This window comes from Bubalus bubalis, chromosome 24 (genome assembly GCF_019923935.1).
Source record: "Bubalus bubalis isolate 160015118507 breed Murrah chromosome 24, NDDB_SH_1, whole genome shotgun sequence".
In the NCBI taxonomy this organism is placed as follows: Eukaryota; Metazoa; Chordata; class Mammalia; order Artiodactyla; family Bovidae; genus Bubalus; species Bubalus bubalis.
Genome location: NC_059180.1, coordinates 1,764,425 through 1,906,834, shown reverse-complemented (window position 1 = coordinate 1,906,834; position 142,410 = coordinate 1,764,425). Strand labels below are relative to the sequence as shown.

At 51.9% G+C, this 142,410-nt stretch overlaps 1 protein-coding gene across 7 annotated transcripts; it reads left to right on the top strand.

Moving 5' to 3' along the window:
- The first annotated feature begins 34,036 nt into the window (after positions 1–34,036).
- On the top strand, positions 34,037–140,853 carry CARD11 (caspase recruitment domain family member 11). 7 transcript variants are annotated; one of them, XM_025275562.3, is made up of 25 exons: positions 34,039–34,741; positions 101,288–101,422; positions 110,184–110,396; positions 112,430–112,567; positions 113,635–113,960; positions 116,749–116,928; positions 117,807–117,959; positions 118,523–118,648; positions 119,211–119,408; positions 121,562–121,738; positions 123,830–123,881; positions 125,394–125,476; positions 126,552–126,649; positions 127,633–127,685; positions 129,458–129,590; positions 130,182–130,383; positions 130,803–130,929; positions 133,203–133,443; positions 134,258–134,354; positions 134,711–134,806; positions 136,287–136,422; positions 137,544–137,723; positions 138,011–138,135; positions 139,290–139,405; positions 140,185–140,853. In XM_025275562.3, the coding sequence occupies exons 2-25, from the start codon at positions 101,416–101,418 to the stop codon at positions 140,387–140,389; spliced, it is 3,462 nt and encodes a 1,153-aa protein (XP_025131347.1). In that variant the 5' UTR covers positions 34,039–34,741; positions 101,288–101,415; the 3' UTR covers positions 140,390–140,853. The 7 variants fall into 7 exon arrangements, 6 of the variants coding, with proteins under 6 accessions (XP_025131347.1, XP_025131348.1, XP_025131344.1 ...); XM_025275563.3 differs by having other exon boundaries at positions 110,106–110,396; positions 126,549–126,649; XM_025275559.3 differs by having other exon boundaries at positions 34,040–34,741; positions 126,549–126,649.
- Positions 140,854–142,410: the final 1,557 nt, after the last annotated feature.

The window sequence follows — 142,410 nt, the reverse complement described above, 5'->3', positions numbered from 1 at the left end:
TGACTTTGTTGTTGGTGTTCAGTCGCCCCGTCATGTCTGACTCTTTGCAACCCCATGGATTGCAACTCGCCAGGCCTCACTGTCCCTCACCATCTCCTGAAACTTGCCCAAGTTCATGTCCATTGCATTGGTGATGCCATCCAGCCATCTCATCCTCTGATGTCCTCTTCTCCTTCTGCCCTCAATCTTTCCCAGCATCAGGGACTTTTCCAGTGAGTCAGCTGTTTGCATCAGATGACCAAAATACTGGAGTTTCAGCTTCAGCATCAGTCCTTCCAAAGAGTATTTGGGGTTGATTTCCCTCAAGATTGACTAGTTTGATCTCCTTGCTGTCCAAGGGACTCTCAGGAGTCTTCTCCAGCACCATAGTTCGAAGACATCAACTCTTCGGTGCTCAGCTTCTTTACCATCCAGCTCTCACAACCATACGTGACCACTGGGAAGAACACAGCCTTAACCATCCCCTGAAGCATGTGACTTTAGGGGAACATAATCCAGCCCATCACAGCGTGTCTCGTTTCACAGCATTATTATGGCAATTAACAACACAGATGTCCTCAGTAAGGACCAGGCGCTGCGTCTGCACCGGGATTATAAACGAGCACAAGAAAGGATTTGAGCCCTGCCCAGCAGCCCATGGTCGGTTGCTTTTCTTCATCTGTCACCCCGTACGCAGAGCCAGCCACGTACACGTCCATACACACATTCTAGCCCGCAACCATCCACTGCCGGCTGGCAGACTCTAGAAACATGGGCGTAGAGAGAGAAAACACTAGACTCCCCTCGTACCCTCACATTCAGTCACATAATAAGCAGTTACATTTTGCTGCCCCAGGCAACAGCATGTTCTGTTTTAATTAACTTGCCTTTTATTGAATTTCCATATCCGTCACCAAACGCCAACGCACCTTCACGTGCGTCTGTAAAGTCAGCGATCACAGCACTAGGCGCTCTGGGGCACGGGGACCTCCGATCCCGGGGAGGAAGGGTCTGGCCAACACCGGCTAGTGTCGTCACGATTTGATTGGCGCGATTGGGGTGGGTGCGGCAGGAGAGGGTGTGAGGAGAAGAGGAGGGTCACAGACGACGGGGGAGGCGAGGTCGGGGCCATCCGCAGTGGCCCAGGGAGCAGAGCATCTGGGGCTCGGTTACGATGCATAAAGGATGAGACCCGCCTCGCGCTGGCAGCTTCATGGAACATGCACTTGATTTCTGCTTGTAAGAGCAAGAAACCGGAGGCAACGGGGAGAGGTACCAGGCACAAATCAAATCCGCACTGAGGGTCGCCTTCTCCGGTCTCCACCCGGGCCTTGTGGGGATAAGGCTTTACTGACAGCAACGGAGCAGAGAACAGCACCCTCGGAGCAGATGCGTAAATTCCACCCCAGCCTGGAACGCCTCCCCCTCTGTGGCCAACCTAGACAGCATAGTAAACAGCAGAGACATCACTTTGCTAACAAAGGCCCGTCTAGTCAAAGCAATGGTTTTTCCAGTAGTCGTGTACGTATGTGAGAGCTGAACCATAAAGAAGGCTGAGCACCAAAGAACTGATGCTTTTGAACTGTGGTGCTGGAGAAGATTCTTGAGAGTCCCTTGGACTGCAAGGAGATCCAACCAGTCCATCCTAAAGGAGATCAGTCCTGAATATTCTTTGGAAGGACTGATGCTGAAGCTGAAGCTCCAATATTTTGTCCACCTGATGCAAAGAGCTGACTCATTGGGAAAGACCTCGATGCTGAGAAAGACTGAGGGAAGGAGGAGAAGGGGTGATGCAGGATGAGATGGCTGGATGGCATCACCGACTCAAAAGACATTGAGTTTGAGCAAACTCCGGGAGGCAGTGAAGGACAGGGGAAGCCTGGCATGCTCAGTCCATGGGGTCACAGAGTCAGACACGACTTGGCGACTGAACAACAGGCCAAATGGAAAGATGCCAGCCCCACCAGCAGAGGGTTCCGCCTGTTGGCTTCACTGCCCCACCCCCAGTACCTGGGAACAGGGCTTGGTACCCAGCAGACACCAGCAGGTGCTCAGGGAATGTTGATTTCAACAAAGGCACGTGACCGCACCATCTCTTGCTCCTCCCATCACGTGGGGTCTGTCTTAGGTTGGGTTTCCCTGAAGCAGATTCTGAGATGAGGGTTTGAGTGGTGAGGGGGTGAGTGAAGTGGGTGGGGAGAAAGAAATTTTCCCAGAGGAAGACCCCAAGATCTGGTGGGGAAATACAGATGGGAGGAACTTTTTAAAAATTGAGGTAAAATCGGGACTTCCCTGGTGGTCTAGTGGTTAAAACTCCACGCTTCCACTGCAGGGGCTAGGGTTCAAATCCTGGTGGGGGAAGTAAGATCCTGCAAGCTGTGAGGTGTGGCCAAAAATACTAAGGTGAGATTCTCATAAGATTAATCATTTTAAAGTGAAGGATGCAGTGCCGTGTAACACATTCACGATGTTGTACAACCATCACCTCTGTCTGGTTCCAAAACATTTCTACACCTCAAAAGAAACCGTGGACCCATCAAGCCATCACTCCCCATTCCTTTCTCTCCCCGGCTCCCATCCCCCACCAGTCTACTTTCTGTTCCTGGCGATTTACCTACCCTGAACACTTCGTGTAAAAGGAACTGTCAAATAGGTGACTGCCCGTATCTGGCTTCTCTCACTCATCATCCTGTTTTCAATACCTCCTTCCTTTTATGGCTGTGTGGTACCCCATTGTATGGATATACCACCATTGTATGGATATACCAGCTTTCCCGTCCAGCCACCCGCTGACGGACACTTGGGCTGTTCCTATCTCTTGGCTCTTGTGAACAGAGCTGCCACGCACACTCACAAACACGTGTGTCCGTTCAGGAGTTTATTTCTGAGACCACACAGGCAGCGAGAAGCAAATCTTAAACCATCTAGGTTCCCTGGCTCCCGACCTAACGTGTACCCTTGGACTGGGTTAGACTTGGATGCAGCCAAAAGATACAAGGAAGGAGGCAGGCAGCCAGGTCCTGGCTGTTTCAGAGGTGATTTTAGCAGTGAATCAGAACCAGAAAATTGCCGTAGAGTCGGATCCTTCCCAGATGTTCAGACAAGTCTAATATCGTACAAATAAAGCCACCTGGCAAAGAGGATTCAAAGAACCAGAGAGGGTTTGATCTTATTCTTTCCTTTAAGAGCTGAGCAAGCACATGTGCACGCAGGCACACACACACACACACACACACACACACACACACACACACACACGCTCCATCCTGCCGTACGCTGAGCCCTTGAAACAGCCCCAAACATTTTAAATACTTGGACTTGATCCTCAAAAGATTCTTCCCCCGTAAAACCCATTCAGGATGCTCCTTTGAGCCTGGGGATTTTCTTTCATCTTCCCAAACCCAGGAGAGATCCTACAGTAAATGACAGCTGCTGAGGAAAGATGAGCATTGTCCCCAGAACTGAAAGAACCTGGCATTTCCAGCTTTAAAACCTCTGCATTTCACGGGTCCCTGGCACTGTCTTTGTGGCTGTATTTTGAAAGAAGCATTATCACCCCCAGGGGCCCCGGCAGGTTGCAGGCTTTGAGTTACAGCTTCAGATCTTGCTATATGTTGGTTGTTATGCAAAATTAATTATCTTGGTCATTTGAATGTTTTCCCCTAAACAATATAATCTCATTACAGACTACTCCATACCAGAATGAATCTCGAGCCAAATTCCATTTAGGAAATTGAAGGTAATTTAGAGTTATATGATTTGCAAAAAAAAAAAAAAATAGGAAGAAGAAGTCCCTTTCTGTGCTAAATGCTAATTTGTTCTGTCTCTGTAATGTCGAAGTGACATTCGTTTGTTGGGGAATTGCTATAATGTAGGGGACTTGGGGCAATGGATAGGGCAGCCCAGAATTGTTGAGTGAGTTCTCTGGAAGTAGCCTGTGCAGAATTCTGGGATACAGGCTGCAGAGTACAGAGGCCACCGGGCTTCCCGTGGACGGCGTTTGTCAGCTGGGGAGCTGGCAAGCGCATGGGCAATGCCACCCTTCCAGCGGAGACTGCTATGACTGAGGAAGCAAAGCTGTGGAGGAGCCGGGCGGGGAAGGAGGGGGCCTGGGCTGTGTGGGCCGGCCTCGCTTCAGCTGACACCGCGGGGGGTCAGTTTGCAGGGGCCAGGGAGGCTGAGCTGCCTTAACAAAGTACCACCCACTGAGCAGCTTAAACAGCAGAAATTCCTTTTCTCAAGGTTCCGGAGGCTGGAAGTCCAAGAACTAGTTGTGGGCAGGACTGGTCTCTCCTGAAGCCTCGTTCCTTGGCTGCCTTCTCCCAGTGTCTTCACATGGTCGGTGCTCTGTGTGCATCAAGGTCCTCATCTCCTCCTTGTCCTAAGGACATGGTCAGATTAGGTCCACTCTTGCACACATGCGTGCTAAGTCACTTCAGTCGTGTCCAACTCTTTGTGACCCAATGGACCATAGCCTGCCAGGCTCCTCTGTCCATGGGATTCTCCAGGTAAGAATACTCGGGTGGGTTGCCACGCCCTCCTCCCGGGGATCTTCCCAACCAGAGGATTGAACCCGAATCTCTTACATCTCTTGCATTAGCAGGCACGTTCTTTACCACCAGCACCACCTGGGAAGCCCAGGTCCACCTTCTAACCTCATTTTACATTAATTACCTCTTTAGAGACCCCATTCTCCAAACACAGTCATATTCTGAGGTCCTGGGGTTAGGTCTTCAACACACGAATTCACAGGGGACACAGTTCAGACCATAAAGGACTGTGCAGCCAAGGCTGTCCGTCCAGCCTCATCAGACACCCTGGAGCTGAACCTGGCTTCCCTACTCCCACCCTCCCCTGTTCCTGATGCTTTCCGCATGGAGTAGCCCTAGTGAAGATGCTCTTAAAACATCTACCAGGTCATGACCTCCCCGCTGTCCTCAGGTATCTTCCCTCTGCGTTGTGAGTAAATACAGACTCTCCAGCAGCAGTGTCCCCGAGCGGCCCCTGCCTCACTCTCCAGTTCTGAGCTCCAGTCCCTGTGCTAAGGACGCCTGCACCGCATGTCTCCCCCTTGAGCTCCTGAGCACTTTCTTCTCTGCCCCAGGGAGACACCTGTCTCTGCTTATGGTCTAACCAGCTCGCTCCTCCTAAGCCCTGGAGTCCCTGTTTAAATATCACTTCTGCAGAAAAGCCCTCCAGTCTCCCCAGTCCTGACTGAAAGAAGCCTTTCCACTGCCTGGAGTTGGGGGGTAGGCACCCCATGGAGACTGGCCAACAGAAGAGAAAATGAAGAACCAACATAGGCCCCAGCAACTTCACTCCTGGGCACATATCTGAAAAAAACAAAAACTCAAATTCAAAAAGATTCATGCAGCCCAGTGTTCATAGTGAGTGAAGTCGCTCAGTTGTGTCTGACTCTTTGCGACCCCATGGACTGTAGCCTACCAGGCTCCTCCCTCCATGGGATTCTCCAGATGAGAGTACTGGAGTGGGGTGCCATTTCCTTCTCCAATGTTCATAGCAGCACGATTTACAACAGCCAAGGTACGGAAACAGACTAAGTGCTCGTCAACAGATGAATGGATTGAGAAGTGGCGTGGAATACTACTCAACCATTTAAAAAAGAGTGAAAACTCGCCGCTTGCAGCAGAATGGATGGATTTGGAGGGCAATGTGCTAAGTGAATTAAGTCGGACAAAGGCAAATACGTGTGATATCGCCTCTATGTGTAATCTCTTGTGTTGCTGGAAGAGGGTGTTTGTTATGACCAGTGCATTTTCTTGGCAAAACTCTATTACCCTTTGCTCTGCTTCATTCCATAATCCAAGGCCAAATTTGCCTGTTACTCCAGGTGTTTCTTGACTTCCTACTTTTGCATTCCAGTCCCCTATAATGAAAAGGACTTCTTTTTTGGGTGTTAGTTCTAAAAGGTCTTGTAGGTCTTCATAGAACCATTCAACTTCAGCTTCTTCAGCGTTACTGGTTGGGGCATAGACTTGGATTACTGTGATATTAAATGGTTTGCCTTGGAAACGAACAGAGATCATTCTGTCGTTTTTGAGATTGTATCCAAGTACTGCATTTCAGACTCTTTTTGTTGGCCATGATGGCTACTCCATTTCTTCTGAGGGATTCCTGCCCGCAGTAGTAGATATAATGGTCATCTGAGTTAAATTCACCCATTCCAGTCCATTTGAGTTCGCTGATTCCTAGAATGTCGACATTCACTCTTGCCATGTCTTGTTTGACCACTTCCAATTTGCCTTGGTTCATGGACCTGACATTCCAGGTTCCTGTGCAATATTGCTCTTTACAGCATCAGACTTTGCTTCTATCACCAGTCACATCCACAGCTGGGTATTCTTTTTGCTTTGGTTCCATCCCTTCTTTCTTTCTGGAGTTATTTCTCCACTGATCTGCAGTAGCATATTGGGCACCTACTGACCTGGGGAGTTCTTCTTTCAGTATCCTATCATTTTGCCTTTTCATACTGTTCATGGGGTTCTCAAGGCAAGAATACTGAAGTGGTTTGCCATTCCCTTCTCCAGTGGACCATATTCTGTCAGATCTCTCCACCATGACCTGCCCGTCTTGGGTTGCCCCACGGGCATGGCTTAGTTTCATTGAGTTAGACAAGGCTGTGGTCCTAGTGTGATTAGATTGACTAGTTCTCTGTGAGTATGGTTTCAGTGTGTCTGCCCTCTGATGCCCTCTTGCAACACCTACTGTCTTACTTGGGTTTCTCTTACCTTGGGCATGGGGTATTGCTTCATGGCTGCTCCAGCAAAGCACAGCCACTGCTCCTTACCTTGGATAAGGGGTATCTCCTCACTGCCGCCCTTCCTGACCTTCAACGTGGGATAGCTCCTCTAGGCCCTCCTGCACCCGCACAGCCACGGCTCCTTGGAGGTGGGGTAGCTCCTCCCAGCTGCCCCCCCAGACCTCGGATGCGGGGTAACTCCTCTCATCACTGCCCCTGACCTCGGACACGGGGTAGCTCCTCTCAGCCGTTTCTGCGCAGTTGCAGTCTGGCACTCTTGGCCGCTGCCCCTGACCTCGGATGTGGGGTAACTCCTCTTGGCCGCTGCCCTTCTGGCATGGGGTCCTCCCGGCTTCTGCCCCTGACCTCTGACATGGGGTAGCTCCTCTCGGCTGCATGCAGCCACCTGTGCTTAGCGCGCCGGTTGCAGCCGAGAAATTAAAAGCCACTTACTCGTTGAAAGGAAACTTATGACCAACCTAGATAGAATATTCAAAAGCAGAAACATTACTTTGCCAACAAAGGTCCGTCTAGTCAAGGCTATGGTTTTCCTGTGGTCATGTATGGATGTGAGAGTTGGACTGTGAAGAAGGCTGAGTGCCGAAGAATTGATGCTTTTGAACTGTGGTGTTGGAGAAGACTCTTGAGAGTCCCTTGCACTGCAAGGAGATCCAACCAGTCCATTCTGAAGGAGATCAGCCCTGGGATTTCTTTGGAAGGAATGATGCTAAAGCTGAAACTCCAGTCCTTTGGCCACCTCACGCGAAGAGTTGACTCATTGGAAAAGACTCTGATGCTGGGAGGGATTGGGGGCAGGAGGAGAAGGGGACGACAGAGGATGAGATGGCTGGATGGCATCACCAACTCGATGGACGTGAGTCTGGGTGAACTCCAGGAGTTGGTGATGGACAGGGAGGCCTGGCGTGCTGCGATTCATGGGGTCGCAAAGAGTCGGACATGACTGAGCGACTAAACTAAACTGAATTATGTGTAATCTAGAAAATACAGTAACCTAGGGCTTGGCTCCCCTGTAGCTTAGTGGTAAAGAACCCACCCACTAATGCAGGAGACATGGGTTTGATCCCTGGGTCAGGAAGATCCCCTGGAGAAGGAAATGGCAACCTACTCTAGTATTCTTGCCTGGGAAATCCCACGGACAGAGCCTGGCAGGCTACAGTCCTTCAGGTTTCAAAGAATTGGACACGACTTAGCAACTAAACAATGACAACAAATGAACGTAACAAAGAAAAAGCAAACTCACAGACACGGGACGCTAACCAGTGATTGTCAGTGGGGATAGGGAAGCAAGGGGCCCAGCAGGGGTGGGGAGCAAACGGGTTATTACAGGATTACACACAGGGAATCGTGTGTGAAACTTCTGGAAATTGTAAAGCCCTATAGAATTTAACAAATTTTTCATTCATTAGAGAAAAGAGAATGAATGAGCGAGTAAGTGAACGAACGAGCGAGTAAGTGAACGAACGAACAAACATCTCCAAACACAGTATGATAACTTTCGCTCCAGTGAAAGTTGACAGCGTCAGCCATGGGGTTGTGATCTCAGCCTTGGTGCAGAGGAAACACCCTCGGGAACTCAGGGGTGTTCTCGCCCTTGGCCACCCAACGGGGCCTGCCAGGAGGAGCTCACCTCTCTCACTTCTTTTCCCCCTCAACCCACTGCAGGTGAAAACCCACAGCTGTGAGAGCCCTGTGACCTCCATCCAAACTTCCAACCCCCGTAGAAACAGCAACTTATAAATGTAAACCGTTGAGAGCAAAGCTGAGAAGCATTTCAAGCTGCAGTGGGAGTCCCCTTTAGATTTCTCCCTGATTTCTTTCTCTGGATTATTATTACCTGAAAACCTAGTCAAGCCAATCTCTCCTTCCTCCTCAGACTGATGGCTGCGAGTTAATGAACAAACCTCCAAGAATGTAACATCCTTGTTCAGACTCGGGCAAGTGTAGCTGTTAGTGAAGTGTGAGTAGGACATTAGTAAACGATTCCTTGAAAGAATAGATCAGAATGTCATTCCCTGGTAACTGACATGATCAGAAGTGTGGTCCTCACCCTGAGATGAGGAGGGGTCTGGGGCTCGTTTATTGGGAAGTTGATTCCAGGAAGAACTGAGGAAGAGAGGGTTCAGTGGGCTGAATCACACCACACTCCCTGGTGAGATATCTGAGTCCTATTTCCTGTGGCCTGTACAGCGTGGTGAGGTTCAGGGTCTTGAGGCAAAGAGGTTGTCCTAGATTATGTGTGTGCTCTTAACACCATCACGTGTATCCTTGTAGGGCTTCCCAGGAGGTGGTAGTGGTGAAGAACCAGCCTGCCAATGCAGGAGACGTAAGAGACGCAGGTTCGATCCCTGGGTCGGGAAGATCCCCTGGAGGAGAGCATGGCAGCCCACTCCAGTGTTCTTGCCTAGAGAATCCCACAGACAGAGGAGCCTGGCGGGCTACAGTCCATGGGGTCGCACAGAGTGGGGCACGACTGAAGCGACTTAGCACGCGTGCATGTACCCTTGTAGGAGGGAGGCACATAGAGATTTGACTACAGAAGAGAAGGCCTTGTGTTGACAGAGGCCAGAGACTGAAGCGATGCGGCCACAAGCCAAGGATACTGGCAGTCACCAGACACTGTGAGAGAACTGTGTCTGTTGCTTTTAAGTCAACAAGCCTGTGGTCATTCATTATGGAAACCAATACTGTGTGTGGAACCAAGAAGCTTCCTGCTACGGTCAACTGGGGCTCAGTCCACGGGCCCATCCCAGATCCGTCCCAGCTGGGGATGAGCAGCTGGGCGATTGAGTCACTGTGGCATCAGTCATTGGAGGAAGCCCATTCCTGGGAGGCTTCCCTCTGTCCCACGTGCAAACCACGTGCCAGCAGCCAGAGAGAGCGCCCAGAAAGAGCTGCAGCTCCTGCAGTTACAAGCCAGCCGTGGGTCAGACTGCACAGAAATGAGGAATGCCAAGGGCTCACGGGTGGGGTGCCGACAATGTCTACTACACACAGAAAATAAAAGAAAAACTCAAGAGTGAAAAGCCAGGGACTTCCCTGGTGGTCCGGTGATGAAGAATTCGACTTCCAATGCAAGGGACGTGGGTTTGATCCCTGGTGGGGGAAATAAGATCCCACATGCCATGGGGCAACTAAGCCCATGTGCCACAGGGATTAATAGAGAAGCCCGCACGCTGAGAGGAAGACCCAGCGCAGCCACACACACACACAAAAAAAACAGTGAAAACCCAAACTAGGGCACAGTGTTGAACCTGCTCCAGGATGTTCTTCAGCGAACACACCGGGACGCTGATTGAAGCTGAACACCAACCCGCAGCTCCAACGTTACCTATTACAACATCCCGGAATGGCAAAAAGAGCTCGTGCTGGTTGAGGGTTTGCCTTGTCTTTTCACTGACTGGACCACAGTTCTCTTTAAAGGGCTAGATCAGTTTTCTGGGGCTGCTGTAACCAATTGCCACGAAGTGGATGGCTAAAAACAGAAATCTATTTAGTCCCTTGTTCCAGAGACCAGAAGTCCAAGACCCGGGCACTGGCAGGGTCAGCTCCTTCTGCAGGCTCCAAGGGAAGCCCCACTCCATGTCCCCCTCCCCTAGCTCCTGGAGGTCGCTGGTGATCCTCGGTGTTCCTGAGCTTGTAGATGCATCCCTTGAGCCTCTGCCTACATCTTCATGTACCCTTCCCCTGGGCATGTCTCTCTCTGTATCCTCACCTCTTCTTATAAAGACACTCATCCTTGTATTAGAGTTCACCCCAAACCCAGGATGATCTCAAGACCCTTAACTAGGGACTTCGCTGATGGTCCAGTGGTTAAGAGTCTGCCTTCCAATGCAAGGGGCTCAGATTCCGCCCCTGGTCGGGGAGCTGAGATCACACCTGCCTCAGGACAACTAAGCCCACGTGCCACAACCACTGAGCCCACACTGCACGGGAAGACACCCCGTGCTATAGCACACAGACCCGATGAAGCCGAAGTTAGAGAAATAAAATGTCCTGAACTGACTACCTCTGCAAAGGCCCGATTTCCAAATACGCTCGCATTCTGAGCTTCCAGTGGACATGAATTTAGTGAAAGTGAAAGTTGCTCAGTCATGTCTGACTTTTTTCGGCCCCGTGGACTAGACAGTCCGTGGAATTCTCCGGGCCAGAATACTGGAGTGGGTAGATGGTCCCTTCTCCAGGAGCTCTTCCCCACCCACAGATAGAACCCAGGCCTCACACACTGCAGGTGGATTCTTTACCAGCTGAGCCACCAGGGAAGCCCAAGAACATTGGAGTGGATAGCGTAGCCCGTCTCCAGCAGATCTTCCTGACCCAGGAATCGAACCAGGGTCTCCTGAACTGTAGGCAGATTTTTTGCCAGCTGAGGTATCATTTACTCACTATGAGGAGTTACCAGTATTGGCATTTTTACAGACAAGCGAACTGAGGGTGCCCGAGGTCACAGAGTTAGTGTGTAGAAGACAGATGGTTTCAGCCCAGGTTTCTAGGGCATGCACGTGCTCGCGGCCTCACTGGACGGTCGCTAAGGAGGCTGTGGAGCTTTTGGAAGCTCCGGGAAAAGGCTCCTAGCAAAACAGGCTCAAGGTGGACCAGGCGCAATGCAGGCTCAGTCAATATTAATTACACAGCTGAAATGAATGTTCCAAAAGGGCCCCAAATTCCAGGTTCTAAACGCAACTAGTGCATTTCCTTCCTGCCTCCTGATGCTGACTTTGCCCTGGAAAACCAATGGCTGGGGAATGGGGGTGGATGGGTGGGTGGCATGATCTGGCCAAGATCAATGGTCCACAGTTTGGACTTCTGTCCACTGCCGTTGTCCTTGGCATTAGAAAAACCCTCGGCAGCAACCCGTTCTGTATTTTATTGCCTTTCTACCTGGTTCTCAAACAGTTTCAAGCACACTGGCGCATCTTTTATCCTTAATGATCTGTCCTCCCCAAATTTATTTTTGGTAACAAATGAGTAAATGAAACCAAACCCAGCTTGATCCCAATAACTCTGAACCAAACAAATTGGGTCTTCTTCCTCATTTCTGTGCCGCTCGCAGGGCTTTAAAGGGTCTTACGAACCATTAATTTGTTGGCTCCTGTGGAAGTATTTATGCACAGCCATTAAGTAGCACAAACTCCGGAGGACGGTTGGCATTCTTTATGCATCTGGCCCCTGCCCCTGACTGCCTGTCTCCTCTCCAGAGGGGAAACACAAACAAGACTTTCAGCCGTGGAGCGGCCAGTTCATCAGAGCTGGGTTTTCCATCCCCAGACAGTCGCTTGCCACCCTTACCCTCCTCTTCAGTCAAAAACAGCAGACTAAACACAAAGGCTGAAGGTTTTCTTAGGGGAGAATCTAGGTCCTTGAGTAATGAATTAGTCACACCCTAAAAAGTGATTTCCCCACCCAGAAACGGCAAGTTCGCATCTAAATTGTATCCTCTTAGCCGTGGTACGAGGAGGAAACTCTTAGAGTGCGATTCTGACACCGACAGCGGGCGTGGCGTTAAATGCGACAGGCTAAGACTGTGCTCAGCGCAGACACTGCCGTCTCAGAAGTCCCCGGGCCACCTGCACTTCCTTTATTTTTCTTTATTTCAATTGTATTGCTAATTATCTTTTTTTTTTTAAATATATGATTGATTGAGTTTTGGCTGCACCGTGGGGCATTCAGGATCTAGTTCATCGGCCAAGGATCAAAGCTGTGCCCCCAGCAGTGGGAGCGTGGAGTCTTAACTACTGGACCACCAGAGAAGTCCCTACCTGCACTTCTGACCATCTGGCTACAGATTCAGGGCCCCTACCATTCCCCCAGGTTTGATGATTCACTAGAATGACTCCAAGAACACAGGAAAGTGATGTACCGACTATTACCTTTTTTTTTTTCATAAAGGATACAAATGAGGACCAGTCAAAAGATGAGACCCAAGGGTGAGGAGTGGGAGAGCCCCAAGGGCAAGCTTCCATGTCCTCAGACACTGCACACTCCCCAAACATGCACACCTGATTACCAACCACTAGGGCAATGAGCTTCAGTGTCCAGAGCTTTTCCTGGAGTTTCATTGAAAAGGCTTTATTCTTTGAATCATCAGTTACGTGACTTAACTCTCTCTCAGCCCCTGACCTGCCCAGAGGAACGGCTGATGTCACCTGTCACCTCAACTCCCTAATCACAAGGTTGGTCTTTCTGTGTAGCCTGTCCCCATCCTGCATCATCTTTCTGGCATGAACTCAGGTGCGGTCTGAGGGGCCCACCAGGAGCACCAGACTCGCCTGTCATGAAGCCTCCCCCCAGGAAGCAAGATCAATTAAACTTACTCTTTTTTAGTATTTTATTTATTTATTTGGCTATGCTGGGTCTTAGCTGCAGCATGAGGCATCTTTTTAGTTGAAACACATGGGATCAGTTCCCTGACCAGGGATCGAACCTGAGCTGCCTGCTTTGGGATCATGCAGTCTTAGCCACCGGACCAACAGGGAAGTCCCCAAACTTACTCTTCTACTGCTGCTAAGTCGCTTCAGTCATGTCCGACCCTGTGCGACCCCATAAATGGCAGCCCACTAGGCTCCCCCATACCTGGGATTCTCCAGGCAAGAACAATGAAGTGGGTTGCCATTGCCTTCTCCAATGCATTAAAGTGAAAAGTGAAAGTGAAGTCGCTCAGTCATGTCCGACTCTTAGCGACCCCATGGACTGTAGCCTACCAGGCTCCTCCATCCATGGAATTTTCCAGGCAAGAGTACTGGAGTGGGGTGCCATACAATACAATTGATGGGGTCCAAATTGGAAAATATTCTCTCTCCTCTTGAACTGATAAAAATCTGTTGTCACTGGGTCAGTTTTCCAGCACCTAAAGAGAGGGGATTCTTGCTTGCTGGAATCTGATCTACAGGACAGGCTGGAAAGGGTGGGAAAGGAGTCTGGAAGCCAGGGCTTGGGAAACAGTTGCTGGGGCACGAATGGACGGTGGAGCCGTGGGAGTTGGGGGATTGGGGCTTTGAGGACTGCTCAGCGTGGCTTTAGGTTGGACTCCCCGTAATATGTTTGCAGAAACATAACACAGGAATGAAACTCATTTGGATTTCTTTTGACTGTGGGCCCGTGCTTTTAAACATCTTCTCCCTGCAAAGATTGAGCTGCGAGGCAGATCCCCCTGGGATGTATCATGATTCTATCCATATATAGATCTTCTGATGGGGACATTTTCCCCTTTCACGTGACAAAGCCTCACCTTACAAGTGGGAGCCTGTGCTTCAACCTTCAAATCCAGGCAGGAATTGTGAGCCAGGCCATGGGGACCAAGGATGAAAAGGCGAGGCCCTGGACCCAGGGACTGGTGGTTTGGTCATGGATGTTAGTCCTGCTTTTTCCTGTATGACTCACTGCCCCCTGGAATTGGAGGGGAGACTGGCCTTGGGGAGGGTTGGAGGTGGTTCAAGTGGAAAAAAGGTGGTGAAGGAAGTCACCAAGGGCGGGGCCAAGGCAAGAGGAAAGAGCGCCACCTAGGGGTGGGAGGAAGAGGTGCCAGAAGAGTAGCCGTGACCTGAGGTCAAAGTGGAAGTGGCTCAGTTCAGTTCAGTCGCTCAGTCGTGTCTGACTCTTTGCGACCCCATGAATCACAGCACGCCAGGCCTTCCTGTCCATCACCAACTCCCAGAGTTCACTCAAACTCACGTCCATTGAGTCGGTGATGCCATCCAGCCATCTCATCCTCTGTCGTCCCCTTCTCCTCCTGCCCCCAATCCCTCCCAGCATCAGAGTCTTTTCCAATGAGTCAACTCTTCGCATGAGGTGGCCAAAGTACTGGAGTTTCAGCTTTAGCATCATTCCTTCCAAAGAAATCCCAGGGCTGATCTCCTTCAGAATGGACTGGCTGGATCTCCTTGCAGTCCAAGGGACTCTCAAGAGTCTTCTCCAACACCACAGTTCAAAAGCATCAATTCTTTGGTGCTCAGCCTTCTTCACAGTCCAATTCTCACAACCATACACGACCACAGGAAAAACCATAGCCTTGACTAGACGGACCTTTGTGGGCAAAGTAATGTCTCTGCTTTTCAATATGCTATCTAGGTTGGTCATAATTTTCCTTCCAAGGAGTAAGCGTCTTTTAATTTCATGGCTGCACTCACCATCTGCAGTGATTTTGGAGCCCAAAAAATAAAGTCTGACACTGTTTCCACTGTTTCCCCATCTATTTCCCATGAAGTGATGGGACCAGATGCCATGATGTTCGTTTTCTGAATGTTGAGCTTTAAGCCAACTTTTTCACTCTCCTCTTTCACTTTCATCAAGAGGCTTTCTAGTTCCTCTTCACTTTCTGCCATAGGGTGGTGTCATCTGCATATCTGAGGTTATTGATATTTCTCCTGGCAATCTGGATTCCAGCTTGTGCTTCTTCCAGCCCAGTGTTTCTCATGACGTACACTGCATATAAGTTGAATAAGCAGGGTGACAATATACAGCCTTGACGTACTCCTTTTCCTATTTGGAACCAGTCTGTTGTTCCATGTCCAGTTCTAACTGTTGCTTCCTGACCTGCATATAGGTCATGTCCAACTCTTTGTGACCCCATGGACTATACAGTCCATGGAATTCTCCAGGCCAGAATACTGGAGTGGGTGGCCTTTCCCTTCCCCAGGGAATCTCCCCAACCCAGGGATAGAACCCAGGTCCCCCACATTGCAGGCAGATTCTTTACCAGCTGAGCCACCAGGGAAGCCCAAGAATACTGGAGTGGGTAGCCTATCCCTTCAACTGCAGATTTTCCTGACCCAGGAATCGAACTGGGGTCTCCTGTGTCGCAGGCGGATTCTTTACCAACTGAGCTATCAGAGAAGCCCAGAAAAGCAGGATTGGCCAGCATCACCCACCCCAGGAGAACTGAGGTCTTCATGCTCCTCCGGTTTTCATTCTTGTTCCATGTCAGTTGCTCAGTCGTGTCCGACTCCTTGTGACCCCATGGACTGTAGCCCGCTGGGCTCCTCTGTCCACAGGAGTCTCCAGGCAAGAATACTGGAGTGGGTTGCTATTCCTTCTCCAGGGGCTCTTCCTAGCAGGAATGAATTTCTCAGAGTCTGTGCCCCTGGTCCCTGGAATCTGTGTAGCTCTCTGCCTCTGGTGGGAAGGTGGGCCTAACACTGTCCCCACCCCCACGGTTCAGGTAGGAAAGGGGGACTCCTTCACCTAAACTACATTTTTTTCCTTTAAAAAAAAAACTGTTATTACTGTTATTTATATCACTTTTGGCATAAAGTTTAATTAGCATCAGAGAAGCACTTCATATTTATAAACCGCCTTTCATCTGACACTTGTCTGACACTCACCAAAGGCTCTGGGAACTTTAAAGAAGCCACATAGAGCTCGGCCTGACTCCACCCTCCTGTCAAAGGCAAGCGTGGAGAGGGGAAAGAAATGGACCACAGGGCTTACTCAGCATCCCCACTGACTTCCCAGAGCAAACCAGTGATGTGGGAATTATATCCCCTCCTCACAGGCACAGAAAGAGCTTCCCAGAAGCAAACTGCCTGGCTTCTCCGTGCAAGGTCGTGTGACCCAGGCCACACTTTCCCAAAACACTTCCCACCCACACGGACCTATGAGATCTCCAAATGAAGTGTAACAACGTGTTAGAAAGGAGACAGCCTTCTTCATTCATCTTAAAGCAACCCACATCAACATCCTGCATAATTAATCAACATCTTTTTTTCAAGATTTTTTTTTTGGATATGGACCATTTTTAAAGTCTTTATTGAATTTGTTACAATATTGCTTCTGTTTCAGGTTTTGCTTTTTTGGCCAGAGGGGCATGTGGGATCTTAACCAGAGACTGAACCCGCACCCCATGACTCGGAAGACGAAGTCTTAGCCACTGGACCACCAGGGAAATCCCTTTTAAAATAAATCCCCGAACCACCCTGGGAGCTGCACAGTGTCCTCATCACAAGAAAAGCATTTTCTAACTATGTGAGGTGCTGGATGTTAACTAAATTTATTGTGGTGGCCCTTTGCTACATATTCACATATCAAACCATTAAATTGTACACCTGATAGTAATACCGTAATATATGTTAATTCATGCTCAGTCAGTAAGTCACGACCAACTCACTGCAACCCCATGGACTGCAGCCCGCCAGGCCCCTCAGTCCATGGGATTCTCCAGGCAGGAACACTGGATCTTCCTGACCCAGGAATTGAACCCTCATCTCCTGCGTTGGCAGGTGGGTTCTTTACCACTGAGCCACCAGGGAAGCCCTATATGTCAATATATCTCAATGAAACTGAGGGGAAAAGAACTTAAGTGAGATTCTCTAAGAGTAAACATCGGTCATGAAATCAGAACAAGTGATGACAATCCTTAGTTCACAATCTTTACAAAAACAGAGCTGCAGGGCGGATTTGGCCCATGGGCTGGTGTCTGCTGACCCCCTCCTCTGGCAGATGATGATCAATCAAGAAAAGAAAACCATGGATGTGGTCCTGGCCTCTCCTGGTTCCTCAGAGCCCCTCGACAGCTCTCTTCATTTCGCCTTTTGTTCTGTCTTGAGTTGGGGACCCCAGAATGGGACAAAGACTCGAGGGCACATCATTTATACAGGAAGTGGTCCGCAGACTCCCCAGGAGGGCAGCGAGGAAATGAGATGGGAAAGAGAAGGCAAGGACTGAAGGGTCTGCCACTGACCCCGTTACCATGGTAAGCGGCTGGCGCTGGTCCCACTGGGACCCCTGGAGACAGAACACGACTGGGAGTTGTCCTTCCAGCCCGGGCGTGACTTGGAGTAATTACCCTCCAACCCCACCGGTAACTAGCTGGGCACTGCTCCTATGAGTCTTCGAGACTCCCTGGCAGTTGCCCTGATAACAGTGGGGACTTTGTGAGGTACCAGGGGATGGAGTGGGACCCTGGCGGCATCATCCCCTTTAGCATCTTGAGGAGCACACACTTCCTTCGCAAAACAATTCTCCTTTTCGCCCTGTAAGCAGCAGCTCTGAGTTACTGGGCTCACGTAAGGAAATGACACCCTCTCCATTTCCCCCTAATATGTGCAAACAAAAATGAAACACATCTTGAAATATATTTTGACAAGCTCAAGGGTGTGAGCCCCTGGAGAGCAGGAGCGATAGCAGCAGGTTGCTTCGCCCTCTGTTTATTCACAAGGCCTCACTCCTTCGACAGCCGCACCCCCTTTGCCTTCGACAGTGAAAGAGCGAGGGGGCTGAGGTGGCGGCGGTGGGTCAAGATCGCACCTTTGTCTCCGTTTCACGGAAGAGAAACCAAAAGAGCTGCAGCTGTGAGCCCAGGGCCACACGATGAGTAACAGCGGAACCGAGCCTTCATCACAGGCCCTCGCTGCACCCGAGGGATGCCTGCAGCCCCTGCAGCAGGAGCTGCGCGGGAGCAGAGCTGTGCCGGGACAGAGGCAGGACAGGCGGAAGGGAGACTGGCACTCAGCCGGCCCCCAGGACTGTCTCAGTCCGCTCGGCCACAGGAGTGAGGGGTCTTCCGTGCGCGGAAATGGACGCCTAACCCAGGCCTGTGCGTGGCCTGCCACCCACACCAGACACAGAGCTGTCCAGAAGTCGCGATCGGAGACTGGCGGCCAGCGGGGAGGGCACCGGCTCTCCAGGGCTGGGGGCGTGGGAGTGTCCACCCTGGGCGCAGGTGGTAGCGGGCATGTGCCCCACGAAGAATGGCAAGGTCACAGTAAAACCAGCTGAAAGTGGGTGCATTTCTATTATTGAGGTGCCACCAGCAGTTGGACACAACACCAACGATAAACTCCTGTTCCTTGGAAAGTATCTTCCATTGGTCTAAGTTCTAAACAGTGGCTGTGGTTACTGGTTGGGTATTTTTCAAACTGAAGTATAATTGATTTACAGTATCATGTAAGTTTCAGGCGTACAGCACAGATTCTTTTCCCTTATAGGTTATTACCTAACACTGAGTGTACGTCCCTGTGCTGTACAATAGGTCCTTTTTGGTTACCTATTTTGTGAATAGCAGCTCGTATCTGCTAGTCCCAAACTCCTAATTCATCCTTCCTCCACGCCCCCTGTCCTCCTGGGTAACCACAAGTTTGTTTTCTGTGCCTGTGAGTCTCTTTCTGTTTTGGAAATAAGTTCATTTGTGTGCTCTAGTTTTCTTTTTTCTTTTTTAGACTCCACATATAGGTGATACCATATGATATTTGTCTTTATCAGACTTATTTCACTTACACTGATCATCCCTGGGTCCAGCCGGGTAGGTGCAGATGGCATTATTTTGTCCTCTTTCATGGCTGAATAGAACCCCATTGTGGGTATGTGTCACGTCGTCTTTATGCATTTAACTGCCGGTGGACACTTAGGTCGCTCCCGTGTCTTGGCCGTCGTGAGCAGTGCTGCTGTGAATGCTGGGGTGCAGGTATCTTTTCGAATTACAGTTTTCTCTGAGCACATGCCCAGGCGTGGGATGGTTGGATCATATGCTAGTTCTACTTTTTGTTTTTTAAGAAACCTCCTTACTGTTCTCCATAGTGGCTGTACCAATTTGCATTCCCATCTTGGGTTTTAATAATACACATGTGAGCCTTAGATTAGCACATTTTTATTACTTGAACTTTAATAAATGTTGTATTCTCCTAGGGAGTTAATTTAGTTCTGCAGTCTGCCCCCAACACACTCCAACCCAGCGACACACCAGGCTCGTTTTAAAAGTGGGTTCCTGTGAAACGAGACAAGGACACCTATCCTAGGCTCTTCCACCAATGGGATCGGCCAAGGCAACTGGGCAAAAAGAAGAAGAAATATAAGGCATACAGATGGGGCGGGGGGAGTAAAACTACCTCTATTTGCAGATGATATTCTCCTGTACATAGAAAAATCCCAAGGAATTCCCTAAAAAAAAAAAAACAAAAAAACCTTAAGTAATAAGTTCAACAACATTGAGATCAATATCAATATAAAAATCAACTGTAACCCTATGCACTAGCAATAAACCATTTGATAACAGAATTATGAAAACCATTTACAATTACATCAAAAAGAAATAAAATACTCGAGAACAAATTTAACAAAAAAAGTGAAGACATACACTGAAAACTATAAAAACATCATTGAAAGAAATTAAACAAGATCTAAATAAATGGAAAGACACCCCATGTTCACACTCCTCAAACTGATGCATAGATTCAACATAATTCCTATCAAAGTCTCCTTTTTTGAAGAAATTGACAAGCTGACCCTAAAACTCATATGGAGATTCAAGAGGCCCAGAATATCAAAGAATATTTCGACATTCTTAAAAATGAAGAACAAAATAGAAGAACTCACGCCTCCCAATTTTAAAACTTAGCTCAAAGCTACAATAACCAAGATGTGGTGGTAACTAGCATAAAGTTATACAGAGATAATGAAATAAAATTGAGTCCAAAAATAAATCCTAATTTATAGTCAATTGATTTTTGACAAAAGGAGCCAAGACAATTCAATGCAGAAAGAATCGCCTTTTTAATTACAGTGTTGGGGTGAAAAGATATTCTGGTACAAGACAATAAATTTGAACCCCTACCTCATACCATATACAAATATTACATCAAAGTGGAATATAGACCTAAATGTAAGAGCTAAAATTATGACCCTCTTAGGAGAAAACATAGGAGTAAGTATTTATGGCCTTGGGTTAGCCAATGATTTCTTAGATATTTCACCAATATGGTGAACCTTGAAAACAATTTGCAAAGTGAAAGAAGCCAGATACAGAAGTGCACACGATCACAAGCTGGAATGTTTTTCGGGGGGGAGGAGAGTAAGTATAAATCTTGGTTCATATATGAAATATTTTCCTGAATTTGAACACTATCTTTAAAACTGAAATTCACTTCTTATAACTGATAACTGTTTTAAAACCAAAATACAAACAAATAATGATTGGTACTGACTCTTGATACGGGCTTCCCTGATAGCTCAGTTGGTAAAGAATCCGCCTGCAATGCAGGAGACCCCGGGTTGATTCCTGGGTTGGGAAGATCCGCTGGAGAAGGAACAGGCTATCCACGCCAGTATTCTTGGGCTTCCCTGGTGGCTTGATGCAATTATTACTGAAAGTAACTCTGAAATATAGAGGAGATAGGTAAAAACGATCAGCTCCAGGCGTCAGATATGCTGGTTTCCTGGGTGTCGCGCGTGTCATAAATAGTTGGAAAAGCACACTCTAAAGAAACCAGTTGTACCCAGAGTAATATGGGTATTTAAGTCCAATGGATCTTAATAGTTATCAATAAGATATTGATCTATTTCAGGTACCTAGTCAAGTACTTCAACCTTGTATGGACCATTTCCACATCATAATTTAATCTCCACACCCCCAAATACAAAAGCCAATGCTAAAAGAGACAAATGTGTATACATGGAATACATAAGTATGTGTGTGTGGTTGTTCTTATTTGGTTTGGCTTTTATATATATTTTTTATTTATCTATTTTTTGGCTGCACTGGGTCTTCGTTGCGGCACGTGGGATCTAGTTCCCTGACCAGGGATCGAAGCCCAGGCCCTGTGCATTGGGAACGTGGAGTCTTAGCCACTGGACCACTAGGGAAGTCCTTGTTTGGTTTGGTTTTGATTTTGCTCTTCCTATAGCAGCTCTCAGGGTGGGTGGCTCAGACAATATGCCAGAGGAGGCCCTTCCACATGCACAGGGATTAGGGTGTTTATTTCGTGTGTTTATCTCGCGGCCTCAGTCCTCTGGGCTGAGTAGTTTTGAACCCTGTAGGTTCTTCCTAACATTTGCTTCTGTCTAATCAACCCTAACGTGGTTCGTTCTTGCTCTCACTTCCAATCACTCTTTCCTTTCTTCAAAGAAGCAAAATTTCTTTCATCCTCCCTGGAAAGTCTCCTCCCCTCCTATTTGCTCTCTCCCTGACCCTGTATCAGCAGTGGTACCCTTCCTCGGGGTTACACAAAGAGCTCCGCCGTGTCAGTAGGAACATTTCCCATGGACATGATTCTCTGATAAAGAAAATCAAAGGTCAGAGACATATATCTTCCAAACACTTCACGCACAGTTAAGTTCCAAGCAAACAACGCACTTAATTTTACAGAATGTAAACAATTCGAAGGTTATGCTGAAAGGATAGCATACGTACCTGCACAGACATGTGGATAATTCTTCCAAGTGGTCATAACATAACTGTCATGCATAGGTGTCAACACGGACAAAGCGACAGGTGCTTTTCACATCAGTCGGGAACGGATGACGTCCTCCTGGTTGGCTGGAGCGGTCTTGTGAGTGCTGTGCCCAGCTGGACCTTGGGGAAATACGCTGAAGAGAGACACGTACGGAGAAACCACGAGATGCTCCATAAACACCCCGACTACTATAAAACAGTTTCAGAGCCAATGGTGTGTAGACGACCGTGTTTAAAGTGGCCAATTCTATAAGCTACCACATTCATATTTTTAATGAGCCCTGACTTTCCTGCTCAAACGTTGTGTGTTGAAAACAGACATAACTCAGAGCCATTTACATTGCTTGGGTGTTTCTAGTTGCTTTCTCTAAAAGCAAAGAGAAGGGAGGGGGGGAAGCAATTGGCAGGCATGGTGATTGATGAGCAGGGCAAAATATTTTCCGTTTTCAAACAGAGAGACCTAAAGCAAGCATTGAGCCACGGTTAAGTTCTGGGCAGAGAGGAACAGACTCCCAACTTGATGGAGCACCCTTCAGGCCTCAGGTAACCCAGAGCGCTCCGAAGCCTAATCAGTTACACGCTGGTAATACAGCCCCTGAAGACAAACAAAGCATCCATTACGTGCTCGATCCAATCGCTCACATGCACTTGTGGTCATTACTGAGATTATTCATTATTTATGTAGAGCCTCCAGCGCATACACCAAGCTGTAAAATGGATGTAACGCGCCCATTACCCTAATGCTGATTAACTGAGAAGGAAACGGTGCTCAGGTTTCAGGGACTGTCCTCCGTCCCCTTGGAGAGGAAAAATGGACAGGACACGGCACGCGCAGTGATGGAGCGAGCCCACGTTTCCTGAACACGTGCCCCCTGCGCAAGATGGCGCCTCCACGGCCCACCACGAACCCGCCCTCCCAGGCGGACCAGAAAGCGCTAAGCTCTCTGCAGCGACGGGCCCACCGTCATTTTGCACATTTCATGCAGAAATATCTCTCCGCCGGTACTGTTTTCAGAGCGAAATTCAAGGTATACCTTTTCCTCCCATGAGATATATAGATGGCTTTCATCATATTTCATAATGCAAGCAATTGGAAACTATTGAACACACATTACCAGCCTACAGGTGGGGAAGTTTTCCTCCTGGATTGAAGCCATGCTTTCTGAAAGAATTAAAGGGTCGTTTAAGGTGCTCAGCATACAAGAAAGTAAATGAAACTTTCAGGGGGTGTTTGTTGTTGTTGTTGTTTTTTAATGAGGGATAATGGATACAACTGATGCCTTTCTGGAATCATCTGTCTAAGGGAGATGGCAAAAATCAACCTGAAATTAAGAGGAGTGAGCTTGAGGGGCAGCGAAAACAATACCAGCATAACCCTAACCCTAAAACATAATTAAAAGCCTGGTAGGTTGCGGTTTGCTCCTGATACTACTTTGGGGGGTTCACGTACATACAGTGGCAGTGAGGTATGGCGTCTGGGAAAAAAGCAATATATTAATTCTCAGACCAATAGCTTGTGAAATGCCTTTTTGCTGTCCCAAGAGTGACGGTTTCCCTGATAAGGAATGATTCTCTGGGAGGTGAGGGCAGGTTTCACTGGAGGAGACTGCTCTCTGGAGGGGAGGGGTGGGGGGTTGGGGGGACAACAGCAAAGGAGAGGTCATCTAAGAGCTAGGATCGCACCCTCCCCCGGCTTCCCATTCTTAATCCATTTTGTCCTCAGCACAACACAGAAATGTCTCAAAACACAGCCCCGTGACCAGAGCTGAGATCCGGCTCCAGGTAAAGCCCTTCTCTCGTTTTTCCCGCTTCTGACCTCCTCCTGGGGCTCGGAAAACCCTGAAGCTGCCTCGTGCAGCTGCAGTTTTTCGGGGAGGAGCTCAGAATTGAAGATGGGGACCGCTGGCAGACATACTGAGACCTGCTGCAGGAGACCAAGGGTGAGAAAGGGGGCCCAGCAAACGGCCGACAGACCATCCAGGGAACAGAAGGAATCCCGCGACCTGCTTCTGACCACGCAGCTCTGACCCGGGCCCCTGCTGGTTGCGCCCTTGCCGTTTCTTTCGAAGAGGCCGGTTCAGGGTGAGCCCCTCTAGAGAGAAGCCTCACACCTCCCCCGGCAGCCCACAGGCAGCGGTTAACCAACCCCCGCTCCAGAGCTCCCGGGTGGATCAGGCTGGACTCCAGCCGGGACCACCTCTTGTTCAGCACAAAGGGGGCGCAGGGGGGAGGCTGACAGGACCAGACGCAGGGCCGGGGCTGCCCCGCAAACCTGAGAGCCGCAGCCTGTCCCCGCGAGAGGGACTGAAGCCCGGGCTTCCCCAAGCTCGTCCGTGCAGGCTTCCCCAAGCTCGTCCGTGCAGTAGATGGTGATTGAGAGCCTGCTACCACACACACACACACACACAGAGAAACACACAGAGATACACACACAGACGCACTCACACACACAGACACACTCACACACACAGGCACACACACACTCACACGCACACTCACACAGAGACAGACACACACACACAAACACACACAGATACACACAGAGATACACACACAGACACACACACAGACACTCACACACACGCACACTCACACAGAGACACAGACACACACACACATACACAGACACACTCACACACACACACACACAGAGATACACACACAGACACACACACGCACACACACGCACACTCACACAGAGACACAGACACACACACACACAGAAACACACACAGACACACACACACAGACACACACACACACGCACTCACACAAAGACACAGACACACACAGAAACACACACAGACACACTCACACACACACACACAAACACACACATACGCTCACACACACGCACACTCACACAGACACAGACACACACACACAGAAACACACACAGAGATACACACACACACAGAAACACACACAGAGATATACACAGACACACTCACACACACACACAGACACACACATACACTCACACACACGCACACTCACACAGAGACACAGACACACACAGAGAAACACACAGACACACTCACACAGAGACACAGACACACACACACAGAGAAACACACAGACACACTCACACAGAGACACAGACACACACACAGACACACACAGAAACACACACACAGACACACACACAGAGACACACTCACACAGAGACACAGAGACACACACACAGACACACTCAGTCACACACACACACAGACACACTCACACAGAGATACATACACAGACACACTCACACACACACACAGACACACACACACAGATACACTCACACAGAGACACACACATAGACACACTCACACAGTCACACACACAGACACCCGGAGACACTCACACACACACACACACAGAAACACACACACAGACACACTCACACAGAGACACACACACAGACACACACACACTCACAGACACACATACAGACACAGTCACACAGAGACACATAGACACACATAGTCACACACACACAGACACACAGAGACACACTCACACACACAGACACTCACAGACACACACACACGGACACACACAGCCTGCTAACACACACACACTCACACAGACACAGTCACACACAAACACATACACAGACACACTCACACACAGAGACACACACACACAGACACACAGAGACACACTCACACACAGACACACAGACACAGTCACACACACAGAGACACACACAGAGGCACACACAGAGACACACTCACACACACACAGACACACTCACACACAGAGACACACACACACAGACACACAGAGACACACTCACACACAGACACACAGACACAGTCACACACAGAGACACACACAGAGGCACACACAGAGACACACTCACACACACAGAGACACACTCACACACACACACACACAGCCTGTGACACACACACACACAGCCTGCTAACACACACTCACACACACACACTCACACACAGCCTGCTAACACACACACACACACACACACACACAAGGCTGTCAGAACCCCCAGCAGAGCCCACAGGGTCCTCAGGGCCGGGCAAGACCATTGCAGACGCTTGCCCGAGTCAAGAAGGAGGCAGCCCAGGAGCCCCGCAGAGGCTGGAGGCCAGCTCTTGATTCCCGCGGCGGGAGAAGGAGACGTCTTGCTCGTGGTCCCCAGGGCCTCGGAGCCCCTTCCCACCCCCACCTTCCGGGACTTCCTGAGGGGAACACGGAGAGAGGGGCAGCCATAGGAGAAACTGAACATGTTTATTCCAGAAAACCTGGAAGGACTGTTGTGTTACCGGACTGGGCGACATTTGAAGGCAGATAGAGCTAAGGTTTCATTTGTGCTCCTGACGTGGAGGGGAGGCCCAGAAGGAAGACAGGGTGCCTTGTGTATACAGCAAAGGATTTCTCTGAGTGACCCTGTGACCCCAGCAGGTGCTCAGATCGTGATGACTTGGACGCAGGGAGAGACGGGAGCTAAACGGCCTAGTTCCTCCCCACCTCTCCTGCCCCTGTTTCTTGTAGAAAGGATTTACTTTTATTACAAAAGAATTGCATGGCATGGAAATACACAGTTTCTGCTATAGAAGGATATCCAGAGAAGACCATTTTGACCCTCCTCACTCCTTCCTGATTCAGCCCCTTAGAAATGACCATTTTTGACCAAATAAGACTTGCAGATCCATCTGATATCATACTGTCTCCAATCCAGTAATTTCACAGTGCTTTCCAGTTCTTTGGAAAGCAAAGATCTAACTGAAAATTCAGATACATCCTGATGCTTTTTTTTTTAGGTCTCCTGAATAGTTACTGGGGCTTCCCTGGCGGCTCAGCGGTAAAGAATCTGTCCGCAATGCAGGACACCTGAGTTCGATCCCTGGGTCAGGAAGATCCCCTGGAGAAGGGAGTGGCTACCCACTCAAGCATTCTTGCTTGGAGAATCCCACAGACAGAGGAACCTGGTGGGCCACAGCCCATGGGGTCGAAAAAGAGTCGGACACGACTGAGCGACTAACACACACACTTAGCTGTTACTCTTCCTTTTCATTGTTCTCATGGATTTATTTCGCTCTTTCCTGGATCCCACGTCTTCCTCTTTCTTAGATTTCTTTTTCATTTTGTGGTATTAATAGTACCTTCTCAAGTAACTGCTTTTTCTCCCCCTGCCCCCGCCACACGCATAGCCACGCCCATCATCAACCACCCCCAGCACAGCGGTAAGTGAACCCTCATCAGCACATCATAATCACCCAGGGCCCACGGTACACATCCCTGCTCCCCCTGGCAGGGTACACTCCATGGGTGAATGTGTTGATTTTTACGTTTTCTTTCCTCCCCATGTATATACCTGTATATTTACAAGTGAAACTGATATTTGGGATGTTATACAAAACAGTCTGGGGCTGGAGAAAAGGATGGTGGAGCAGAGATAAGATCGGTCATGAGCTGATAATTAAAACCGTCTTAGGGTTACATGAGACTTCATTATCTCATGTTCTCTGTTTATTTTTGAGACTTCCTATAGAAAACAATTTTTTAATACTAAAAAAATGAGAAAGTAATTGTGTTTCTGGAGAAGTGCTTGGGAGGTAGTTTCCCAAAGCCCCCGCATGTCTAAGAATGTGTTTATTTTACTCTCATATTTGATCGATGATTTGGTTGAATACAAGACTCTACATTTAAAGGAAGTTTCGCTGAGAACACTGAAGCATCCCTTCATTATCTCCTCACTGGAAGGTTGCTGATGAGAACCCTGAGGCCCATCTGATCCTCAGCATCAGCGTGCTTTTTCCCCCGTCTCTTGTGGACTTCAGAATCTTCTCATTATCCATCTTTCCCTTTTCCTTCCTGAAATTTCGTGAGGATGTATCTAGAGGCGGATGTTTTCACTCATCACATTGGTTCTCACCAGACCCTCTCATTGTGGAGAAGGAGGTCACTCTTCAGCTCCGGCAAACATCATCATCATTTCATGGCTAACCCCTCCCTCCAGCTTCTCTTTTCCTGCCTGCAACGCTAAGTGGACAAGGATCTTCTCGAGTTAATCATTTACGTCTCAGCTCTTCTGATTCCCTTTTCCCGTCACGGTGGGCTTCCTTTGTTTCGGCTTCCAGCCCAAGAGACACACTATACAGACAACTTCTTCCAGATCTTCTATTACATTTCATTTATTGATCCTATCTTTTGGCAGTTATATTTTTTATTTCCATGACCTGTCCTTTCTTCAGGCAGCCCATTTCGTAGCAATCTGATCCTATTTTTGGGTGTGATTTCTGCTCGCCTCTCTCCGAGGACACTCATTAGAGAGCTTCTTGGGTCACTGTGCTCTGATTCCTCGCTGGCTCTCCCCACTTCTCCACCCACGGTAGACAGTTGTCCTATCTGCTCAGCGAGGTCCCTGACTCTCAAGCTGCTGATTTCTGCCCATGTGTTCGAAGGCCCAGGGTGACTGCTGTTTCCCAACCTCCCCATCGAGAGCCTGGCTGGGCTGTCAGGGCAGATGCGGTGCCCAGCAGACTGCCCTCCCTCCGGGGAAGCACCTCTGAAAGTCTGGCCCACCGACCTGTGTCCTCCCATGCACCAGTCCCTGACAAGCAAGATAAGAACAGAAATCAAGACTGAGCGCTTAAAAACCTTTACAGCTTTTTAACATTTCTACAATGACCGAATGTGGTCAGCGGGCCTGTATCTTGAGCGTCTTTTTTTTTTTAAATCCCACTTTCTAAATTCATTGTTGTTATATTACACAAAAGTATCAGTTTGTAACAGATCAGAAACTTTGTTTAAGGTTGGGGGTGAGATGTCTTTTACAGCAGATAGTTCAGAAGGCACTACCCTGGGGGGCTTCCTGGGTGGTGCTGAAGAGCCCTCCTGCCAATGAAGAAGACATGAGACACAGGTTCGATCCCTAGGTTGGGAAGATCCACTGGAGGAAGGCATGGCAACCCACTCCAGTATTCTTGCCTGGGAAATCCCATGGACAGAGGAGCCTGGTGGGCTAGAGTCCATAATAGGATCACAAAGAGTCAAACACGCCTGAAGCAACTTAGCACGCACCCATGCAGGGGGCCCAAGCAGGGAGAAGTCCAAGCAGGCTGCCCCTCTGCTAAGTGTCCCATGGGGAGGAGTCTCTTTGGGCCGCTGCCCCTATTCCAAGAGCCCTTGACCCTCTGAGCAAGTTTCCTTAGACATATTCCTCTGGCTTCACCTGGGGGAGAAGCTGAAGGTGCACAGGAGGAGGTCAGAGGCAGGAGTGACCAGGGAACTCTACATTCAGCAGTTCCATCCAACATCACGCAGTGTCTGACCTCCATCGACCCCTCTCCCCTCAAGCCTGCCAGATCTGAAGGGCTCCCGTGAGAGGACCACCCCCATCTTTGCTGCCTCCTCCTCCCCTGCACGCTCCGAGCTGGGGCTTCTGTTCACCTGCCTTCTATTCCCCGGTCCTGGCACCTCTATAAGCCCATCACCTGTGCTTCTTTGCTGTCATTCCTGCTTTCCAAAAGAGGAAGTGAGTGTTTGCATTCAGTTCATAGTCTTGAACTGGAGTCCTACGAAGACGTTTGAATTACCTTCGTCTTGGGGTCACAGAGGAATCAGGTTTTTAAATGGCATGCCTGGGCAGAAGGGAACTTTCTGGCTGATGCTAGTGGTCTACCTTATATCTACGCTGTCCCATGAAAAAGGAAGGCAATATTTTAAATTTCTAGTAGCAACATTAAAAAAGAAATGTGAAATTCATTTTGATAATGTATTTTATTAAACCCAACTTGTCCAGCATATTATCATTTCAACAGACAATCAGTATCGACATTAGGAGTGAGATGGTCAGCATTCTTTTGCACACACCATGTCTTCAAAGCCTGCTGCAGTTTTTACACGTGCAGTGCCTAGTTTTCCTGGAAAATACTTCGCATGTATTTAGCTTTTGTAAAATTTGCAGTTGGAAAACTAGATGAATATTCTCAAGTTGCTCCCAACATACTTACAAGTTTTCCAGTGACAGAATCAAGTATCTGTTTTTTCAGTTCAGTTCAGTTCAGTTGCTCAGTCGTGTCCGACTCTTTGCGACCCCATGAATTGCAGCATGCCAGGCCTCCCTGTCCATCACCAACTCCTGGAGTTTACCCAAACTGCTGTCCATCGAGTCAGTGATGCCATCCAGCCATCTCATCCTCGGTCGTCCCCTTCTCCTCCTGCCCCCAAGCCCTCCCAGCATCAGGGTATTTTCCAATGAGTCAATTCTTCGCATAAGGTGGCCAAAGTATTGGAGTTTCAGCTTCAACATCAGTCCTTCCAATGAACACCCAGGCTGATCTCCTTTAGGATGGACTGGTTGGATCTCCTTGAAGTCCAAGGGACTCTCAAGAGTCTTCTCCAACACCACGGTTCAAAAGCATCAGTTCTTCTGCGCTCAGCTTTCTTCACAGTCCAACTCTCACATCCATACATGACCACAGGAAAAACCATAGCCTTGACTAGACGGACCTTTGTTGGCAAAGTAATATCTCTGCTTTTTAATATGCTATCTAGGCTGGTCATAACTTTCCTTCCAAGAAGCAAGCGTCTTTTAATTTCATGGCTGCAGTCACCATCTGCAGTGATTTTGGAGCCCAGAAAAATAAAGTCTGACACCGTTTCCACTGTTTCCCCATCTATGTCCCATGAAGTGATGGGACCAGATGCCATGATCTTAGTTTCCTGAATGTTGAGCTTTTAAACCAACTTTTTCACTCTCCACTTTCACTTTCATCAAGAGGCTTTTTCATTCCTCTTCACTTTCTGATATAAGGGTGGTGTCATCTGCATATCTGAGGTTATTAATATTTCTCCCGGCAATCTTGATTCCAGCTTGTGTTTCTTCCAGCCCAGCGTTTCTCATGATGTACTCTGCATAGAAGTTAAATAAGCAGGGTGACAATATACAGCCTTGATGTACTCCTTTTCCTCTTTGGAAGCAGTCTGTTGTTCCGTGTCCAGTTCTAACTGTTGCTTCCTGACCTGCATATAGGTTTCTCAAGAGGCAGGTCAGGTGGTCTGGTATTCCCATCTCTTTCAGAATTTTCTACAGTTTATTGTGATCCACATAGTCAAAGGCTTTGGCATAGTCAATAAAGCAGAAATAGGTGTTTTTCTGGAACTCTCTTGCTTTTTCCATGATCCAGTGGATGTTGGCGATTTGATCTCTGGTTCCTCTGCCTTTTCTAAAACCAGCTTGAACATCTGGAAGTTCACGGTTCATGTATTCCTGAAGCCTGGCTTGGAGAATTTTGAGCATTACTTTACTAACGTGTGAGATCCGTGCAATTGTGCAGTAGTTTGAGCATTCTTTGGCATTGCCTTTCTTTGGGATTAGAATGAAAACTGACCTTTTCCAGTCCTGTGGCCACTGCTGAGTTTTCCAAATTTGCTGGCATATTGAGTGCAGCACTTTCACAGCATCATCCTTCAGGATTTGAAATAGCTCCACCAGATTTCCATCACCTCCACTAGCTTTGTTTGTAGTGATGCTTTCTAAGGCCCACTTGACTTCACATTCTAGGATGTCTGGCTCTAGGTTAGTGATCACACCATCGTGATTATCTGGGTAGCGAAGCTCTTTTTTGTACAGTTCTTCTGTGTATTCTTGCCACTTCTTCTTAATATCTTCTGCTTCTGTTAGGTCCATACCATTTCTGTCCTTTATTGAGCCCATCTTTGCATTAAATGTTCCCTTGGTATCTCTAATTTTCTTGAAGAGATCTCTAGTCTTTCCCATTCTGTTGTTTTCCTCTATTTCTTTGCATTGATCGCTGAAGAAGGCTTTCTTATCTCTCCTTGCCATTCTTTGGAACTCTGCACACAGATGTTTATATCTTTCCTTTTCTCCTTTGCTTTTCGCTTCTCTTCTTTTCACAGCTCTTTTTAAGGCCTCCTCAGACAGCCATTTTGCTTTTTTGCATTTCTTTTCCATGGGGATGGTCTTGATCCCTGTCTCCTGTACAATGTCACAAACCTCCGTCCATAGTTCATCAGACATCCTGTCTATCAGATCTAGTCCCTTAAATCTATTTCTCACTTCCACTGTATAATCATAAGGGATTTGATTTAGGTCACACCTGAATGGTCTAGTGGTTTTCCCTACTTTCTTCAATTTAAGTCTGAATTTGGCAATAAGGAGTTCATGATCTGAGCCACAGTCAGCTCCTGGTCTTGTTTTTGCTGACTGTATAGAGCTTCTCCATCTTTGTCCGCAAAAAATATAATCAATCTGATTTCAGTGTTGACCATCTGGTGATGTCCACGTGTAGAGTCTTGTCTTAGATTTTAATTAAAAGTCAATGGAACTTAAAATTTGGTTCTTTATTCACAGCAGCCACATGTCAAGCCCACGTCAAGCCACATGTCAACGGCCCAGTGTGGATGGTGGCCGCCGTGCTGGGTCACACGGTTCTGTCTTCACAGGGTTACACAGTGTAGCTGCTGCTTAGTCACTTCAGTCATGTGACCCCAGGGGCTGCAGCCTGCCAGGCTCCTCTATGGGATTCTCCAGGCAAGAATACTGGAGTGGGTTGCCATGCCCTCCTCCAGGGGATCTTCCCCACCCAGGGATTGAACCCAGGTCTCCTGCATTGCAGGCAGATTTTTTTTGCAGCCGAGCCACCAGGGAAGCCCTACATGGTGTATACATTTATCAAAACTCATCACATCACATTGTTAAAACCTGTATGTAAATTTTACCTAAAAAACTATCTGGTTAATGATATGCCTGATGAAATATTTAAAAGTGAAATATGTTGATGTCATCAACTTTTGAAATGCATTTAAAAAAAGGATTGATGCCTAGGGGAATAGATGGGTATACATGTGATAAAGCAAATATAGCAAAACGTTCATTATAGAGTTCGGTGGTGGGATACATGGGGTTCACTCTACAATCCTGCTAACTCTTATGAATGTTTAAAAAGTCTAATGAAGTGTTGGGAGACAAAAAGAGACAACATGTCTTCAACAAGCCACACCTGCATGTAATCCCATCACTGAATCTGAAACACGTGATATTGACAAAAACTAGCCAGATTCAGAAGAGAAGCTATGAATGGCTCCATTTATATGAAGTTTTTGGACTTCAGAGGCAAAGGATTTGCTTGAGGTCAGAATGTAGTTTATTCTTGGCAGAAGGGGGCTGACAACTGGGAGGTGCGTAAGGAGGGGTTCCGGGGTGCAGACAAAGTTCTACCTTTTGTTAACTTGAGTGTGTTCATGAAAATTCATCATGCTTTTTGCAGAATTTTTGCAGTTTTTGTTGATTTAAGGCCCACCTGCCCTTGATATCCTGCATGTGGAAAACCAGTGTTCCTCTTTAAAACCACACAGCCTGATTCAAAGGTTCACCAAGAGCAAGAGAGATTCTATCCTGGTCTCGGGCGGGTCACTGGGGACCGAGGACCAGGCTGCTGGCGGCACTGTTCTGTATTTTAGTAACTTTCTCTCTGCGGCTCCTCATGACTTTGTTTAATATGCTCTGCAGAAAGCAAACTTATGTCTGCCTTCCTGCCGGGTCCATGTGCATCCATCAGCCGCGTTCCTCAAACCGCCAGGACTCCGCTGACTCCGCTTTCTCCTGCGCTTGGACCACCGCAGCATTGTGTCTTTCTGCTTAGTTGCTTCATTTCTTGAGTGCCCTTCCCTCCGGGAGCTCAAGGAACTTTACTCAGAGAACTTAAAACACTTAGAACAGGACAGAAAGTTCTCCAGCTGTATCCCGGGGGAATCAAATGGTTGGGGGGAGGGAGAGAAGGGAGGGGTAGACTGAGGCAGCGGAGGGGGAGCTGGGGAAACTGCAGCATCCGCAGCGGGCAGACTAGAACCCAGAGTTCTCCGGACCGTGCTAGGCTGGGTTTGCCCAGATTCTTAAGTTCACGATTCAGAAACACCCTTGGGTGGGAGAGCAACATACCCAGGGGGCCTGTGTCACAGCTCTGGGGGTAAATGATTAAACCGGTGGCATCCAGAAGTCACAATTTCCCCTCCAGGTGTTGGGTCTGAGAGCACGAGTGGGGGATGGGTGGGCGGAGGGCGGACTCCGTCACCAGCCAGTGTCCAGGCGGGGTGGGTGTGTGCTGACCGGCCGGCCGGCCCCAGGAAGCTTCCAGAACTCCGGCTGAGGGAGGAAGAGCCCCGGGGGTGCCCTGCTGCCCACTCTTCCGTGGGACCAGCCCTCCCTCCCCACCCCAAATCGCAGCGATGCCTCTGGGATGTCTTCGGAAGGGGCCTGTCGCCTGGACCGCTCGCCTTGAGCCCCGACGTCCTCCACAGGGCGTCCCTTCCCACGGCCGCTCCTGGGCTCCGGGCGGGGTCCGCAGCCTTGGGGTCGCAGCTGGGTGGGGGCTGAGGCCCAGGCGGGGGTCCAGCCTCTCCGACCAGGGTGGAGGGGGCAAGGCCGCCCCAGGCCTGCGGTGGGGCGGGTGCGGGGGTCTCCTGGCAGCTCCGGGGACCCAGAGCCCACCCAGCGCACCCCCTCGCGCCCTCCTACCCCGGCGGCACCCAGGCCCCGCCCCTCCCCCTCTTCCTTATCTCTTTTCTAACCTTTTGCATTTTTTTAGTCTCATTTCCTGTCGGGTTTTGCATTTCCCTCCCCCTTCCAGCCTATGACACACTTTCTCTCCTTTTTTCTCTCTTTTGCCTCCCTTGGCCTCCGAACTCCTGCCCGGGTGGCGCGCAGCAGCCCCTCGGCCCTGCAGCCCCTGGGCCGGCTGCGCCCCTCGGACGGTCCGGGCGGCGGGGCCCGAGGGCCGGGGACCCGGGAGGAAGCCGGCGGCCTGCGCGGAGGAGGCGCCGCGGCTGGCGGAGCATGAGCGGCCCAGGTAGGCCCGGCGGACGCGGGGGTGGGGACCCGGGTTGGGGACCGGGGACGGGGGGTGCCGGGAGCCACCCTGGGGCGGCGGCCGGTCCAGGTCGGGGGCGCGGTCGAGGTGGGTTGGGGGCGCCGAGGGGGTCCGGAGTGGCTTGTTTCTCACCCCTCTGGCTCCATCTCCACCTCCCTCCGCCTGCCGAAAACTTTACTTTCTTCCACTTCATCTCGCCTCTGGGTTTCTCTCGGACAGTACGCCTCTGACTGGCCCCGCCTGGCGACGTCCCCCACCCCCGGGTCCCCCGCCCCTCCGAGAACAAAGGGATGAAAAGAGGGGGTGGGGGGCGGTGGTCGGGGGCAGGGGGCTGGCCGGGCGCCCCTGGGGGCCCCAGAGGGAGGAAAAGAACCTTTTCTAAGACCTTAAAGGACAGGAAGTCTCCAGACCACAGCCAGGCCTGACTCGCAGGCTCCTGAGAAGGTGGGGCCCCGGAGAGGGGAGCGCGGGGAGCGAGGTGGGGCTCGGGCGCCCCCGCAGAGCCAGGATGGGTCCCTAGAGGCCTCACGCCTGGAGTACCCGCCTCCCGGACACCGACCTCCCCAGGGCACTGAACGGGCTGGAAAGCCGCCCCGCGTCACCCCCCAGATCCCCGCCTCCCAGGGTGTCCTGAACCCTCCCGGGGCGGGGAGAAGGGTTCTCTGGGGGAGACAGTTTTGGCGCAGGGAGCGGGGCCTGCTTGCGTGTGTCTGGGCTCCCAGCTTCCTGGCACCTGCTGGGCAGAGTGCGAACAGAGGGCGGTCGGCTCAGACCTCGTCTTGGGCCAAACCCATCTCTGCCCAACCTCTGATCTGTGGTAGGAAAAGACCCCTCCTAACGTTTGCCGCCTCTCCTGAAGGTGTAAGGCTGCTGCTGCTGCCCAGGAAGGAAAGACACACTGGTCCAGCCCCAGACGGTTAGTGGATGCCTCCCCTGTGGTTAATGAGCACCAGAAATCTCAAGCCCTGGGTTAATGCCGGGGCAGGAATTTAGCTAAAATGCTGCCCTCTGTCTTTGCCCTGAGTCTGCACTTCCCTCAACCCCCAAGGCCAGGTAAAGACGCGACCGTCACATTGTGGGCTGTGGGCCCTGGCTGACCAGCGGGCAAAGGGAGCCTGGGACTCAGCCTCCCCCATCCCGGGCAAAATGGTTTGGATGTCTGTGCATTTTAATTAGCACCCAGATCAAAAAGGAAGTCTGGTGGCCCCACCAGCCCCGAGTCTGTTCCTTTGTGTGATTTTTTTTTTAATTGTGGTAAAATACACATGATGAAAACTTTGCCGTCTTAACCACTTTTAAGTGTACAGTTCAAGGGTAATAAGTGCCTCCACGTTGCACAACCATCACCACCATCGTGTCCAGAACTTTCCATCTTCCCAAACTGAGCCTCTGGTCCCTTTAAACACGGATCGCCCATCTCCCTCCTCCAGCCCCAGGTACCCACCCTTCTACTTCCTGCCTCTCTGAATCTGACTCCTGGGGGGCAGGGGCTCCATGTAGGTGGGATCCCACAGCGTTTGCCCTTTAGTCCACTGGGCATCATGTCCTCAAGGTTCCTCCAGGTGGTAGCAGGTGTCAGAGTTTCTTTCCTTCTTAAGGCTGAATAATACTCCATGGTAGGCATGGACTCTGTGTTGTTTATCCATAAATCCTTTATGTGATCTTTTAAAACGACTTGTAAACCTAACTCTTGTTCTCAAGGTGACGGCCCTGGATTGAGTCAGTTAGTGGGCACCTTTCGGGACACAGCAGAAGCAAGGTGGAACCCAGATGTCTAAGTAGTTCAGGCCATATGGTTGTGTTGCTGTGCCCAGGGGCTGGTGGAGACTCAGACTAGAGGGGGAGGATCGAGAGGAGGGTGGATGGCAGAGGGCGCGTGTGGGACCCACCGGGGATCAGTGGAAGGTTCGGGCCGAGACAGCGCTGGTGTGTCCCAACTCCCTTCTCCACCTTCCGTCGTGCATTTCTCCACCCTCCCGATGGAAGCCTTGCTTTGCGGGACTGGAGGCTGTTTCTGATTCGGTGATTATGGCGCTTCATGCATGAAAAGCCACATCGAGTCCAGTGTTCAGATGATTATGATGAAAAGAGACCCAAGGCTGATAAATGGAGCTCCTCCTGCCAGTTTAAAGCTGCTGTCCAGCCCCTCTTGCTTTGCCCTACCCTTGGCCTTGAAGACAGTGCCCCCTGGCAGTCAGGACGATGGTGAGGTCCCACGTGGGTCAGGTGCCCAGATGACCATCCCAACACCGAGTGTGACCAGATCTGTGAAACATGTGTTAAAAAGAAGTCAGGTCAGTGACTACGCTGTCAGTCCAGTGGTTAAGACCCTGTGCTTCTGTCAAACAGATCTGTCCGCCCACCCGCGGACAGTTTAACCCAAAACTGAACTCTCGTCGAACAGATCTGTTTGGTAGGGGTTTGTTCCGGTTAGATGCCTGGTGAAGGGACTGAGATCCCACATGCCCTGCGGCCAAAGATTAAAAAGTTCAAAAATTTCCGGAAAAATCAGATTGAGTAGGGAGGCAATAGGAGGTCCATGGTCCACCTTCTGTGTCGGGGGCCTAGTGGCAGGTGGGAAGGAGCCTCGGGCTGTGGCCCAGACGTGGCTTCCAGTCATGACTGCCCACCTGTGCCGGCCCGCGATCACTTCAGCAATCTGGGAGTCATTTCTTCCCAATGAAATCAGGGTATTAATGGGATTATTTTCAGGCCTGTCAGCTACACCAAGCATAAAATGAGAAAGCACGAGATGTACATACAGCGACCTTTGCCGTTGTTATTCCTGAGAGTCAAGGGGGAAGAGAGGATGGGTGCTGAGGTCGGGGCCTGGGGGTGGAGTGTGGCTTCCCCCGCCCGCACTGGGTGGACCCCCTTCCTTGGTCTCCTGGTCTGCAGTCCCCATCTTGCAGGACAGCCGTGAGCATGAAGGAGATCTACCCTGTAGACACACTGCGTTATCCAGTAAGTCTAGAACATTCTGTCCATGGAATTCTCCAGGCAAGAATATTGGAGTGGGTAGCCTTTCCCTTCTCCAGGGGCACCTTCCTGGCCCAGGGAACAAACCTGGGTCTCCTGCATTGCAGGCAGATTCTTTACCATCTGAGCCACCAGGAGAAGCCGTAGAACATTTTGAATGGATTTAAATATGGAAACAGAAAGAAAAAGAAAAGACAGCTGTCAAGGAAGCCTCTTAAAATGCTTTCCTGCTCAAGAAAAATTGCATCAGCGGATTCTCAGCCACCATGCTCGGGAAGAACAGAGCTTGTGGGCATTACATGCAAGGAACACACCGGAGCAGCATCCCCCGAAGTCTCCTTGAGCAACTCTTGCCTGTGGGTCGGCGGTTTTACGGGGTGACTATTTTCAGCAGGGTAGCCCCTTCAGTTGCGATTGTTCAGGGCCCTGAGGTTATAATGGTTGCTGTCACGTTGGTGTGATGGTCAAGCGCCGGGGGTGATGAAGCTTCTCTGTTCCTGCCTTCTCTGGCGCGCGCTCTTTGCCGGTCCAGCCCGGCAGTCCAGCTCCGCAAGCTCATCTCTTCTGTCACGGTCCTCTGGTCCTCCCCAATCCCTGCTGACGGATGAGCCAGAGCCAGGGCTCCATTCTCCCCGGGGGGTTTCTGTGTCGAGGCCGTAACCTTCCTTCTCACCCCACACCCACCTCTGAAACGTGCATCCTCGCGCTCTGGAGCGCCAGGGCGAGGCGGGGCCCCGAGCTCTGTCCACACGTCTCCCAGCCTGCAGGTGCCACTGCATCACCCGTCCGACTGCTGCGTACAGTCAGTGCCTTCCCTGGTGCTGGTCCGGCCTCTGGCGAGAGGCCGGATCCTTCAGTGGAAAGATCTAGGGACGTGGAGCCGGCAGAAAGGGCGTAGGTCCCTGGTCTGCCGCGTACTAGCTGCGTGACCTCGGGGAAGTCACTGAACGTCTCTGAGCCTCAGTTGCCACATGTGTAGACTGGGTGTGGAGGTACCACCCCTAAATTAACATAGACCAGAGTGTTTCCAAATAAGAGTGCTTCTGCTTTTAAAGGCTCACCTGTGACTTGGCTATTTCTGACAGAGTCGCGGGTGGGCGGTACAGCAGAGTGAAGAATTTAACCCAAAACTGAACTCTCGTCGGACAGATCTGTTTCCTTAATCTCCAGAGAACTCTCAGAAAAAATCAGGGAGATGCAGGAATCAGCAAACTTCTTCTGTAAAGGCCCAGGTAGTAAATATTGGAGGCTCTGACAGCCAGAAGGTCCCCGTGGAAACAGCTCAGCGCTGTCCTTGTAGGGTGGCCAGTGGGGCAGGGTGGCCAGTGCGGGGGGCGGGGGCACTCCATCGTAGTTTGCAGACTTCAGAATTTGGGAACTGGACCCAAGAGAAAAATGCTTGAAGGGTGTGAGCAAACAGGACGTGAACAGACCGATCAATTTACGATGAATAAATGCAAACTAGTACAACAGAAATACGCCTTTCTTCACTGTCGGACTGGCAGAGATTAAAACACTGGAAAGGGGAAGCAGGCAAGTCTCATGCGCCGTGGATTTGACAGTGTTTACTAACATGGTAAGTGAATAAACCCAAGAATTCCGCTCCTAAACACTATCTCACAAATAGACGCGTCCATCTTTTTTTTGCGTGCAGATGTTAATTGTACCATTGTCTGTAATGGGGAAAAGCTTGAAACCACACAGTTGCTTTTCAAAAGCAAAGTCCATCCATACAGTGGAATTCTGTGAGGCCAGGAATGAGATGGGGGCATAAGGGGTTTTCTAGAAGAAAAAACAAAGCAAAACGGTAGCATGTAGAAGAAACTGCATCTAGACACGTCTTGGTGAGATTTCAGAACTCCAAGGATAAGAAGAAAATCCCCAGAGACCTTATAAAGAGTAAGGAGTCAGGTCAGATCAGTTGCTCAGTCGTCTCCGACTCTTTGCGACCCCATGAATTGCACCACGCCAGGCCTCCCTGTCCATCACCAACTCCCGGAGTTCACTGAGACTCACGTCCATCGAGTCAGAGATGCCATCCAGCCATCTCATCCTCTGTCGTCCCCTTCTCCTCTTGCCCCCAATCCCTCCTAGGATAACAAGAAAATCCCCAAAGACCTTATAAAGAGTAAGGAGTAGGTCACCTATAAAAGCAAGAGTAAAATCAGTCTTGTGTCAGCACTGCTGAACGCAGAGAGGCAATGACTTCAGGGAGTTGGTTTTGGAAAGTCAAACTATTAGACTAAAAACCAAAACAAAAAACATAAGAAAAAAGAAAGAAACTGCTCTGGTGGGACGTCTGGGGAATGGGGGTTGGAGGGATGGAGGGGAAAATTCTAGTTTTCATTTTGTGTCCTTCTCTTTGTTTGTTTTACCTTAGCAACTGTTATCCTTCTGATTAAGGAAAATAGAAGGAAAAGCCGTGTTTGGAAGAGACAGCAAGGGTTGGTGTCCCCCTCTGCTCTGTCTAGCTGATCCTAGCCCTCCTGGTTCCCACCTGGATGGACTGCAGGAAGAAACTGCCTCTTGCAGTTCTCAATTCAGTTGTGTCACAGGAAGGGAAATCAGAGGGCCTCCCCGGCCCTGTTGAAAGGCAAAATTGATTGGTTTTAAAAAAAAAAAAAAAAAGGATTCGTTTTCTATTAAGGCATAGCACGCACATGGTCCCTGTGGATGGCGTTGCACACACACCCACATCGCTGGTTGCCCAGATCAAGACTTGGGTCCTTTCCAGGCCTGGGGTGGGGGGGGCATCCTCATTCTCCTTCCTGGTTGCCAAGCCCCCAGCCCCTCGCCTGTCCTTGACTGTCACATGCACGGCCTCGCACAGAGTGTGCTCTGGTGTGTCAGCGTGATTCATCCGTGTGTGTAGCGGCTTGGGTTTTCCTCCCTGCGTAGTTTTACACTGTGAGCGTTCACCACGATTGTGTGTCCATCCTGCCGTGGATGCGCTTGTGTGTCGTGTGCGGCTCTGGGCTATGGTGAGAGGCCCTGTGAGCTCTTGGAGGAGGCCTGGTGGTGATGACCCTCTTTTCTTTGAGGCCAAACAGAAACCTTGAGCAGCATTACTGGAGGTGCAGCAAGTTGTTATGTCAGTAGATGAATGTTGATAGGAAGTAAAACCGTGTTTTATTGACATTGGTGCTTTGCTCCTTGCCTCTGAGTAAGGATTCGGTCTTTTACAGAAGTTTTCTAAGAAGAAATGGCCTTTAAAAAAGGGATTCCAGTGGAGTTGGTTGTGGGGCGGGGGGAGCGGGCGGTTGAATAATAACGATACTTCGCCCTTCTCTCTGAGTCTCCCGGCTTCGGTTCTCAGATGCTTTTCAAAACCAGCTTGTGAATCTGCATGGCGCCTGGGGGTGCCGAGGTAGCAGAGGGTAGCAGGTAGCAGAGACGCACAGAGATTCCCGATTCCTCCGGGAGTGTTCTGCAGCCTCCACAGTCCTGTGTTCCGTTCTCTCCGGGGAGGTTTTTTCACGAGTCCTGGAGTCATGTGGGTTCTGGGCCTGGGGAGGTTTGCGGTTGTGAAGGAAAGGGGCCTGGCAGGGAGAGGGCGGTTTCCTCCAGACGCTCCAAGTGGGGGATACCCCCACCCCCGACTGCACCGAGTGGAGGGCTGCTCCTGAGGAAGGGGCCAGTCTCTTTCCCCTCAATTTTGTGTAGAGACGGTCCACGATCAAGGCGTGGGCAGGGCTGGCGCCTCGAGAGGCCTCTCCTGGGCGTACAGGTGGCCGCCTCCTGGCTGTGTCCTTACCTGGTCCTCCCCTGTGTGCGAGCCCCCCCGTGTGTCTCTGGTCCCCTCTCCTCTTCTCGCAGGATGCCAGCCCCGCTGGCTTCAGGCTCACCCTGACGGCCTCATTTTAACTCACTCTTCAAAGGCTGAATCTCCAGCTGCAGGTGGTGGGGCTGGGGTTTCACCATACGAGTGTGCAGGGACGTGACTCAGCCTTGCACACCTTTGCCGAAGGTCTCTGTGAGAGTGTTGTCTGCACTGTCCCCAGTTCTGAACCCTTGTTCTGTCCTGGACCCGCTTCAGTCAGGCCTTTGCCCGCAGCCCTGAGTTTAAGGAGCCTTTACCAAGGTCACGCAAGCCCAGGTCCGCTCGTAGTCCTCGTGGGACCTGAAGACGCTTGTTCAGGCTGGCTGCTGGCTCAGCCGCTCCATCGCTCCTTGGAACGTGGCATCAGTTCCCTGCCTTGGTTTTCTCGTGCCTCCCTGGCCGCTCTTTCCCAGTCTCTCCGAATGCCTCCATGTCCCCTGACCTCTGAGGTCAAAGGGCTCGGCCTCTCCCTTGGGGCCCCTCCCTGGGGGGGGCAGGGGCAGGAATGACTTTTTTCTTTTTTTTTTAATGTTAAAAATATTTATTTCTCTAGAAGATCGCACAAAAGTCAGGAAGTGGGACAGAAGGGTAACTAGCCTATGTCAAAATCAGCTAGGGGAGGACAAGAGCTGCCTGAAGACACTGGTGGCCGAAGCAGACTGCAGAGGCCGTAGGCCCTTCCTGGACAGGAGGCGTGGGAGCTCATTCCTTGGACATGTTCTTGATGGTCTTATGCTCCTTCATGGCCTTCTCCCAGTCGCTGCCATTGAACTCTTCCACCACCACGCTGCGCACGGTGCCCTCAGGCAGACTCACGGCTTGAGAGCCATCTCTGTGCTCACATCCCAGGTTTATCCCTCCCTCTGGGCATCCCCTGCTGAACACTGGACTTTGGTAGCCAGTGGTCCTGACTGCCCGGACGTGGAGTCAACCCACAGCTGAACTTTGGAGCCTTCCATCCCTAAGTCCTCTCTTCCATGCGGCTGAGTGCTCAGGCCTGAAAACCTGGGGGTGGTCCTTGGTTCCCCCATTGGGACTAGGACTGTGTCCGCTTGCTCAGCACAGAGGACCCAGGTGATCTGGTTGGGTCCCTGAGATGGTCATTCCCAGGTCTTCTTGCTGCATCTCTCAGGGGTGACTTGTTCCCCCAGCCAGTGGGGCCACAGCACGATGTGCTGGGGAGACCCCTGGGCTCAGAACAGGGAGGCAAGACTTGGGTCCTGGGCCACCAACCCACTGGGCCATCTTGGCCAAGTCCCTTCTCCCCTCCGGGCTTAGTTTCCTCACCTGTGAGAGAGGAGACAGGGCCTGGGACGACCAATGGGTTTCACCTTGAGGGCGAGCTCCGGGCAACTAGTACTGGCTTGCTTGAGAAAGTGCCACCCCCCGCCCCCCAGTTCTGCGGAAGAGAGTAGCTCTGTGATCGATTGCCCATGTCTACTGTGGGTGTGAAACTGACAGCTGGAGCCAGGGTGCCCCCATTAGTCATTCCTGCCCCTGCTCCCCTAGACCAGGAACCCGCCGGCTTTAAAGACCTGTGATCGCGCCGTGACCTTGAGCAAATCACTTCCCTGTCCCAAGACTTTGTTTCTTCACCAGCAAGATGGAGACAAATAACCTCTGCCTTCCTACCGCACAGAATCGCTCTGAGGAGCAGATGAGATAGTCCGTGAAAAATGGCTTGGAAAATAACAGACCGCTATATAAATGCAAAGTTTCATTGTTATTAATTGACCTCTCCCAGCCACGACTTCGTGTTCATCATGCCTCCCTTGGAGCCATCTTCCCGGGCTGGGCGAAAAGCCTTTGCTTTCGTTTTTGCTCCCCCTTGGGCAAGAGAGCACCATTTGGATTTTCCTGGTGATGCTGAGAAAGGGGAGTAATATGAACGCTGGGTGTGGGTGTGTGCTCTTTCTGTGCTTGGGAGACCACGGCATCTTTTACAGCCTCCCGGAGGGTGAAACCGAGAGGCCTCTGGAACCTTTCAGCGGCTTGGTGCCTGCATCTTACCACCCCGCCACTCTGTGAGGCTTCTGCAGGACGGGCGTGGAAAAACCCTCCCTGAGTAAATTTTTGTCTCCCTCGAGGATTCATCCTTATAATCCAAATCTCTGGAGTTAATTCAATTCTCCGGTTGGGCAGTTGGGAGCGGGGGTCTCCCCAGAGTGCCACCGAGGATGGCTCTGCTTAATTTCTGGAGGAGGCACGTGCCCCGCAACCTGTGGGGATCCAGTGGAGATATCCAGATATATCTCTTTCTGTCCCCTGATGAAAACCGCATCCCTCCCTCCCCTCTTTCACCTTGAATGTTGTTAATGCCCCATGTTTTCTGCCAGAATCCCAAACAGAGTCTCTGTTTGCAGCTTCCCAGAGACCCAGGGGAGCCATCTGTTCTTACATTATTTGGTTTAAGCAAAGCTTTAGGGCATATCTTCTTGCCAGTGGTGTATCCCAAGTCGGATTCATTGCTCAGTCTCTTATTTATTGGCGAGTGTGTTTTATTGTAATGCGGTTCATTTCCTTCTGTCTTTTACTTTGGGCTTCCTCCTGCAACTTTTGTCGTGAACGGTGTTTGGCGCGGTGTGAAATGAGACACATTCAGAACTTTCTGAGCCATAAAGTTTTGATTTTTTTTTTTTTTTTTCTGGTTTGATTTTTTTTTTTTTTTTAGTGGCAGAAAAATAAAGGACTCGCGTTTCCGGTAGGCCTGGAAACGGTGAATCAGATTTTTGTTTTGTTTAAAACTTGAGAACCTCAGGCAGGGGTTGAGAGTCGCTGGATGGAGCTGAATGCTGTGTTTCGGGTTTGGGCTGACGTCCCTTCCCCATGGGCTATTTCTCGGAGAGGGGGTGGCCACCCACGGAGGCTGACTTGAGACGGGCCAGGAGGGCTGCCTGAGTCACAGCTCAGCTGCCCCGGACCGAGTGGGCACTCACACTTCCTCCCTTGCCTGTTGTGCTCCCTGAGGCGTTTGTGATTCAGTGCCTGGCGTTATTCACGGACTCACCCGTGCAGTTGAGTGTGAACTCTGCCTCTCCCAGCAGGCGACCTTGGACAAGTCACTGAAGCCGTCGGGGAAACGGAAGTAAGACAGCACCCTTCCCACAAGAAGGCAGACGATGCCGCTGCTGCTGCTGCTGAGTCACTCCAGTCGTGTCCGACTCTGTGCAACCCCATAGATGGCAGCCCACCAGGCTCCCCCGTCCCTGGGATTCTCCAGGCAAGAACACTGGAGTGGGTTGCCATTTCCTTCTCCAATGCGTGAAGGTGAAAAGTGAAAGTGAAGTTGCTCAGTCGTGTCTGACTCTTAGTGACCCCGTGGACCGCACCCTACCAGGCTCCTCTGTCCATGGGATTTTCCAGGCAAGAGTACTGGAGTGGGTGCCATTGCCTTCTCCGAAGGTAGACGATTAGCATCTACCAAATGCCGTGCGGCGGGCACAACGTCCAGGCAGGCTCGGTCGGGACAGGTGTGCGTTCATGATACACGTGCGCCCTGCTCGTACGCCGGGCGCCCTGGAGCAGGCTCTGAAGGGCCCCCGCCAAACCTAAAATCTAGCATGAGCCATTTACTTTCATTCCTTGCCTGACCCCTGTGCATTAATACTCACTACTGCCGTTATCCAGTATGCACCTTAAGAGGTAGCCAGCACCCACCACTCTCAGGCAGTCCACAAGGTGCCAGGGATAAAAAGAGGTAAAGGCGGGGCTCCCCTCCCCTCAAGCCTGTGGTCTGGTGAGGAGGCAGTCAGCTGGGAGATAAAAGAGGCCCTCCTTGAGGACAGGTGGGAGAGAGCAGGACACCCGGCTCTGCCCGAGGGAGACAGAGTGACCTCCAGGGCCGACCGAAGCCGAAATGAGACTTGGGAAACTGCAAGGCTTTTTGCAGGCAGAGAAGCTCGGAGGGCCCTCTGAGCAGAGAAATGGAGGTGGGATGAGTGTCGGTGCTGGCAAAAAGACGGGAAGGTGTGGGGATGGGGAGGAGGGGCCCCTGAGCGCCCCGGAAGCTGTGCCAAGGAGGCAGATGCTGGCCTGTGGGCGCGGGCCAGCTGCTGGGGCGATGGAGCCGTGGCCGGCAGCCAGGATGGATGCGCAAGTTCGAAAGATCACAAACAGCGGTGCTGAGAACAGATGGGAGACTCGGGGCAAGAGGCAGGGAGGGCCCCTCTGCTGGGACACGGGCCAGGATTAGCTGTGTCTTTATTGTAAATAAACTTTGCATGGAAGCGTAAGATTCATACAAAGAGGCATGCACAGATCCTAAGTGTAGCGCAACAGATTTTCGCAACATGAACGCACCATCACCAGCACCCAGACCAAAAACAGAGTGTGGCCAGTTGAAAATCAGTATTTTAATGAAGACTAGTAATGGCTTTTCACAGAACAGGAGTTTTTAGTAGGAGTATATCCCCAATACTACATGGGACATTCATGTTCTTCAAAATGTTTGTCTGTTTATTCAAGACACAAGCCAAGCTGGGTGCCCTGTTTTATCTGACAGCCCCGGCTACATCCACGCTGTTCCAAGTGGCAGCTAGTGCTGCCGTGTCTGTGTTGCCAGTAAGAGTCTGTTTAAGGACTGTTTCATGTTTTATCAAGACCGCCACTGATGCATACCTGGGTGGCTTCCAGCTTGGGGCCGTCAGGAGTAAGGCTACTCTGAGCATTCTTACGCTTACCTTCTGGAGACATGTGCCTTTATTTCCACCCAAGAGTGGACCTCCTGGATCTTAGACTCTGTTCATGTTGAGCTCTAGTAAATACCACCAAATCGTTTCCCCTGAATGTGGTTGCAGACTGCACCCCAGCTCGGTAACGAATGGAGGTTCCAGCGGGTGCACATCCCTTCTCGCAGCATCTCGCAGACACAGCGTGGTCTGCCTCTTCATTTTAGCAGTGTGCAGTCAAAACACGTCGTTGGTGTGGTTTGAATTTGCGTTTCACTGGTGACTGAGTCGAATGCTTCCTCACATGCTGATCAGCCATTTGGCTGTCCTCCTCCGTGGACCGTCTGTCCTAGTGTTTTGCCTGTTTTCCGATCGGCGTGTCTTTCTCTTGTTGAGCTGGAGTGGTTCTTTATATCTGACGGGTAGGAGCCCTCTGTCAGATGTGTGTCTTGCAGAGAGCTTCCTTCCATTTACAGCTTGCCCTTCCACTCTTACCATGAGTCTGCTGATGAGCGGAGGCTTTAAATTTTACTACAGTCCAATTCACATGGGCTTTTCCCCTCGTGGTTCCCTCTTTTTTGAGTCCTGTTGAAGATACGCCTTAGTAGTTTATTCAGTTTTATTACATTTCTTAATGTAGCTACTGCGAGGAGATCAAACCAGTCAATCTGAAAGGAAAACAACTCTGAATATTGATTGGAAGGACTAATGCTGAAGCTGAAACTCCAATACTTTGGCCACCTGATGCAAAGAGCCGACTCATTGGAAAAGACCCTGACGCTGGGAAAGATTGAGGGCAAGAGGAAAAGGGGATGACAGAGGATGAGATGATTGGATGGCATCACCAACTCAATGGACATGAATTCGAACAAGCTCCGGGAGATGGTGAAGGACACAGAAGCCTAAGGTGTTGCAGTCCATGGGGTCGCCAAAGAGTCAGACATGATTTAGCAACCTGGTAACAGCTTAAAAATTAAAATTGTATGTGTAGTTCAAAAAAAGAGAGATATGCTCACCCCACGGTGTGTGTTTACTCCTAAAAGCTTTGCTGTTTCATCTTTCACGTCTAGATCTATAATACATCTAGAATGGATTTTTCCTTTAATAAAGGATTATTTACATACAATAAAACACACCTATTTTAGACACACAGACCAATGAATTTTGATAAAAGTATATGTCCGTGTAACCACAACCACCATCAAAATAGAAAAGATTTCCATCACCCCATAAAGTTGCCTCATGTCCTCTTGCTTCTCAGAGTGTGGACCATGGACCAACAGCGTCTGCCTCACCGGAGATCTGGTTAGGAACACACGCTCTCAGGCCCCACCCCGGGCCGACTGAATTAGAATCTGCATTTTAACAAAATTCCCAGCTACTTTGTATGCACACTAAAGGTTCAGAGACAATCTGAGTTCCTTTGAAGAAAGATGACAAGCAAAAAATGCTGTTTCTATTGTTATTAATGGCATAGCCTGAAGCAAGGCAAGATAAATGAGAGATTATTGAGTTCGGGGTGGGGGGGGGGGGAGATGAAAGAGAAAGTGTCGGGAGGGAATTTGAAGTTGTTGAGGAAGCACCCTCCATTCCCTGGACTGCTTCCTCTTCTGGAGGCCTGACCCCGTAATGTCCTGTGAAGCTAAGAGATAAGATTTGCTGCTGTCAGGGCTGTGGGTTCCCGGGCAGCTGCTTCCTGGTCTGTGCCCTGGATCAGCATGAAGAAATCCTCATGGCCAAGTTCACAGACACCTTAATTTTTTGCTGTTATTTAGTCGCTAAGTCATATCCAACTCTGTGACCCATGGACTGCAGCATGCCAGGCTTCCCTGTCCTTCACTGTCTCCAGGAGTTTGCTGAGATTCATGTCCATTGAGTCAATGATGCCATCCAGTCATCTCAGCCTCTGTTGCCCTCTTCTCTTGCCTTCAGTCTTTCCCAGCATCAGGATCTTTTCCAGTGAGTCAGCTGCTCGCATCAGGTGGCCAAAGTATTGGAGCTTCAGCTTCAGCATCAGTCCTTCCAATGAGTTTTCAGGGTTGATTTCCTTTAGGATTGATTGGTTGGATCTCCTTGCAGTCCAAGGGACCCTCAAGAGTTTTCTCCAGCACCATTGTTTGAAAGCATCAATTCTTCAACACTCAGCCTTCTTTATGGTCCAACTCTCACGTCCATAGGTGACTACTGGAAAAAAACATAGCTTTGACTAGAGTGATCTTTGTTGGCAAAGTGCTCTCACCGCTTTTTATATTTGTATTGCTTTAAACAGGCAAATACTTCCACGGGGCCTATAATAAACACACACACACACACACGTCTGTTCTCCAGCCCACCCTCCCCAGTCTTCTGATATTTCAATCATCTACTTTTCAGATGGGCCCTCACCCTTCGCACCTAGAATTAAGTTTTCCAGTGAGTAAACCTTTCTTCTGCCAGGGCTGGGAGAGAGTCTGGGGGTTGAACTTCATCTGCAACTGATTCCTCTGGTGTGAACATACCCTGCGCGTCCAACCTTTGTGGTCCAAGACGCCTCTGTTTTTTGGGCGTTCCTGGGATTCGACAGAGCACGTCAGCTTTGTTCTTTCCCGCTCTTCTGTCACTAAGCACTTAGGCCTTATCGTCCTCTACTCCACTTCACTGGGCTTCCCAGGTGTCACTGCTGGTGAGTAAGCCCCCTGCCAGTGCAGGAGGCGTGAGGCACGGAGGTTCCCTGGGTGGGGAAGACCCCCTGGAGGAGGGCATGGCGACCCACTCCAGTATTCTTGCCTGGAGAATCCCTTGCACAGAGGAGCCTGGTGGGCTGTGATCCATAGGGTCACACAGAGTCGGACACAACTGAAGCAACTTAGCACGCGTGCATGCACTCCACTTCATTAGACATTTTAAAATTATTGTTTCCTTTAAAAATCAAGCAAAAGAATGTATACATATATTAAAAAGAATACTAACAAAAAGGCTTCATATTTCAGTCTGTGGAATTTATTGTTGTGAATGGTTTGAAATCCAATTAAATACGTCAAGTTAAATTGAATTTCCTCCCGAAGGGCTGTCCCATCCCTTTCCCTCTGAGCTGCAGGGGCGAGTTTCTTCTGTATTGTTTCCTTATATCCCTGGCACTAAAGCTGAGCTCACTGTTCTGTTCCTTAGATCAGTTTGTCTTTTGCCAAAAAAATACCAGGCTGCCTTTTCCCTCTTTGTTTTTGCATTCTCGGGTTTTAACAGAGCATTTCATGGTCCCATTTTTACCTCCTCTCTCAGCATAGCGAGTGTTTAAGTTGTTTTTAGTTTAGAATGTACATTTTAACGAATCCGAGTCTCCAGTGAAATGACTCCACGTGGCGGACACCTCATGACCGAATGATCCCCATCCATCCCTCCCAACCTTCTGAGATTCCTGTCCATCATTTCAGTCACCCATGCCCTGCAGTTACCCCAGACACTGTTACTATGATGACTTTAAAAAAACCAGTAATCATGCAGATCAATTAGGAATAAGAAAAATAGGGAAATCCCGGGTGGCCCAGTGGCTGGGGCGCGATGCTTTCACTGCCGAGGGCCCAGGTTCAGTCTCTGGTCGGGGGAACTAAGATCCCACAGAAAAGGAGAAAAAAAAAAAAGAAGATCTTATTTTCTTTTAATTATTCCTTCTCCAGTGCCCTTCCTTTCTGTATGTTGTTTTTCTTCTGCCTGAAGAGCCTCTTTTATTGACAACATATCTTGCCTACTGGCCATAAATTCCCCCTGTTTTCTTTACTCTGAGAAAGTCTTCATTTCTCCTTCACATCTGAGGACAGTTTGGCTGGAAATTGACGTCTGAGCTGGTGGTCTTTGCTTTCTTAATCCGTGCAGTGTCTCACCCCACTCCCTTCTTACATGTGTGTCTGTGGTAGGGAGTCCACTGCCGTTATTATTTCTGCAGAGGACAGGTGTCTTTCCCCTCTCTGGCTTCTCTCAGGATTCTCTGTTTGGTTTTGGATTCCTGCAGTTTGGATCTGATATTCCCAGGTGTATTTCTCTTGTTATCTGCCCTGCTTGGTATTCTCTGAACTTCCTGGATCTGTGGGGTTTGGTCACAGTTCCGTTATTAATTCAGCCATTACTAACATTCTTGAACAAGTCAAAGTGTTAGTTGCTCAGTCACTTCCAACGCTTTTGTGACTCTCATGGACTATAGCCTGCCGGGCTCCTCGGTCCTTGGAATTCTCCTCCAGGCAAGAATACTGGAGTGGGTTGCCATTTCCTTCTCCAGGGGATCATCCCAACCCAGGGATCGAACCCGAGTCTCCTGCATTGCAGCAGATTCTTTACCATCTGAACCACCAGGGAAGTCCTAATAACGTTCTTGGCCATTATTAACTCAACTATTTCTTTTGCTTTCTTCTCCCCCTGCTCATCCAATTATGAATATCCTACAGTTTCGACGGGCTTCCCGGGTGGCTTAGTGGTAAAGAATCCACCTGCCGATGCAGGAGATGAAGGTTTGATCCCCGAGCCAAGAAGATCCCCTGGAGGAGGAAATGGCAAACCACTCCAGGATTCTCAGGGAAATCTCATGGACAGAGGAGCCTGGCAGGCTGCAGTCCGTGGGGTCACAACGAGTTGGGCACGACTGAGCAACTACAATAACAACACTTTGGGTATCACCCAGTAACTCTTGCTTATTCGGTCCTGTTTTCCTTTCATTCTTTTTTCTGCTTACATTTCAGCTTCGAAGTTGTAATGACCTGTACTCCAGCTCAGTGATATTAGTGAGGGTCAACTACCCTGTGTAACAGACGCCCAAATATCAAGGTCTTAAAGAGCAGGTGATACATGTTTTTTCTCATGTAAGAACAGGGTGGGTGCAGGTGAACAGGGCGGCTTTCTCCAGGCAGCCCTCCGGGGACCCAGCCTCTCCGTGCGGGTCCCTCTGTGCCTGGAGTTCACTGCTGTGTGCGTCCAGGCAGCAGGAGGACAGGAGGCTGCGCGCTGGGAGGTGTGCTGCAGACCCAGCCCAGAAGCAGAGCACGGCGCTTCTGTGCACATAGAGCTTAGTCCTTGTGCCCAGAATTTCAGGAACAGCTCCCATCCTTACCACATACAGCTTTGCTTCAGATCTTAAACACTCTGTTGGAATTTCAGTCGTATTGAATCTGTAGATCAGTTTTGGGGGCGACCGGCGTCTTTATGATAAGTTTTTTCGCCTGCAAGCTTGGTTTACCTCCTCGTTTTTAAAGGTCTTCTATAATGTCTTTCCATAAAGCTTTAGCATCTTCTCTGTAAAAGTCTTGCTCGATTTTTGTTCAACTTATTCCTAATATCTTTCGGTTTTTACTGCTGTTATAAAGAATGTCTTTTAAAACTTTGCATTTACGTTTGTTACTAATGTGGAGAAACACAGTTGCTCTTTTTTATATTTAACCTTGGATTCATAACTATACTAGACTTTTAAATAATATCTAGTTTTTTGTGTTTTTCTATGTAGATACTATCATTTCTAAATTATGACAATGTTTTTTCTTCCTTTCCACTTTTTAGATCTTTTTATTTCTTTTTCTTTTCTTCATTTATTTTTTTCACTATGCTGGCTAGCATCTCCAATAAAGCATTGAATAATAGCAGTAATCTTGAGCATCTATGTTTTGGCCTCAATCTTGAAGAAAAAGCTTTCAACGCTTTACCTTTAACTATTGTGTTTGCTAGAGGATTTTTGTAGATATACTTAACTAGGTTAAGAATGTTTATTTTCTTTCCATTCCAATATATTTTGTCAGGAATACATGTCGAATTTTATCAAGTGCTTTTTCTACACATCTTTTTTTAACAGAAATAGCTATACAGGTGCGCCTTAGACATACTGAAGGTTCAGTTCCAGACCATCTCAGTAAGCAAGTCGTATGAATTTTTTCATTTCCCAGTGAATATAAAAGTCATGTTTACAGTATACCATGGTTTGTTTAGTGTGCAAGAGCATCATGTGTAAGAAAACAAAGTGAAAGTGTTCGTTGCTCAGTCATGTCCGACTGTTCTCAACCCCATGGACTGCAGCACGCCAGGCTTCCCTGTCCTTCTCTATCTCCCACAGTTTGTTCAAACTCATGTCCATTGAGTCAGTGATGCCATCCAACTGTCTCATCCCCTGTCACCCACTTCTGCCCTCAATCTTTCCCAGCATCAGGGTCTTTTCCAATGAGTCAGCTCTTCCCATCAGGTGGCCAAAGTATTGGAGCTTCAGCTTCAACATCAGTCCTTCCAATGAATATTCAGGGTTGATTTCCTTTAGGATGGTCTGGTTTGATCTCCTTGCTGTCCAAGGGACGGACTCTCAAGAGTCTTCTCCAGCACCACAGTTCGAAAGCATCAATTCTTTGAAGCTCAGCCTTCTTTGTGGTCCAACTCCCACATCCATACGTGACTATTGGAAAAGCTATAGCTTTGACTGTACAGACCTTTGTTGGCAAAGTGACGTCTCTGCTTTTTAATACACCGTCTAGATTTGCCATAGCTTTTCTTCCAAGGAGCAGGCGTCACGCAGGCGGCTCACGCGTGCAGTGAGCACTGAAGGTACTGGTTGGCGCCTCGGGCCTCACCGGGGCCCTCCCACTTTCCGTCCCTCCTCTCATCCTGCCGCCCTGCCCTTCTCCACCTGGGTCCCTGATAATCAAGCCAGGATCTTAGGCGCAGAAGTCCTCAGCCTGGAAGTTAGCGGGTCAGCTTAGGAAGAACAACACCTGAGCCACACCAGCGCTAATTACATCCTTATTTGGGGCAGGGCTCTGAGCTTGGGGTCGTAAAACCTTCACAGGAGGCACGAAGGTGCACCCAGGAGACGGCGAGAGACAGCCCTTGACCTTGAGAGGCTCTCAGCCTGGGTCTGAGAGGACATCCTGGAGACTCAGGAACGGTCCTGGGGGGTAAAGAGTAGATTCCTGCACATTTAATGCCGATGACACAGTGTTACCTAGCGCTGTGTTGTTTCACAGTCAGATGCCTGGGCTAGTTGAAAAAGCCCCGGAACTTTGTCTTGTTGGGATCCTGGATTCAGGTGAAGCTCCCAGTGTTTTTCTGGCCTAGCTTAGGCCTCAGGGGACAATGTCATCACACTCAACTCCATCCCTTGGTCCAGGAGCTCAGGGGGACCCTGGGCTGACAGGAGGAGACGCGAGACAGTGATGCCGTGAATTCCATTCCCCCGATCTTTCTCCCCAGACACTCGAGTCTTGTTCTCCGAAGCCGCATTTGATCTCAGAGGTGGAGGGGTCCACCCTTCCGTCCCAGGTGAAGTGAGGTGGGTGAAACAAGACTGTGGCTGCCTGACATTTCATTTCCTTCTCCCGCTGCATCTTGGTTTTACTTGTTTCTAAGAAACGGGTCTTAACGTGTCTGAACGTTGCTAAGTGGAAGCCGTGTGTGCAGAGCTCGGTTCTCCAGGACTGTCGCTTTCTCATCGGCCAAGTGGATGAGTCACCTCAGGTTCCACCAAGATGCTGTGAGTTCTAATTAGCGGTGCTGTGAGGGTGGCTTGACACTCCGGTTGCAGCCTGTGGTGACTTAGCGTCTGCTCTTGTTGTTTTAAGCTGCAGGGTCTCGATACCAGCTGCAGGGTCTCGATACCCTGCATGACTTCCATAGATATATTCTGGAATCTGAGTCTGGAACTGGTGTCCAGGCTGAGTGACCTGGTCAGCCTGGGGAGGAGGAGGCTGGCCTGGGAGCCGCTCCATGCCCCAGGCCCCTGACCGGTTGGCTGTTGTGGACCTAGTCGTGTTCCCCGCCCTTCAAACTCATATATTAAAATTCTATCTGTGAGTCCCTCTGGCTGTGGGTGGAGCTGGGGTCTTTACAGAGATGATTAAGGTAAAATGAGGTCTCTAGGATGGCCCCCATCCAATAGGACTGGTGTCCTTAAAAGAAGAGGAGGTCAGGACACAGACTCACATGGGGGGTATGTGGGGGGGGTGTCCACCTGAGGACGCAGGGAGAAGGCGGCCATCTCTAAGCCAAGGAGGGAGGTCTCAGAATGAGCCCACTTTGCTGACCCCTTGATCTTGGACTTCCAGCCGCGAGGACTGTGAGCCAGTAAATCCCTGTTGTGGAAGCCTCTGGTCTGTGGTCACGGCAGCCCCCGCAAACTCATCCAGGAGGCTGACCCTTCTCTGCCGTGACTCCCCCGGCCACCCCAAGGCTTTGTGCCAACTCAAGGCAGGGACCCAGGAGCTCCCCCTGGGCACCAAAGACCACGTTGTTCTTATTGAGTCGCTCAGTCGTGTCTGACTCTTTATGACCCCATGGACTGCAGCACACCAGGCTTCCCTGTCCTCCACGAGCCCAGAAATCACAGTACAACGTTAAACACTGCGCCTGGCTGCGGCACAGACTCCTGGGCTCAGTAGAGCCCTTTCTCACCTGCAGAACCCTTGGGTGCCAGAGCAGAGCCAGAGGCTTAGCTGCAGGAGAAGCAGTCAAGGTTCCTGCTGTTCCCCGCCCCACCCCCGCCGCTGGCATTCCCCAGTACTACGGGGCACCTCAGTGGGCGTGGAGCTCAGCTAATTTTTTTTTTTTTTTAATTGGCTTGCCCGACTGTCTGTGGGAGCTTCTGGGAGTTCATTTTAAAGTCGGAGAGAGGAGAAGCAGGAGCTGGCTAATTCCCTGGCTCAGACGATGCTGCCTCCAGTTTGGTACCTTCCCCGCTTGGCACGTCTCTTTTATGACAGTTGGAAGCTGACAGATGAGCGCTCTGGGTGCCCTGCCTCTGCACTGAGGGGCCAGGACCAAAGGATGACATTACGACGCCCACCGCCGCCCCCCCAGGCCGCTCTGCCTCTTACTGCCGGTCTTTCATTATCCACCCAGAGGCAAAGGGGCACCGTGCCACACCCCCGAGGCCGCCTCTGCTAGCGGATGCTCAGAGCGCTGGTCAGGTGAGCTTCCCAGACTCGATGTACCCAGTTCGTCACCCAGCCAGAGGGCCCCCTGCTCCCACCTGCCCCCAGCCCCCGTGCCCCCTGCCTGCTCCATTGTCAGTCCTGCATCTACTCAAGCCCAGGAAACCTGTTCTGCCTTTTCCTTTGCACTCCTGCCTGCCTTCTCTGAATTTCTAAATCTTGGGGACTTCCCTGGTGGTCTAGTGGTTAAGACTTCACCTTCCAATGCAGGGCATGCAGGTTCGATCCCTGGTCAGGGAACTAAGATCCCACATACTTTACAGCCAAAATATCAAAACATAAAACAGAACCAGTATTGTAACAAATTCAATAAAGGCTTTAAAAATGGTCCACATAAAAAAAGAATCTTAAAAATGAAGCATGGTGGGAATGTAAGATGGTGCACGTGATGTGAAAAAGCCTTGACAGTTCCTCAAATGGTTAAAGATAGAATTACCCTGTGATCATCATCAGCTCAAAGGACATGAGTCTGAGCAAACTCCAGGAGATAGTGAAGGACAGGGAAGCCTGGAGTGCTACAGTCCATGGGGTGCTAAGGAGCTGGCCACAGCCGAGCGACTGAACAACCATGTGACCCAGCAATTCCGCTCTTAGGTCGGTACCAAAGAGAATTGAGAACAGGCATGCAAACAAATCCTGCACACAGAGGTTCACAGCAACACCACTCGCAGAATAGTGGAGAGGCCCAGAGGCGGAAGGAACCCAATACACGTCAGCAGGTGAAGGGAGAGGCCCAGAGGCGGAAGGAACCCAATACACGTCAGCAGGTGAAGGGAGAGGCCCAGAGGCGGAAGGAACCCAGATACACGTTAGCAGGTGAAGGGACAATCCAAGTGTGGCAGAGCCGTACGACGGACCGCCATGCAGCCATGGAAAGGGGTGTTGTCATGACACGAGCTACCATGAGGAGAAACCATCACGCTCGGTGAAGGAAGCCGGACACGTCAGGACGTTTGCTGTAGGATCCCACTGATGTGAAATGTCCAGAATGGACAGCTGCAGAGAGACGGAGAGAAAGCAGATGAGTGGTTGGCACAGGCTGGGGGAAGGACTTGACTGCTGATTGGGTTGGGGTCTCCTTTAGGGATGATGAGCATGTTCAGAACTAAGCTAACGGTGACGGTTGCACGGCATTGTGCAGTGTGTTAAATGCCACTAAGCTGTACACTGAAAATGGTTAATGTTGTATGAATTTGACCTCCTGTAAGAAGGACGAAATCATGGATTCTTAGAGCTGGAAGGAACTTTGATCCAGTCCGACCTTGTAGGGATGCCAGGAAAACTGTAGTGTTGTGTGTGTGTGTGTGTGTGTGCTCAGTTACTCAGTCATGTCCAGCTCTTTGCTAATCTATGAACTATAGCCCGTCAGGCTCCTCTGTCCGTGGAATTTTCCAGGCAAGAATACTGGAGGGCATCTCCATTTGCTCCTCCAGGGAATCTTCCCAACCCAGAGACTGAACCTGCATCTCTTATGTCTCCTGCATTGGCAGGCAGATTCTTTACCACTTTGCCACCTGGGAAGCCCCAGGAAGACTCTGTAGGGTTAGGGTTATATCTTATTTATTTTTATTTCTAAAAATTCATACATGAAACATTTCTTTTAAATCTTTCAAGTAATGTAGTGAAGTGAAAGTCAATCATGTCCAGCTCTTTGTGACCCCGTGGGCTAGACAGTCCAGGAATTCTCCAGGCCAGAATATTGGAGTGGGTAGCCTTTCCCTTCTCCAGGGGATCTTCCCAACCCAGGGATCGAACCCAGGTCTCCCACACTGCAGGTGGATTCTTTACCAGCTGAGCCACAAGGGAAGACAAATGTAGACAAAGCTACTAAGCTTTCCTTGACAAGCAGATCAGTGCTGGTCCACTCTTCCGGCTGTTGGTCTGGTGTGTCACCTTCCAGACCTCTCTCTAGGCACGTATAGGTAGTACAAGAGCGTGTTTGAGTTCTGTGGTTATTGCTTTCCTGAGTAGCATCATTCAGTACTTAACTGTTCCGCAACTTGTTTTCTTCCCTTAAAAGTGCGCCTTAGAGATTCTCCCATGCCACTATACACTCCAGCTCATTTTTATCGACACCTACAGGGTCTTGCACTATCTAAATGCACCATGATTAATGTAATCAATCCTCATTTGATGAGCATTTAGGGTTTTTTTCCCCTGATCTTCGGTCTTCCTTGTCTGCACACACCTCCTTTGCAGAGAGGGGAGTGTTTCTCTAGCTTAGGTGCCAACGTGGAATTGCCAGGTATCTGTTGCTCAGCGCTAAGTCATTGCAGCCCCTTGGACTGCAGCACGTCAGGCTTCCCTGTCCTTCACTGTCTCCTGGAGTTTGCTCAAACTCATGTCCATTGCGTCGGCGATGGCCAGGTGTAGAGTACGTACATTGTGTGTGTTCATGGATGTTGCCAAATTGCCCACAAAAATGGGCTAGACTAGTTTATATTCTCACCAAGACAATGAGCGAGTATTTTTTTTCTTCACACCCTTGCCAAAACTTTATTTTTACCAAGACTGAAATTTTTTGTTGCTCAGATTATTGCAGTGTGCTAAAGCTGATCATAGCTAATGCCTGTAGATTGTTGATTTCGTTCCAGGCACCGCCCCAGGGACTTCACTTGTTTGCATTGACCCATTTAATCCCATAACAATCTTATGAGGTGCCGTCCCTTACTGCTCCTGCTTTACAGCTGACAAAACTCAGGTGCAGAACAAAGTCTCCCGTTTCAGGTTTTCCCTCGATTATTCCTGAGCTGAAGTATTGCTTCATGTTTATTGATCACATAAAATTCTATGACTTGCTGGTCCATTTTCCTAATTTCCTCTCCTACCGTATTCCTTGCCTTTTTCTTATTGTCGTTCTGCACATTAATCTTTATTTCGCGTATTACAGATGTTTTCCTAGAACATAGCTTACACTTTAACTTTGTGGCACTATTTTCCGTCACACAGAAGTTTTAAATTATGATGTACTCGCATTCATCAATCTTTTCCCCAATGACATTAGCATATTATGGCTTGTTTAAGAAGGCCTGTCTTATCCCAAGGTTATAAGCATATTTTAGACTTTGTATCCTCTAAAACTTTTGGAATTCATTATTTCATTTTTAAGTCATTAATCTATCTGCAAATTATCTCTGTAAAAGAGCAAAGTAGGAATATCATTCTCTCCAAATTGTTAGCAGATTATCCCAACAGTTATTGAATACTCCTTTTATCTCTGTGTTGATTTGAAACAAAACCCTAATCCGGCATTAATTTTCTGCACATAGGTGAGTTTACCAGGCTTTTGTTCACTGTTCTGCTTATCTGCTGCTGTATCACTGCAGCCTGTTGTTTCTCAATGTTTTAATATCTGGAGAGTTTTAAGTTGACTTTTGTAGCCACCTTACTGAACTCATACTCTACCATTTTATGATCTCATTATTGTTGCTTTAAAGATAACTTTTAATTTATGTTTTTATATTTCTTTGGTGTATAGATTGAAGATGGTGTTCTTTTGTAATTTTTTAAAAAAATTTTATATTTCCATCAGCCAATATGCCATATGTTATTTCTGCTTTTCATTATTGCTTGAATTTCTTGTGGCTAATACATGGTGAATTTTTGCAACATTTCCACCTGTATTTGAAAAGAGTTTTTCTAACCTATCTACAGAGTTCTGTAGAGCTATTAGAGCAAACATGTTAATTATTTTGAATCCTCGGTAACCATGCTTATTTGTCCCCTTCTTGGGGGCCTCAGGATGTCTCCAGCTGTGACGGTGACTTTGCCGGTTTCTTCGTGTTTCTCTCAGGGTTACTTTATGTGCTTCGAAGCTATATTGTGAGGCCCAGAAATGTTCATGGTCGCTGACAGTTCCTCTTAATAACATACAATCCCCTTTGTCCCTTTTAATGCCTTTCCTCTCAATTTTCTTGTTAACCCTTTTATATTTGTTGTAATTTATGACTGGCTTCCCTGGTGACTCAGTGGGTAAAGAATCGGCCTACAATGCGGAAGACCTGGGTTCAATCCCTGGGTTGGGAAGATCCCCTGCTGCTGCTGCTGCTGCTGCTGCTAAGTCGATTCAGTCGTGTCCGACTCTGTAGATGGCAGCCCACCAGGCCCCGCCGTCCCTGGGATTCTCCAGGCAAGAACACTGGAGTGGGTTGCCATTTCCTTCTCCAATGCATGAAAGTGAAAAGTGAAAAGGAAGTCGCTCAGTTGTGTCCAACTCTTAGCGACCCCATGGACTGCAGCCCACCAGGCTCCTTCATCCATGGGATTTTCCAGGCAAGAGTACTGGAGTGGGGTGCCATTGCCTTCTCTGGGAAGATCCCCTAGAGGAGGGAAATATATGACACATGGGACTTATTCTTAATACCTTAATCTGTATTTTTATTTTCCAAAGGTTTATTGTGATCTTCCTTTTTGCAGAATTCATCAAGATCTCTTTGTTCTGTTTTTTTCTGTTGTGGTCTGCTGATCATTGTTTTTTTACTGACCATCTGTCTGGTTGTTCTATTCATTATTAAAAGTGGGCTATTGAAGTCTCCAAGTATTATTGTAGAACTGATATTTCTCCCCTTAATTCTGTCAATTTTTGCTTCATATATTTTGGGGGCTCTGTTGTAAGAGGCATATATTTGCATAATTGTTATTTGAATCGATAGATTGACCCTTTTATCAACATATAAAATCCTTCGGCTCTTGTAATATTTTTAACTTAGACTCTATTTTGTCTGATAGCAGCACAGTTAGCCCAGCTCTCTTGGGTCACTATTTGGGTGGAATGTCTTTTGCCATCCTTATTAGGACCACCCTAACGACCTCTTTTTAACTTAATCACCTCTTTAAAGACCTTGTATTCAAATAAAATACACTTCTGAGGTACAGGGCATTTGGCTGTCAACCTGTAAATGTGGGGAACGCAGTTCAGATCATATCAGGTACGTATCATTGTTTCTTTTTTCTAAATTAAAAAATACTTATGTATTTATGTACCTGTTTGTGTATTTGGCTGCATCGAGTCTTAGCTGTGGCACACGGGATCTTCGGGCGTGATGTGGGATGTTTCCTTGCAGAGCGAGGACTCTCTAGTTGTGGCATGTGGTCTGCAGAGCGTGTGGGCTCCGTTGCTTCGCAGCATGTGGAATCTTAGTTCCCCAGACCAGGGATCGATCCCTTGTTCCCTGCGTTGGAAGATGAATTGTTAACCGCTGGACTACCAGGGAAATTCCACTATTGTTTCTTATATCCTAATTTTTCCCCTTGGAATTTCTTTCCCCCTTACTGACGTGCATCATTTGGTGATTGTTTAATTAAAGGTCGGTGGATGGTAAATGTTTTGAGTCCTCGCATGTGTGAAAAGCTTTTGCCTAGTTTATACTTGAGTCACTGTTTAGCTAAATATAGATTCTAGTTTAAAAATAATGTTTCCTTGGAACTTGAAAGATAACACCCCCATACTGGTATCTGTATCGGGTGTTGCCAGCAGTCAGTCTGATTCTGTTTCTCTGTAGGCAGTATATCTCGTCCATCTTTCAGGGCTTTTCCTGTGAGCCTTGTGTTCTGAGGCTTCATCACGTTGTGAATAGATGTGGTCTTTTCTCTCGCATCTTCCCGGCACTCCTGTGTGTCCTTTTAAGCTGAGGACGCGTGTCCTTTTCCAATTCTGGAAATTATTTCCTTAGAACGTCTTTGAGTTTGTCTTCTGCATTCTTTTCGTTCCCCCTTCTGAATCACCGCTAGGAGAAATATTGGAATGTCTGGATCCATCTTCCATTCTCTCAACTTTTCTTTCATTCTCTCTGGCCTCTCTTTCCCACCCCCCACCCCCCACCCCCCGGATCCTGGGAGAATTTCTCAATTCCATCTTCCAGCTCAGTGATTCAGTCGTGGGCTGTCTGCAAATACAGTCCCCCTGCTGATTTCCATTCCAGTGATCTTTTAAATCTCCATTGGCTGAGCCCATATCGCATGCAGCTTTCTGGGGACGTTACATATGCATGGTCTAGAGATTTGTGCTGCTGGCTCTGTGGGCCGCTTCCCTGGTACGGCTTTTGTTTGTTGTGTGTGGTTGTTTCTCTGTAGTGGTGCCGGCTTTCCTTGAAGGTCTGGTGCCTCTTGGGGTGGGGGCTGTATTGACATTGGACATTGTTCAGAGCATCCCTTGGACAGCAAGGAGATCAAACCAGGCAATCCTAAAGGAAATCAACCCTGAATATTCATTGGAAGGACTGATGCTGAAGCTGAAACTCCAATACTTTGGCCACCTGATGCAAAGAAGTGACTCATTGGAAAAGACCCTGATGCTGGGAAAGGCTGAGAGCAGGAGAAGAAGGGGACAACAGAGGATGAGATGGTTGGATGTGTGTCACTGACTCAAACATGAGTTTGAGCAAACTCTGGGAAATAGTGGAGGAGAGGGAAGCCTGGCAAGCTGCAGTCCATGGGGCTGCAAAGAGTGGGACGTGCCTTCCCGACTGACAACGATTGTTCTCCATAACCTGTCTGCCACGGGTGCATCTGTCCACTGCAGCCTTTTAGTGTGAGAGGGATGAGCCCAGGTGTGTTGTGGGGAAAGATGCTTTTCTAGGCTCTGAGGCTGCCTGTTCCTCCTGGGTCTCACCTGCAAACCCATCCCTTCTCCCAGCCACTCTCCCGCCTCTCTGCCCACCAAGCCCAGAGTCGCAGCTCTCACCTGTGGGAAGACGTCCCCCGAGTTTGCAGCCTGGCTGTGGGAGGCGGAGGGGGTTTGCAGGGGGTCGGCCAGCCTGGCCACACCTGCCCTGGGGTGGGCTCTGACTCAGCACGCTAGGCCACTCCTGTGTCTGGCCCTCTCAAGCTTGGAAGTGACCCTTCTCTGCTGCCATTTGGGCTCATCTGTTCTCTTTCAGTCTTTGTGCTGTGCTTAGTCAGTCAGTCATGTCCAACTCTTCGTGACCTCATGGACTGTAGCCTTCCAGGCTCCTCTGTCCATGAGATTTCCCAGGCAAGAATACTGGAGTGGGTTGCCATTTCCTGCTCCAGGGGATCTTCTCAACCCAGGGGTGGAGCCCAGGTCTCCTGCATTGGCAGGTGGATTCTTCACCGCCAGCGCCACCTGGGAAGCCCCTTTCAGCCTCTAGTTATCAAAAGATCCTTCGCAAGTTCTCATCCAGTGGGTTCGGTATGGAAGGAAAGGGAGAAATTGCATCATATACAGAATTTTCTTTCTTCATACAGGCTTACACTTTGTTGTTTAGTCTCGAAATCATGTCTGACTCTTTGTGACCCCGTGGACTGTGGCCCATCAGGCTCCTCTGCCCATGGGATTTCCCAGGTGAGAACATTTCCTTCTCCAGGGGATCTTCCCAACCCAGGAATCAAACCCATGTCCCCTGCACTGGCGGGTGGATTCTTTACCACTGAGCCACCAGGGGAGCCCCTAGTCTTACAGCTTTTAAGGGCCTGTTTTACATCATTATGTCACTTTGAACATTAAGTTAATCCAAAAAGCCCAAATGTTTTTTGTGTGTTTTTTTGTTTTTTTCCCACAAGCCTCTGCCATGCCAGCTCTCCCTTTTCCTCTCCTTGCACATTTTTGAGGCAAAATTCAACACTTTGCACGTAAGTCTGCTGAATTCCATCTTGTGATTTGGGCCATATAGTCTTGCCTGTCAAATCTCTGAATATTGATGAGCACATTTATCATATTAACTATCTCTTCCAACTCTGTGTGCCCTTCGGACCCGATGAGATTCTCCTTTATGTCTCCACTCACTTCGTTGCCAAAAACGTTGCACACGGTACAGCCAGAAACGAGCTCTTTGGTGTCACCGCTTGAGACCTCACGCAGGGTCTGTTTATTTATCCAACAGACCTTTATCAAGTCGAGTGGTTGTCAGTACCCTTCATGTAATGGCTCAACAATTTGTGAGTTCACCTATCAGGAACAACAGTTGATCCAAATTCTGTTGTCTTACCCTCAAGGTTATCATGAAAAATTAGTCAGAAGCCACCACCAGGATGTGCTGGTTGTTAATCCGAGCAGATTAGCGCATAATTGTCTTACTCTTTCCTAGTTGCTCTGGGGTATCCGTTTCCTCCCCAGCCGGAGAGTGAGTTTCTTGTGTCGAGGGAGGGGGATACTGATGTCATTTCCCTGGGGGCGGGTGCCGTTATGCACACAGGCATTCTGGCCTGGAAGCCCTCACAGACAATGCTGTATGGATGCTAATCGCCGCACCAGGCTCGGGAGATGTGATTTCAGTCTTACAGATGCACAAGAGGGGGAAATGCCTTGCACACGTTACCCCACTGCTCATGGTGGACTGGACTGTCTGTCTCCAAGCCTGGGCCTCTGCTTTGCACACACATCCTTGCCAAGCATGGCCTCACCCCCCTTGCCCATTCCACAATTTGGGACGTGGTTCAGAGAATGCCCCCCTCAGAAATCCCACCCGACAAGAATTGAGGTGACATGAATGGGGTGCCCACCCAGCAGAGGTTCACCCACGAAAAGGGGAACTGAACTGGGTTGCTGGAGTGACTCATTCGCTGACTGGTTCCTTCGCTCACCTCGTCAGCAAACACCATGCCAAGGTGTAACCGAATGCAAGGGAGGGTCACTCACTGAGCGTGTCCGTTAGTGATATGGCCCCACAACAGAAGTGGGGTGTTCTCATCTAAGAGTAAGAACCGTGCTTTTTACCTGAGCTGCCCTGGGCAGGTGGTGGCTTGAGGCCACTCACACGTTCCCGTCTCCTGAACAGATGCAGAAAGTCCTAGAGTGGCCATGAGTTCATCAGGCTTCCCCAGGTTGATGGACGTGTGTCCTGAGATGGTGTTTGTCAAAATGTGTGTGGCAGAAGACTAGCCCTGCAAGTTCATTCATGAAACAAAGATTCTCAGACAGTGCAGGGAAGGCTGAATGCTGCATCGCCCTTAAGGAGGGAGATACACACACAAAGGCTCTGAAGAGTCCTGCTGTGGCCCAGGCTTCCAGTCAGCTTGACCATATCCGTGCTGGACTCCTCACCTGTCTGTTGTTGGCTAAACACACTTGTTCAGTTGCTAAATCGTGGCCACCTCTTTGCGACCACATGGACTGCAGCACATCAGGCTCTTCTCTCCTCCACTGTCTCCTGGAGTTTGCTCAGATTCACGTCCATGGAGTTGGTGATGCCACCCAACCATCTCATCCTCTGCCGGCCCCTTCTCCTTTTGCCTTCAGTCGTTCCCGGCATCAGGGTCTGCTCCAGTGAGTCAGCTCTTTGCATCTGGTGGCCAGAGTGTTGGAGCTTCAGCATCAGTTCTTCCAATGAATATTCAGGGTTGTTTTCCCTGGTTTATGAATCAGCCCCATAAGAACCCAGTGTCCCAAATGACCCAGAATGAAAGGGAAAATATGAAATTCCTCGAGCTTACAAAACAGCTGCACGTCCCAAGTGGAGGATGATCCCATGAAATCGTCACCAGCTTCCTGGTCTCTCTGTGGAGATTTCACTTACCCTCCCTGTGGTCAAACTCTCCTGCCAAAATAGACCCGGCCTGGTGCTAGGCATGCTCGGGCACACCGTAGACAGCTGCGGAAGCAACCACTGAGATCAGCAGACAGGAGTCGTTACCTGAAAAGGCCTGTGGGGTCTCCAGGGCAGGCTGGGAGCTTCAGGGGAGCTTCTGGCCTCCCTCCCAGCACATGGCTGTGCTGCACAGCTGGAGTCTGATTTCTCTGGCTTGCTGGAGGCTGGCTCTCGGTTATCCTTGAAACGCCCGAGCTGCCCTGGGCCCTGCACCCTCCCAGCTGGTGACCCCCGCTGCTTCTCCTCTTGCAGCCTCTCTTGCAGTTTCTTTCCCAGCCCGTTTGGAGCTTTGATATCCCCACCCTGGTTGGTTCCCGGGTCTTTCAGCCCCTCATCCCGTAACTGTCATTTGCCTGGGAACTCTGAATGTCCTGTCCCCATGGGGACCCGACATCCCATCTCCATGGTAACCTGCAGAAACCTCAGGATGCCCTGGGACCTGGAGCCCTTGGATGTGGCCTCTCCCCACAGGGACCCCCGGTGGGGAAGTGATGGGGGGTGGGCAAGAGGAGGTCCCAGCACCTTCTGGGGCCGAATGTAGACAGAGGCATCCATTCCTGTGCCCTTCCTCACTCTAGGTTCTTACCAAAGGCACATCACTGAGTTGATGTGACAGTGGATTAAGGCTACTGAGAGGCCCCTTCAGGCAAAGATTCATTATTAATCAGCCAGGCTGTGATGATTAGTGAGGCCGGAGAACAGCAGACCACCTGGGGAAGTGCGCGCAATCTGCTTCAGCCTCCAAGTGACTGGGCGGGGGCTCAGAACCGGGCGGGGCTCCGTCAGCACTCGGTGACTGTTCACTGGGGTGTGGGCCAGGCACTAGGGACAGAGGCTGAGTGAGACTGATGTGGTCCCCAGTATCAGCAGCAGTCACGCCGTGTGTGCACACGCCAGCCTGTACCTTGTGAGGTCCCTCCTCCTCCATGGAAGCAGGCAGCCCTCCTGTGTCCACTGCCAGCCCCTGACGCCCAAGGCCACCACCGTCCCCCACCTCCCAGGGTGTCCCCTCGCCTGCATTCTTGCCTCCCAGAATCTGTTCTCCATCCGAGCCTCTTCTGTCTGTTTCACTGCAAACCACATCCTGTCACTCTCAGACCCAAAACCCTCCTGCAGCGTCACCGGGGTCCTTCCCAAGACCCTCAGGACGCCCACAAGCTGGCCCTGCCACCCTCTGTGATGTCACATCACACTTCCTCTCCCTGTGGTCCCAATACTCCAGCCCCACTCACCCACTCACAGGTCTTCCTTTCCGCCATCCAGCATGGGGGGCCGCCCCCGCCCCCCCAGCGAGGCATCGGGCACGTGAATATACTCATGCAAACAAAGCAAGATGTGCTGGACGCGTGAATACTCTCCGGGTTTCAAAGTCTTAGGATGAAAAAGAAAACGATGCAGGAGATCTCATCAACATTTTTTTTTTACACTAATCAGATGTCCAGAAGATCATATTTTGGATATATTAGGTGAAATGTTTGACAATATATTATTAACATTATTTCACGTATTTCTTTAGACTTTCTTTGTAACATAGCTGATAGAAAACTTCAGGGGACGTCTGTGGCCCGCAGTCCCAGCCAGTGTCCTCCTATCAGGGGTCTCCGTCCTGGTCCTCTGCAGGGCTGGTTATTCCATGTCTTTGCGCCAGGAATCTCCTCCCCTGATGCTCCGCTTACTTGGCTCCTCATCATCTGGGTCTTGAATTAAGACTGACGCAGGCCCCCCTGACCTCATCTAAGAGCCTGCCCCTCTGGGCAGCTCTCTCAGCACCTGCCTGGTTCTTCCTGGTGCTAATCGCACGGTGCAGCTGGTGCCATTTATTGTCTGCTCCCCACGCACGCTGTGTGCCAAGCTCTGTGCTCAGGCTTTCAGGTGTGTTCACTTGCTAAAGCCTCACCACTGCCCTAAGAGAAAGAAGTTCCCCATTTTACAGATGGGAAAACAGAGGGATTCCCAACCCAAAGGCCTGGCTTCAGAGCCTGCTCTTCTGACCCAGTGAGGGCAGGGACCTCGCTTGCCTTGAGTGCCCATCTGGCACATGTTGGTGCCAAATAAGTGTTTGTTGGCTATCCAGTTGTTCATCGACAGATGGAGGGACAAGCGAAATGTGGTCCATTCACACGAGGGACTACTCCTCAGCCAAAACAAGGATGCAGAGCTGATGCGTGCTGCAGCGGGGACGGATTTTGAAAACATCACACCAAATAGAGGAAGCCACTATTGAAGCCACACGGCAGGCCACGTATTGCTGGGTTGCCCTGATGTGAAATGTCCACAGAAGGAATCCACAGAGACAAAAAGCAAGTCAGTAGTTGCCAGGGCCTGGGGGAGAGAGGGGATGGGGAGTGACTGCTGATGGGTGTGGGGTTTCCTTTGGGGGTGATGTAGATGATCTGGAATTAGGTGATAATGGTAGGGACCTAACAGAAGCAGAAGATATTAAGAAGAGGTGGCAAGAATACACAGAAGAACCGTACAAAAAAGATCTTCACGACCCAGATAATCACAATGGTGTGATCACTCACCTAGAGCCAGACATCCTGGAATGTGAAGTCAAGTGGGCCTTAGAAAGCATCACTATGAACAAAGCTAGTGGAGGAGTTCTAGTTGAGCTGTTCCAAATCCTGAAAGATGATGCTGTGAAAGTGCTGCACTCAAAATGCCAGCAAATTTGGAAAACTCAGCAGTGGCCACAGGACTGGGAAAGGTCAGTTTTCATTCCAATCCCAAAGAAAGGCAATGCCAAAGAATGCTCAAACTACCCCACAATTGCACTCATCTCACACGCTAGTAAAGTAATGCTCAAAATTCTCCAAGCCAGGCTTCAGCAATATGTGAACCGTGAACTTCCTGATGTTCAAGCTGGTTTTAGAAAAGGCAGAGGAACCAAAGATCAAATCGCCAACATCCGCTGGATCATTGAAAAAGCAAGAGAGTTCCAGAAAAACATCTATTTCTGCTTTATTGACTATGCCAAAGCCTTTGACTGTGTGGATCACAATAAACTGTAGAAAATTCTGAAAGAGATGGGAATACCAGACCACCTGACCTGCCTCTTGAGAAATTTGTATGCAGGTCAGGAAGCAACAGTTAGAACTGGACATGGAACAACAGACTGGTTCCAAATAGGAAAAAGAGTACGTCAAGGCTGTATATTGTCACCCTGCTTATTTAACTTCTATGCAGAGTACATCATGAGAAACGCTGGGCTGGAAGAAGCACAAACTGGAATCAAGATTGCCGGGAGAAATATCGATAACCTCAGATATGCAGATGACACCACCCTTATGGCAGAAAGTGAAGAGGAACTAAAAAGCCTCTTGATGAAAGTGAAAGTGGAGAGTGAAAAAGTTGGCTTAAAGCTCAACATTCAGAAAACGAAGATCATGGCAACTGGTCCCATCACTTCATGGGAAATAGATGGGGAAACAGTGGAAACAGTGTCAGACTTTATTTTTCTGGGCTCCAAAATCACTGCAGATGGTGACTGCAGCCATGAAATTAAAAGACGCTTACTCCTTGGAAGGAAAGTTATGACCAACCTAGATAGCATATTGAAAGCAGAGACATTACTTTGCCAACAAAGGTCCATCTAGTCAAGGCTATGGTTTTTCTTATGGTCATGTATGGATGTGAGAGTTGGACTGTGAAGAAAGCTGAGCGCCGAAGAATTGATGCTTTTGAAGTGTGGTGTTGGAGAAGACTCTTGAGAGTCCCTTGCACTGCAAGGAGATCCAACCAGTCCATTCTGAAGGAGATCAGCCCTGGGATTTCTTTGGAAGGGATGATGCTAAAGCTGAAACTCCGGTACTTTGGCCACCTCATGCAAAGTGTTGACTCATCGGAAAAGACTCTGATGCTGGGAGGGATTGGGGGCAGGAGGAGAAGGGGACGACAGAGGATGAGATGACTGGATGGCATCACTGACTCGATGGACGTGAGTTTGAGTGAACTCTGGGAGTTGGTGATGGACAGGGAGGCCTGGCATGCTGCGATTCATGGGGTGGCAAAGAGTCGGACATGACTGAGCAACTGAACTGAACTGATGGTCACACAGTCTCGTGAATATGTGGAAATGCACTGAACTGTACACTTGAAATGGTGACTTTTATGGTGTAAGGGGACAACAGAGGATGAGATGGTTGGATGGCATCACTGATTCGACAGACATGAGTTTCAGCAAACTCCGGGAGTTGATGATGGACAGGGAAGCCTGGTGTGCTGCAGTCCACGGGGCCGCAAAGAGTCAGACACGACTGAGTGACTGAACTCAGCTGATGATGTATGAATGAGAGCTCAATTAATATAAACAAATAGATTTTACGTTAGTAAATGAATCCTCATGGAGCAAATGGGAAAAGCCGGGATTCGCCACCTTTCTCGAAGGGCCATCCAGGAATCTGTTTGCAGATGCAGAGTTGCACCCGAGTCACTTACTCATCCCGCATCTCTCCTGCATCTGCAAATATGCTGGGCACTCTGCCAGGCATCACACTGCTGCTTCGAGTGAGACAGGCAGGGTTCCTGACCTTTGGGCTCCTTCAGGGAAGTCAGGGGGTTCTGTGGGTGCTTACAAGGCAATGGGAGGAGTGGGACCCGGGGCTGAGGCTTCTTACCCTGGAGCCCAGGCCACCACCACCCACCCCAGCAAATTTACATCGTTGTTTTCTCTGATGGAAATCTGCCATTTCCTTCAATGATGAATTCAGGGGACAAGCCATCACTCTATCAGAGACAACACTTTTAACCTTGTCACCAACAGAAATCACAAATACTGGACTGGCCAAAAAGTTCACTCGGGTGTTTCCATCACATGTTATCGATACCTCAAATGAACTTTTTGACTGAACTGATATTTTCCTATCCCTTTATGGTTTTTGCAGATGCCTCAGAATATCGCTGGCCTATCCCTATCTCAAACTCAGGGCATCAATAAGAAGGCACACGTTAGAAAATCACAGTTTTTAAAATATTTGATAATTCTGTTTCACTATAGCTTGTAATTCTCTGTATGTTATTTCATGTGTTTAAAAACATTATTCTGGAAGTGGCTCCAGATACCATATGGATTCCAGAAAGTTATGAGTCGCAGCCCCTGGGGGACCGGGTCCTTGTTCAGGAAGGGTCCCGGTGGTTCCTGTAATGGAGGGAGGAGGCAGGCCTGAAAGGCAGCGGAACGGCAGCCGAAGGCCGAGCTGGCCGCACCACTGACCAGAGGGGTGATGCTCGCCTTCCGAAAGTGGCCCCAGGGCGGAGCGAGCCCAAAAGGACCTGAGCTGCCGTGTGCTGCCAAAGGACAGGATGGCCGGAGGGTTCTGGGGTCCTCGAACAAAGCACAGCTCCTTCAGCAGGAAATGATTCTTTTAGCCCGCCTTGGCTGGTCGAGTTTGGTCTTTGTTGCTTGAAAAACGCTTTGAGGCCATGTAGACGGAGATACGGCACCCCACTCCAGTGTTCTTGCCTGGAGAATCCCAGGGATGGGGAGACCTGGGGGGCTGCCGTCTATGGGGTCGCACAGAGTCGGACACGACTGAAGCGACTTAGCAGCAGCAGCAGCAGCAGACGGAGTTATCTCTGAGGAGCTTCCTGAAATACCCCCAGTGAGGGTTGGGGAGCCCTTGACACCTCACTCCAGTGTAAGAGGGGAGTCTCCGTGTCAGGACGGCACTGAAAGGAACCCACATTTCTGTTGCAGAAACAGTCAGAGGCAGGCACGTTACGGATGGCGTGTCGGCCGCTAACTGTTGGTGTCTTGGTTTTATTGGCCTGTGTCATAACCCTAATGTTACTTAAATGTAGCTTGGTGGTATTTGTTATTACGGGTTCCCCCTCTTCTCCCCACAGCTGCTAATATTTCCTGTCTCTGCTCCCCACTCTCCCTTGTCACCCATTATCCATTACTGTCAGCGCCCTGCCGGGATGTCCTTGCAGAGGATTCTTAATGGAGCTGTCCTGGTTAAAGAAATTCAATATGATTGAACTGCAGCGAAGAATCAAAATCCAAATATCTGAAAGGAATGAATAATAACTAGGTATTAAAGCATATTGGTTATTTATTACTGGCAGAAGGCAGGAAAACATTAGCATGTAAAAAGCTGTAAATTAATCACGGCTGGGGATAGGAAACCTGAAAAGTCACCTCTATCTTTGTTAACTCTGTTTTGTTATTCTTGATGTGTTCCCGCGTCCCCATGCCTGCCCTTCTGTGATAGATTTTCATCCCAGCTGGCTAGCTGCAGGCACAAAGGGGGGAGATTAAACCCCCTCCAAAAAATGGTTAATCTCATGTCACCCTGTGGTTAAAAGAGGGCAGCCCAGGGAATGTGCGCCCGTGGGCTGATCTAGATTGAGACCCTGGCCACGCCGCCCGCTAATTGTGACCTCAGACGAGTCACCTGACCTCTCCAGAGGTCTCCAGTCTCTCCGGTGCAGATGACTAACACCTCCCTCGTAGCGCTGCCATGGGGATTCAGTCAGACAGCGCCTTCGTGTGTTTCCGACCGTGGCTGATGGCGGCTGCCAGCGGCAGAGGGACAAGGCCCTTGCCACTCAAATCGCTGTCAGTGGTCCAGTGCGGCGTGAAAAATGCGGATTCCCGGGGCACACCTCTGGCCCCTGCTTTAGGCTCTGCCTCCAATAAGATCCCCAGGCGAGACAGTTAGACATTAACGCTGAGGAGCCCTGACACGGTGTTCTGATACATATTAACACAAGGGAGCTTTTAGTGAACTAGAGAAAAAGATGTTCCGTTTTATGATGAAACTGAGAAAAAGATTGTTTACGTTCAAAGAATGTGTTGACTGTTTGAACTGGAAGGTACGTTGGAAGGCTTTGAATCCTGCTGTCTTTGGCACTGAGGACTCTGAGGTCTGGAGAAGTGAAGCGTCTGCCCGAGGCCACAGAGTTGGTGTTCTGGTTAAGTGTTGTTGCGTAAAAACCACTCCAAAACAGACTAGCTTTAAACCACTCGCTCACGAGTCTGCATGTTGGGATGAGCGTAGCTGGATGCTAAGCTCATGGGTCTGTTCCATGTGCCATCAGCTTGGAGGATCAGGATAGCTCACTCCACGGACAAGGGCGGGGATCTGAGTCTGACGGCTGGGACCCTCCCTTCCTGGGCCTGAGGGCCTCTCCCGGCTGCTTCCACCCCTCACAGCATGGTGACTGGGTGGTCAGAGTTAGTATCCCAGGTGGCACTAGTGGGAAAGAACCCACTGGCAACCCACTCTAGTACTCTTGCCTGGAAAATTCCATGGATGTAGGAGCCTTCAGTTCAGTTCAGTTGCTCAGTCGTGCCCAACTCTTTGCAACCCCATGGACTGCAGCATGCCAGGCCTCCCTGTCCATCACCAACTCCTGGAGTTTACTCAGACTCATCTCCATTGAGTCAGTGATGCCATCCAACCATCCAACCATCTTATCCTGTTGTCCCCTTCTCCTTCCTGCCTTCAATCTTTCCCAGCATCAGGGTTTTTCAAATGAGTCAGCTCTTTGCATCAGGTTGCCAAAGTTTTGGAGTTTCAGCTTCAACATCATCCTTCCAATGAACACTCAGGACTGATTTCCTTTTGGATGGACTGGTTGGATCTCCTTGCAGTCCAAGGGACTCTCAAGAGTCTTCTCCAACACCACAGTTCAAAAGCATCAATTCTTCTGCACTCAGCTTTCTTTATAATCCAACTCTCATATCCACACATGACTACTGGAAAAACCATAGCTTTGACTAGATGGACCTTCATCAGCAAAGTAATGTCTCTGCTTTTTAATATGCTGTCTAGATTGGTCATAGTTTTTCTTCCAAGGAGCAAGCATCTTTTAATTTCATGGCTGCAGTTAGCATCTGCAGTGATTATGGAGCCCAAAAAATAAAGTCTCTCACTGTTTCCATTGTTTCCCCATCTGTTTGACATGAACTGATGGGACTGGATGCCATGATCTTAGTTTCCTGAATGTTGAGTTTTAAGCCAACTTTTTCACTCTCCTCTTTCATTTTCCTCAAGAGGCTTTTTAGTTTTTCACTTTCTGCCATAAGGGTGGTGTCACCTGCGTATCAGAAGTTATTGATATTTCTCCTGGCAATCTTGAGTCTAGCTTGTGCTTCATCCAGCCCAGCATTTCACATGATGTACTCTGCATATAAGTTAAATAAGTAGGGTGACAATATACAGCCTTGATGTACTCCTTTCCTGATTTGGAAAATTCTACTATTCTTGCCTAGAGTACTAGAAAATTCCACAGAGGAACCTGGTAGGCTACAATCCATGGGATCACAGTCGGACATGACTGAGCAATTTCACTTCACAATGAGTGCAGGAGACATAAGAGATGAGGATTCGATCCCTGGGTCAGGAAGATCCCCTGGAGGAAGAAATGGCAACCCACTCCAGTGTTCTTGCCTGAAGAATCCCATGGACAGAGGAGCCTGGTGGGCTACAGTCCATAGGGTTGCAGAGTTGGATACTACTGAAGCAACTTATCACACACATGCATGGTATAAATTGCACAATAGAATAGTGTGAGTTTTGCTTTAAGCCACTAAAGCAAATTTTGTAAGTATTTACACTTTTCTCTTTCTCCTCTCCTTCTAGGACTCTAATCACATTAGCCACTTATTTTTTGAAGGCTTTCCCTCCTGTTTGCCTGTATTTTTTTTTTAATTTTTTAATTGGAGGATAATTGCTTTACAGTGTTATGTTGGTTTCTGCTATACAACAACATGAATCAGTCATAATTATTATATACAATACATAATATATCAGAATATAGTGTAGCATAGCACAATATATTGCCCCCTCCCTCTTGAGCCCCGCTCCACCCACCACCCCACCCCTCTAGGTGTTTGCAGAGCGCCGGCTGGGCTCCCGTGTTCTGCAGAGCTCCCCACGGGGTGGTGTGTATGTGCCAAAGCTGCCCTCTCCGTTCTTCCCTCTCCTTAGCCCGCTGTGTCCACAAGTCCTTCCTCTGTGAAACACTCATTATTTTTTTAAAGAAACTGCAAACGGAAGAAATTTTATCTTAACTCACACATTTGCCATGTTGGCACTCTTCAGTCCTTCATGCAGATCCTAGTTTCTGTCTGACATCATATTTCTTCAGTCTGAAAATATCATTTAACATTCCTTACACTGCAGGTCTGCTGGTGATGGAGTTTTTTCAGCTTCTGATTTCTCAAAGAGAGAGGCTTTGTGTCATCTTACTTTTGAACGATATCCCTGGGCCAAGATTTCCGAGTCGCCCTTTTGTTTCACGGCTTTAAAGGTCTGGTTCCGGTCTTATTTGCATTGTTTTTTAAGTGACCATTATTTTTATCACATTCATTTTATGTAGTGTATTTTTTTTTTTTTGCTGAATGCTTTTAATATTTCTTTTAATATTTGATTTTCACCAGTTTAAGATATACTTATGTATGTTTTCATGTTTATTTTGCTTAGAGTTCATGGAATTTCTTAGATCTGTGGGTTGATATTTTTATTAAATTTGGGGGAAGGGAATTAAAGTGATTTTTCTTCCACATTTTCTCTTTCTCCTCTCCTTCTAGGACTCTAATCACATGAATGTTAGACCACTTTCTACAATCCACTGATTTTCTGTTCAGCCTTTTCCGCCTTTTTTCATCTCCGTGTCTTAGCTGTCCAGTTTCTGTTGCCCTTTCTTCAAGTTCACTGATTTTTTTTTTCTGTAGTGTCCAAATGGTTGCTAAGCCCATGTATTGAATTTGTAATTTGTACATTCTAAATTTTAAGTCTAGGATTTTCATTTGGTTATTTCTTGTTTTGTATCTTTTCCCTTCTCCTGCTCATATTTCCTTTAAGTCTTTGGCATACTTATAATAGCTCTTTCAGAATGTTTGTATGCAGATTCCAACATTTCTATAATTTCTGGGTCTGTTTCTATTGACTGGTTTTTCTCCTTGTTGGCGTATGCACGTGTGTAGTAAACATTTTTTTTATTGAGTTCTGGTCACTGTGGATGCCAAGTTTCTGGATTTTGTTGTTTATAAGTTGTGATGAGTGTTTATCCGGCAGATAGTTAATTTATGTGCGAATAGGTTTGATTCTTTTGAACTGTACTTTTTAACACTTATTTTTATTTGGAGGGTGATTGCTTTACGATGGTGTATTGGTTTCTGCCGTACAGCCGTGCGAATCAGCAACAGGTATACACGCCCCACCCAGTCCCACCGCCAGACCTCCTTCGCACGCCCCGCCCAGTCCCACCCCTCTGGGTTGCCACAGCGCTGGCTTCGGCCTCCCGTCTTCATACAGCAAATCCCCACTGGCTCTCTGTTTTATACACAGTAGCGTATGTTTCTTTGTTAGTTGCGTGTAGACTGGTCCTCATTCTGGAGTTGGGGTAGCCCTGCTCGTCAGGTGTGACTGTCCTGGCCTCTGAACTTTCAGGGGACGCGGTGAGGTCCTCCCGGTCTGGCTGATGGGAGCCCCAGCGGTCGTCTGTCTTGTGTCACCTGAATCGCTCGGTTCACAGCCCCTTAACGCTCCTTCCCGGCTCTGCTCGCAGCCCCCCACGTGTGCCTTGCGGTGTAGTCCTGAGCCGACTCGTTCTCTCGGCTTCCCTCCCCTTGGTGCCCTTCCTCCCAGACTGCAAACCCTGGCAGCCCTGTACCTGTCTGTCACCTCAGTTTGGGCTCCACCTCTCTGCCCCATGGTATGTAAAGTGCTTCCAGACCAAAAGCCAGCGATCATGAGGCTTGTTGTTGTTCAGTTGCTCAGTCGTGTCCGACTCTTTGCGACCCCATGGACTACAGCACACCAGACAGTAAAACTCTACACTCCGCTATCTCCCAGAGCTTGCTTAAACTCATATCCATCGAGTCGGTGATGTCATCCAACCATCTCATCCTCTGTCATCCCCTTCTCCTCCCACCTTCAATCCTGCTCAGCATCAGGGTCTTTTCCAATGAGTCAGCTCTTCCCATCAAGTGGCCAAAGTATTGGTGCTTCAGCTTCAACATCAGTCCTTCCAAGGAATATTCAGGGTTGATTTCCTTTAGGATTGACTGGTTTGATCTCCTTGCAGTCCCAGGGATTCTCAAGAGTCTTCTGCAACACCAGAGTTCGAAAGCATCCATTCTTCGGCGCTCAGTCAGCTGAGGCTTACCCGGTCAGTTCACCTTCCACAGGGTTATACTGAGCCTCGTTCAATGTCTACAAACAGTTGTTTCAAACACATTCTCCATTTTATAGTTACTCAGTATTTTCACTGTTTTTCATATCATATTACTTTCCACAAACCTCACAACTGATCTGAATTCACCAGGCCAGATAAGAGGCTATCATGAAAGACTGGCAATGAAGGATCCATTGTTGTAATTAGGATACATTGGGCATTCTGTCCCCAAATAAGACTTGGAGTACACCCTGAATTCTCGTTGTATGAAATATTAGATTTTTATAGGAAATAATTGTGGGGCATAATTTTTACTTTGCAGAAGCCTTCATTTTATAAAAAGGCCTAGCTGCAAGTAAGCAGTGTTCTTCCTTAGCCTATTTAAGAGATTGGAAGATGACTGGTGTAAGCAGAGCTAGGTGATGGTCAGCAGCGCCTCCGAGCCTCGAGTCCTGGCAGTGGCTTCCAGGTGGAGCCGTCGGTCAGAAGCAGAGTCAATGCACCAGGGAAGTGTCGGCGTGTCCGGGCACCCGGGACGCAGTAGCCAAGTGAGGGCCACTGAGGGCTGTCGTATAAAGACCTGGTCCAACTTGGGGCTCGGTTACCCCAAAGGATCTTGTGTGTCTGGAGCCAAAAACACCAGGCACGGTATGAGCCAGAGAGTCCAGCGTGTGTCTAGAACGTTCTGGGAGTTCAGATGGGGTGGACAGGTAGGTCAACAACCAGTGTCTCTCGAAGAACTAGAGCCGTACTTCTCCGTCAAATGCAAGCTCTGCCTGAGGAGGTCCAAGGTGAGGCCTGAAATGCTGCAGGTCCAACCAGCTCCAGATGGTGCTGAGGCTGAGGGCCACAGACAATCCTCTGGCTGGTGAGGACCTTGTGAGCCAGAGCGGCTCCTTCTGGGGAGTCAGCTGTTACTTGTGGCCCAGGGGAGACCTCAGTGCTAGACTAGTAGATGGAGAGAAGAGGATCTGACTTACATAAACATTGCTCGCCTGTACCATTTCACCCTGACGCTTCCTGTACCTGTTGGGGCTGGCAGTTATACCTGAGGGACGCCAGGCTCCAGCAGACCAGAAATCCCAGCCATGACCCCCGGAGAACTCCCCGGAGAGCCACCAGGAGACACACTTGCCCTTCCTTCTTGTCCAGGAGCCCGAAGGCCAGCAGGATGGCAATACTCTTTAATTTTAAAAAAAAAAAAGGAAGGGCTTTCCTGGTGGCTCAGTGGTAAAGAATCCCGTCTGCTGATGCAGGAGACGTGGGCTCCATCCCAGATCCAGGAAGATCCCACATGTTGCGTGGTAACTGAACGCCTGTACTACAACTACTGAGCCTGTCCTCTGGAGCCCAGTGTTACACGCGTTAGTCACTCAGTCGTGTCCGACTCTTTGCGACCCCATGGACTGCAGCCTGCCAGGCTCCTCTGTCCGTGAGATTCTCCAGGCAAGAATACTGGAGTGGGTTGCCATTTCCTTCTCCAGGGGATCTTTCCGACCCAGGAATCAAACCCAGGTCTCCTGCACTGCGGGCGGATTCTTTATAGTGTGAGCCCAGGAGCTGGAATTACTAAAGCCGGCGCATCTGAGAGCCTGTGCTCCCCAACAAGAGAAGCCCCCGCACCCCAAACTAGCACGTAGTCCCCACTCTCTGCAACTGGAGGAAAAGCCCTTGCAGCAACAAAGACCCAGCACAGCCAGAAATAAATAGTTGTGTTGTTTTTTTTTAAGTTAGCAAGAAAGCAGCCCTCAGACTCTCTTACCGTCTGCCATAAACGTTTTTCTTGAGTATGATCGCGTGTGCCTGGAGCACAGACTGTCTGAAGCTGGATGCTGCAGGCTCCGTCAGGACAGAATGTGGCCCTTTCTCACGTCTAACGGGACCTCGTGTTTGGGGAGTCTGTGCGCCTGCTCCCCTGTATACACGTGGGGTGTGCGCATGGCAGGGGGGCTCTCCTCGTGTAGGGGACACATGTCACACCATCCACGCACGCTTGGATTTAGACACGGAAGCAGAGCACACGTAAGGCGGTGTTGGCTCTATTTCAGCAGCGACGATGTGGACTGGGTTTTCTTTCCCAGTCAAGTTTAGGAAATTAGCAATCACATTTTAACCTTGGCTTCTTAGATAACGCGTGGAATGGTCCATTTCTGATTAATAGGACTTAAGACGTCAGTAAGTTCTGGACTTCGGGTTTAACTACTAACCTCATGCATGGAGGGTGATGAAGAAAGCTCCCGTTAACTGAGCATCTGCTCTGCTCCAGGCAGGCTCTTTAGAGATGTGTCCAGTCATCACTAAAGCTCTGCCAGCTGTGGGCATTACGATTCCTATTTTATAGATGAAGCTGTTTGTAGATTATTTATGGGTTCCTATTTATAGAGGAACTGAGATGGGGTAGTTGGAGAACAGTGTGGGTGTTGGGTCTGACGTGTTTTGTGAAACGTGGGTCCCACAAAGGCACTCACCCGCCGATGTCCAGAGTCGAGGAGAGGAACTGGGCTCCCAGGCTCTAGTGGTGTCTCCTTCTGCTTCTGGACAGAGGCCCCGTTTCTTCCCAGCCCCTTCCCTCTGCCGGGAGACAGAACCAGGGCTCTGACAGGGCCAGCATGCCCGGGACTTTTTGCAACCCAAGGAGGGGCATCCCAGCCAGAGCTGCGTCCAGGCCTCTGCCTGAGAGAGCGCCTGACCCATGTCCCGGCCTTTCCAGGCCCAGGTGTCCTCTCTGCTCCAACCCTGTGGGGACGAGGGAGGAAGCAAGAGGGAGCAGGAGCTGGTTCTGTTGTCTGCGGGCTGCTCTCTTCCCCTCTCTGCTTCCATGGCGACTTCATTAGCAGCAAACTGCTAATTGAACTTCATATTTATGATCAGAAAATAAAATCATTGGACCTTTTTGAAGCAGGATTTTATGAGTCTTGACTCTGACAACTGAGTCAGCAGTGAAGGGCCTGTGCTGTTGAGAGTTGTGGTTTCAAGGCAGAGATAAATAAGCAGACAGCGTGGGGAGGAGGCCCACCCCAAGTCCTTGGGCGGAACCAGACCTCGGCAGGTCGGCCGGCAGGACAGACGGGCTCTGGGCCGGGGTTCCTATACTGAAACCACCAGTCCCCCCCCTCCCCCGGCCATGGGCTGTTTTGTCCCTCGGGTCACTGAGCGCCCGTGGGGCTGTTCCCGTCGCAGAACCAGTGGTTTTTGCTCTGTATCCTCCTCGCTGTACTGGAACAGTCCTCCCCCCGGGCTCAGATGCGCACCTCCCGGGGCGTGTGCAAAGGACGCTCTCGACACCACTTCCCCTCGTGTGGCGCTGCTCCATCGAGGGCTCTCGGGGCTCCCTTTCCCCCATGGCCTCGAGCAGCCCCTCCTCCTGGGAGAATTCAGCTCCTCGGCTCCTGGGATGTTGGCTTCATCCCTCTCGTGGACCCTTGACAAGGCCCTTGGGGATCTCTTCACCCAGCCGTGGGGAAAAAAAAACAAACTTCTGCAATCCGTGTTTGGTCTCTCCGACAGGGCGTGTTTCAGAATTCAGAAGGGACTTGAGGGCGTCCCACCCTGGAACATGGGCAGACATCCTCTGCCCTGAAACGCCCCCATGAACGGGGCAGCTTCAGGCAGCATCATCCTCGCTGTTTGTCACCTGAAACTGGAAGCATCCGCTTCTCCGAGGGGAGGGGAGGGCGGGGGGTGATGAGAGGTCAGTGTGCCGGGGGCAGAAGACCATGGTCAGCCCCTGCTCTCCCCTACCCCTGTGGGGGGTCCTGGGCCCAGCGTTCAGCACCTTCTCCTGCAACAGAGCCTCTTCTGCAACACGGAGGGCCATGGGCCCTGTTCTCTGGGATGCCTGCTGTGAACGGTGGGAGGAAACTCAGAGGAGGGCCCAGCAGGGTCCGGGCTGGGCGGGAATGCTGTAATTCAGTGAGTGCCTCGGCTCACCGCGGCCCCTGTGCTCCCTCGACGGTGCGTGGCCGTGCCCATGGCTGAAATGGCACCCAGGCCCCCTGCCAGCCCCGAAACCCCATTATGGTGTGCTCTGACCGTGAAGATTTCATCTTCACGCTGCACTTCCCTGCCATCGATTGGCTTGGGGAGTCGTCCCTCCGCTGACAGCGTCGTGGCAATGCTCACAGCACAGCAGGTGACGAGGGGGCCCCCCAACCCCGCGGGAGGCACACGGAGCCCCCTGACCCCGTGAGGAACCAAACTGCCAGCATGGCCCAGCGCTTCTCAGAGCTGCGGGCTGAACCCATGGAGGGAGGTATGGCCTTCGGGTGAGATGAGGGTTAGACAGGGTCCTGGGTGGGGGCCTCCTGACGGGCTTAGTGATCTTGGAGGAAGAAGAGACAGCAAAGCCCCCAGCCCCCGCGAGCTTACACCGAGGAGCCGTGAGGACAGAGCGAGAGGGCGATTCCTGTGAACCAGGGGAGGCACTCACCAGACACTCAGCCACCAGCACCCTGATCGTGGCATCCAGCGTCCAGAGCTGGGGGGATCGATGCTGGTTGAGCCGCCTGGACAGTGGTATTTCGGCACTCAGCCTCTAAGCGGACCGAGACCCCACGTGATCTCAGGCAAAGCCTGAGGGTTCTCTGAGCCTCGCTTTCCTGGAAGAACAGCATCAGGACAGCCAGGAGGCGGTTTGGGGAAGCGGGGCTTCCCTCCACCTGCTCCTGCAGGAGGGCCAGGAACGGGGGGAATAACCACCCAGCGTCTCCAGGAGAGCCTCCTAAAGGCGGTGCCCTGCCCAGACAGGGGAGGGCCCGCTTCCTCCTCCTCAGTTCAAGCAGCAGTTAGGCCATCAGCACCTGGAACGTGCGTGGACGCCCGCAGACCACACGGCTCCCAGGCCCCGGCACCCACGGCCAGCCTCCCCGCGTCCGGGCGGCTCCACGCCCGTGCGCTCCCCTCTGAGCTCAGCACTGCCACTGCCCCCACGTACAGAGGACACACCCAGGACTCGGGAAAGAGGCCGGAAGGCCCCGTCTGCCCTGCAGACTCACCCCCACTGCTGTGCCCATAGGCTGACCCCGAGAAGCCCGTCCATGGCTCCCTGACCTTTGGCCTCTCCCGTCTGACCAGTGGGAGAACACAGGGAGGGCAAAGGTCAGGTGATTCGTCATCTGGCCCCTCCCTGGGGGCCGACTTGGGGTTTGCAGAACCCACTACCCCCACACGCCCTCCCCTTCAGGCCTGCAGGAACTGCGGTGGTGCAGCCCAGGAGACTGCCCTCTTACCAGTCAGTCTGCCACTGACCTCCACAGCTTTGCAGATTATCTGTTAACCACACTCCGCCCAGACCCAGCTTTACCACATCTGTGTCCTGCCGGCCCCTGACCTGCCCAGGGTCACCCAGCTGGTCAGTGGTGGCCACAGCATCCCACCTGTAGCCACTGTGGGGGTCCTGTCTGGAGGTGCCTAGCAGGGAGGAGATACGTGAGGTGAGGGCAATCAGGGAGAGCTTCCTGTAGGAGGAGGCATTGGTGAGGGAGGGCCTTGAGGTCGGATAGGAGTTTGGGAGACATGATTCGAGATGCTCCTGGGTGTGTTTGTGTCCTGAAGCTGCCGTAACAGATTCCCACAGTAGGGATGGCTTCAGACGAAAGAAACGATGTTCTCAATCGTAGAAGCCAGGAGTGTGAAATCAAGGCAGGGCCGTGCTCCCTCCAGGGAGGACCCTTCCTTCCTTGGAGTTTCTGGTGGCTCCAGGTGTTCCGTGGCTCGTGGCCTCCTCGCTCTGTCTCTGCATCCCACCATCACGTGGTCGTCTTCCCTCTGTGTCTCTGTGTGCGTCGTTGGGTTTAAAGGCCCCCTAATCCACGCTGACCTCGTCTTCATTTAGCTACATCTGCCAAGACCCTGTTTCCTAAAAGGTCACATTTTGAGCTTCCAGGCAGACATGGCTTTGGGGTCACTGTTCAGCCCAGTCCACCTGGGAGACATAGAAGAATGAATGGTCTGGGTAGAGGGAGACCGGGAGGGGATGTGAGGTGGGAGGAGTGGGCTATACAGAGCGAGAGAATGGGGTCTTTACTCAGCCAGTCGGGAGTAAATCTAAGGGCCGGCGCTGGCGGAGGGGGGGCAGGGTGACAGGGCCACTTTGGGAAACGGAGTGGGGTCTCCTTGCAGAGTTCAGCATGCACCCGCCCCGTGACCTGCAGTCTTTACTCAAAAGACGTGACAACATACACCCTCATGGAGGTTCGTACAGGAATGCCCCTAGGGCCAAATTGGGCCACGACCCAAATGTCCGTCAGCAGGTGAATGCATAAACCATGGCCCACACGTCAGTGGACAAGGAGGGACAAGCCAGACCCTGGAGAGCCGGCCAGGCTGCTGTATTTTCCTGAGGTCCAGAAAAAAGGCAAGACCGTGAGCATGGCTGTGCTTGCCTCTGGGGTGGGGGTGGGGAGTAGCACGGAAAGGGCCATGAGCGCCCTTGGTCAGGCGGCCGCTGGGCCCTGCGTCTTGGTCGGGCTCTTGGTGACCGGGTGCTTTGTTTTCAGACTGTTCATTTAAGATGCACGCAGCTGACTGGTCATCCTGCAGTTGTGTAGACAAGGACAGGGAGCAGAAAGGCTGGGAAAGAGAGGAATTGGGCTGAGCTGGAGGTCTGGGCTCTGTGTGGCGTGGGGCCAAGGAGCCTGGCGTGAGAAGCTCCTGTCTGGTGGCCGGGGGACCTAGGGGGCCTCCCGGCTTCCAGGAAAGTGGCAGGCCGGCCTTTCATATCCTCCTAGGCCTGCAGGCCAGGCCGTCATGTGTCACCTCGGTCTCGCTCACAGTCTCCCTAAGAGTCTGCTGACCCGTCCACTTCTAGGGCCTTCTAGGGGGGTTGGGTGGTCCCCAGCCCACTGCAGCCCTCAGGGGGCAGTCCAGCGGGACTGGGCAGAGAGAGGTGGGCACCATGGTCAGAGGAGCTGAGTCAGCGTCCAAGGAGGATGTTGGGAGGAGAAGAAAGTGTGGTGGGGTGCTTGGCTCTGGGCAGCCCCGCATGGGGCCCCCGGAAGCATCGTCCATCCGGGAAGGTTCTGGGCCCCATGTTTCCCATCAGCCAGCCTCCCTCCTCCACGCAGCTGACAGTCAGGACCGTGGCCTCCTGGGTGAGGTCCGCACAGCTGCAGGGGCCCCAGGAAGGATGGGCTGAGCTGCTGCCCCTTCCCTCCCTGCTAACCCCCCCGTGGCAGACACAGCCCTCCTGCTCCGCAGCACCCTGCCCACCCCAGGAGCCTCAGTCTCCTCCTCTCCCAGCCTCCCCCTCTGCGGAAAGTCACCCACAGCCGCTGCTCAGAACAAAAATAAAAAGGGAAGTGTGGCAGCCCCCCAGCCCCCACCTCTGCCCCTGCTAAAAATAGAGGCAGCCTCTGAGGGGGGTGTTGAGTGCGGGCTTCCGGAGGGGGCGGGGTGCAGTGCTCTCTGCAGCCTCAGCATTTCCTGGGGGCCTGGCAGTCACTGCGCTGTAGGAGAGGGAATTGGAGAGGACCACGGAGAGACACCCCCACCGGCCACACCTGGGGCTGAGCTGGTTTGCAAACCCGTGAGTATATTTCCAACCAGATGGTCCTCTTACTCCGACGGGTGTGCGCCCAGCTCATGAGCCAACATCCTCGGTCAGGGAGCATCCTCTGGAGCAGGCGGGGGCTGCTATGGAGCCCCTAACCCCCTCACCGATCCGTCCGAACCGTGAGCTTGCACGGCTTCATCTTAATTTCCTAAACAACACAGGAGACTCGACAGCGGGTGCCGGGCCGCTGTTTTAGGCTGTAGCTTTGATTGCACCGAGTGTGGACTAGAGCCCAGGGAAGGCTTTCAATAAATGCCTGATGATCGATTTGGACCAGAACACTCTCATTTTTACATGCTGGTGTTTTTTTTTTTAAAACCTCTTCCGAGGGAGCACCGTGTGGAGGGCCAAGGCATGGGGCTGGGTGCCTGGCATGTGCTCCTGTTGAAGGAGGGAGATGCCTGCAGCCCAGCTGGTGGAGAGGAAATGTGCAAACATCTGTCCCCAGAAGCTGGGGCCTCGCTTTTATCTGCGGCTCACAGCCCCACCGCCTTGCCCTCCCTGGTGTTCCCGCCCTCCCCGGGGAGCACCTTTCGATCAGTTCCTCTGAGGTGTGTGAAGATTCCGTGTGCAGAGAAGCCAGCCTGTTGCTAAACGTTGGCCAACTGCTCACCGGGGTCCAGCTCCTGCCCGCAAGCAAAATGGAATGAGAGAGGGAGACTGCAGAGCTGAGCTGGTGGGAGACCTTTGATCCAGAACCCGGGGAGGAAGGGCGTGATGTGCGGTGAATGGCGTCCCAGGGGAGCCGGAGGACTGGGCCCCTGGGGGGTGTTGCCCTCACGGAACTTCCCGGATGCATCTCAGAAGGTTCCCCATTTCCTCACGCAGAGCTTCAGGAATCTGCTGAGTCCTGGGGGAGTGGAAGAAAGCTTTGCAGAAGCCCCTGGGGGTCTTTGGCTTATTAGAGATTGGAATCTACTTTTGGGGGTCCCACTGGTTTGAGGGAGTCAGCTGGATCGTGGAGGCGTCCTTTCAAATGAGAAAGAAGGATGTGCAGCAGATTACGTCCTGAGATGCAGAAATGTCACCACCTGTCAGATGAAACCCAGCCAGCTTGCAAGGCTGGGCTCGTTCAGCGATCACAGAGGCAGCCATGCTCTGCTGATGGGACTTGTCCCTAGGGATTTCCTCGGTGGTCCAGTGGTTAAGAATCCACTTGCCAATGCTGGGAACACAAGTTCAGTCCCTGGTCCAGGAAGTTCCACGTGCTGCAGGGCAGCCAAGCCCATGAGCCACAGCTGCTGAAGCCCACGCACCCTAGGAGCCCGTGCCCTCCAGCAGGGGAAGCCTCCCCAGTGAGAAGCCCGAACTCCGCAACTGCAGAGTATCTCCCGCTTGCTGCAACTAGAGAAAGCCCATGCGCAACAACGAAAACCCAGCCAACACCCGGCCAAAAATTAATAGTAATTCGTGTGCATGCGTGCTAAGTCGCTTCAGTCGTGTCCGACTCTTTGCGACCTTTTGGACTGTAGCCCACAAGGCTCTTCTGTCCATGGGATTCTCTAGGCAAGAATGCTGGAGTGGGTTGCTGTGCCCTCTTCCAGGGGACCTTCTCAACCCAGGGATCAAACCCACGTCTCTTACATTTCCTGCATTGGCGGGCAGGTTCTTTACCACTAATGCTTCCTGGGAAGCCCCAGCAAATAAATTAATTTAAAACAAAAACTTGTCTCTCAAGTCCATACCCATGTACAGTGTTTGGGTGCAGATTTGATGGCTGCCTTAATTATTGTTGATTATGTCATGTGGCACAGGCAAAGAAAAAAAAATCTTTCTGGTTTGCACCTGATTCACAAGCTTTCACTTACATGGTGAGAAGCTGGAGATGATCTCTGAACGTCAAGATTCCCGAATTCCCATCACTGTTCCTTTCAAACACTTGGTCAAGTTATTTCTAACATGACTGTGTGGGAAGGATGAAACGTCAGAAAAAAAAGCACAGGCTTATATTTGCTGGTGCCTGGTGGCAGAGAAAGTGAAAAAGAAACGCCCTCCAGCCTCCAGCCCTGCCAAATTCAATCAGAGACACCTTGACATGGCAGTCCCTTGAGAGGTGGGCTTCAGCTGCTGGGGAGGAAAGTCCGCGTGTTTGGAGGTGTTTTGCGACCTTGTCTTCCCGACTCCCCTGACGTGGAAAATGTGAGTCTTCAGCGTTTGTATGTTTCGAGCTGGCGGGTGGCTTTAAAACAGGTGAGCCGGATTACAGGAAATCGCTCAGGTCCGGGTGCCAGGTGCCCACGGTCTCGGGAGGTTTCAGAGCAGGCGTGTGATGACCAGGAGGCCGGGTCGGGAGCCAGGCATGCATCCTGGCCAGGCCGGTGTGCCCCTCAGCCCTCCCCGCGGCCCCGCACCCCTGCCGCCCACTCTCCTCCCTTGACGGCCGTCTTGCTTCATTTCTCTGTCCTGTTCTCACCCCGCACCTGCGGCTACTAAATAAAGCTCCGAGTTCCTGTTCCCTTTTCTCTGTCCCCATCTCTTCTTCATACCCTCACCCGCCTCCCTCTGCCTCTCTCTCCGTTTCCTGGAGACACAGGTTCTCATCGTCTGCTCTCTGATCCCCAGGCTTCCAGAGCCTGAGGGTTGAAACGCCAAGGGAGCAGAGCACGTGGCTGTCTGACGCCCCTGCCTGCCCGGGTGTCCCCCCGCCCCCGCCTCAGCTCCCTTATCTCTTCATCAGAATTGGTGATGCCTTCGGCAGGGCTGTTAATGGGTTCCGGTTAATCTTGGTTGTCAACCTGGTACCTCGCGTGTGCTCGAGAAATTGTCGCTGTTTTCGTTGATTTGCTTTGATTCGAGGTGACGTGGGCATCACGAAGTCCACCGTTTTAATGTGACCAGTCCTGCAGCATCTGGCCACTGCCACTTCTAGTTCCAGCCGTTCTCGTCACTCCCGGGTAAAGCCCCGTGCCCATCAGCGGCCTCCCCTCCTGCCCCCCGCCCCAGCCCCTGGCTGCCGCCAACCTGCTTTCTGTCTGTGTGGACCGCCGCTGTTCTGCACTCTTTGTACCGACGGCCTAACACAGCGTGTGGCCTTTGGAGTGTGGTTTCTTTGCTCAGTTCCATGCGTTCGATGTTTTTGTCCGTGTTGTGGCATGGATCGGTCCTTTGTTCCTTTTTACAGCTGAATAGTATTCCATTGTGTGTATAAGATGTCTTCCTTTGAAGGGTCAGTGGGGGAAGGGGTTCGAGGCTGCCAGGACTGGAGAAGGAAGTGGGAGACACGGGAATGTGGCCTGTGGCCCTGCCCACTCCCAGGGCAGTTCTGTCCCATGGCCGTGACAACTCCGTGCCACCCCTTTGAGGGCCAGGTGGGAGAAGTCTGCCATTTGACTCTGCTCCTGATGTTCTAGCAATCAATGACAGCCAGCCTCGATGATCCAAAGGAAAAGGAAGCTGGAATAACAGTAAGCTAATTGAAATGAGGCGGCAGGGAGGTGGGAGGCAGGGAGTGGGGCCCCGTTCCATGAGAGAGCTGTTTATTTAGGGGTTCATTCAGAGTCGAGAGACCCTTTCTAAGCATCTCGCCCTCTCGAGAGCCTGATGCTTAATGGAACACACAAGCCTATTTCACTCCCAACATGGTGGATGCTCCACGCACGCATTGTAACTAACTTACTCACACGCCATCTCTTTGGCAGAACATCTCGGGATAGAAAACCTGGCTTGGATTTCACTTCCCTCATATGGAAGTGCCCTTGTTGTAATAACGGTGGCAACGAGCACGCTATATTCTTCTAAAAATGTGTCCGGTAAATAGGGTTGCTGCCGCGAGACCCAGGGAGGAGGGGGAACTTGGACAGATCCAGCATCTGGAGCCACCCCAGGCTCGGTCGTTGGTCCCAGAAGGATTGGGAGATGGTGGTGGTTGCAGTTCTCGGTTTAACTCAGTCCTGTTCAGACGCTCTGAAGAGTGAGGCGCGTCTCTTGTTTTTCCTGCACAGTTAAAAACTAAAACTCGCCCCTGTGTCCTGCAGTTGTCCAGAGCTGGTACCTTGATAATTCCTTTCCCGCCGGGAGGCAGGACCTTGGTCTGGAGTGGGTCTGGAGTCGACCAAATTACGTACTGATCCACCACACAGGACTCACGGAGGACGGAGTCCCCAGCTCTGCGCCCGACGGCGGTCTCTTCTTAGACCTGCCTGCTCCACCCTCGCTGTTCGCTGTGGGTTTTGTTACTGAGTCATTCTGCGCCCTCCTGGGATCTGGACGCCACCTCCAACCCACTGGGTGTTGGGCATCCGCTGCGGCTCAGCACGTGTCACGCAGCTGGTCCAGCAACGCGCCTTCTGAGGGTCAGCCGGGGGGAGGTCTCCGCAAACCTCCTGTTACCGGCCACGCTGAGAATGTGACATGTTGGGCTGACCCCCACCCCCGCCAAATGCCGGCCTGTGGTGGGTTGTCCGTTTTCAAAGTGTTAGGATTCCAGCAATGGAACCCCAGTGCCCCAGTGGCTGACTTGGGCTCTGCTTTTGTTTGTTTTTAGTGTTTATTTATTGAGAGTGGGGCCTGCGAATGCTTAGTTGTGGCATGTGGGACCTAGTTCCCTGACCAGGGATCGAACCCGGGTGGCCTGCATTGGGAGCGTGGAGTCTTAGCCACTGGACCACCAGGGAAGTCCCCACCCCAGTGACTAGAGTGGGGTGTCCTTGAAAATGCAGTGTGTCCTTCAGACTCCGGGAGGGCCCCAGGGAAGCAGCCCATTGCAAAAAAGTGGGGGTTGCCGTCACGCTGGTGCGAGGAGTTGGGGAGAGTGGAGGCTGCTGAAGGGTTCTCGGGGCAGGATGGGGGACCTGTGGCTTTTCTGCATTTTCATGGTTTGTGACAAGACGGCTCTGACCCCAGAGTCAGAAGCTGGAGGGAGGTATAGTCTAGACTTCCAGTCCATGAGTGATTGGGACTAGAAGATGGATTGGCGCTTAGATCTGAACTGCAGGCCCAGCAAAACCCGTGTGAGCCCGTCAACGGCTGTCATATGCAAGCTCCCCACCCCCGCGAGGGAAAGGTCTTTTCCACTGAAAGGAGGAAAGGTTAACCAGAGAGCCAGCACTTATCCATCAGAAATCGACCACTCGATTAATATTAAACGCCTATTTGTGAAAGATCCTTGCTAGCCCTTGGGGGTCACACAGGGAAAGCAGGAGATGGCCCTGCCCAGAGGGCTGTAAGCAACATGGCACACAGGAGCTCACACCACCGGGCGCGAGCAAATCAGAAACCCAGATGGCAGGGCTGAGGACAGGTCTTTAAAGTTTCCTCTAAAATCTGTCTGGTGTGGAAGTCATTATTCAGGACGCCAGGGTAGAGGTGGCTCTCCACCTGGAGTCTGCTGAGGACTTCCGAAGGTGTGGACTAGTGAGAGTAAGTGCGTCGTATGTGGGACTTCCCTGGCAGTCCAGTGGTTGACTGCACTTCAGATGCAGGGGGTGCAGGTTCGATCCCTGGTCCGGGAACTAAGATCCCGCGTGCTGCCCAGTGAAGCGAAAGATAATAATAATAATAATGCCTTCCATGTGCATTGAAGCAACCCTAAGACATAGCTGCTGTGTCCAATTTTGTTGTTGTTGTTTAGTCACTCAGTCATGTCTGACTCTTTTGTGAACCCATGGACTGTAGCCTGCCAGGCTCCTCTGTCCATGGGATTTCCCAGTCAAGAGTACTGTAGTGGGTTGCGGTTTCCTTCTCCAGGGGATCGTCCTGACCCAGGGATGGAACCTGCATCTCCTGCATCGGCAGGCGGGTTCTTTACACGGAGCCACCTGGGAAGCCCCGTGTCCAGCTTTACAGAACGGTAAATGGGACTCAGAGACGTTAAGCAATGTGCCCGAGGCCACACAGCGGAAAATGGCAGAATCCAGGACCATATCCTCTCCTCTGGAATAGCAGTCTCCAAGCTTTCTGGCACCAGGGACCGGATTTGTGGAAGACAGTTTTCCCACAGACCCAGGAGGGGAGGGTGGTTCAAGTACATTTCACTTATTGTGTGTTTTTTTCTCTGTTGTTATTACATCAGCTCCACCTCAGCTCATCAGGCATTATTAGACCCTGGAGCTGGGGACCCGGCCTTGGAACATAGGGAAGCAGAAGTTGCTGGTTTTGTCTCTTGGGGCTAGGATTACTTGGCTTGACTCCTTTTGTTCGACTCGAGTAAAATTCCTGCACACCTTCGCCCTACAGCCTCTATCTTTGGGAGGAGGAGGTCTGTGACACTTCGTACCCTCAAGCACGATGAATTTTAAGCTCTGGAGGGCAGGAGCCACCTCTTTGTGGGGGCCCTGCCCATGGAACCCCAGCCCCCCAGCTCCCTGAGCCCAGAGTGGAAGGAGTCACTCTCTCCCAGCCCTCAAACCTCTTCCCACTTTGCTTTCCTCTGCTGCCCGGAAATCTGCCCAGGGGACTGAGGTCTGAGAAAGTACAGTGCTAACCTCAAGCCTCGCACACCTCGGGGTGTTCACGGAAGTCTGAGGTCTACATGAAAGCCTGGCCTGCTGCATCCTGCACCGGCATTTTCGACCAGCCCTGGAGGCCTTTCTAGAAAGAGCTGCTGGGAGCCCAGTGCAGCTGGGGAAAACCAGAGCCTCGAGCCTCCCGCCGGCCTCCCTGCCGTGGCCGGGCCGTCCTCCCTGATTTCAGCGGTGGGTGCTCTCCCTGGGTGATGATGGGGGATTTAAGAGAGCTGGAAACATAAACACCCCACCACCACTCCCGACACCACCGCCCTGCGCCCGTATAGGAAAACCTGACGTGTGCGTTTTTCTGGATACTAACCTGGTTGATTGAAGCCTTCGGCAGGCTTATTTCCAAACACATGGAAATGTGTTTAGGGGTGTTACTGCCTTTACCTGTCCCCCATGACGTTTCAAGAAATAGCCGGCCCCACAACCAGAAATGCATTTTAAATTGATCGCCGCATCCATCCTAAGTAGGTGTTCAGGGTGTCTGATAAACGCAGCAGGGACAGACCCGCGCTCACTCTGCGTGCAGCCCGCCCACTGAGGCCTCAGAGGACGCGGCTCTGGGCCCTGGAGATAGCTCGGTCTGAGCAGCTCAGCGACCTGCAGCCCCCGCCCTGAGCCTGGCTGGCGTGCCTTCTCAGCTGAAGCTCCGCTCTGTGATGAGGGCCGGCCGGCTGCGGTCCAGGCCCCTCCTCCTCCTCCTCCTTCAGCAGCCTCTGCTCCCACCTTTCTCTCACCCCTCCTTCCGACGAATCTGCAAGGTTTTCTTACCTTCGTTCCTTCAAGTTTCTGTCTCCACCTCCTTTGCTCTGCTCTGAACGTCCCTAAATGTGTCGCTCGTGTTTGATCCTCACTTGTCCTTGTCTCCTTTCTTTTGAACCTTCTCAGAGTCTTTTCTTGGTCTTCCGTCATCCCAGGCTCTTAATGGTGTTGAATCCACTAGATGGATGGATGGGTGACTGGCTGGCTGAGTGACTGGGGCTCCACAGGTCGACGCTGACGTATTCTCGTTACCAAACTCTGCAGACCTTACCCCGCTCCCCGCCGCAGGCGTCCAGAGGCCTCGGGCCCCGCCTGGCCTCCTCTTGTCACCTTGTCCCGGGCTCCCATGGGATTCCCGTGCAGCCAGGCGAGGTGAGCAGAAGAGAAAGGGGAAGATTCACTTCTGCACGTGGCTCCCACAGAACCTTCCGATTCTCATTCTTGCCTGCTCTCCGAGTGGGGCTCTTGCTTGATGATGCTGGTGACCTTTCCTGTGAAAGGCAAGGACCTAGTGTTTTTGCTTAGAAGGTTCTCGGGGCCTCTGGGCTCATTGCGCACTCATCCACCCGCCCAGGAGACTCGCGGCAGCAGGCCTCCGCGGGCCAGAGCTTGCGTTGAGGACTGGGCCTGCCCCGGGTCCAGTTCTGTCCCTTCCAGAAGGCCTCCCCGAAACCCCAGGCCGGACAGGAGCTCGTGGTTCCCCCCACCTCTCCTGTGCTAGAATTTAGCTTAGATGATGCTCAGGGTCTCACAGAGGGCTCCAGAATTGGAACCAGCTGGTGGTTCCCGTGACTTGACAGCCCCCCGTGGCCAAGGCAGGCTTGCTGACCAGGCCCGGAAGGCGCCCGCAGGAGGGAACGCTGTTCCGTCACCGTCGGGGCCGCCCCTGAGCAAGGCCGCGCCTCCCGGGAGTGAGAGAGGGGACCGGCCGCATGCTGCCGTTAGCGTTTGGCAGAGGGGTGTCCAGCTGCGGCTCACGGAGACCCTCAGAGCTCTCACTGTGCCATGTGTGCAAAGCTCTGGAATCCAGACAGGGCGAATGCTCATAAAGAGCCAATGTGATGAATTGATACACATTTCAGAACAATTTAAATCTGTCATCCCTAATTGTGCTTTTCACAAAAGCTTCTCTGCAGCGGTGGGAGAAAAATGAGAGCGGGTGGGCGGCGAGGGCAGAGCGTACCCTCCGGTCATGCAGGAGGCATGCGCCCTTCCCAAGCGCTCTGCCCTGCTGGCTGCCAGTCAGACACCACTGCAGAAGTCTGGATGTGAGGTGGGGCCTGCGGGGCGGAGGCCGTGCTTGCCGTGTCCCCCCACCACCCGCAAATCCTGGCTACCCACAGATGCTCCCCGCTCTCCCCAAAGCTATCAAGCTGAGACTTTCTCGTTCTGTATAGGCCGTGAGCCCCTTGCCCGGGTCACCTGGGTAGAGAAGCCCGATGAGCATCTGGTGCAAACAGTGCCGGAGGGCCGGGTGGTGGTGCGCAGGGCCCTGGGCTGCAGGGCAGGATGAGCCTGGGGTGACGGCTGGGAAGTCTGGCTATAACTCGAGGTGGGGGGTGTTGCATATGAAGTAACATGGAGTAAAGAGAAGGGATGGACTCCAGCAGATGCGACGGAGCCTGGAGACGTGAGCAGAGATTGGCTGAAAGGTGAGGGCACAGCTCAGGACTGCGGCAGAACCCGAGAGCAGATAGATCATCGTCCTGCCTGTGCGCCACGGCGCTGGGGTGTTGCTTACCGCCTCCCAGGCCGTGCTCCATCTCCTAGGAGGTCTCCCTCCGAGTCACGCTGTTTCTGTCCTCTGCAGGCCTTTGTACATGGGCAGTACTTAGTCCTTGTTGATTTCGTGCTTACTCTGGCTTTGTATTTAGGGGGGAAAAAAGGAACAGGAGCAAATAGATAAGGAAGTTGCTCAGACTGTAAGACTTAAAAGTCTGTGGCTGGCTGGAAGCTATGTGATTTTCTCAGAAGGCTTGGATCTTGTTTGTTATTTGTATCTGCTAGAACGATTGTTGCCTGCAACAATTGCTGACTGCAAGTTTTAATAGAAACAAAATCAGAGTTTTATACGTGCTAGGGATTTTATTCGTCTCGTGAACAAAGAACTCAAAGGTTAGCTTGGACCCGAAGTCCTTTCAGCGTCCTGTGCGGCCGTGTTCAAGCGTGACCTTCACACTCACAAGACTGCTGCTCCGCTTCCTTGAGTTGCACCCGCTTCCAGGGAGGAAGACAGGGGCGAACGAAAAGTGCTCCTCACCTGGCTCTGCCCCCTCCAGATTCTTCCAGATGTGCCATCCGGAAACTTCCACGTGCAGCTCATTGGCCAGACCTGTGTCACACACCCACAATTCCAGCTGCAAGGGAGGCTAGAAATGCGGTTTTTTAAAGGTGGGCACAGTAATGCTCCAAACAAAACTGGGGCTCTGTTAATAAGAGAGACAATGGAGAAACTTCCAGGTGGTCCAGTGGCTAAGACTCCATGCTCTTAATGGCAGGGGGCCTGGGTTTGATCCCTGGTCAGGGAACTGGATCCCACATGCCACAACCAAAACCCGGCACAACCGTGTGTGTGTGTGTGTGTATGTGTGTGTGTGTGTGTCTATGTGTGTGTGTGTGTGTGTACATCACTCACTCAGTCATGTCTTTGCGACACCAGGCTTTGTAACCTGCCAGGCTTCTCTGTCCGTGAAATTTTTCAGGCAAGAATACTGGAATGGGTTGTCATTTCCTCCTCCAGGGGATCTTCCTGACCCAGGGATTGAACTTGTGTCTCCTGTGTCTCCAGCGTTGTGGGTGGATTCTTTACCTGCTAGCCATCAAGGAAGCCTATATATCACACACACATGTATTGAAGGGCTATTTATTATTAAAAAAAAAAAAGAGAGAGAGAATGGATATTGGGTTGGCTGCTGGCAGTGTCTGCCACTCCACTGTGAATTTAAAATGATAATTGCTGCTTTCACAATATGTACCAGCGAAGCTCTCCTGATTGCTGTACACATGTTAATTCATGGGAAGTATTATCATCCCAAGATTTCAGTTGAACGAGCTGAGACAGACAGAGGTTAAAAGTTAACTGGGATGCCAGAGAAGACTCCTGAGGAGGAGTTTTCTAGCTGCTTCTCTCGGTGCCCTTTTTCGCGGGAATGAAAGGCCTGGCAGGGCAGGAGACCCAGGAAGGGCTGCTTCTGGTTCTTTTCCATTAAGCTTTCACTTCAAGGCTGTGAACACAGCAGACAGTGTGGTGAGTCCCCGAGTCTCCAGCCCATTCTCCCAGGCAGTAGATTATCCTTCTCAATAATCTTCCCCGCCGCCTTTTTTTCCTCTTTTTTTTGCCAGAAGTCCTTTCAATGAAGTGGAGGTTTCATAGGAATAATTAAACCTTCCATCTCAAGCCTCTCGTTCCAATCATCCAGGCAGATCAATTAACCCAGAGGCGCATTTATCCAGCTGACTGTTGACCCCTTCTCATTGCGGAGCTTTTGCGCTGGGGCGGCTCGCAGAGAGGGAGAGGCGTCTGTCCCTCTTTCCAAAGGGCTTGACGTTTGATGTGGTAGCAGCCTCGTTGTTTATTTTATTCAGGATCTGATTTGTATTTTTTCACCCAACAGATACATATTGAGCACCTCTGAAGAATCAGGCCCTGGGCTGAATAGGGGAGGTGGGGTTGTGGTGGGGGTTACAAAGGAGAAGCAGACGCAGTCCAGGTAGCTGAACCCCTGTGAACCTGTTCCTCTTCTGTAAACTGGGGCCAGTAGCAGTAGCTACCACTCAGGGTGGCTGTATTAAATGACATCATCCACGTGCACCATTTTTCTCTTTAACTTCAGTTCAGTTCAGTTCAGTTCAGTCGCTCAGTCGCGTCCGACTCTTTGCGACCCCATGAACTGCAGCATGCCAGGCCTCCCTGTCCATCACCAACCCTCGGAGTCCACCCAAACCCATGTCCATCGAGTCGGTGATGCTATCCAACCATCTCATCTTCTGTCGTCCCCTTCTCCTCCCGCCCTCAATCTTTCCCAGCATCAGGGTCTTTTCCAATGAGTCAGCTCTTTGCATCAGGTGGCCAAAGTATTGGAGTTTCAGCTTCAACATCAGTCCTTCCAATGAAAACCCAGCACTGATCTCCTTTAGGATGGACTGGTTGGATCTCCTTGCAGTCCAAGGGACTCACAAGAGTCTTCTCCAACACCACAGTTCAAAAGCATCAATTCTTTGGCACTCAGCTTGCTTTATAGTCCAATTCTCACATCTGTACATGACCACTGGAAAAACCATAGCCTTGACTAGATGGACCTTTGTTGGCAAAGTAATGTCTCTACTTTTCAATATGCTGTCTAGGTTGGTCATAACTTTCCTTCCAAGGAGTAAGCGTCTTTTAATTTCATGGCTGCAGTCACCATCTGCAGTGACTTTGGAGCCCAAAAACATAAAGTCAGCCACTGTTTCCACTGTTTCCCCATCTATTTGCCATGATGTGATAGGACCGGATGCGATGATCTTAGTTTTCTGAATGTTGAGCTTTAAGCCAACTTTTTCACTCTCCTCTTTCATTTTCATCAAGAGAGTTTTTAGTTCCTCTTCACTTTCTGCCATAAGGGTGGTGTCATCTGCATATCTGAGGTTATTGATATTTCTCCCAGCAATCTTGATTCCAGCTTGTGCTTCCTCCAGCCCAGTGTTTCTCATGATGTCCTCTGCATAGAAGTTAAATAAGCAGGGTGACAATACACAGCCTTGACGTACTCCTTTTCCTATTTGGAACCAGTCTGTTGTTCCATGTCCAGTTCTCTAACTTACTTATTTTTAATTGGAGGCTAATTGCTTTACAATGTTGTCTCGGTTTCTGCCGTACATCAGCGTGAATCAGCCACATGTATGCGTATGTCCCGCCTCCCAGCCCTCCAGGCTGTCACAGAGCACCCAGGCCTGAGCGCCGTGTGTGATACAGCAAATCCCGCTGGCTGGCTGTTTTACGCACAGTATGTGTGTGTCTCCATGCTACTCTGTCCGTCCGTCGCACCCTCTCCTCCCTCACTGTGTCCACAGGTCTGTTCACTTGTCTGCATCTCCGTGGCTGCCCTGCAGATAGATTCATCAGTACCGTCTTTCTAGATTCCATATCTGCATTGATACACATCATTCACTTTTCTCTTTCTGATGCACTTCACTCCGTATGATAGGGGTTCATCCACCCCGTTAGAACCGACTCAGATGCATTCTGTTTATGGCTGAGTAGTATTCCATTGTGTATATATACCACAGCTTCTTTATCCATTCATCTTTTGGTGGACATCTAGGTTGCTTCCATGTCTCAGCTATCTGGAGCATTTTTTTTAAGTTTTGGTGTTTTGTTTTGTTTTTTTGATGTGGACCACTTTAAAGTCTTTATTGAATTTATTACAGTACTGCTTCTGTTTTATGTGGGGCTTTTTTGGCCATGAGGCATTTGGGATCTTAGCTTCCTCAGCAGGATTTGAACTTGCACCCCCTGCATTGAAAGGCAAAGTCATAACCACTGGAACACCAGGGAAGTCCACACGTGAATTTAGGCAATGTCTGCCTGTAGCAACTGCCGTGTGCCTTTTCCTGGAAGGTATTGGAGGATATGCTCCAGCCAAATGAGGGAATAGGATGTGGAGCCCAGGAAGCGAGGAGTCTGATTGGTTAGATTGGATGCTATGCTTTGTAAGTGTTAGCTGTGGTCGTGGCTGGTTTAATTAAGATCAGATGATGCTCAGTTGGTGAGGGTTACATTGGAATCTTAGTGGTATGAGGTCTCACCAGGTTATTTAACTCTGATCTGACTTCCTCATCATAAAATGGGGATAATAAAACTCATCTTAGCGAGCTCCTGCAAAGGTTAAGCCCGGTGGCATCTGTGAAGTGCCCTGCACACACTCAGTGCATCTGATTTATGAAGGGGTAAGCTGTCCAAAGTTTTACAAAAAGTAAAATATAATAAGTGTGCAGTGAATGGAGTAACTGATTCTTTATACTTAATGCCTGACCCATATTTCCAACTGTTGACATATGTTATTTTTTATTGTTTTTCAACCATGGTAATACATACGTTAAGCAGAGTTAAAGACTAAAGTAGCAATTGTTGTTCAGTCACTGAGTCGTATCCAATTCTTTGTGACCCCACGGTCCTCTGCCTTCACTCTCCCGGAGTTTGCTCAGATTCATGTCCACTGAGTCAGTGATGCTATCTCATCCTGTGCCACCCCCTTCTCCTTCTGCCTTCAGTCTTTCCCAGCATCAGGGTCTTTTCTGATGAGTCAACTATTTGCATCAGGGGCCAAAGTATTGGAGCTTTCAGCATCAGTCCTTCCAATGAATATTCAGGGTTGATTTCCTTTAAGATCGATTGGTTCGATCTCCTTGCAGTCCAAGGGACTCTCAAGAGTCTTCTATAGCACCGCAGTTCAAAAGCATCAGTTCTCTGGCGCTCAGCCTTCTTCATGGTCCACCTCCCTTTCACCACCAGACACATCCACAGCTGAGCATCGTTTCCACTTTGGCCCAGCCACTTCATTCTTTCTGGAGCTGTTAGTAACTGCCCTCTGCTCTTCCCCAGGACACCTTCCAGCCCGAGGGGCTCATCTTCCAGCGTCGTGTCTTTTTGCCCTTTCGTACTGTTCATGGGATTCTCCTGGCAAGAATACTGGAGCGGGTTGCCATTTCCTCCTCCAGTGGACCACGTTTTGTCAGACTTTTTCACGACGACCTGTCTGTCTTGCGTAGCCCTGCACAGCATGGCTCGTAGCTTCAGTGAGTTAAGCAAGACCCTTCACCGTGACTGTGATCCATGATGGGGAGAAAGTGAAATAGGCTTGTCATAAAAAAGCATCCATCTGTCCCCAGCACTGATCCCCAGGGGCAGCCACTTCTAACCCTTCTCCATTTTGCTTTCTTCTACTCCTTACCTCCTTATTTCTAAGTAATGTGCTTATGTTGCTATTTAGTGATGTGTCAGTTTTAAGACATTATTTATCAACATGCCTTTAGGTAGATGATAATTTATCTCCCTTTCCTAGTCCCCCACTCCATGCACTTACCCCACCATCGTCTTGGCACATTCTGACCAGTTTTACCTGTTACTCTATCATGACCAGGTAAATATTGTTCAAGTTGAGGCAAGTTGTATGCTGGGATTATGTTTCCTTCTTACCTTTTTATTTTGTCCAAAGTTAATATTGCCTCTCTTTTCATTGGCTGGGGCTTTTTTAATCATAAAGTGAAAGTGAAAGTGAAGTCACTCAGTCGTGTCCGACGCTTTGTGAGCCCGTGGACCGTAGCGTACCAGGCTCCTCCGTCCATGGGATTCTCCAGGCAAGAATACTGGAGTGGGCTGCCACTCCTTCTCCAGGGGATCTTCCCGACCCAGGGATCGAACCCAGGTTTCCCGCATTGGAGGCAGATGCTTTAACCTCTGAGCCACCAGGGAAGCCTTTTTTTCATCATACCTGTCCTCAATTTTTTTCTGTCTGACTCTCACACCTGTCATTTGCCCAATGATGTCTAAGTTATCAAGGACGTCAGATAACCATTCATTACTCCCCCTGGCCCTCCATGGTCCTGCTGCAGTCTTGGCCAGTTTCTCTTTGCTGCATTCCTGTCATCCTGAAATACTCCTTGCTGCTCTGCTTCCTGGCCTTCATATTTTTGTTTTATTCCCTCATTTTGCTGGCGTATATCCTGCAGTAGCTTCCTAAGAAAGGATGCATGGAAGCTGGATGCTTAGAGTCCTTGCCTTTCTGAAAATAGCGTCATTCTGCTTTCGCACACAATAGTTCAGGTAGGTATAGAATCCTGGGTTTAGAAGTATTTTCCATCGGAAACATGAAGGCATCACCTCACTGTCCCCCACTTTCCAGCATCACTGTTGAAAGATCAGATGCCAAACTTACTTCTAGTCCTTTGCACATGGCCTGATGTTTCCTCCCAGGAAGATTTTAGGGTCTTCTCTTATACCCTGGTGCCCTAAAATTTCAGAATGATACTCCGAGAAGGTTCTTTTCCACTGATTTGTAGTGAGCACTCAAAGGACCCTTCAAAACTAAATGCTCATGTTTTTGCATATGGAGAATCCTCTAATACTAGTGTCTCTGATCATTTCATCCCATAATTGATCCTGTATCCCCACAAGACATACAAGAAAGGAAGCATACTTCTGTAACCTCTTTCTAAGATTTCGTGTTATTGGATATTAGACTTCCTAAATTGACCTCATTCCCCCTCCTCCTTTCTTATTTTCATTCTCTTTAACATTTTATTAACTTTTGGGGATGTTTCCTCAACTTTATCTTCTAAATTTTCTATTGATTTTAAGCTTCCACTTAGCTGTGTTTTAATCTCTTAAGAACTTTTTCTTGTTCTTTGATTGTCCCCTTGTCAAAGCGCCCTGCATTGTTCTATGGCCGCAGTATCGTACCTGCTCTCTTCATGGATTTTAATTATTGGATTTTTTTTTTTTTTTTCAGTTTTCTCTTGTGTGCGCTGTCAGCTTCCTGCGGCTTCCTTGTGGCAGTCTGCCTCTTTCCATCTCTTCCTTTCACATGAAGACTTTTCTCAAACATCGAGAGATCCTTGCCTGTCTGTTTATTCTTATGCCATAGGCAACACAAACTGTGCGTGTGAGCTCTGCTTGCATTGTGGGCTTCGCTGGAGGGCGAATAATCACTGGCTGATTGTGCTTGAATAACGCCGACGACAGAAAGCTCATAACTCACCAAGCAATTGAGTCCTCCTTTAAGAAGCAAGAGCTGTTTTGAATCCTGAGCCAGTATCTGCTCTGCTATCTTAAGAGCTTGGTTTTAGTTCTGTCTTACGCTTGTTAAAGTGATATTTCAGGGACATTTTGTACATACACCTACTGGGTGAAAGTCGCTCAGTCGTGTCCGACTCTCTGCAAACCCATGGACATGGGATTCTCCAGGCCAGAACACTGGGTTGTGTAACCTTTCCCTTCTCCAGGGGATCTTCCCAACCCAGGGATCAAACCCAGGTCTCCCACATTGCAGGTGGATTCTTTACCAGCTGAGCCACCAGGGAAGCCCAAGGATACTGGAGTGGGTAGCCTTTCCCTTCTCCAGGGGATCTTCCAGACCCAGGAATCAAACCGGGGTCTCCTGCATTGCAGGCGGATTCTTTACCAACTGAACTATCAGGGAAGCCCCACACCTACTGGTTAGAGTCGTTTAAAAGGTGAATTTTTTTTTTAAGGCAGTTCTAGGGGCTGTATAGTAGTGATTTAAAGGAAGTGCACATCGTGCCTTCCACACTAATTATGACTTTGAACCTGTCCAAGGCTTGATTTTTCTGGCTGTACTGTAGTGATGATGATGATGGTGGTGGTGGTGATGTTGATGGTGATAAAACCGCCTGTCTCAGAGTTCTCCAGCAGTTAGGCTTAGCCAAGTGCCTGGCAGAGTAAATAGTCTGCAAGCACAGGGATGATGTTTCCACCAGCTGAATGTTAAACCGATGAGTCAGTCTCTCAGGAAACATATCCTCTCTCTGACCTTAGGACCAAGTTGGTAGTTGGGTGGGTGTGTGCTCGGTCGCCTCTGACTCTGCGACCCTGTGGACTGCAGCGCGCCAGGCTCCTCTGTCCATGGGATTTCCCAGGCAAGAATACCGGAGTGGGCTGCCATTTCCTACACAAACCTGCTTTCCCTTTCCTGCAATTAAAACCTGTCTTACAATTAATTTTCTTAAAGCTTTTTCTTCTGATTATAAGACAGGAAAAATGCAAGTGCATTCTTCTTTTTTAATGCAAATACAGAGAAGTGTCATTTCCCTGGGCGGGGTTGTGGGGCAAGGCCGGCCCTGCCCTGAGGACGGTGCTGAGCAGACCAAGGAGAAGGTGACCTCCAGAGAAGCCCGTCTCCCGCCCCCACCCCTGGGGCTGAGGGTCTGTGACACCTCACTCCTATCCAAGCTGACACCCGACAACAAGAGCTTCTGTCGGCCCTGGGAGATCTGGTGTCACCTGTGATTAATCCTCAAAGCCAAAACCCAGCAAGTTTCTGATTAAACGATGGTGTCCCGGGTCCCCGTCACCTCCGAGAGGAGCTGTGGGAGCCGCCGCCAAGGGACCCCAGCAGCTGTCAGGACAAGCGTCTGCCCCTCCTCACCTTCCCCCTCCCCAGCCGCCCTTCGCCCCAAACCCACAGCCCCAGCTGGGCCCCTGGAGGGGCTGATGGACAAGACGGCCTTGCCGGTCACCACAGGGAACAGGGAAGCACCAGCATGTCCCTGCCCAAACCCACAGGGGCAGGTGCCTGAGACGTGACTCTCAGTGAAGGGAACCCTTCTGGACTCTGGAGCGTGGTTTGCTACTTTTGACCTGTTGAGTTAGCAGCTGATGAGAACCACTCTGCTCTGCAGATGCTTCAATCAGAGGCTTCTGACGGGCTTGCACTTGGCCACGAGCAGCCCCATGGTTACCATCTGGCCTTCTCTCCACGCCCGAGTGTGGGGACCCGGGGCTGGTGGCCTTCCCGCTGTCTGTGGGTGCGAACCAAAGCCCTTGTCCTGCAGCAGCTCCAGGCCCTGGTCCATGGCGTGTCCATCCCCTGGAGAGATGCGGGCTCCGGGATCATTTCGTTCTTTCCTTCCAGAGCAGAGCCCCCCTTCGCTGTTTGAGAGGTTCTCTGTGCTAACTCGGACCATCTTCCCCCTCACAGATCCTGGCCCGCACGACTCCACACCCAGGAGATTGGCTGAGGGCAGGCCCAGCCCCGGCTGGGAGGAGTAGAAAGAAGTCAGACGTCAGTGACAGGCGGGCACGTCCCACCTGCCGGGCGCCGACCCTATGCCAGGTACGTCACATCATCTCTTTTATGTAAAATAAATGTAAAGCGAGGGTTTCCTGAGACTCGCCAGGGGAGCAGAGAGGGGTGGTTTCCAGGCAGAGGGGGGCGCAGGAAGCAGGCGCTGAGCGAGCGGGCATCTGGCAGAGTATTGAGGTCAGTCAGCCGGGATGCGACCATCGGGCCTGGCGGGAGGCTTCAGCTTGGAGGTCAAGACAAAGATGTTAAACTGTGCCATAGCAGAGAGGGCTCCACACAATCCATGTTTCCAGTGAATGAGGAAGGGCCGTGAGGCCAGCAGCTGCCACGGGGCTGTCCACTGGCCGGCAGTCTCCTTGGCCTGTAAAAAGGTGAGCAAAGGACTTCCCTAGTGGCCCAGGGGTTAAGGCTCCACCCTTCTACTGCACAAGGTGTGGATTCAATTCCTGATGAGACAACTAAGATCCCACATTCTGTGTGATCAAAAAATAATAATAAAGAACTTTAAAAAAAAATAGGTGCGCAAAATAGCCCTTCCTGTAGAACATGGCCTGGGAGCCTTGAACATGCTTTTCAGCAGGTTTCTCTCAACCACAGGCAGGTGCCTGTAGGTGAGTACCCAGGAGGCGGCACCACCAGAGACCCAGGTTCTTTCCACGTCTCTGCTCTGCCATCGTGAGGGTGTTAGTTTTGTCCTTAGAGGAGCCCTCAGGTCATGATGGCTGCAGCAATCCCGGTGTCACACACCCTCACATGCTAGCACCCCGGTGCTCAAGGACTGTGTCCCTTCCTTGTGTTCCTATCAGAGGTCAAGGAAGAGCACCAGAATTGCCCCCCAGCAGACTTCCCTGCAGGTTCTACAGGTCATAAAGACTTCACATACTTAGTCTGACATCAAACAAGACTACCTTGTTATGTAGAGACCAAAAAAAGATCCACCTCTTGCTCAGAGGTTGCCCAGCCTCCCTGAAACATGAGGCCACCTGGTTCCTGAAGACAGTAGGGATTCCATAAGCAGGAAAAGGGGATGAACGATGCGGTGTTCACCCACTTAATGACTTGTTGAGTCAACTTCTTAGGATGTTGACTCTAAAAATAGTGAAGGTGAGTGTATTTTCCTTTGTGAATGGAAAACTATCATGCTGACGCGTTGTCAGAGTGAGTCCTTGTAGGAGATGTATTTGTGTTGCACTGAACCACAAACTCTCCCCACATGACCCAGGTGGCCAGTGCTTAGGATATGAGCAAAAGAGCAAAGGTCATTGGATGGAATGTCCCCATTTTTCACCTCTGTAAACCAGTTGTTGCTCATAATAGCACATAGATATTTTTACTCGAGGTGCTTGGGTTGTTCGTAGTAAAAGCCCACTTAGAACAGCTCAGATTAATGGGGAGATTCTTGAGGGAACAAGAACCAGACATTACAAGTGGCCAAGGCTCACAGGGCTGGGAAGTAGAGTGGTACACTCAGAGAGATGACGCCAGCCGCTTCTCGAGGATCCTCAGGGTCTCTCACTGCAGCTCCACCAGCAGACGTACTCCCTCCGCCTCCCTTACACCATCTCTGCCTCCGCAGCCTCAACCTGCCTGAGTGCGTTACTGCAGCCAAGTGTAGCCCCCAGCCACTCCGATGCACCTTCTAGCTAATTGCCCCCAGCACACTCAACTGCCCCACTCTCTCTTTCAGTCAGTTCAGTCACTCAGTCGTGTCCAACTCTTTGCGACCCCACGGACTGCAGCACACCAGGCCTCCCTATCCATCACCAACTCCTAGAGTTTACTCAAACTCATGTCCATCATGTCTGTGATGCCATCCAACCATCTCATCCTCTGTCATCCCCTTCTCCTCCTGCCTTCAGTCTTTCCCAGCATCAGAGTCTTTTCCAGTGAGTCAGTTCTTCACATCAGGTGGCCAAAGTAGTGGAGTTTCAGCTTCAGCATCAGTCCTTCCAATGAATATTCAGGACTGATTTCCTTTAGGAGGGACTGGTTGGATCTCCTTGCAGTCCAAGGGACATTCAAGAGTCTTCTCCAACACCACAGTTCAAAAGCATCAATTCTTTGGTGCTCAGCTTTCTTTATAACCCAACTCTCACATCCATACATGACTACTGGAAAAACCATTGCTTTGACTAGATGGACCTTTGTCAGCAAAGGGATGTCTCTGCTTTTTAATACGCTATCTAGGTTGGTCATAGCTTTCCTTCCAAGGAGTAAGTGTCTTTTAATTTCATGGCTGCAGTCACCATCTGCAGTGATTTTGGAGCCCAAGAAATAAAGTCTCTCACGGCTTCCACTGTTTCCCCATCTATTTGCCATGAAGTGATGGGACCAGATGCCATGATCTTAGTTTTCTGAATGTTGAGTTTTAAGCCAGCTTTTTCACTCTCCTCTTTCACGTTCATCAAAAGGCTCTTTAGTTCCTCTTCACTTTGGGCTATACGGGTGGTGTCATCTGCATATCCAAGGGTTATTGTATTTCTCCTGGCAATCTTGATTCCAGCTTGTGCTTCATCCAGTCTGGCATTTTGCATGATGTACTCTGCATATAAGTTAAATAAGCAGGGTGACAACATACAGCCTTGACATACTCCTTTCCCAATTTGGAACCAGTCCATTGTTCCATGTCCGATTCTAACAAACAGCTGACAAACAGGTGACGCAGTGATAAAGAACCCACCTGTCAATGCAGGAGACATAAGAGGTGTGGGTTCGATCCCTGGGTCAGAAAGATCCCCTGGAGAAGGAAATGGCAACCCACTCCAGTATTCTTGCCTGGACAATCCCATGGACAAAAGAGCCTGGTGGATTACAGTCCATGGGGTCACAAAGAGTCAGACACGACTGAGCGCGCACGCACAGACATCAGATGTGTGGCCATCTGAGGACGGGAGTGGGAAGGCAGATATTAGATAGTGGTGTCTCTGTTGCCCTAGACTGGACTGTCATCTTTATTATTGATTCTTTTTTCTTTTTTCAAACTATGCAGGTAATATGATGAAACATGTGTGTTGTAAATAGTACTGATAACATCCAAGTTGTCCTGCCCAGTAACCTCAGAATTCACCCCGCTTCTTAGGTAGGATCAGTGTAATCAGAGCCTCTCAAACCTCCCCCTCCCTCCTTCCCCTCCCCTCCTCTCTCCCTGTTTCTTGCTCGCCTTCTCCTTTCACACACACACACACAGCCCTACCTCTGTAATTACAGGTGTTGCCTTACATGAGTGACTTTACACTGCATTGTGTTATTTTTCCAACACCAATGTGTGGTGTTTTCCCGACGCCAAGCACGTGTCATATTTTCCACAAGTTCAGTTCAGTTCTGACACTGACTGCCCAGAGGCAGCCAGGCCACCACAGGCCCAGGGCTCGGTCCTCACGCCTGCCCCACCTCGGACACTGGCCCCGCCCCCTGCTCCGCCTCAGGCACTGGCCCCGCCCCCTGCCCCACCTCGGACACTGGCCCCGCCCCCCGCCCCACCTCGCACACTGGCCCCGCCCCCTGCTCCGCCTCAGGCACTGGCCCCGCCCCCTGCCCCACCTCGGACACTGGCCCCGCCCCCCGCCCCACCTCGCACACTGGCCCCGCCCCCTGCTTCACCTCAGGCACTGGCCCCGCCCCCTGCCCCACCTCGGACACTGGCCCCGCCCCCTGCTCCACCTCGGGCACTGGCCCCGCCCTGGGCCGCCTGCACTCTGGCTCGGCAGCCGCGAGTCAGGGTCTCCCGAGCCTCCTGGCCAGGTGCTGTGTTTGCTGGCATGACTCACAGAACTCGGGAAAACACTATACTTATTACGACAGTTTATTGTCAAGGACACAAATGAAAGCACCCGCGAGGAGCCCCCGGACACAGAGGCGTCTGTTCCCTGGCATTGAGATGGCACCCGTGCCAGCAGAGCCTTGAGTTCAGAAACTTGGAAGCTCTTTGCGTCGCTTTGTGCAGGGGTTTTTATCAAGTGTTATTACGTAACCATGATGGATTAACTCATTATCGGAATGGTGATTGGACTCAATCTTTAGCCTCTCCCCCTTGAAAGTTATAATCTTATAATCACTTGCTTGGTTTTTCAGTTCCCATCCCGAAGCTCCTGGGGCTTCCTTACCCAAGAGTCATCTCATCACCATCCACAAAACACTCTTATCCCTCTGGGGGATGTCCCTCTCGGAATCCTGGAGCTCCTTGCTCAGAACCAGGGGCAAAGACCAAATATATGTTTCCAATTGTATTTACTTATTAATTTCGCCTGCACTGGGTCTTCCCTGATCTGTGCGGGCTTTCTCCAGCTGCGGCGAGCAGGGGCTCCTCTCTGCTCTCATCGCGCAGGCGTCTCATCGCGGTGACTGCTCTTCTTGCGGAGCGCGGGCTCTAGGCTGTGGTCCTCAGTAGTGTGGGGCACAGGCTCAGTTGTCCCTCGGCATGCAGAATCTTCCCAGACCAAGGATCAAACCTATGTCCCCTGCATTGGCAGGGAGATTCTTAACCACTGGACCACCAAGATCAGATCAGATCAGATCAGTCGCTCCTCGTGTCTGACTCTTTGCGACCCCATGAATCACGGCACGCCAGGCCTCCCCCAAATCCATTTTAAATTATACATGTATGAATAAATGCATGTATTTACTTTTTAAAAAACAATGTCTTGGAATCTTTTTATGTTACCACGTATTTTCAAATGTCATTCCATAATGTGAAAGGATCATAGAATATCTACTGAAGAATGTCTGGATTGCTTACATTTTTTCCAACTACAAATAACGTTAAATGTTCAAATAAAAAATTGGGGGGAAATTAAATATCCATTTTAGAGAAATGAAGAAATAAATTATGGTATATTCTGGCAATGGAATAATATATACAGCAGTTAAGAATGAATAAACCAATAGAAATTAAGGGATTGTCAGATTAGATTTAAAAAATAAGATCTCTTATCATCTACAGGAGAAAACTTTATATCCAAAGGTACTGGGGCTGGCCAAAAGGTTCGTTTGGGTTTTCCCATTTTACTTTGAGGCAAATGGAAATGAACATATTGAAACTTAGCTGGTGCCACTAAAGCAGCACTCAGAGGGAAATTCATAGCTAAACATGTTAATATTTTTTTTAAAGATCTCAAATCAGTAACCTGACCTTCCACTTTGTGAAACTAGAAAAAAAAGAGCTAAGTGAACCTGCAGTGAACAGAAGGAAGGAAGTAACACATATTAGGACAAAAATAAATGAGTTAGAGAACAGAAAAGCAATAGAGATCATTAGTGAAACCAAAAGTTGTTCTTTGAAATATCAACAAACCCTGAGCTAGACTGACCAAGAAAAAAAGAGAGGTGATCCAAATTACTAGATCAGGAATAAGAGAAAGGACAGTACTACTAACCTTGTTGAAGAAATGAGGCAAAATAAAAATAAAAGAAAAATATGAACGTTGTTTCCAATAAATTTGGTTACTTACCTGAGATGGACAGATTCCTAGAAAGACACAAGCTATTGAAACTGACTCAAGAAAAACAGGAAATATGCGCAAAGGTACAGCAAGTGAAGAATTAGTAATCAAAAACCTACCCACCAAGAAAAGCCTCTACCAAACAAAGACAAAAGCATGCCTGCTCTTCATTAACTTTCCCAAAAAGTAGAAGAGGAAGGAACACTTCCTAGCTTGCTCTATGAGATAAAAATTATTCTGATGTCACAACCAGTTGGACATCTTGAGGAAAGAAAAGTACCAACTAATCTCTCATAGCTATGGATGCCAGAAGGCTCAAAAACATACTAGCAAACCAAGTCCAGCAAATCTGTAGCAAACTGGGATTTACAGCAAGAATGCAAGGTTTAATGCCTGAAAATCAGTTAATGTCATATATCAATAGAGTCAAAACTAAAAACTATATGGTAATCTCAATGAATGCAGAGAAAGCATTTGACAAAATCAAGTATCCTTTTTGCAACAAAATTACTCAGGGAGTTTCCTCAACCTGATAAAGGATGTCTGAAACACACACGCACTGAACCCGGTGACATTGTACTTAACGGTGAGAGACTGGATGCTTTTCCCCTGTGGTCAAGAACAAGACAAGGATGTCCATTCTTGCCACTTCCGTGTAACACTGTGTTAGAAGTGCTAGCCTGCGAAATTAGAGAGGGGGAAAAAAAGAAAAGGAAAGGCATCCATATTGAAAAGACAGAAGTAAAATGAAGACTATAGCCCACGTTTATAATGCCGTCCAAAAGAATAAAACACTTAGGCATAAATTTAGCAAAAGAAGTGTACACTGGAGACTACAGTGCATTGCTGGAAGAAATTAGAGACCTGAATTAGCAGGGACACAGTCCATGTTCTCTTTGCGACCCCACGGACTGTAGCCCACCAGGCTCCTCTGTCCATGGTATTCTCCAGGCAAGAATACTGGAGTGAGTCGCCACTCCCTTCTCTAGGGGATCTTCCTGACCTGGGATTGAACCGGCATCTCTTACCTCTCCAGCATTAGCAGGTGGGTTCTTTACCACTAGCACCACCTGGAAAGCCATATTCTCGAAGCATAACATGTAACTGTTAGATAGTATTACTGTTCAAATTAATCTACATATTCAGTGTATTCACTGTCAAAATCCCAGATTTTTTTTTTTTTTTGCAAGTATTGGCAAGCTGATTCCTAAAATTCACATGGAATTGCCAAGGGCCCTGAATAGACAAAACAGTCTGAAATGGGAAGAACAAGGTTGGAAGACTCACACTTCCCAATTTTAAAACTTAGCTATCCATCTACAGTAATGAAGACAGATCAATGGAATTGAATTGACAGTCCAGAAATAAACACTTAAACTTTTATGGTCAATTGATTTTTGACAAAGGTGCTAAGACCATTCAATGGGGAAAGAAGAATCTTTTCAACAAATTGTGCTGAGACAACTGAGTGTGTGTGTGTGTGTGTGTGTGTGTGCGTGTGCGCACGCACGTTCAGTCACTCAGTCATGTCCGAATCTTTGCGACCCTTTGGATGGTAGCCGGCCAGGCTCCTCTGTCCGTGGGATTTTTCAGGCAAGAACACTGGAGTGGGCTGCCATTTCCTCCTCCAGGGGATCTTCCCCACCCAGGGATGGAACCCATGTCTCCTGTGTGTCCTGCACTGGCAGGCAGATTCTTTACCCACTGAGCCATCAAGGAAGCCCCAGGACAACTGAATATCCACATGTAAAAAACAGTTGGACCCTTACCTCACACCGTACACAAAAATTAATTCAAAAATGCTTCATAAGCCTAAATGTGAGAATTAAAAGTATAAAACTGTTAGAAAACTAAATTGAAGTAAATCTTTATAACCTTGAGTTAAATAAGCAGTGGTTTCCTAGGTACACACCAAAACCAGAAGTGAAAAAAGAAATTGGACTACATCAGAATTAAAAGCTTTTATGCTACAAATAATACCTTTAAGAAAATGAAAAGATCACTGACAGAAGAAAATATCTGCAAATCATATCTGACTTGTATCCAGAACACATAAAAAATCCATACTAAAAACAATGAGGTTTAAAAATGGGCAAAGGATTTGAACAGATGTTTCTCAAGGCACAAGTGACCGATATGCACAAAGGATGTTCAGTCGTTAGTCTTCAGAGAAATCAAATCAAAGCCACAATGAAATACCACTTCCCGCCTGTTCAGACGGCTACAGCAAAAAAAAAAAAAAAAAAGATGGACAGTAACAAGTGTTGAAAAGAATGTGGATAAATCTGAACCTCGTATGTTGCGAGCAGGAATATAATAGGGTGCAGCCACTTTGAGAAACAGTTTAGCAGTTCCTCAAAATGTTAAAACAGAGTTACCATATGGCTCATCAATTCTACTTCTGCCTATCTGCCCAAGGGAAATAAAAACGCCTCTACAAAAAAACTTGTATGTGAATCTTCACAGTAGCACAATTCATAATAAGCAGACAACCCGAATACTCATCGATGGATGGATAAACCAGGTGCGATATAGCCAAACAATACAAAAGTATTCCTCAATAAAATGCAGTACTGAAACATGCTGCATACAGCATGGATGAACCTTGAAAAGGAGCCAGTCAGAAAAGACCAGATACTGTGTGATCCCGTTTAAGTGAAATGGCCAGAAGAAGCAAGTCTACAGATTCAGTAGGTGGGTGATTGTCTAAGGCTGCGGAGGGGCGGTCTTGGAGGCAAGTGGAGAGTGACTGCTACCCTTGGTAGGAAGTTTCTTTGGGGGGTGATGAATATTTTCTAAAATGAATTGTGTTCTGGGAATATACTAAAAAGCATTGAATTGTACACTTTTAAAAAGGTGAATTATATGGTACATGAATTGTATCTCAGCAAAGCTGTTTTTAAAAATGAATGGATTAGGTCTGTATGTATCAACCTAGGTAAATCTCAATAAATGCATAAAGGAAAAAAGCAAGTTGAAAAAGGAAACAAGAAAGCATATAGTATGACACCGTTTATGTGAAACTGTAAAACAAAAAGTATAGCATATATTGTCTTCCAAAATATAAATTCTTAGTAAGATATAAAAACTTGGATGGAAAGGATATACACCAACTGCAAAATTTCCCCTTTCTATAATTTTTCATTTTATGGCCTATTCATCCATTGTTTATGTTTAGCACATAAAGAATTATATTGTCTGTATTCACATGCCTTTCTTTCTTAAATAAAAGGTAAAATTCTGTATATTCTTTTCTCTACCTTCTTTAACGGTAGATCCCGATCTCTCCAGAGGTGACAGAGCTCACCCGGCGAGGCTCTTTGATTAACCGTGTTGGGGTTTGTGTCTGGAAGGAGGAGCGCCCGAGATGGACGACTACATGGAGACGCTGAAGGACGAGGAGGACGCCCTGTGGGAGAACGTGGAGTGCAACAGGCACATGCTCAGTCGCTACATCAACCCCGCCAAGCTCACACCCTACCTGCGCCAGTGCAAGGTCATCGACGAGCAAGATGAAGACGAGGTGCTCAACGCCCCCATGCTGCCGTCCAAGATCAACCGGGCAGGTAACCCCGGCGGGTTCTCTCCAGCAAGCAGCAGCAACCTGAAGTTTCCCTCACTCAGGGGTTTCTTAACTGGAGTCCACACACCTCTGGCCACCCCTGGTCCCCCACCCAGCTGTCCGTGTGCAGAGCAGATCTGTGAACTTGGATAGGGGGATGGAGACGGTGCCTCTTTATTCACTAACCTACACCAAGACTTAGCATTCCCTCCAGTTATGAACATAGCCGAGCAGTAGACCACAGTGATTAGCAATACTTGTGACCTTGTCAACAGTAAGCATTCCAGATAGCTTATCACATTTCAGCTATTAGAGATATTCCAAAATACCATTTACACTCATCTCTCCCTTGAAATTATTGCAGTTCTTAGACCTGCTGAGAGATTGAGTTATTTAATGCATTAATAAAGAAGCACATTTATTATGGAGCCACAAATTTAATATTTGTTAACTGTATCTTCTTATAATTGATTCCCTTTGTAATCCAATATATTTTATCAGTTTAAAAATAGTATTTTGATAAAGAGTCCATAGGCTTTTCCAGACTGCCTAGGGGTCCATGACACTTTATCACATTCATTAAAGGTAAAGTAAGTGTGGTTTGTGAACATTGTTCTGCTTTTATATATGTATGTGTGTGTATACACATATATGTTTGTAACAGAATATGTCTTTGTGTGTAAGCATGTGGTCACAATGTAAAATACATTTCTTTCTGTGGTTCCCAGTTTAAGAGGCTTGAAACTCACTTGCCCACAGTATGATGGGCGATGAGTAGCTTGTAGACTGTGATTCTCTTTTGCTTATATGACAGACATCACTAATCACAGCGAGCTTTCCTGCTGAGCTTGGATGTAACTTTAGAACCCCTCTCAACACAGTGCTCCAGGTAGCTCTGACAAATGTCAATTGACATAAGATGAAGTTTATTTATTAAGTCTATCCTAGGGGAAGTGTAGAGTTTTAGGACCTCAAAGGAAGAAATAATTGAAAATAAAATGTTTAAGGAAGGGTCAAGAAATGGAAACAGTAAGTGGACCCAGTAGGATAAACACTGAAAACTGCCAAGGAAATTACACTTAAAGATATTTCCAGACTATGTGATAATCCCGTTGAGGAACATGGAGCTGCCCTGCTTTCTATGACTTTTCCTGGGTCCCCATCCAAATACTGGTCTTCCAGGTCTGAACCCCAGAGAGCCATAGATTACTGTGTAATTGCTGCTGCACCTCCATCCTCCTTCTGTCATAGATGAGCTGTTACCTGTGTGGTTAATTTTAGCCCCAGTCAGTTGGGAAGCTCTTTAAAACCGCTGGTTTCCTATGGCTGCAATTCCATTTTTTCTGGTTCTACCAACTCCTTGTAGAAAGGAAAGTGTTAGTCACTCACTCATGTCCGACTCTTTGTGACCCCATGGATTGTAGCCCACCAGGCTCCATGGAATTCTCCAGGCAAGAATCCTGGAGTGGGTTGGCATTCCCTTCTCCAGGGGATCTTCCCCACCCAGGGATTCAACCTGGGTATCCTGCGTTGCAGGCGGATTCTTTACTGTCTGAACCACCAGGGGGCTCAAAATTAGCTGCTTTGCATACTGCACCTGCCTGCTTGCATGCTAAGTTGCTTCAGTCATGTCTGAGTCTCTGCGACCCCATGGACCATAGCCCGCCAGGCTCCTCTGTCCATGGGATTCTCCAGGCAAGAACACTGGAGTGGGTTGCCATTTCCTCCTCCAGGGGATCTTCCCAACCCAGGTTTCAAACTCATGTCTCTTATGTCTCCTGCATTGGCAGGTGGATTCTTTACCACTGGTGCCTGGAAAGCTCTGGAGAAAGGAAACTAACATTGAACCCCTGCTGAGGGCCTGGCACTTTGGTTTACGTTGTCTGGATTGTAAGATATAACTCAAAGTGACAGGAGGTGGAGACCATCTTCTTAAGAGTGTACTGATGGATATGAGCAAGTGTAAGACTGGGTCTGGAGACTTGCATCCAGTCAGACATGTCCTCTTCCCTCTAAGTGATCTCATCTTTCCTCTAGGTCGACTGTTGGACATTCTACATACCAAGGGGCAAAGGGGCTATGTGGTTTTCTTGGAGAGCTTGGAATTTTACTACCCAGAATTATACAAACTGGTGACTGGGAAGGAACCTACTCGGAGGTTCTCCACCATCGTGGGTAAGCAGCTTTGCCATCAGCATTCCACCTGTGGTAGGAGGGGTGTGTGTGTGTGTCCAGCGGTGGGACAGTTGTCAGGTCATGAAGCTGTGACATCAGGATGGTGCCCTGGTGACACGTGTGAACTGTCAACCACTTATTTCTGCCTGATGGGGACAGGTAGGTTACCCCGGGACAAACTGAATCGAGAGCCCAGAGAAGTGGATGTTCACTGAGCTTCCCCTCAGGAATGTTGGCTGGTAGAGCAGAAACTAACCCTCTGGATCTTGTCTGCTTTCTTGCCAGCATGGCATGAACCAGCGCCCATGGTCATCTTGTTGTCTTAATTCTCCTTCCTAAATATTCTTGAGTCAGTCTTTTCTCCATATACACCACTACCCTAGTCAAGACCCTTACAAACCTTATCAACCCTTTATATCCATTCCTGCGCTGCTCCAGTGATTTCTCTACTCCCCATGTTACCCTCCCCCACTTAAAACCATTCAGTGGCTTTCCAGTGTTTTCATTTAAAGACCCAAGTGTGGCCCACAAGGACCCTGCATGGTCCAGCCCCTGATGATACTCCCAGTCTCACTTTTCTGCCTTTGTCTCTAAGCTCCAGCCACTTGGGTCTTCCTTCAGTTTCCAGAATGTACCAGGCCCCTCCTGCCTTCCCTTAGGACCTTGGCAATGTTGTCCAGCCTTCCCAGAATGTGTTTTCTCTCCTCAAGACTTCAGCTCATTCATCTAGTGCCTTCTCTAACACTTGGGTCCACTCTGCTGGATCTGGTCCCCCTGTTACACACTCTCATGGACCCCCATACTTTGTGAAACCCTCTCAGTCTGTAGTTATATTTATATGTGATCATTTGCTTTTTTTCTTTTAACGTCTATCTCCCTTACCAGACATAAGCTCTCCCGGGACCAAGGCTGTCTCGCTCACCCTGAATCCACAGTGCCCAGTGGGTAGTAAGCACTCAGTAGAACGTTAGGAGTGAATGAATGAACTTACGACCGCGGCCCCACGTCTGGAACCCCTTCTTGCCCTCCCCAGCCCTCAGGCCTGACTGAGTGCCCCCTCTCCACAGTGGAGGAGGGCCACGAGGGCCTCACGCACTTCCTCATGAACGAGGTCATCAAGCTGCAGCAGCAGATGAAGGCCAAGGACCTGCAGCGGTGCGAGCTGCTGGCCAAGTCCCGGCAGCTGGAGGACGAGAAGAAGCAGCTGACACTGACGCGGGTGGAGCTGCTGACCTTCCAGGAGCGGTACTACAAGATGAAGGAGGAGCGAGACAGCTACAACGACGAGCTGGTCAAGGTGAAGGACGACAACTACAACTTGGCCATGCGCTACGCCCAGCTCAGCGAGGAGAAAAACATGGCGGTCATGCGGAGCCGAGACCTCCAGCTCGAGGTGAGGGGCGCGCGGTGGGACCCCCGGGGCCCCACTGAGCGCAGGTGAAGCCCTGGGGCGAAGACCACCAGGCTGGCAAGCGCAAGGTATAACGCCTGCCCGGGTGCGGGAGCCCGAAGGTCACTGTGCGCATGCGCGTGCCTACCCAGTGAGGCTCAGCGCGGACAGTTTAGCCCCGCCCCACCCACCCACCAGGCGCCTGTCTGCACATTCGCGCACGGACCTGCTGACTAGGACTTCCTGCTCCAGAGCCCGTGGAGCCACTGTGCGCATGCGCAGGCATCCACGTGTGCACACATGCACACCTGGAACCAGAGGGGCTTCCCTCTTGCTCCGGGACCCGGACCCACCAGGTGCATGTACCGGACATGCTGCACACGTGTCCTGAATCACATTGGGGGGAAGGTGGAGGACCCAGGGATCTGCCCACCTCAATGGCCCTTAGGAAAATCATCAAGGATACGAGCACAGCACCTGTCCTCTGGAGTCGTGAGGTCCTTGAGGCGAGGACTCTCCCCTTCACAGCTGTATCTCTGCATAGCTAGGCGTGACACAGTGGAATATCAGTGAACAACCCAGTAGCCAAGTGATGGACATTGTTAATAAGTTTACCTCCAAAAGGGAGATGGAGAAGGGAATTGGCTTAACTCATTCATTCCTTTTATTTATTGTGCACTGCCTTGCTACCAGGCTCTTTTCCAGGAATACATAACTCACGACCAAAGCCCTGCTGTCAGGGAGCTCACATTCTAATCAGAAAACAAATACATCAATACCTGGTAGTAATCAGTGCTATTAAAAAGAAGGAGAAAAGAATTTGGGAAAAGTGAGTGAGGGAATCCTGTTTTAAATAGGATGGTCAGGAAGGGTACCTGAGACGGGGACACAGGAGCAGAGACCTGAGGAAATGGGGGGATCAGTCATGCAAGTCTCGGGGGGGAAGAGCAGAGAGTGAGTGCAAAGACCCCAGGTAGTGCATGCTTGGTATTTTTGAGAAACAGCAGGAGAGCCAGTAAGGCTGGAGCCAGATGAGCAAGCAGCTTGAAGAGATGGCCAGGGTCCAGATCATGGGGGCTTGGTAAGAACTTTAGAATTTATTCCAGGAGTGATGGAAGCCACTGAAGGATTGAGAGCTGGGAGTGACAACTGATTTATATCTAGAAGGATCACTCTGTCTGCTGGGCGGAAAATAGACTCTTGGAATATTTATTAAGCACCTGCCATGTGTAAGGCACAGTGCTAAGCACTGTGGGGGACGTAGGGATAAATAACCTGATTTCTGCCCGGGTCACTTACAATTTAGTTGAAGCAGACAGATCAGTAAACATCCCGCTGGAGTTCAGGGGAACTGAGTCAGTGGCATAGCAGGCAAAGAGCATGAGCGTGTAAGTCCTTTGGATTCAAGTGCGAGACCTGCTTCTGGCTTTACCACTTGATTGGTCCTTCGCCTTGGTGTCCTCATTTGTAAATGGCAATTACATGAAAATGAAAATAAAACCTACGCCCTAGGATTGCCCAGTACTGAAATATAAGTCTTTGTCAAAACAGCTGACCCAGTAGTACCCACTTCGTGTCTACTCGAATGGACCTGGGGCACTTAGGTTCATCTTCCAAGATGGTGAGGATTTTTTATTTTACTTTTTGCATGACCAGGAGGAGAGGTTTCCATGCTGTATATATCTAGGATTTGAGGGTGTCGAGATTTAAAACTTTCTCTCTCTTAGGACTGTTTTATGTTTTCCTGACTATAGAGTAATAGCGAGAAAGCATCTCAGAACTTAAAAGAACTTTTCTCTTTGGTTGAAAGAATATCTGGGCAGCTGAGTCCTCAGTCATTTCTCAGGCCACAGAGGTGCAGCTGGGGTCCCCTCCTGGCTAAAGCCACCACCCTCTACCTGCCAGATTTCTAGAGGTGTTCTCCCCAAAAGCCTAGAATTGAAAAAGGACACACGCCCCTTGGTGGTCTCTTCCTTGCAGCACTTAAAAGCAGTCTTCTTCTTAGGTGTTTTGCCAACACGGATCCCTTTGGGGAAGCAAACAAACACAGTCACAGGGGTGTAAGAAGTCTTCTCCTGGCCCCAGTTCCTGACACTCACTTCTTGAGGGTGAAGCTAGCACATCGCCAGTTGTCAAAATTCCAAGAATAACTGCCTCCTCCAGGAAGGCAGTCTTTCTTACACTAAGTCTGGGCAGGTCCTTTAGGCCAGAGATCCTGCCAACCTGCAGTCCAATAAGTCTCAAGCTGTTCTTTTAGCAGTGGTGCCATTTTTTCAAATAAAATCTTGGATGAAACCCACGAGGCCAAATCACATGCAGGCAGAGCTGCGCTGGGGCGTGAAGTCAAGATAGAGCCCGAATTCCCCTCACCCCATCTCTGCCCCCTTCTGAAACACTAGGGTTCTTCAGGAATCTTGTCTTCTGAGGATCTGAACCTGTCAGAAAAGACCTTTGGAATGGAAAGTGTACTTCAGGGAAACACCAGCTCGGGAACCTCTCATCCTAACCTGTAACCTGTCCCACACCCATGAAGATTGCCCGAGGAGGTTTTCTGAGGACTGTAGCTGCTCTAGTGGTATCTAAACTAACAGACAAGGGCCGCTTCCTCAACAAGGAGGCAGTGGTTTGTTTCACTGAAGGAGTATCTTCGAGCCCTTCTGTGTCACCAGCTGGAGGAGAGGGACAGAACACGGCTCTTGCCGGAAGTCCAGCAGGCGGCGGGGAGGCAGTCCCTTTTCTGAATGTTTCCCTGCAACCTCGTTCTCCCCTCGGCCCCCCGGGGGTGTTTCAGATTGACCAGCTAAAGCATCGGTTGAACAAGATGGAGGAGGAATGCAAGCTGGAGAGGAACCAGTCACTGAAACTGAAGAACGACATCGAGAACCGGCCCAAGAAGGAGCAGGTCCTGGAGCTGGAGCGGGAGAACGAGATGCTGAAGACCAAGATCCAGGAGCTGCAGTCCATCATCCAGGTAAGGGCAGGGACGGCACGCCTGCCAGGGCATCCCTTGCTGACCACAGGACCACAGAGAACTCACGTCATCATCCTTGGCCACCTTAGTTCCTCCTCTGTCAGCAGGGGTGACCGCACCACCCGCTGCTCAGACATTATGTGAGGTAACACTTGTGACGTTGTTTCCCTGGTTGAATCATTTCACGAAAATCAGTGTCCGGGGCACTATGAGCAAAGTACTTCGGGGAAAACCTTCTTGCCTTAAAGATTCCAAGAAACTCAGCTCTCAGCTGTGAGGGATTTGTTAAAGCTTCGAGGGCCTCCCTTTCTTTGTCATCACAGAGTCATCTGTGGGTACAGAGGATAAACATCCCCAGATACATGTGCAGGGGAGGAAGGAAGGCACCCGCCCCCTCCCAGAGAAAGAATGATGCCCCCCAGGATCATTGCTGCCTGGTGTGGAAGGCCTTGGCTCAGAGCAGAGACTAGGTCCCGGTTTAATCGGAGCAGATTAATTCATGTTTCAGGGGAGGCATCTGCAAGGCAGATCAGCCCCGTCTTTGTCATCACCTGTGAAATGTTTGGAGACGCTGCACAACTGCCTCTCTGGGCTCTGATAAGAGCCAGGGCAGAACAATAGGCATCAGGATGTTTCTGAGCAGAAGTGGGTTTTATGCTTCTTTCCAGGTGATAAAATTCATAAGTAATAAGCCGCTTAAGGGCCCCAAGAGACAGCGACTCTTGCCTCTGCTTCCCTGGCACAAAGCCTTCCACTCGCTGTGTGTCTGTCTCTGGCGCTTCTGTCTGCCGCCTTCCCAGGCCTCCTTGCTCCCTGCCCCGCGCCCCCCAGCCCCTTAAACATGCCCCCCACACACACACCACCCCCCACCCGCCCAGGCTGGGAAGCGCAGCCTGCCAGACTCAGACAAGGCCATCCTGGACATCCTGGAGCATGACCGCAAGGAGGCCCTGGAGGACCGGCAGGAGCTCGTCAACAAGATCTACAACCTGCAGGAGGAGGTCCGCCAGGCGGAGGAGCTGAGGGACAAGGTGGGCCCTTGGACGGCTGGGGCTGCAGCTCAGGCTGGGAGCCCCGGGCCCCCGTGTGTGTCTGCGGAAACTCTAGGCCCCCACTCTCTTCCAGGACCAGGTCTGAGCCGCGGTGTGATTGCCTGTGTGTCAGCACCTGGCATTACTTGTGAACTGTTCTAAGTGTCCGCATGGCGCTGGTCTTGCCCCTGGCTGAACGCTGCAGCCACAGGAGGGCACACGCGGTGCCCACCCTGTCCCCCACCCCACCCTGGCCGAAGGCCACAGGAGGGCACACGCGGTGCCCACCCTGTCCCCCACCCCACCCTGGCCGAAGGCCACAGGAGGGCACACTCGGTGCCCACCGTGTCCCCCACTCCCCTGCACACAGTAGGTCTGCATCAGATTGCAGCTGGTGGCTGGCCTTTTACCACGGCCCCTACTCGTCAGAGCGCTGACTCTCAGAAGGTCAGGCGCCTCGGGGAGGGGCAGGCCGGCCCTGGAAAGCCGCGGCTGGAAACCGGCTGTCGGCCCTGGTTTGTCAATGGCTTGATGCGAGTATTGATCTCTCCCTGTGCTCGCAGTACCTGGAGGAGAAGGAGGACCTGGAGCTGAAGTGCTCCACTCTGGGGAAGGACTGCGAGATGTACAAGCACCGCATGAACACCGTCATGCTGCAGCTCGAGGAGGTGGAGCGGGAGCGGGACCAGGTACCGGGCGGCTGGCCAGGCTCCAGCCCGTGGGGGCCGGCGGGGTGTTGGGGTAACGCCACCAGCTCTGCAGGAACCACTCAGGAGCCCACCTTTCCTGCTTTCCTTCCAAAAATGAATCCCGTCCCAGCTGTGTCACTGGTGTTTAAAAAGCAGGGCGGGGGCCTGAACGGGACTGCAGTGTCCAGGGCTTCAGAGTCAGACGGCCAGGTCCAGGCCCTGTCCCTCTTAAGACGTGTGGCTGCACGCTGTCCCTGCCTGGAAGCCTTAGTGCTCCCATCTGTGAAGTGGGAATAAAATAACCGCACCGCCTCGTAGGGTACCGAGTGGGCTCTGCTTCGGACCTCTTAGCCCAGCAGTGGGCGCACAGCTGGGGTGAACTCAGGAGGGGCTGCAGAGGACGGTAGCAGTGGAAACGCCTAGGTGTCAGATTCCGGAAAAGGGCCGGAGATGCAGTGGCTGACAATGGGCTGGGGGGCGGGCGTCCTGGGTTTGATTTGGGAGGGGTCGGGGGGCGGGGTGGGGAAGAACCCAGCGACCTTGTCCTCCGCCTCCCGGGCAGGCCTTCCACTCCCGGGACGAAGCGCAGACCCAGTACTCCCAGTGCCTGATCGAAAAGGACAAGTACCGGAAGCAGATCCGGGAGCTGGAGGAGAAGAACGATGAGATGCGCATCGAGATGGTGCGGCGGGAGGCCTGCATCGTCAACCTGGAGAGCAAGCTGCGGCGCCTCTCCAAGGACAGCGGCACCCTCGAGCAGGTGGGTGGGGGCGGGCGCCGGATGCCGGGAAGGACCCCGCGCCCCGCCCCCCGCCCCCGCAGAGGACGGCAGTCCAGACCACGCCCGGAGCTCCCGCCCGAGCCCGTGAACCCTTGGGTGTCTGTGTTGTGATGAACAGACCAGACCGCTCATTTTATTTTGTTTAGCTTTTTATTTTGTATTGGAGTTTAGCCAGTTAATGATGCTGTTTCAGGTAACAACGAAGCGACTCAGCCATACGCATCCATGTGCCCCTTCTCCCCCCAAAACTCCCCTCCCATCCCACTGCCTCGTGACACTGAGCAGAGTCCCACGTGCATACAGGAGGGTGGACTGCTCGTGTGAAAGCTAGAAGAGGCGGGACAGGCGCCTGGCCTGGCCACCTGCCGGCTGGCCGGGGGTCTCAGGCAAGTCACTTCCAAGTTAGAACTGTAGCTGCCTCTCGGTTGGCTTCCCACTGGGTTTCCTTAAACCCGTGTGGGCAGGCACTGGGTTTAAGATGCCCGGCTCCCATTAGTCACTAGGGCCCATAAAGAAAGCATCACTTATCTCGATGGGAAGTTCAAGTGCATGTCACAGCAGGGCCCCAGGCGCTCAGAAGCGAGTGATGCCCGTGCAAGCAGGGGAGACTGCCTCTCACGGCTGTGGGCTCTGCAGGCCCTGAGCCAGTGCCTTCTGCGCCGTATCTCCTTTAACCCACAGGACTGTCCTTCCAGGACGGTGAGATCACTGCCTCCCTTCCCCAAGGGTAGAACTGAACACAAGCAGCTAACTTGCCCAAGGCCATCACTAGCCAGTGACCCGTGGGAACCAGGATAAGACCCTCCACCCCTCACCATTTGCCCAGAGGACTCAGGTCTGATGCTGGAGGCAAATTCAGAAACATGACTTTTCAGCACAAATGCTGTAAATGATGAGTTGAAGGGGTGCTGTGAGTGCCCAAGGGAGGAGACCCCCGTTCTGTCCAGGTTCCTGGAAAGACTCCCCACAGGAGGGGCGGGCCTCGGGGCCTCCGCTGGGGATGTTGTCCCTGGACTTCACTGGCCAGGTTCCGTCCCCCTTCTGGGGTTGGCAGAAGCGTCACTTCCTTGACTAGGCGATCAGTGGCCCCCATTGTGGAAACCAGGAGCCTCTGGGTTAGGGTCTCCCTTTTGAGCATTTCTCACAGTTTATAATTATGGAGAAGTTCTGTGTAGGCCCCTCTGTGTGTCCAACATGTAGCACGGTGCCAGGCATGGCTGCGCCCTTTGGGAAACATTTATGAACCAACACTGTGATGTCGCCAGGCTAGATGAGGGAAGATGGGGCGGTATTCCAGGCCACAGGGACACCACGAGCAGAGGCCTGGGGGTGTGACACCCATGGCCTGCGGTTGGCAGGCCGCGGTGAGCAGTTCTGTCGTCCTCGAGTGGCTGGCGGGGACAGGCGGAAGGTGGGCGGGAGCGGGGAGCAGCAGGGAGCAGGGTGGGCCTGTCTTCTAAGGAGTTCGGTTGGGAGTTTTTCCTGGACTGTGAAGGATCTGGGGCCGGGAGGAAAGGCCAGGAGCTTTGGGTTTGGAGGCAGCGTGGCTTGAGGGTGTTACGTGGCTTTGGGGGATCATCCTCAAGGTACTTAATACTCGGCAGCTCAGCCTCAAATCACGGATGCGAATCCCTTAGGACAGTAGCCCTCTTACCATGGTTCAGACACTCATCGGTACTTTCTGTGCTTGTAGCCGAGGCACAGGAGTAGAACACGGGGGATCTGATGGTGGCCGAGGGGCAAGCGGCTGTGGCCAGCAGGGAGGCAATCCCTTCACTGCTGAAAAGAACGCCAGGGCCTGGTGGGTGGGAGGTGAGGCGGGCAGGGCCTGAGAGGAGGAGAGAGGGGCGAGGATGGCAGAGCTTGGCCTCGAGGTGGACACAGGGTTCAGGAAGGAGGGGCAGCCCCCTCCTCTCCGCCCGGAGCTCCAAGCTTGGTGCTGGGGGAGGTGAGTGATGGCACTCTGAGGTGGACACAGGGTTCAGGAAGGAGGGGCAGCCCCCGCCACCCCACCCACCCGAGCTCCAAGCTTGGTGCCCGGGGAGGTGAGCGATGGCGCCGTTAGCAGATTCGTCTCCCCGTGTGGTGGCCGCTCTGGGCGCTCATGGGGCACGGCCTCTCCTCGTCTCCAGAGTCTGCCCAGGAACCTGCCGGTGACCATCATCTCTCAGAACTTCGGGGACACCAGCCCCAGGACCAACGGTCAGGAGGCCGATGACTCTTCCACCTCAGAGGACTCGCCCGAGGACAACCGCTACTTCCTGCCCCACCACCCGCCCAAGCGCAGGATGAACCTGAAGGGCATCCAGGTGCCTGCACACAGCGCTGCGGGCGGGGCGGGAGCCGGGGCCCTCTGCAGGCGGGCGGGTCTCAGACCCCCGACGCACCTGGACCTGTGAACCAAAGTCGCACCAGCTTGTCTTTCCGCTGGTTTTTCACCAATTCTCTCCTCCTATGATTGTGGTGGAAGTTAAGAGAGAGAAGGGAGAGAGTGAAATAAGCATGATCTCCAAATTCACTTGTTTATTCAACAATGGGTATTGAGTGCCTGTCGCGTGTTTATTGACGTGACTGGCTTGTGATGGCAGCTGGCGGCAAAGCACTCGTCCTCCCTGCCTTGCTCTGTGTGCAGTGCAGCCCGTCAGCTGAGGAATGAAGGAATGTCAGTGAGTGCGCGAGCAAGTAAATGAGTGAGAGAATGAGTGAGTGAGCAAGGGAGTGAGTGAGCAAGGGAGTGAATGAGTGCGAGCAAGTGAGTGAGTGAATGAGTGAGTGAGCAAGTGAATGAGTGAGCGAGTGAATGAGTGAGTGAGTGAATGAGTGAGTGAGCAAGTGAATGAGTGTGCGAGCGAGCGAGTGAATGAGTGAGTGAATGAGTGAGCGAGCGAGTAGTGAATGAGTGAGCAAGGGAGTGAATGAGTGACTGTGAGCAAGTGAGTGAGTGAATGGGTGAGCAAGTGAATGAGTGCACGAGCAAGCGAGTGAATGAGTGAGCAGGTAGTGAATGAGTGAGCAAGGGAGTGAATGAGTGACTGAGCTAGCAAGTGAGTGAGTGAGCAAGCGAGAGAGTGAATGAGCAAGTGAATGAGAGAATGAGTGAGCAAGGGAGTGAGTGAGCAAGGAAGTGAATGAGTGCGAGCAAGTGAGCGAGTGAATGAGTGAGTGAATGACTGAGTGAGCAAGCGAGTAGTGAATGAGTGAGCAAGGGAGTGAATGAGTGAGCGAGCAAGTGAGCGAGTGAGCGAGAGAGTGAGTGAGCAAGTAAATGAGTGAGAGAATGAGTGAGCAAGGGAGTGAGTGAACAAGGGAGTGAATGAGTGAGTGAGTGAATGAGTGAGCAAGCGAGTAGTGAATGAGTGAGCAAGGGAGTGAATGAGTGACTTAGCAAGCAAGTAAGCGAGCAAATGAGTGAATGACTGAGTGAGGGAGTAGTGAATGAGTGAGCAAGGGAGTGAATGAGTGACTGAGCGAGCAAGTGAGTGAGCAAATAAGTGAGTGAATGACTGAGTGAGTGAGGGAGTAGTGAATGAGTGAGCAAGGGAGTGAATGAGTGACTGAGCGAGCAAGTGAGTGAGTGAGCGAGCGAGACAGTGAGCAAGTGAATGAGAGAATGAGTGAGTGAGCAAGGGAGTGAGTGAGCAAGGAAGTGAATGAGTGCGAGCAAGTGAGCGAGTGAGTGAGTGAATGAGTGAGCAAGCGAGTAGTGAATGAGTGAACAAGGGAGTGAATGAGTGAGCAAGTGAGCGAGCGAGAGAGTGAGTGAGTGAGCAAGTAAATGAGTGAGAGAATGAGTGAGTGAGCAAGGGAGTGAATGAGTGACTGTGAGCAAGTGAATGAGTGAGTGAGTGAGTGAATGAATGACTGAGTGAGCGAGTGAGTAGTTAATGAATGAGCAAGGGAGTGACTGAGCGAGCAAGTGAGTGAGTGAGCGAGTGAATGAATGAGTGAGTGAGCGAGCGAGTGAGAGCATCTCCACGTGGCCCGCCTGTGCTCCGCCCTGCCCGGTTCACACCCAGGGAGCGGGACGGCTCGAGCAGCACCTCCGAGGCAGCCTGGCACCGCCGGCATCTCGCCCTTCCCTGAGAAGTGCCCCAAGCCGAGTGCTGGGTTCTGGCCCGGTTCGCAGCGTCGCCCGGTCCACTGCACTCCCAGCTGTGGGAGGGTCCGAGCCACATGGCACCACCTCCCACGTGGGCGGCGTGTGAACCGGCAGCTGTCTGCTCAGGGCCAGGGAGACACGGCCGTGAACACGGGCATCCCGCGCCTCCTGTGGTCCTGGCGGCCACGTGACAAGGGCAACGTGGCCTTGCCTCAATTTATGTCTTTGCTTAGCGCGGGTGACGCGCCGGGCCTTGCTTGATTTGCATCCTCTGCCTTTCCCTCCGCTCCGTCTCTTTCAGCTGCAGAGAGCCAAGTCCCCCATCAGCCTGAAGCGAGCATCAGACTTTCAAGGTTAGCGAGACGCCTGGATCCCTGTCCTGTCTGTCACGCGGACTCTCGGTCCATCTGTTTCCCCATCATGGGCATCAGTCCTGCGAGGTTAACCCAGGAGAGTTTCGGGGTGCCCGGGGTGGCGGGGTGTCCAGATGGTCATTACTGTTTGCTGTCGGTGGAGGGGGCCGGAGCCCCGACCACGGAAACATCATGTCTGAGGCCCACTCCCCGCAGGTCCACCTGGAGCTTGGCACCTCTGGCCGGTCAGCCAGAGGACTGCCCCTGTCCACACAGTCCCGGGCGTGGGAGGCCCCCAGCTCTCTTGTAAGCCCCTGGTTTTCTGAGACACACTATCCTCAGACTGCCCCCTCACACATCCTTGGCGTGACCCTGGAGTGACGGTCAGCCAGCGAGGGTTTGTCCCGGGTGAGCCGGGTACCCACTGTGAGCCAGGTGCCAGTGGTCCGCGTAGACTCTTCCAGAGCCCAAGGCCTCGGGCGGGGCCATCCGTGAGGAGGTGGAATGCCGCTCTGACGGCTGCGAGAGCGGTTGCAGGAGAGTCAGAGGAGGACCCGTCGAGAAGGGGGCGTGTAGACAGAGGGGCCGGGAAGGGGGGGAGAGAGGCCGCTGGGCACGGCCCCCCGCGTCAGAGCCGGAAGCGGACACACAGCCGTGCAGCCAGCACAGCGCGCGGGGCTGTATGCCCCCTGCCTCCCGGGGGCAGAGCCGATGGTGTCAGGAGCCCAGGGGCCTGCAGAGGCTCGTGGCCAGGCCCGGGGTCACGGACTTCATCCCCCTGAGGAGAGCAGGGGAGCCGAGGGGTCTAGAGCTTTGCTGGGCCTGGCGGGAGCCGGGGAAGGGGAGCCCCAAGCTGGGGGCCGCACCAGCTGTGGTAGGGACCCCATCCAGGAGGGGCCTGCAGGAAGCAGACAGGGCGCTCGTGCCAAGAAGCGGGAAAGGGGTGCAGGAGGGATGGAGCCCTGCCGGCTGCCTGGGGTGGGGCCTGGACAGGAACACTGATGGGGCTGCGTGTGTGCGGCGACTGTACACACGTGTGCACACACACACAACAGGGCGTGGGGCCACCCCTGCTGTGAGACGGGGGCCAGACGGGGTGTGCAGAAGGCCTCAGACAGCCCCAAAGGAGCGCAGGGCGCCGGGGGCCCCGCTGAAGGTGGCCCCCCAACTCCCATCAGCCTGACTCCCCATAGGCCTGGTTGGGCAGGGTGTTGGGGTGTCCGGGCAGGCAAGTTCCCGCCCCAGGTCCTGCTGCTTCACGCCGAGCACCCACGGGAATGCCCACCGCGGTCCCCAGGACAAAGGGCATCGTCCCGGCTCGACGAAGCCACCCCAGACCTGGCTGCAGGCCCTTCGTCCACGGGGAGGGGCGAGGAGGCCACCTCCTACCACCCCCCCCCGGAGGACGTGCTCCCCAGACGGGACGGCCCCCAGGGCGCAGAGCTCTCACAGTCTCTCCTCTCCGTCCTCCCCACTTCCCCCCCGCACCCCTGCCTGGCCCACTGAGGACAGGGAGGGGACAAGAAGAAGACCTCATGGACGCCAGCCCCAGCTCCTCCCGCTCCCTGCCCATCACCAACTCCTTCTCCAAGATGGTAAGCGAGGGCCCCACCCACCGCAGCCCCGCTTCCAGCCCAGGACATGGCCCAAGCCCCCCCAACCCCCGCCACCCTGGCCCCCCAGCTGGCCTCACCCGCTCCATGGGCCCAGCCCTGCCTCCTTGCCTCTCCCAGGGCTGCGGCCCAGGCCTCCTTGTGTTTATTTAAAGACATTTCCCTGCCTCACGATGTATTTACAGCTTTTTGCTGCCTCCTTTCCTAATTTAACACTCGGTAGGAGGAAGAGACGGGCCTCCATGGGGCTGTGGCGCATTGCACAGGCAGCTGAAGACCCCGCCACCGCCCCTCAGCCCCTGGCGACTCCGGCAGCCGGAGTGGGGTGGCCGGCGGGGGCTGCAGCAGCTGGAGCCGCCCATGGCAGGGCAGGGCCAGCCGGGCACCCCCGACCCCCACCCCTCTCAGGGCCAGGCAGCAGAAGGCCTGCCATTAGAAATTCTAACCCCAAGGAGAAGTCCTGGGAAGCTTGTCAGCTCAGCTTCGAAAATCGGGCCCTAGGGGAGGCAGAGATTTGATAACGAATGACTCCTGTCTGAGTGCGGCTCTGGGAGGTGAAATCCAAGGCTCTTATTTCAGGCATCCCTTGCCAGGAGCCACCGGGCCTCGTCCCACAGGGTCATCCTGCAGCAGCAGCCGCGCTGTGTGCGAGGGCATCCGTGGCCTGCTCCCACCCCCACCCCACCGGGCCCAGAGGTCTCCCTCTCGTCCCACGCAGGTACCCACGGCCGGGCAGGCCTGGTGGCAGAGCTGAGCCTGTGCCAAGCACACACAGGGCACCCCCCTCGGATCCCCACCGCCTCCCCTGTCCCGCTCCCCTGGTGAGCAGATGGACATGCAGATGGGCACCGGGCCCCATGGCTCTGCCTGCCCTACGCTGAGCACAAGCCTTCTTTAGCCAAGGTCGCGGCCGAGACCCGGCTTGCCGGCCCACACTGCCTGCGTAGCCTCTGAGTTAGATTTAGTCCCCGTGTATATAATATTTATGCCTGCCGAGGCACAGCCTATGAATACCCAGCTCATCCGTAACGCATCTGCGCACATGTGTTTGAAGCAGCCCCATCGGAGCCGTTCCAGCATCATGTCAATCACGGCCGAGCCCCCAGGAAATGACTCCATCGTCAGACGGTACAAAGAAGACGCGCCTCATCGGAGGTGGGCGACGGGCCGAGGGAGCGGGTGGGGCTTTTTCCCGGCGCTGGCTGACTCAGCGGGCCTCTGGGGAAGCTGGAAACCCGGGCGGGAGGGTGCCCGTTCTACAGATGAGCAGCCTGAGGCCCCAGGAAGGGAGATGGTTTCTCCAGGGTCACCCTTGCAGCCAGCAAATGATGAGACCTATGCTGCTTTGCCCCCTGCTACCCAGAAATCAGATGTCTCCATCCCGTGATTCCAGAGCATGGCTTTTTCTGCCCAGAGAGGGAGAGACCCTGGGGACGCCCCCTCCGTTCCCCCTCCCTCTCCTCCTTCCTGACCGTCAGTGTCCCCAGGGTGGAAACCGCAGTAGGGATAGCACCCGGGCATCCAGACGTGCCTCGTCAGCCACGTATTTAGTGTTTTACATTCCGAGTCAGAGGCTGGTGGTGGTGCCCGGAAGGGCCAGAGCAAGGCATGGCTGGCGGGACTGCGTTTCCATCTTGGGTCGGGCCGGTGACCTGGCCTGGGCCTCATTAGTCCATCGAAAGAACCCCAGGGGAGCAAGTGAGGAGTCCCGGAACACACACCTCACGCCCGCCAGTCCCATCTGACGGAGGCTCCGCTATTCTGGGCCCGTCACACCAGGCAGCCCCCTCCGCGTATAAATGGTACTAAGCACTGCGTCCAGGCAGAGAAGTGAGTCGGGCATGGCAGATGGGGCCGCCGGGCACTGCACTCCCCAGCCCTTCAGAGTCACCCTCATCCCTGCTAACAGGGCCTCTGCAGGCTCCAGGGCTGCCCTGCCCTCCCGGCCGTGCACCCAGCCACATGCAGGCCTCGCGTGGCACACAGCCCTCCACGCACCCGCAGAGCCCCCTCTCCTGCCCACCTTGCCCTCTCAGGACCAGAGCCTCTCGCACCGCCGGAACATTCCGGAAGCTTCCCTCTCCCTTGACCACGTGCACACGATCAAGAGAGCCCCCCGCCCCCATTGTGTCTTGCAGCACAGTGGAGGAAGACAACGACAGCGGTGGCTTCGAAGCCTTAGACCTTGACGGTAGGTGCCCAGCGGGTCCGAGAGGCGTTCCAAGCGTGGAGGCCGCCTCGGCCGTTTCCTGATGCCTGGGGCAAGGCCTCACATAGGGGAGGCTCGCCTTAGATGCGCGCAGAGCGGGTTCTGAGACTGCTTCTTAAGAGTCCAGGCGTAAATTAAGCCGTTAACCCACCTCAGCAAGACGAGTAGCAGGTGTGGGCTCCGGGGCCCTGGGATGGAGGTGGGGCAGCTGTGAAGGCTGGTTTTCACCCCCTGAATTGGGGGCTTGGGCCAGGCAAGCACCGGGGAGCCTGGGGGTGCAGTCACCCTGAACCAGTGCCTGGGCAGAGCTGTATGATGGGGGGGGCGGTGTTCCTGTGGCCCAGCACATGCCACGCAGAGCCAGGCACAAGGCCTCCGTCACCCAGAGTGATAAGCTGCTTGTGGCTCCAGCCTGCGCCCTGTACAGCAGGGAGGCTCAGCACACGTCCAGGCCCCCAGCATCGCCAGGCCCTGTTCCGAGTGTCCCTGAGCTCTTGCCGTGGCACAGACCGTGGTGCCACAGCTATGACCCGGTGGGGAGACCAAGGCAGGTTTGCAGAACCTGAGCTTCTGTCTGGAGGGACAAGGCCGAGAGGAGCAGGCAGGGTCTGGCATCTCGGGCGGTGGCTTTGGGCTGCCAGCCGCGTTCTCCAGCCCCTCCAGAGCTGGCAGCCTGGAACCTGGCTCAGAATCCTCTGGGTGTGGCCCGCCAGCCCCCTCAGTTCCAGGGCTCCCCTAGCCTGCCTCCACCCCCTCACCAGCTCCGGCTGCCAGCAGATAAAGTGAAAGATTAGTGGCTGTCCTTAATTGGGGACCATCAGAAGCTATCAAGTGTTAAAGAGAGGTCAGCACCTAATCGAGGCGGGGTAATGGGAAGAACTTGAGGAGTTTGCAGAGGGGAGAGCTGGGGAGAGAGTTCCGGGCAGCAATCCAAAGCGTTCTGCAGCGTCGGGACAAATTCCCTCTGCAGAGCGGCCTTTGTTATCAGCCAGGAGCAGGGCAAGGCTTGCGGCTTTCCCATCCAGGCAGCCTGAGCTGCGCGGGGTGGGTGTCTTCCTCTCCCAGGGGGTCGGGGTCCCACTGAGCTGGGAGGAGAGGGGGCTTCCTACCGCAGACAGACTTGCAGCCCCACCCTAACCCCATCAAGGCTGTAGGTGGTGGTGAGACCTGAGGACCCCAAATGAAAACATGGGCCCCGATTTGAAGGGCTTCCCAGGCGGCACTAGCGGTAAAGAACCCACCGGCCGATGCAGGAGACACGAGAGATGCCAGTTCGATCCCTGGGTCAGGAAGATCCCCTGGAGGCAAAAATGGCCACCCACTCCAGTATTCTTGCCTGGAGAATCCATGGACAGAGGAGCCTGGCGAGTTATGGTCCATAGAGTCTCAAAAGAGTCGGACACGACTGAAGCAACTTAGCACACATGGACACACGCCGATAACAAAAGTCCAACAAGCACCTGCTGATAGAGACCCCTTTCCACAGTCTCCGCCTGGAGGCAGGGGAATGGCTGTGCCGAAGGGGCTGCCAGGACTAGACCCTTGATGCCCCAGGGCCTCAGGCACCAGCTGACTGAGGCTGCCCCCTCCCCAAGCTCCCTCATCAGTGTCGGGGGTGGGGAGATTTCCCAGGAGGCAGGCAGGCAGCGGGGAGCAGGGGCAGGAGTGCCCGGCCTGACCCCCGCGGTCATCCCAGCAAGCCCAGGGGCCATCCCCCTGCCTCGGGGGCCTGAGGGTCCATCTATCCTTCGCAGATGACAGTCACGAGCGGTGCTCCTTCGGACCCCCCTCCATCCACTCCTCCTCCTCCTCCCACCAGTCTGAGGGCCTGGACGCCTATGACCTGGAACAGGTCAACCTCATGTTTAGGAAGTTCTCTCTAGAAAGGTACTGGGGTCGTGGGACAGGGAAGGCTGGGGGTGGGGGTGCTTGGGGGCTGAGAAGGGAGCAGGGAGGAGGTGAAGGCCGCTTGCCCCTGGATCCCTACAAAGGGGATCGTCTGCATTCCTAGACTGGACTCTAGAATTGGTCCAGGGATCACAGGGTCCCAGAGTTGGGAATCACTTCCCCTGACCCCTCCTCAGACCCAGAGAGAAAGGGGCTTCCTGGGGGTCACACAGCCTGGTAGAGACCAGGAACAGGACTCTGATGTCCCACTGGGCCCAGGCCCTGGGGTGACTCCCTGAAACCCGGTGAGCTGTGCCCTGGGCCTGTTGGGGTGCGAGGAGGGCGGCCAGCTGTCATACCCAATGTGCACGCAGCGGGGCGCGTGTGGCACCAGGCTCACAGCGGCAGTGTCCCTGGGGCCCCTGCTTCTGGTCTGTGCCACCCCGGTGGGAGCCGCTCTCCAGTTTCTCCTAAGGTGTCTGTTCCTGCGACCTGGGCCCCTGCTGAGTGTCCCAGCTGGGGGTTCTGACCACAGCTGCCTTCCCCCGCCGGCCCCCCAACCCCTCCCCCCCGTCTTCTCTCCTGCCCCAGACCCTTCCGGCCGTCGGTCACGTCCGTGGGGCACGTGCGGGGTCCCGGGCTCTCGGTGCAGCACACCACACTCAGCGGCGACAGCCTCATCTCCCAGCTCAGCTTGCTCGGGGGCAACGCCAGCGGCAGCTTCGTCCACTCCGTCAAGCCGGGCTCCCTGGCCGAGAAGGCTGGCCTCCGCGAGGGCCACCAGCTGCTGCTGGTGAGGGGGCTGGGGGCCAGGGAGGCGGCAGCTCTGTTTCCTCTGCACGCCTGCTGCTGGCAGCACAGGGACCCCAGCCCACGTCTGCACTGAGCCGAGAATGCCTGGCCTGGAGCAGGGGGCGGGGAGGGGGCAGGCCCGTCAGCTCCTCGCCGGAAGCCCCCTCTCTGAGCCCATCTCTTCTCCAGTGTTGGCTCGAGTGTTTCTAGAGCCTGTGTGCACGCACACGCACGCTCCAGACAGTGGACGGGAGGCACGCGAACCCCCTTTCAGTGGGGGGCTTCCTGCCCTCAGCAGCACTGAGCAGGTCTTCGCTGGGGGTGGGCTTCTACTCTCGGGTGGGTGGGGCAGCCTCGCGCTCGCAGCTCTGCCCACCTCGCTGCAGAGCCCGAGCCGGACGGTGTGTCTCTGACATCCAGCTAGAAGGCTGCATCAGAGGCGAGAGGCAGAGCGTCCCCCTGGACGCGTGCACGAAGGAGGAGGCGCACTGGACCATCCAGCGGTGCAGCGGCCCGGTCACACTGCACTACAAGGTCAACCAGGAAGGTGAGGGCCCGGGCGGGGCGGGACTGGGGGCCGGGCGGGGCGGGGCCGGGGCGCGCGCCCCCCACCTCGTCTGCTCTGCAGGAGGTCTGCGAGAGGTCAGGAGGACTGAGCAGGGCAGCTGCGGGGCAGGGGGTGGGGAAGGGAGACCCACGTGTGCACACCTGCCCTGATCTCCCTGGGCCGTTGACCGGCTCTCAGTGGAAGACAGCATGTCCAGCCCCAAGCAGACTGCTGGCCGACAGCCGCGTCACTGCCTGGACACCCCCTGCTTCCCTGCCAGGCTGAGGTTTGCTTCTCCCGGGCCCTCCAGCCTTGATGTGGACACTGACTCTGGGGTGGCCACTCCAGCACCAGCTGGTCTGCTGAGCCACACCGCAGCCAAGACAGCCCGGCCTCACCCTGCCTCTTGTGTGGCCCACAGCCCTCCTGGGCAGTGTCTTCTCTCTCCCAAACTCTGAGTTCCCGTTCTCACCTCTGGGTTTTTTCTCCTGCATGATTATCTCTGCAGCTGGATCTTATTTTTAACCGCCAGGGCTCATGAATGTTTCAACAGAGCATAAATAGCCACTCTAGCCGTTCCCCACTGCCGCCTGCCTGCCCGCGCTCCTTCCCGGCAGCACCGGGTCCATGCGGAAGATGGTAATGATGCTCTGTCCCCAAACACGGTGCCAGCCTCCTGCTCCCACGGGCGGGCAGGCGGGCTCCTCCGCTCTGCCAGGCCTGGCGTCCCAGCCCAGCAGCAAGCCTCCGGGCACAGCCCTGCCTGCCGGCCCCAGGGTCACAGGATGCGGGGTGAGGCGCGCCCCTGGCTTTGCGCAGCAGCAGAGCCCTGCAGTGAAAGCATTCCCTCTGGCAGGATCCCGTTCAGGGGGCCTGTCCTCCCAGGTGGGCTGGTGTTACCTCCTACCAGGGCGGTGGGAAGGGCCCGAGTGGGGACCCCCATCTCCCCAAGAGACGCGATCAGATAGGCCTCCTGGCCTGAGTCTCCCTGGCGTGTGAGGTGCGGGCATTTGGCGAGCTCCTTTGGGGTCCGGCTGTTAGGACTGTTTTAGCTTCTGCTGTGTTCCGGCTCTCTGCGTGTGGGGCTGATTTCAGGATTTATGTTATGGATTTATGCCTTGGACATTTGCTGGAAGTTTACTACATTTATTGTATTCATGGCATTATGCCCTTTTTCCTTCCAAAGCATTCATAAAATTTTACACTAAAGGACGAAGGTGTTAACTAAGGTTTAAAACACGTGCCGTGGTCTTACCACTTTGGAAAACCATTTGGCAGTATCTACTCAGGCTAAATGTGGGCTTCCCCAGCGGCCTAACGATACAGAATCCACCTGCCGTGCAGGAGATGGAAGAGATGTAGGTTCAGTCCCTGGGCTGGGAAGATTCCCCTGGAGGAGGCCATGACAACCCACTCCAGTGTCCTTGCCTGGAAAGTCCCATGGACAGAGGAGCCTGGTGGGCTACAGTCCATGGGGTCACAAAGAGTCAGACGCATCTGAGCCCACACACGTGCAGTGAAGCTAATGTACAGTCAGTGAGCTAGTGATCCCGCTTCTGTGTATACCGTCAAGGGAAATGAGTACATTCATCCGCAGAGGTGTCAGAGTGCTCGTCACAGAGTTGTCCGTGATAGCCAGACTCTGGGAACGGCACACACGTGCACACCAGAGAGGGGAGGAAGCAGCAGCCCCCGGAATACTCCACAGCGACGGAAAAGAGCACCCCACGGGCGTCACAGCGCACAGAGGATGCAGACACGGAAGAGCGCGCCTGCTTCCCTTACGTGACGTGAGGCAGAGCTGCCTGTGCGCTGGCAGGCCGCGTGCTGGTTGCCCCGCAGGCTTCTGAGCGGTGGTTACCCAGGCGTAGAGATTTGTGAAAACCCATCATGCTGAATACTTAAGGACGATGAGGTTTTCTGCATATAAGTTACATTTCAATTAAAGAAAATATGATAAAACACAAGCCCAGTGTATGGCTGGTGAGGAACAGAGATCACAGCACATCTGAGGGCCCTCCGGGTAGGCCACCCAGTGCCCCACCAGCTTCCTAGGTTTGTTACAACTTGGGTATAAAATTTCGCCCTGAGCTTCTTGGCAGCCAAGGCAAAGAGGGAAGCGCACCAGTGACTCAGCTGCTCACTCCTCGGGGAGGACAGACGTTTCCCTGACCGTGAACCCTAGGAGGCCTGCACCCCAGGGCGTCTTCTGGCTGTGGCCTGGCAGCAGGAGGCCCTCTGCCGACAGCTTGAACCCCCTCCTCCTCCCGCAGGGTACCGGAAGCTGCTAAAGGACATGGAGGAGGGCCTGATCACGTCGGGGGACTCCTTCTACATCCGGCTGAACCTAAACATCTCCAGCCAGCTGGACGCCTGCTCCATGTCCCTGAAGTGCGACGACGTGGTGCACGTCCGCGACACCATGTACCAGGACAAGCACGAGTGGCTGTGTGCGCGGGTCGACCCCTTCACGGACCACGACCTGGACATGGGCACCATCCCCAGCTACAGCCGGTGAGGCCGGAACCGGCGGGGCCGAGGGGGCTCGTGGGGAGCCTGTGCCTGCTGACTGGTGACCCCCGCCCGCCGCAATTCCCTCCTCCTCTGTGAAGCCCTCTGTGCCTCCAGAAGGGCTTCCCTGGTGGCTCGGTGATCAAGAATCTGCCTCCCAATGGAGGACATGTGGGTTTAATCCCTGGCTTGGGAAGATCCCCTGGAGAAGGCAGTGGCAACCCACTCCAGTATTCTTGGCTGGAGAATCCCATGGACAGAGGAGCCTGACGGGTTACAGTCTATAGAGGCACAAAGAGTCAGGCACGACCTAGCAGCTGAACAGCAACTGCCTCCGTGGACATTGTTTTCTTAAATCCTGCTGCTTCACCAATTCCCAGAACACCCTCTTTCCATCCTTGCTGGACACTTAGAGCCTGAGTTTATGCTTCTCCATCTCCCACCTCCCCAGCATCATTCCGTAATTATACGGCAGTAGCCGCCAAGGGCTGAGCATCATCTTCCCCCTGGTCAGACGTCCCAGGCACCTATAAATTATCAAGAGACTCCAGCTCTGTTGCCCAGGCCAGCCCTGCAAGGCCAGCAAGAGTAGACCCAGTTTACAGATGAGGAAACTGAGGCTCAGAGAAGTTAAGCGCCTTTACCCAGGCACCAGGATGAGTCAGTGCCTGAGAGGGTTCAGACCCAGATGTTCAGTGCCCAGTCCTCCCTGGGGCTCAGAGCTCACAGCCTGCAGAGAGCCCCCTGCCCCAGCTAGGCTCCCGCCGGCTTCCCCGGGTCCAGCCCCTGAGGCTCCGCCCTCCCTTTGCCTCCCCAGGGCCCAGCAGCTCCTCCTGGTCAAGCTGCAGCGCCTGATGCACCGGGGCAGCCGGGAGGAGGCCGACACGGCCCACCACACGCTGCGGGCCCTCCGGGTAGGTCACCCGCACCCCGCCAGCGTCACCCCGCCTCCCGGGGCCTTTCTGGAGGGGATCCCAGGCAGGAGCCACCAGTCCAGCTGGGATGATGGACCACAGGGGACTGGGTTCCTCAGGAAAAGGGGGGCCCCCAGAAGGAGGCCCACGTCTGTGCCCTCGCCCAGCCGCGATCTCTGCTGGAACAAGTCCTCAGGCCCCTCTCACCCCCAGAGCTCACTCCTGCATCCGGGACGCTTTGATCCACGCCAAGCGCCTTCCCGCGTCTGCCCAGGGTGGGGCTGGGCAGGAGGGGGGCCATCTCCTGCTCTCACCAGCCCGTAGGAGGCTCTGACCGGTCGATCACCTGGTTTCAGAACACCCTGCAGCCCGAAGAACCGCTCCCCACCACGGACCCCCGGGTCAGTCCCCGCCTCTCCCGAGCAAGCTTCCTGTTCGGCCAGCTCCTTCAGGTAAAGCGCTCACACCTGCCGGCCTCGGCGCCTGCACCGCTTGCCGCGGCCCGGCTCTCTCCTGCCGAGAAGCGGAGGCTGTGTGTCCACCGCGCCTCGCGTCCCCTGCCCCACTTCTCCTCACAGTGACGGGGTCGGGGGGCTACTCTGTGCCTGTAGGAAGCAGACCCCACGTCCATAAAAGATGGAGCACGCTTAGGGCTAAAAGAAGCTTGGACGCCTTAGCTGTTCAGATATTCATAGAAAAGTCAGGAGGAGAGACAGACCTTCCAGAGATCCTGGTCAGTTTAGTCTGTCAGATTCAGCATTAAATTGATCTCTGAGCATCCCAGTAGCCCAGGAGAAAGGGGATTTCCAGCAGATTCTTTAACTCTTATCTGAAGCCAAAATGTTTTAGCTCTTTGTGACCAGAAAGAATTTTTCCCTCATACTTGATTCTAAAAGGTTTTTTTTTCGGGAGGGTGCGTGGATCATTATACGAGGAACAATGAACAGCCTATGGGTGGCATACTCAGAAGCGATCTCATATGAACGTAAGCATCTGTGCAGCCTTTTTCTCTGTCGCCGGTTGGCAGAAGCCGAGAGTTGTGTTAAGAAGTCGTCCCGCGAGGACGCTCCTGAGCGGGCGCTGTGCTAGTTAGGCCCCAGTGGAGCCGGCGTGCCGCGTACCGCTCTGTCCTCGTGTTGGAACATAGGAAACCCAGAGAAACGGTTGACGGTGTGACCCCGAAGCCCAGGTAGAGGCGGACAGGTAGCAGAAAGACACTCATGGAGGTGGAGGGGCGCCCTGGTGAGGTCAGAGTCACAGGGAGGCAGGACCACGTGAGACCACGCGTTATTGTGCCCGCACGTCACACGAGTCCACACCCCTGAGCTTTGGGGTGACCTGCTCAAAGGCTGGTTAATAACCAAGCGGGGCTGACAGCCCAGTGCCCTGGCCCTTCCTTCCTGCAGAAGGAGGGCGTGAAGGGATTCAGAGCACTGCCCGCTGCGGGGCGTCCCTTCCCACCCTCCGGGACTCCATTCTGAGTCATAGCCGGGCGCAGGCACCCCCCAGAAGACTCGTGGACCCCGGGAGGGAGGTGATGTCACCTGCATCCACCCTCCAGGTAGGCCGTCTGTGGGCGGTCCTGCCAGTGCGGGCTCCCAGACATGGGCCTTGGGCAGCCGGAGCACGCCAGACCCCGCGGTGCCTGCGGACCCCCAAGTGTGGTCGGGATTGTAGGGGGCTCCAGTGAGGGCCTGCCTGGGACCAGCGCCCCGGCAGGTCTCATCCAGCCAGGAAAGCGGGCGTGGGCGTGTATCCACTTACTTGCCCACTGACAGCGTCCCAGACCGCTGAAGACCTTGTGCCGCCGGCTGGGTGTCCCCTGTCTTCTGGGGGTGGAGGCGGGGCCAGGCCCTGAGGCAGAGCTGGGATCTGAGTGGAGGTCTCCTGAGCCGGGGCAGGCCATCCCCACGCCCTCCCCTCTGTCCCCAGTTCGTCAGCAGGTCCGAGAACAAGTACAAGCGGATGAACAGCCACGAGCGGGTGCGAATCGTCTCGGGGAGCCCACGGGGCAGCCTGGCCCGGTCCTCACTGGACGCCACGAAGCTCCTGACCGAGAAGCAGGAAGGTGCTCATACCCAGCTGCCTCAGGGTCTGGGTGGGCCAAGGGGGTCCCCAAGAGCAGGACTGAGCCACCCGGGGAGGAGCCGCCCTCCTGGGCAGTGTCCTGCCGAGCTCCCCCACCACTGATGCCCCCTGCAGCTGGTTGGAGCACAATCATTGTTGTTTAGTCACCAAGTCCTGACTCTTTGTGACCCCATGGACTGCAGCTCTCCAGCCTTCCCGGTCCTTCACCATCTCCCAGACTTTGCTCAAACTCATGTCCATTGAGTTGCTGATGCCGTCCAACCGTCTCGTCCTCTGTCGTCCCCTTCTCCTCCTGCCCTCAATCTTTCCCAGCATCAGGGTCTTTTCCAGTGAGTCAGTTCTTCGAATCAGGTGGCCCAGGTATTGGAATTTCAGCTTCAGCTTCCAATGAATATTCAGGACTGATTTCCTTTAGAATTGACTGGTTTGATCTCCTTGCAGTGCAAGGGACTCTCAACAGTCTTCTCCAGAACCACAGTTCGAAAGCATCAATTCTTTGGCGCTCTGCCTTCTTTATGGTCCAGCATCTGTACATGAGATGATTACTGATAAACCATAGCCCAGACGCCCATGTTAATTGGAGCTGTTTGCTACGGAGCCTTTACTTACTGATTCCCGTCTGAGCACCTCCTGCCATTTATCCCAAAGCCGGCGAGAGGCCGCTCGGTGCACAGTCCCCTGGGGCAGACCCTGCTGGTGGGGCCCAGACCTCCCACCCGCCTCCTGGGGCCAGGGTGGCCCTGGCGCTGGTGCTCCCAAGGGCCAGGGCGCCTCTGCAGTCCAGCCTCAGTCCAAGGCCCTCCGTCGAGAGCTGAGCAGCGGGAGTATGTTCCAGGCTTGCTGTCTGCCTCCTGCCACCGCTGCCCCTCCTGGTCCGGGGGCCGGGCCATCTGCCTGCTGGCCCAGCGCTGCCACCCCAGCTCCCAAAACGGCCCTGCCCCCGGGTCAGGCCATCCCAGGCCTCGGGCGTGCATCGCTGTGTGCAGTGCTTTTAAGATGTCCTCCCCCAACCCCCAAATGGTTTTCAAGACTCTGTGGGGCCAGGAGGGCCCCCGGGTGCCCCGGCCCAGCCATAACCAGCCCTTGCCTGCCCCCTCCCAGAGCTGGACCCAGAGAGCGAGCTGGGCAAGAACCTCAGCCTGATCCCCTACAGCCTGGTGCGCGCCTTCTACTGCGAGCGCCGCCGGCCCGTCCTCTTCACGCCCACCATGCTGGCCAAGGCGCTGGTCCAGAAGCTGCTCAACTCCGGGGGCGCGATGGAGTTCACCATGTGCAAGCCAGGTGAGCCCCCACAGGCAACCCCCACCCCTTCTCCTGCCCACCGTCGTCCCCCCTGCCCCTCCATCAAGGGCTCCAGAGCAGCTGGAAGGGTGCAGACAGCGGGCTGCCGTGGAGAGTGTAAAGTGCGTTCCCGACCTTGCCCTCAGTTGAGAAGCTTCAGGGTCTAAATGCGGCAGAAAGGGACCGACAGGCAGCTCCGTGGAGCCCAGGAAGCAGGGCAGAGCCCAGACGGGACAGTGGGCCTGAGACCCCCGAGCTGCCCTCAGGACCGGCCCCTCCTCCCGCAGATGTCGTTACGAGAGACGAGTTCCTCAGGAAGCAGAAGACGGAAACCATCATCCACTCGCGGGAGAAGAACCCCAACACCTTCGAGTGCGTGGTCCCCGCCCACATCGAGGCCGTGGCGGCCAAGGTGAGGAGGGCTGGAGGCTGGCGGGGCTGGCTCTGACAGGCACTTACATTTGGAACCCCCTTTTATTTATGTCTTTTTTTTTAGTAATTTTATGTCTGTATTTTCGCTCGTTTATTGGCTGTGCTGGGTCTTCATGCCTGTGCAGGCTTTTCTCCAGTTGCAGTGCTCTGACTTGTCACTATGATGGCTTCTCTTCTTGCAGAGCACGGGCCCTAGGGCACCTGGGCTTCAGTGGTTTTGGCTCCCAGGCTCTAGAGCACAGGCTCATGTGGGATCCTCCCGGATCAGGGATCGAACCCCTTCTTCTGCATTGGCAGGCAGATCCTTTACCTCTGGGCCACCAGGGAAGCCCTCCCCTTTCTCTTTCTGATGGCTTCCTGGTGCTGGTCCTCGGTCCACGTTGTTCTGGCATGTGTGTGCGCCTGGCTCTGATAATAGGGGCTAGAGGTAGCAAGCGAGTGGGCAACAGGGACCCTGTTCTCCAAACTGGGGAGATGGACCATCAGGAGTGTTGTTGGCAGGGGTGCAGGAAAGCTGTCTACAGGCAGTTTGGAATCTTCTGGACTCGGGCTTCACGACCCTGGCCGGCCCTGAGCACAGAGGTATTCCTCGATCTGGGTCTGAACAAAGGCGGGGTTCTCAGTCTCTGTGGGGCAGTGACTGGGTGCAGCAGGAGCAGGCATCCAGCCGGGAACTCTGCATTGTGCCACGCAGCCGACGGCCACTCCCGTGCCGTGCCGCCTTGTCACGCTGATCGGAGCTCGGGCAGAGCTGGCAGCCAGCCTTGAACAGTTAGTTGGGTATTAAAGTTCAGGGAACTCTGACAGCTGGGGTGGATGGGAAATAGTGGGCAGGGTTGGAACTGAGATCGTTTCCGCTGCAAAGGAGACTGCATTCAAGAATCTGTGCTGTTAGGAGTCCAGGAGCGGCTATACTGTCGAGACAGGGGAGCGGTGACCGGAAGGGCGTGGGGGCCGGGAGATGGCCATTTCTGCCACTGGACCTGGGGGCTGGTTCCACCGGCATGCTCAGTTTGTGGCAGTCCACTGAGCTTGCCCCCAGCTCTGCCCCATGGAGCCTGGCCCTGCCCCAGGCGCCCGGGTGGGCTGGCATGGCGGTGGGCCCCCGGTGACCGCCGGCTGCTGTACCTACAGAACAAGCACTGTCTGCTGGAGGCAGGGATCAGCTGCACCAGAGACCTGATCAAGTCCCGAATCTACCCCATCGTGCTCTTTGTCCGCGTGTCAGAGAAGAACATCAAGAAGTTCCGGTAGGTCTCCGGGACCCCCGCCCCGGGTCCCCCACTCCCCAAGCTCTGGTGTTCCCAGGAAGAGCAGCTGACTGTGTCCAGCACACCCCCACCCCCTGAATATCCCTTTAGTGTCTGTCTCAGTCCAGGGGACATGGCCCTCGTCCCAACAATGAAGACAGTAACACACACACACACACACTGTCCCGGGAGGGTGAGCACCAGGGGCCCCAGGTGGTCTGGGAAGCCAACACCTCCGGAGCAGGCGCACCACAGCGAGGCCAGGCCCAGACCACACCAGGCCTTGTGGGACATGATGTTCCATGAAATAAGCCAGACAGAGAAAGGCAACTGCTGCATGATTTCCCTTGTCTGAGGGCCCTCAGGAAGTCAGACACAGGCAGAAAGTAGAAGGGTGGGTGCCAGGGGCTGAGAGGGAGGGTGGAGAATGATGGTTTAATGCACAGAGTTTCAGTTTTACATGAAAAAGTTATGGAGATGGAGGCACATCCATGTGAATCACTTAACCACTGCTGAACCATACCCTTAAAAATAGTCAAAATGAGAGATTTTGTTTTCAATGAACTTGATCACAATTAAAAATTAAAATGGACCTATTTTTTTAAAAAACAAGTCCGCACCTCTAAGAATTCCCTGATGAAGAGAATAAAAGGGCACAAGAGACGGTGCAGAAACCCAGGGAGGGCGGCGGGGACGGGGAGGGGCGGGGCGGGCGCGGCCAAGCCACGCCCCGCAGCCTGGCCCACCGGTGTGCGTCTCCCCTCCCGCGCCATCTGCAGGAAGATGCTGCCACGGCCCGAGACGGAGGACGAGTTCCTGCGCCTGTGCCGGCTGAAGGAGAAGGAGCTGGAGGCGCTGCCCTGCCTGTACGCCACGGTGGAGGCCGACATGTGGGGCAGCGTGGAGGAGCTGCTGCGCGTCATCAAAGACAAGATCGCCGAGGAGCAGCGCAAGACCGTCTGGGTGGACGAGGACCAGCTGTGAGGCGGGGCTACCGCCGAGTCTGAGCGGGACTCGGGGCCGGGTGTCCGGATCCGAGGGGCGAGGGACACCCTGCCGCCTCCACGGCCTGGGGCAGGGGGTGCTCCGTCCTCCTGATTAGGGAGCCCCTCCAGGGAGCCCCGGGGCAGACGTGTCCCTGAAGGGAGCAGGGAGCCAGTCTTCACCCAGCGCTGACCTGCTGAGTCGGGCAGCCAGTGCTGGCCTGACCGGGGAGACAGGACTCCCCCAGGAAGGACACAGCCGGGTGGGAGGCCGGCGGCCCCTGGAACTGGGACAGCAGTTGAATGTAACGCGTGGAACAATAGGGCTGCCAGTTGGGCGGGGGCCCGAAAGCCAGGCATCCCCCAGCCCTCTGGACACAGGAGAGGCGCATTCCCAGGCAGAAGGGGAGTGTGCCATGCTGTTATTTTTCTTGCATTAAAATGTCTCTATTTCCTTATTTTCAACCGTTTGATAGTTTGCTTCCCTGGTGGCTCCGCTTGTAAGAAATCCATCCACAATGCGGGAGACCTGGGTTCCATCCCTGGGTTGGGAAGAACCCCTGGAGAAGGGAATGGTTACTCATTCCAGTATTCTGGGCTGGAGAATTTGATAGACTTTATACTTCATGGAGTCCCAAAGAGTCGGACACAACTGAGCGACTTTCACTTCCACTTTGAGGGACTTTCAGCTCTTGCAGCCTTCCTAGCTGCAAACCACCCCCAGCAAGCTCAGTTCAGGCTCCGAGTCATATGCAGGGTGAAGGTGGGGTGACGACACACCCCAGTTTTCCCAGGACACCTGATTTACATCTGGGTTTGGGGTTAATAACTAATAGCACCCTCTGACTAAGATGTGTCCTGATTTGGATGATGCATCATACCTGGGACAGGCCCCTCTTTCACGGGCTGCCTAGAAGGTCTCACTGTCCACACCCCTAAGTTGGACATGACAGAGCAGGCACACACACACACAGCAAGAGCCAGCAGGCAATGCTTCCTCCAGAACAAGCCCAAGTTGGATGTGCCAGGTCTGGAGAGGCCATGATTCCTGTGGTCCCACTGAGATTATCTAGGGCCAGATAAGCTGCCGCACAAGGAGACGGGGAGCTGGAGGGTCTTCCCCTTCTATCTTTCTCTACGAGAAACAGTAAATTTTCCCCAAGCCCGGGCAATCGTGTTTCCACTTAGAAACCATTGCCTCCTCCTAAGTACTTAGAGCCAACGGGGACAGATGTGACTGGAAAAGAGTCCCGGAGTAAAAGGCCTGCTGATTTATTTATATTATTTAACTGCAGAATTCTCAAGCTTGTGCAGAATAATCAAAGCGGCAGCTTGCATATAATTGGGGGTGGTGGGGGCACGTGGACAAAGCGGGTGAAGACAGGCCACGCTTGAAACACCGTGAGAGAATTTGCAGTGCGTCTTTTCCCCAAGTAATCTTCGCCGGGATGCCGGCTGCAGGGTTGTATGTATGTTAATGAGCTGGGATGGGAGGAGAGGAGAGAAGGGTGAGTTCTGTGGTCTCTCCCTGGGTGAAAGCAGACGAAGCTGGGGTTTGGTCCCCTGGGGTGTTGGGCCCCGTGAGGATTTCCAAGGAGACCCCTGACATCATCTGCTCAAGCGCCGGGCTCCCATTTGTCAGCTGCCAACAGCTCAGCAACAGGCAGCTGCCTGGGAAGGAGAGAGGGGTCTGGGGGTCTGGGCAGTGGGGGTGCTGCACTGAGCTCTCTGTGAAGCCTGGCTGTGGCTCAAATCGTCAGAGCGGGACCTGCAAATGGAGTGTTCCCTTTGGAGCCATCCCAGGACTCAGGAAGGCTGCCCTGAACCGCACAGAACCGCACAGTGGGGCTTGCTGCCCACCCAGTGAGCCCGAGCCCCAGGCTCTGGGAGGGGCCCTGTACTAGGCAGGTAACACCAGTGTGAATGCTTGGTCCACCTCCAAGGGCACCAGCCGTGCAGCTCAGAGCCCCGGAAAGTGTGTTACATGTGTACACCCACACTTTTCTAGGGAGAATTCCAGGC

Bases quoted from the DNA above. Each gene is read 5' to 3' on its own strand.
- CARD11 (XM_025275559.3), top strand. The intron at 119,409-121,561 runs GTGGGTGGGGGC...CCTCGTCTCCAG, and splicing joins ACAGCGGCACCCTCGAGCAG to AGTCTGCCCAGGAACCTGCC. The intron at 121,739-123,829 runs GTGCCTGCACAC...CGTCTCTTTCAG, and splicing joins TGAACCTGAAGGGCATCCAG to CTGCAGAGAGCCAAGTCCCC.